Source organism: Desmodus rotundus, chromosome 7, assembly GCF_022682495.2.
Source record: "Desmodus rotundus isolate HL8 chromosome 7, HLdesRot8A.1, whole genome shotgun sequence".
Lineage (NCBI taxonomy): Eukaryota > Metazoa > Chordata > Mammalia > Chiroptera > Phyllostomidae > Desmodus > Desmodus rotundus.
The window spans coordinates 100,560,066-100,704,244 of NC_071393.1; positions in this window are offsets into that span (position 1 = coordinate 100,560,066).

The window sequence follows — 144,179 nt, forward strand, 5'->3', positions numbered from 1 at the left end:
TGAATTTCCCTAATGTTAATGACATTGAGCGTCTTTTCATGAGCTTACTGGCCAAATGTGTATCTTCTCTGAAGAAATGTCTACTCGAGTCCTTTGCCAATTTCTAAATCCAGTTTTTCCTTCTTGTTGTTGTTGAGTCCTTTATGTATTCTGAATATTAATCCCTTATCAGATATACGATTTATTGACTAACCCTTTTTAATTTTCTCTTTTTTGTATTTTATTTTTAGTGATTTTGTATTTAGAGGAGAGTATATTGAAGGGTGAATTCACTGACTCATCTTGTCCAGAAGTTACTACTACTTTTTTCATTAAAAAATATATCTGTTTGCTTATATTTTATAATTACAATTACTTTTAGTATAATAGCAAAAAGGCTGTACATAAAAGTAGGAAAGCATTAATAGTGCATTTAATGATGAGTGATTTTTTCTATTTACCTGTATTTTTTATATAAAAATGTGAATGAATTTCTATTATGATGACATAAATGGTCATTATTTCAAAAATAAGCATTTTTGTAATATGAAGGGGAAAATGAGATGGACAGGACAAAAGCCAAAATAGATTTCCTGGGTCTAGGAGTGTTTTATTGCAGGTTTTGTTTTTGTGTATGATTTTTTTGTCAGATGGGAGAGCAATGAATGTGTTCCTAAGTAAAGGAGAAAGAATGAACAGAGAGACAGTCTGAAGGAGTGGGAGGGATAAGACAATGGCAGCCAACTGCGGTGGCCATGTTGTTTAGGAAGCAGAAGGTGAGAATCCAGAGCATTCACAAGGGAGTTGGCCTCAGTCAGGAGGGAAAATAGGGTCAATCCAGGAGAGTGTGTATGTAAACCTGGATGATGGGAGGCGTTAAAGCTGAGAGGTGGCTTCTGCTTTTTCTAAATGGGAGAAATGTCATCTGTTTGGGGAGGGTGTGGGAGGATTGAGCAGGCTGGGGGAAGTGATTTTGACAGACATAGTATGAGTGGGAGAGTGAGAGGACCAAGGGCTAGGGGAAAGGTACTGCAGAGTGGCATTTATGTGGCAGCTGTGGGCGATCATGCCTTTTCCTGGCAGCAGTCCACCTGGCTGCCACGGGCAGGAGCATACACAATGTATATTGGATTAGTCTGGGTGAAGAAGAAAGGGTCTGAGAATTCTGTCAAGAGCACAGCATTTTGTCACAGAATTCTGCCAAGATTCAGCCTAGGATCTGTCTAGGCTGAATATGGAAGTAGAGAGCTGATGAATTAGGTCAAGAGAGTGGGATTGTGGGATCAGAGCTCTGCGTGGGAGGTAGGAAGTAATGAGGTCAGAATACAGGAGTGAAGGACTGGAGGAACAGTGGTCAGAGAGAGAGAGAGAGAGAGGAATTTTATCAGAGTTGGATAAGAATTCTGACATAAATCTTTTCAACATAATATTACAAATATTAGTGTTAGATTTTATAGAATTACCATTGTTTCTTGTTTCAGCTTCTGTAGAACAATATTAGTTTCTTTCTTTTCAGAGACTTCTGTGTTTTGAATTGACAAAATTAAGAAGTAGCTATTTATTTTCTGTCCGGTTGAAACTGGAATATACTAAATCCTATGCTGTCCCCCACCCCCCACCCCATATCTCTGAGATTCGAAGCCCTTATGCCTCAGGTCTCAGAAATCTTATATCCTGGTTCTGCTAAGAATGGGCAACAGATTAGATCAAGGGAATAAGAAAGCTCACTAGCTTCATTTCATTTTGTTACATTTGTGTATCTCGCGAGGATGCTGACTGAAGGGGGAAAACATATTTGTAATAGTAGCTGATTATGTGGCACAGTTCAATTCACAGCAGGATTTTCTTTTGAGATGATTAAAATGCCTGTGATGAACCAGTGGATTAAAAAAATTAAACAAAAAAATCTTTTAATCAAAGTACCTAGGATATCTTTCACAAGGGAGAAAAAGGAGACTGATTTATTGAAATCAAAATAATTCCTTGTTTCATAAAAATTCTTGTTTGGAAGCATTCGACACCTCTTTTCACAGTGCCCTGAGCTTGTCATCACTCTCTTCTTTCTGTGTAATTACATAGCCTCTTCTCCTCTTTCTGAAGGCTGACTTACTCTCGTTTCACTGGTCGGCTTTGTCTTAGGAATCAAATAGGTAAGAATCAGAAAACAAAAACCAAGGATTTAATCTCTGTACACACACACACACACACACAAATAATTTAATCTTACTTTCTTGGGATTTTGATTCTAGAATCACAGGTTTTGAATCACGTTGGGGATCTTCCTGGTCAAAAGGGCATAGCAGAAAGACCACTGATTTTAGATTTAGAACTACATTTGAACGTGATCTTCCAATTTAGGTTGTATGAATTGCAACCAAAGTATTTAAACTCTGAGTTTCATCGTCGTCTCTACAATGGGCATAATATTTGCCTAACACACTTCACAGGGTTGTTGTACTGAAGCATGTAAACGAACTGTGTAACCATGGGGTACAGTATGAACATGTTATTATCGTCACCATCATTTTGCATGTGAGAGAGCCAAGACTAGTCAGAAAGGTGAAGTATTTCCCTAAAGATACAAAATTTGTTTGTAACAGAACAGGAACTAAAAGCTGAGTGTCCAAATTCTCAGCGTTAATTACTTAATTGTCTCTATCAACTCTTTCTGAAGAGTCAATGTGTCTGAGTTGTGTTTCCTTCTCTCATTTTTTGTGATTGGCTTTCACTGACCAGTAAACAGGCAAAAGTTAAAATCGTGTCTTCCTACTTCACAGTTTTAGACTTGGACTTGAGGTGCCTGTTAACTTCCCGAATTCAGAGGAAAGACACAGAACCGATAGATGTATTTTCCCCTTTTCAGGCCACTTATTTGCTTGCAGGAACTGAACTGCCTTTCTCAGGATGGGACACGTTTTTGTATCTGGGGAATTTATCTCCACTATGGCTCCTCCGCTACAATAGTTGGTAGCAGCAGGTGTGTAGAAGCTTGTTACACAGAGTTTGATTGCATATCTCCAAAATACCCAACACAATTCTTAATCTGAAAAATCATCACAGATTGGGTCTTCCAGAACATCTCCTTGAGGTTAAGGCATTGGATTGAAACAAAGTGTTCTTTTTCCCAGATGAGCAAGATGAGGTGCTCTCTACAGGATATTCTGGCCTCTCCTGGGCTTGGTAAGTGGGAGGAGAATTAACGGGACAAGGAAACCTGTGCCAGAAAGCCTTGGAACCAGAGGGAGGAAGTTTACTTTACGCAGAGATAAAGTGAAAATGTGTTACATAGACACAAAGTGGGTGGGACTGAAGGTGATGGCAAAACAGACAGTATTTCAACTATGAACTTCTTGTTACCATTTTAGATTTCTATCAGCTTGTTTCCTTTTTAAAGCAAAAGCTGGAGGATATCAAATGGGAAATAAAGGGCTGCATTGGAGAAACTGTAGTTTCAAAATTAAAGGTATATAGTGATTAATATGTTGAATGAAGTGAAGGTTCAAGGACAATTTGTTGAACCTGACAAAACCAAGTGATTTTTAACCTAGTCAGAAACAAAGCCAGGAAAAGGAATGTTTGGAGAGATATCACTCCTTTTTCAAACATCTATCTACAAGATTGCTGTATCAAGGGCCATGCCAAGGAGTAATATTTACAGACATTTTGGAAACACCTGAAGCAGAAAACTTCTGTCAAATTAATGAAGGAAGTTGACAGGCATCTAAGAGTAACAAGGAGAGGGAAACGTTGCCTATGGCTGCCGAAAGTGTGTGTGTGTGTGTGTGTGTGTGTTATGTTTAGGAAATAAATAGCCTGCAGGAGAAGTGCACGTTCTCTTTTTCCTTCACTACAGCATGTGTGTGGGGAAAGGCGGTGGGCGGAGTGGAGAATGTCTTGATTTGACCGTAGTGGTGGAGTAGAGAGTTCTTGGACTTTAGAGCCAGAGCAACCCCGGTTTATATCTCAGTTCTGCTTTTTGCTAGCAGGTGTGAGGCCTCTAAAGCATAAAGTATCATTTGGGACCATCTGCAGCTAAAAACACAGAACGCCCTAACAAACACGGCTTAAGTAGTAAAGACATTAAATCCTCTCAGATAAAAAGAAGTTTGAAGATAAGTTACTGCAGTACTGATACAGCAGCTGGACAATGTCTTCAAGGGACCGATAGTTTTCTCTTTTTTCCCCTTGCTCTCTTCAGTATATTGGACCTTCATCATCAGGCTGGTTTAGTTATGGCCCCAAGATGGCCACCTGAGCTCAAAAGTGACGCCTCACACAATCATAGCCATAGCAGAAAGGTGACACATGGGGGTCAGTAGGAATCTCTCCTCACAAGATTTTGTTTTTTTTATGTAGGAAGAAACTCTTTCCCAAAGGTTGTCTGTCTCACTTCCTCTTATGTCCCGTAGGTGAGTATTGGGTCATCTCTGATCACATCAACCAAAGATTTATTGTGATAAAAATGTTAAGACCTATCTTCTCTGTGAAGAATTGTTAGCAACTAAGTGTCTGCTATAGGTAACATCTATCTTACAGGGCAGTGTAAGTATTAGAGATAATATGTAGACACTGTTACTACCTTGTTTGGCTCATCTCAGGCACATGTTAAATGATCACTACTTTTATTATATATTTTTTGATTATTAGCACTTTTTCTACAGTCTTTTATTTTCCTGTGAACATTTGAATAGAGTTGTAATCAGTACCTAAAACTTTGGACCTTACTTTTATTTCATTATATCTATAGTATAAGCATTTCTCAGTGTTCCTACAGAATCTCAATAATACCACTTGTAATATTTAACCAAGGAGGTAAAAGACATATACACTGAAAGTATAAGACATTAATGAAAGAAACTGAAGACACAAATAAATAGGAAGATATTTCATTGCCATGGATAAGAAGAATTAATGTTGTTAAAACATCTACATTACCCAAAGAAATTTATGGATTCAGTCCAATCCTTATCAAAATTCCAATGGCACTTTTCACAGAATTAGAACAAATAACTCTAAAATTTGTATGGAACCATAAAAGACCCCCAAATAGCCAAGGCGATCTTGAGAAAGATGAACAAAGTTGGAGATATCATGCTCTCTGATTTCAAACTATATTACAAAGCTATAGTAATAGAAACAGTATGGTATTGACACAAAAAGCAGACACATTGGCCAATGGAACAGAAAGCCCAGAAATAAACCCACACATACAAGGGCAATATAATTTATGGCAAAGGAGTCAAGAATATACAATGGATAAAGGGCAGTCTCTTTAATAAATAGTATTGGGAAAACTGGACAGCCATATGCAAAAGAATGAAACCTGACCACTGTCTTACATAATACCCAAAAATCAACTTAAAATGGATTAAAGACTTGAATGTAAAACCTGAAACAATAAAACTCCTAGAAGAAAACATAGGCAGTAAGCTCCTTGACATTGGTCTTGGTATTAAATTTTTGGATTTTATCCAAAAGCAAAGGCAACAAAAGAAAAATAAACAAGTGGAATTATATCAAACGAAAAAGCTTCTGTACAGCAAATAAAACCATCAAGAAAATGAAAAGACAGCCTACTGAATGAGAGAAAATATTTTAAAATCAGATATGAAGTGAAGGGTTAATATCCAAAATATATGAGAAGCTCAAACAACTCAATAGTAAAAAAAATCTGAGTAAACAATGGATGTAAGATGTAATGATAGCCAACAGGCACATGAAAAGATGTTCACCATCACTAACTTTAAGGAAAATGTAGATCAAAGCCACAATGAGATATCATTTCACTTCTGTTAGAATGTAAACTGGTGCAGCCACTATGGAAAAGAGGATGAAGGTTCCTCAATAGTTGAAAATAGGACTATCATATGATCCAGATATTCCACTTCTGTATATTCGTCCAAAAAATGAAAATGCTAATTTGAAAAGATATATGTACCCCTATGTTCATTGCAGCAGTACTTACAATAGCCAGGATATGGAAACAACCTGAGCATTCATTGATAGATGAATGGATAAAGAAGATGGGGTGAGTACATACAAAGTCTGTCTGGAAAAAGTCCAGCCATTGTTAATGTAACAAGAATGGTTTGCACAACATCGATGTAACCTGGCAGCCAAGGAGAGTGGACTGGAATGCACATGTGTGAACAATGACGACTTCTCTGTACTAGTCAGTGGGGGCAGTAGACACCATTGAGAATGTGTACTGTGTGGCTGTCACATTCCAAATGACTGAGTGAGTAGACCAATGAATTTGCATCAAATTTTGTGTTAAGCTTGAACATTCCTTTATGGAAACTATTGGGATGATTCAGAAGGCTGCAGCTATGGGCAATTGGTGATTGGCAGCTTCATCACAACAAAGTACCCACTCATGCATCATGTCTCATGAAGAGTTTTTTGGTGAAACATCAAATCACCCAGGTGACTCAGCCACCTTACAGCACAGATTTGGCAACTCATGACTTCTGGCTTTTCCCCAAACTAAAAACACCTTTGATTGAAAGAGGAGAGATTTCAGATCATCAGGGAGATTCAGGAAAATATGATGGGGTAGCTGATGGTGATTGGAAGAACTATGTGAGTACTTTGAAGGGGAGTTCTTTGAATGGGACTACTTCGAATGGGACTGAGGCATCATTGTCCTATGTACAATGTTTCTTGTATCTTGTATCTTCTCTAATAAATGTCTGTATTTTTCATAGTACATGGGTGGATACCTTCTGGACAGACCTCATATACACAATGGAATATTACTCAGCCATACAAAAGAAGGAAATCCTGCCATTTGTGACATGGATGGATCTTGGAGGTGTTATGCTAAGTGAAATAAGTCAGAGAAAGAAAAATGCCATATGATTTCACTGGTAGGTGGAATCTAAAAAACAAAACAAATGAGCAAAGAAAACCAAACCAAACCAAACTCTTAGATACAGAGGACAGATTGGTAATTATCAGAAGGGAAGGGGTATGGGCAAAATGAGTGAAGTGGGTCAATTGTATGGTGATGGATGGTAATTAGACTTATTGTGGTGATGACTTTGTAGTGTCTACAAAGATCAAATTAATGTATTGTATACCTGAACTAATATAATGTTATATACCAATTTTACCTCAATAATAAACAATATGAATAGAGGAAGAAAATACCACAAATGCATATTGCTTGGAATGATCCATAACTAATATTAATATGTCAAATAATAAAAGGTATTTACCAGACTTCCAGCCAAGATGGAGGTATAGGTAGATATACTTTGCTTCCTCACACAACCAAAAGAAGGACAACAACAAATTTAAAAACAAAAAACAACCAGAACTACTAGAAAATCAAATTGTATGGAAGTCCGACAACCAAGGAGTTAAAGAAGAAACATTCATCCAGATTGGTAGGAGGGGCTGAGATGGGCAGCCAAGGTGGAGAGGACATGCAGCAAGGCAGCAGTTGGTGAACCAGGTGGGTGAGGCGACAGCTGGCAGACTAGCCGGTCCCCCATTTGCACGCAGATAAACTGGGAGGAATGACTGGGGAGTGAGACAGACCATGCAACCCAGGGTTCTAGCACGGGAAACTAAAGCCTCAAAACCTCTGGCCATAAAAACCTGTGGGACTTATGATGGTGGGAGAAACTCCCAGCCTCATAAGAGAGTTTGTTGGAGAGACCCACAGGGTCCCATAACGTACACAAACCTACCCACCCAGGAATCAGCACCAGAAGGACCCAATTTGCTTGTGGCTAGTGAGGGAAATGACTGAAAGCCAGCTGGCTGAGAACTGAGCGAGCCGCATTGTTCCCTCTTGGATGCCTCCCCCACACACAGCACCAAAACTCAGCGATGTGGGTTGCCCTGCCCTGGTGAATACCTAAGGCCCCACACCTTACTACATAACAGGTGCACCAAGACAAAAAAAATACGGCCCAAATGAAAGAACAGATCAAAATCCCGAAGAAGAACTAAGCAATGAGTAGATAGCCAACCTATCAAATGCAGAGTTCAAAACACTGGTAATCAGAATGCTCACAGAATTGATTGAGTATGGTCACAAAATAAAGGAAAAAGTGAAGGCTATGCAAAGTGAAATAAAGAAAAATATAGAGGGAAGCAACAGTAAAGGGAAGAAAACTGGGACTCAAATCAAAGATTTGGAGCAGAAGGAAGAAATAAACATTCAACCAGAAAAGAATGAAGAAACAAGAATTCAAAAAAAAAATGAGGAGAGGCTTGAGAACCTCTGGGAAAACTTTAAATGTTCCAATATCCAAATCATAGGGGTGCCAGAAGGAGAAGAGGAAGGGCAAGAAATTGAAAACTTATTTGAACAAATAATGAAGGAGAACTTCCCCAATCTGGCAAAGGAAATAGAATTCCAGGAAATCCAGGGAGCTCAGAGAGTCCCAAAGAAGTTGGACCCAAGGAAGCACACACCAAGGCACATCATCATTAAGTTACCCAAGATTAAAGATAAGGAGAGAATCTTAAAAGCAGCAAGAGAAAAGGAGGCAGTTACCTATAAAGGAGTTTCCATAAGACTATCAGCTGATTTCTCAAAAGAAACCTTACAGGCAAGAAGGGGCTGGAAAGAAGTATTCAAAGTCATGAAAGGCAAGGACCTACCTGCAAGATTACTGTATCCAGCAAAGCTATCATTTAGAATGGAAGGGCAGATAAAGTGCTTCCCAGACAAGGTCAAGTTAAAGGAGTTCAACATCACCAAGCCCTTACTATATTAAATGTTAAAGGGACTTATCTAAGAAAAAGAAGATCAAAACTATGAACAGTAAAATGACAACAAACTCACAACTATCAACAACTGAACCTAAAGAAACAAGAACAAAAACAAACTAAGCGAACAACTAGAACAGAAACAGAACCACAGAAATGGAGATCCTATGAAGGGTTATCAGTGGGGAGGGGGAGGAGGTAGAATGGGGGAAAAGGTACAGGGAATAAGAAGCATAATTGGTTGGTACAAAATAGACAGGGGGAGGTTAAGAATAGTATGGGAAATGGAGAAGCCAAAGAACTTATATGTAGGACCCATGGACATGAGCTAAGGGTTGGGGGATGCTGAATTGAGGGGGAGTGCAGGGCAGAGGAGGAGAAAGGAGAAAAAATGAGACAACTGTAATAGCATAATCAATAAAATATACTTAAAAAAACCCCAAAAGTGCCCTGGCTGGTGTGGCTCAGTGGATTGAGTGTCAGCCTGCAAACCAAAGGGTCACCAGTTCGGTTCCCAGTCAGGGCACATGCCTGGGTTGTGGGCCGCATCCCCAGTAGAGGGCACGTGAGAGGCAACTACACATTGATGTTTCTCTCCCTCTCTTTCTCCCTCCCTTCCCCTTCCTCCAGAAAATAAATGAATAAAATCTTAAAACAAAACAAAAGCAAAACAAATGGGCAAATACTAAAAAAGAAAAGTATTTACTATAATAATTTCTAAGCAATGCACATATTTAATCATTTTAGTTTGAAGCTATCAATTAGGTAATAAATTAATAAATTATTTAAAAATCCTGCTGAGGGTTTCTTATTGAAGACATTGTGGTGCCCCATGTCTGGGGCACATTATAGCCGTGTGGTGAGGCACTCCAGGATATATGAGGCCATTTAGCAACCTTGGTCTGCATTCCCTGAGTTAACGCCCTGAAGCTGTAGTTTAGACCTATTTCAGAAAAGGAGATTGTGTTAATGTAAACCCTTGGGTAATCTGGAATGTCCCAGGAAGACTGGTTTGATTCTGGGTTCATTAGGCAGCTGGGGGAGAAATAGTGCAGAGGGCCATACTTTCATTATTTCTTTTCCCCGTGGGAGTCATAGCCTGAGGATAGTTGAAGAGACTCAGGTTGTCAGGAAACTGATTTGGGGAGGGCACTGCCTGAATCTCTTGGCATGTAATTCACTGACCATGCTCAATAGCTCTGAGACAGCCAGGTATTACCAACCATTCAGTGAGGAAACATACACCAAGATATAACTCCATGTCTGGCACATAGTAAGCACCATTATAATGATGATAATAACTAAGCCATTGGGTTTTTCTGGTGACTTTGACTTCCAACTTCTGGTAGCAAGGAGTCGAACCTGAGTTTATGTTGTGTTCCCTGCTGGAACAGGCCTGGTGGGCCCTGTCCTAGTCTCAGTGAGGAACAGAGAAGATAGCTGGGCAAGGTGTGGGAAGAGAGCCAGGCACTTCCTGGTAAAGGAACAGTGCTTCCTAAGGACGTGAATTCAGTTCCATGTGTTCAGGGAAAGCATCTAATACAACCTAACTCTCTTTTCCCATGGTGCTAGTTAAATAAATTGTTATAGTGAATGGAATAGCAGCTGGTTAAGTGGAAAGAATGAGGGAGATTTTTTGTGTACTGACTTGGAATATCTGTAGGATACGGTCTCAAGTAAAATAAGCAAATTTTAAGCAATATGTAAAGTAAGATAATTATTTATGAAAAAAATTGAGTATAAGAAAGAAAACCTGATTCAGTCTTTTTAAAAAAATTATTTGTCTTTTAAATTTCCTCTCTTCTCCCTTCTTCCCAAGGTGATGATTGGGTATATAGAGGCACCTGCCAGGTTCTTGTGGTGAGGAAGGACCACTCTTGAGTCCTTGTTGGTCTATGTAGAGATAATATCCCTTATTTGTCTGGCCACTGCTCATCCTAACTGGCATCCTGACCAGACTCAACAGCTGGTGAACCCTTGATCTTTCCTTCCTGCTTACACGGTGCCCGGTGGTCTTCCTGGTGTGTTGAGTTCTGCATGTCCCCTTGAAGTCTGGCTGTCACTCCTAATTGGTCCCCAGTCAGGGACCTACTCTTCCTCTCCAAGCTGCAGGGTCACTTGGCCCAGTTAAGACATCTACCATATGCTTGCCAGCCAGCACCATTTGCTTTTCATGGGCAAATAAAAACTTTTGAATTTTTGAGGTAGTTTCCACATCCCATGGCAGCAGAGGGAGGCCCTGAACTCAGGACTTCCTTTGGCTCCGACCATACTGCCACCGTAAGGGGGTTTCCTTTCAGAATCTTGTTTTAGGAAATGGGAAAAGTTCCTCGTGCTCTGTCCTCAGCTTCCTCCACAAGCTAATATGTCTATTTCTCTAGCATTTTTACTAGGAGTAGAATGGTCATTATACACATTTTTATCACCTGTTCATCCTGCAGCTATACCTTTCTCCTTTTTACAATCCTTTGACAAGAAGCAACTTACTTTCTATATGAGTTTATAGAAATATATATATATATATGACTTCCTCTATATAATTAGTTTGTTTAGTAAAGCATGTAAAAAGCTCATGATCTAGGGCACCAAGTTTGAATACTAAAGGAGGCTAAGAACATTCTAAAATTCTTTTCTTTGTCAACGATAAAGCCTGGCATTAAGACTACCATATTTTAGCAATTTGAAAAGGCCATGATGCACTATTATTTCGTATACCATTAAGACCATGGCACAATGCCTTAATAGTAGTTCCGTGGAAGGCATGAATTGATCATTCCAGTCTCTTATTGAAGTGAAATCTCTTTTATCTACTCGGGGGGGACTTGAATTCTCTTGCCTTGCCTTTAACCACAATGTGTGGCAAGTGATGGGCACTCCTTTAGCAAGTGTGTAAGCAAAAATAATGTAACATCATCTTAATGACATGAGAGTATCTTCCTTTTATAGGCCCATTAGAGCACTTTGTTGTTTTGCAACAAAGTAGAAATTGCAGTCATTTATCCAGCTAAAGTATTTGTTTTCCTTATATCAAATTTATATTCAATTTCTCTGTTTCTTTGCCTTTCTGTATATGCAATTATTTTTTTATCCAATGACAAATTATTGTGTAATCTTTTTAAATACAATTTAAGCGTTAATTAAACTCAACCTGGCAGAGGATGATGAGATTTGGGGAGCAAGTAGGTCATGAGTTGAGTCTTCAGGTTCTCTTGATGGTGGCCACTGGGAGCAAAGGCCAGACTGAGGCATCCTACCTGGCTTGTTGGGAAACAGAAACCCTGGCACTTAGCATCTCTTAAAAAAGCCAAAGAAGAGAAGAGGAAAGCCAAAGGCATTCACATGGTAGCTGCCTGAGCCACTCACTTCTGTCTTCCCATAAGGCTCAGCCTGAATGCCCTATCCGCAGCAAACTTTTCCCTGATCCAACAGAGCAGGGGTGTCAAACTCATTTTCACCGGCGGCCACATCAGCCTTGCAGTTGCCTTCAAAGGTCCGATTGTAACTTTAGGACTGTATAAATGTAACTACTCCTTAGCTGTTAAGCGAGAGCTCTGCACTGCCGCGGGTAGAAACAAGGTGCTGGCCGGATAAAACAAGGTGGAGGGCCGGATTCGGCCCGCGGGCCTTGTGTTTGCCACCTGTGCAACAGCGATTAGGTTAGGTCTTCTGTTAAGTTCTTTTCTATTCTGGCACTTATCAAGGTAAAAAAGAATGAGTAGTTTAACTATATATCTTCTTACTAGAAAGGAAACTTCACAAGGATCTGTCTTGTTCATCATTGCATCTTTCTGCCTAGGCAGTAGGCACAAATGCCTCTTTATGCAGTAGGCATTTAGTATATATGCACTGAAAAGAAGGAAGAAAGAAAAAGGGAAGAAAATAATGTAATTATTAGAGTTTCCAATGAATAATTAATTGAAGATAGGGAATGTGATTTCTCAGGTTCTGGAGTCCTGCAATAGCAGAGGAGGACTAGAATCTTTGTCTTGTAGTTTTCAGATGCTGTGCCCAGATGAGGAATGGGAATCCTTCACATTTTCTAATGGTATACCTGTACTGGGACAGATGGGCTTGTCCCTACTACCCGTTAGTATGTCTAGAGGTCCTTTTTGTTGGGATGACGGAATTAGGAGGTGCAGCCTTGGCTTTGGCAGAGGTGTGCTTAAACACTTTTCCTATTTCCAGGGAGGGTGAATTGTTGATGTCTCGATGCATATACCAGTCCAAACAGATAGCCAAAACAAGTAAGCACACAAGTGCAAGTTCTTCACATAGTCTTATACTTTATGCTTATCAAGTCAATCAATAAGAGTAAGGACATTGCCAAAATTCTTACTTAATTGTGGTAAGCAGAATAATGGCCATGTTCTAATCTCCAGAACCTGTGAGTATGTTACCTGATACGGAAAATGGGACTTTGCAGATGTAATTAAGACTGAGCCCTTGAGATGGGAGATTATTCGGGATTATCCAGGTGGACCCAATGTAATCACCTGGGTCTTTAAAAGAGAAGAACCTTTCCTGGCTGTGGTCAGGAGCCACAAGTGCAGAAGAGTGAGTGGTCAGAGACATGCAACACTGCTGGCTTTAAAGACAGAGAAAAGATGAGACAGAACTGCGGACAGTTTTTAGAAGCTGGAAAAGACAAAGAAAGGATTACTCCGTAAAGCCTCCAGAAAGAAAGGTATCCTTGTCGACAACTTGATTTTAGCCCAGTGAGAGTTCTAACCTACAAACCCATAAAGTAGTAAATTTGTGTTATTTAACCACTAGTTTTCAGTAATTTATTATAGCAGTAATAGAATCCAAATACAATAATGATCTATAAGTAATGATTTCATTCTAAGGTACTCTATAAGGGCATACATACTTCAACTTTCTTGTATGTGCTGAGTCTTTCTTGTTAAAGACAAACGATTCTAACAGGGTCACTCAAGAGATAAATCCTAGACCTGGTAAAACCTAGATGCTTAGGAAAGTTACCACCCCCCAAAAGCCCCCCTTCACCAAGGGGGAGTGGGAATGGGTAGATTAAAGCCTCAATTTTCCTGTCCCCTGCTGGGGTATTTTGAGGCATGTTTCACATGGTTTCTCAGAGGGTCCCTGGTGGGGTTGAGCCTCAGTTCCCCACAGCAGTGAGCCTTCCCATTTTTCCAATTCCCTCTCTTGAGTGTTAAGTAGAATTAGACAGAACTGGGAGCTGAAATTGAGGGGCCGTGAGAGAAGGATAGAGAACCACAAATTAGAATACTACATTTTGAAAGGCCAGGTATCTCCTGGTCTAGGGAGACTCGTGAGTAACCCCAGGGGACAGGCTTTTCTAAGTAATCCTGGGGTTGGCGATACATTTGGTTGCCAGGAGGTACTTGACTCAGGTCCTCAACCGCAGTAAGCGCCAACACTAGCAGCAGGCCCAGGCTATGGCTTTGCCTGCAAGCAGGCTGAGGGTCCCTCAGGGCTCCAACCCTTACTTACATACTTCGGGAGTCAACTGGTAGAGGAAAGGAGGAAGGGCCTTCCAGGAAGAGTGAACAGTATTGCAAAGGCATGGAGGCCAGACATGACTGGGGAAGACTTATAGTTTTGTTTGGCTGGAAAAGGAGGTTTAGGATGAAGGATGGAATACATAGCTGGAAAATCCATGCTAAAAATGTTTATAATAACTATAGTTCACTCAGTATTTACTGTGTACAGGTACTGGGGCAAGGACTTTAAGGGTGATTGCATTTATTCTTCTGACACAATGTTGGTCATTTTCTTTTTGCTTTTAAATCCGTTGCCTCCCCTCCCCTGGCTCTGCTCAGTATCATAAGAGAAGATACAGTTCCCAGGTTTCATTGCCAACTGGTTGCCAGTGAAATTGATAAAAACAAAAGACACTGGTGTAGGAAAGAAAAGAGGGGGAGGGGAGAAGTCGGGGTATTTCTCCCTCTCTCCCTTTCTCTCATCTTTATAGTAGCTGCGTCTCCTCTCTGGCCCCTGCTCCCCTGTTCTGCTGGCTGGTCCAACTCCTGCTGGGAGGCTTACCAGGGTCTTGCCAGGTGGGCCTGGATCCTATATTCCAGAACTGTGTTCCTCCAGTCCTGGGAGCAACTTACTATTGTTACAAACGTCTGGGTTGCCTTCCTGTCCCCTGTTTGACTTCTCAGCCTTTCTCTCACCTGTTTGCCCCATGTGCTGGATGAAATATACCGTTTGAAATACTAGAGGGGTGTCTGCTTTCCTGAATGGATCCTGACTGACATACCTTCCAAAGGAGGCAGGCACTATTTGAAATCCATTTTAGAGCTGAGGAAGCTAAAGCTAGGGAAGGTTAAGTGATAAGCTTTAGGTCTCGCCACTAGTGAGTGGGGCAGGGTGGAATATAGTCTTGGATCCCAGGAATTGGGTTTGATTCTGCAGGAAGCAGAGATCAGCCAAGGCTTTACTCAGAAGAGTGATGTAATCAGAACCGTGTTTTAGAAAGGACACTGGCAGGATCCTCTTCCAAATCCAACGTGCTTGCTTATCTCAACAGAACTACCTAGTTTCCATACAGATCTAAGTTGCAAAAAAGGCACAAAATACCTTGATTGATATTGTCTTTCTGCTCCTTTGATTCTCTTAATTGTGTGCTATATTTTCCTGCAGATTTAGCTAAGAATCATTTCACTAATGGAAAGTCTTCTGTGCATCAAACCCAGCTATTACCACCTGACCAATCCAAGTCTTTTCATTAACAGACTGTTTTCAAGTACCTGTAGCGTCTGGGATAGTCTGTATATACCTCTTTCCTCATGGTTCTTTGGGCCAAAGAGTGTACCAAGTGTACAAAATGAATCTACAAGATGTAAACTTTTCATGAGCATATAAGACTTACTCTACACATTTACACAAAGAGGTGAAATTATGTTTCAATACCTATTTACATCCTACAGGGGTGTCTGAGTTATCAATAAACTTGACTGTAAAAATTTAGGCTGAATTTGCCAATCCAAATGTATTTTCCCATGGAAACATTGTCCTCTGATAAGTTTAGGTTCAGAAAGTTTAAAATGTCTCTTGATGCAACTTATATGTATGACCCATGGACGTGAACTACAGGAGGGGAATGTGGGTGGGAGGGGGTGTGCAGGGCAGAGGGGAGCGAAGGGGGGGAAATGGGACAACTGTAATAACATAATCAATAAAATATATTTTAAAAAATGTCTCTTGATGCAATAAAGTCCCTACATATTAATATTCCATAGTTCTTTATTTATTTGGATAAAACTAGACTCATGCAAATTATAGGCTGCCTTTTCAATTCTAGCCCTTTATTTTATATCCCACACCTCTTTTCTAGCTTTCTACCTTTCTAACCTGGCATAGGATTATACAAAAATATAGGTATTGATCAATGGGCAAAATTGAGAAAATGAAAAAAATCCACAATCTTTCAAAACCGGTTGGAATGAAAACTCACTCTTGCATTTTACATTTTTGGTGAAGGGTCTTGTGAGCCCATGAGAAGCTGCATGTGTAGTGATGAGGAGCATGGATTCTGGAGCCTAAGTGTGAATCCAGACCACCTATTGCTAGCAATTTCTAATTTGGCCTTGTGTAAATTACTTAACTGCTCTCGGTCTCAGTTCCATCACATGTAAAATGAAGATAAGAACAATATGGACATCGTAGGGTTGTTAAGAATGTGAAATGAATGAACAGGTGTGAAGCATTTAGAACTGTATCAGGCATTTAATCAGCACTGGTGTGAATTAGAGTGTGAATCGGCCCATGGTTTAGCATGGAACATTTTTATTCCCCCCATACTAGTCAACAAAAGTAGGAGTATTAATATATTTTTTGAGTGAAGGGGAGAAAATATAATGGTATGCAGTACATTGCCCAAGCTCCAGCTGTTAATATTAAACTATTTACGCTTTACTTAGTGGATATCAACATTATTCCTTCTTCCCTGTAATTGGAATGGGGGTCCTTGCACTCTGAGTTACGGGTGATTGTTAACGCCATGAAGGCAAGTCTTCAAATTTGGGTCAGAAGGGGTCAGACTTACTGTAGGAGTTGGGGGAGGGGTGCTGGGTAACCCTCCATGGGAAACTTTCTCCTGGGCTGATTCCCTGGTGGTCCCATTTCTTTCCTCACGGTGGCATCAAAGACAGGGCACACATTCACTTTTGGAATTTCTAAATTTAAGAATACATGCTGATAGTAGAAGAAAAGCAGCAAATTAAATGCAGAATGTGGGGCTCCACTCTCACTCTTCTTGCTTGTCATTCCCTCCTCACTTCACTGCTACTGTGGATGCTCTGAGTTCTGTCCTTCGGCTCCTCACACCTGAGAGGTGGTGGGTGTTCTATTGGAGTTTTACCCAGCCTGCTGGGGTCTGACTGGCACCTTTCATCCAGCTAGAAATTGTAAAAATAGGGAACTCACTCACTTCCAGTCCCTTCTTATAAGTGTTGACTCCCCTTTACAATGTGCCTGGTTTGGGTTACTCTCCAGTGCCTGCACATAGTTGTTTTATAATTTGTGTGGAGTTGTTGATTCTGAAATGATCAGTGTGATAGAAATTTACTTGGCCATTAATAGAAATGGAACCCCTATATTTGAACTATAATTAAAGATCCATTCACTGAGTTCCTAATTTCATTTATTATTTTTAGTTGTAGATTTTCCCAGTTCTTTGAAAATAGTTGGCTTTAACTGTTAAGCTTCTCAATCTTGTGTTTTAATTTCCTAAATATATTAACATAATTATTTTAAAGTTTGTATTTCATACTTCCATTTATCTGGATCTACAGTGGGACTCTGCTTTTTTTTTTTTTAATGAAATTAGAATTTCACCAGCCATGAAAAGGGGGTAAGTTCATTTCTTGAGCCGACTCTTCCCACAAGCTATATAGCCCATTTCTTTCTTCCCTTTGCCGCAATACCTTTGAAAGTATTGTTTACTCTTACTTTTTCCTAATTATCTTCACCCATTTTTTCCCTTACACTCAATCTGAGCAGTCCTTCTTTCTTAGCCCTCCCACCTACTGTTTTTGCGTGCCATTAGTGGTCCCTGCGTGGCGAAACCCAGCGGTTGTTGTCAGTCTCATCTTACTTGACCTGTCAATGGATTATTCGCTCCTCCTGGATAAACTTTCTTTATACATGGCTACCAGGACACTGAACAGTCACTAACTGCTTTTTCTTTTTCTCCTTTATTCCTTTTCCTTTTCCCCTCCCTCCCTTTTTATATTGAATCGACTCAGTACTAAATTCCTTTTTAACTTAATCTGTATTGCATTTTTTCCACTAAATTCTTGATCTTCTCTTTTTTTAGCTGCACTTCCTCCCTTGATGATCTTCACCTGTCTCATAGTTTTAAATTCCAGCTATATATCATAATCCCCAAATTTATATCTGTCGTCCAGATCTCTCCTCCAAACTCTAGACTCATCTATTCAACTCTCTACTTGATTATAAAACAGACACCTTAAACTTTAAATGTCCAAAGCTGAGCTTCTCATTTTCCTAGTTAATTAAATTATAATGATCCTAGCTAATTATTTTTTAAAAGAGTTTAATGAAGATATAATTTATAGCCCTGGCTGGTGTGGTTCAGTGGATCAAGCACCAGCCTGTGAACCAAAGTGTCACTGGTTCTCTTCCCAGTCAGGGCACATGCCTGGGATGCAGGCCAGGTTCCCTGGTGCGGGGCTCGTGAGAGGCAACCACACATTGATGTTTCTCTCCCTCTCTTTCTCCCTTCCTTCCCTTCTGTCTAAAAGTAAATAAAATCTTATAAAAAATAAAAAATAATAATAAATACAGTTTATATACTATGAAGTTCACCTATTTAAAGTATGCAATTTAATGGTTTTAAGTATATTTACGGTGTCTTATAGCCATCACCACAATCTAATTTTAGGACATATTCATCATCTCCCCAAAATCTTGGACCCATTAGTAGTCAGTCCCTATTCTCTGTACCTCCCCCATCCCCAGTCTGTTTCTTTGATCTTCTCCCCCTCTTCTTGAGTTTCATTTATGTTGTATTTTTGTGTGCTTTTACAACTATGAATGTGAAAAATTGTATATGAAAACTCACTAAGGATAATTTCATATTTTAGGTAAAGATATCTTACTCTAGAGAGAATTTACTTTTGTTTCTAGCATTCAGCTAGTAATGGCACTAGTAATCAATCCCAGTTCACCACACTGTAATGAGGACTGAACGATTCAAATCTGGTTTTAAATTCCTGTAAGGACTGGTCTATTTATGATTCATTCTTACCCTAGAGCATAGTTCCTGGGTGTCATTCATAAAAATCTATTGTACTTACCAGGATCTTGCTTCTTTGTGAACCCTGAACCCCTCTTTTGTTCTCCTGGCCTATTAGTTAATTGAGGTGGAGGAGGAAAAACACTTTCCCCTACCCTATTAGGTTAAGTTCCCGGAGACCTGTAAGTTAAAATGACAAAAGGCAGGTTAGCAGGAGAAAAAGTGTACTTACATGTGCAATGTGAGTACACGCAGGAGTGCTCAGTGATAAGTAACTCAAAGGGTGGTTGGAATTTGGGGCTTATACACCTAACATAGTAGAAGAGAGGGAGGGGGGAGGCTCCTTTAGAAAGAATAAATAGATGAAGATAAAAGCTTGTGGTGTTTGTTTATGCAGGTGCAAGTGGTCTTTCTGTCTTCTTGTAGCCACTAAACTCTCCTGGAGAGAGAATTTATGATAGATTTACTCTTGGTCTTTATCCTGGGAATGGACCTATCCTGAAAAGGGATTTTACAGATGCCTCATTTCTCAGAAGTTTATGTTTTTAGATAGATAAGTGAAGCTCTGAGAAGGTTTCTTTCTGCATCTGCTGAATCTCAAATGTATTCATCTTAAAATAATCTTTATTCCAATTCTGGGGTTCTGAGTCAGTCCCCACAGAGTCTTTATTCAGCTACTCACACTGTCAGATGCTGCTTTTGGAAACAAAATTTGGAAAAACATCCCCAAATGCTATACTACTCTCTTGGGTTTTGATTTTATAATCCTCACTGTCTAGAGAGGCCTCCAATGCCTTTTGGTGTATTTAAAAAAAAAATTTCATCCAGCTTTCCTAGTTGTTCTTTGTAGGGGGGGTTGGTTTAAAAATGGTCTACTCTGCCAGCAGATACATGAAAAGTGTCAACTTCGCTAGCTATAAGGGAAATGCAAATAAAAACCACAACGAGATACCACCTCACATTTGTTAGAATGACTGTTACCAGTAAGACAAGAAATAATATGTGTTGGAGAAGATGTGAACAAAAAGGAACCCCCACATACTACTGGTGGGAATGTAAACTGGTACAGACACTTGGGAAGACTGTAATGAGGTTCCTAAAAAAATTAAGAATAGAGTCCTGGCTGGTGTGGCTCAGTGGATTGAGTGCCGGCCTGTGAACCAAAGGGTCACAGGTTGGATTCCCAGTCTGGGGCAGAGGCCTGAGTTGTGGGCTGAGTCCCCAGTAGGGGGCACGTGAGAAGCAACCACACACTGATGTTTCTCTCCCTCTCTTCCCCTCTCTAAAAATTAAGAATAGAATTACCATAAATTTCAAAACATACAAAGATAAATGTAAAGATAAAGATAATTGTAAAACACATGTAAAGATATATGGACCCTTATGATGACCAAGACGTGGAGACACCCTAAGTGTCCTTCCATGGATGACCAAATAAAGAAGATGTGGTCTATACAAACAATTAAACACTACACAGCCACAGGAAGGGATAAAGAGACATACATTGTTTCAGCAAGGTGAAAGGTCATAACTGGAAAATAGTGAGAAAGGGATCACAGCCTCGGTCTTTTTTACCCCCTGGAATCTTAATGTCTCTGCTATATTGCACATTCTTAACAATGGAACTTCACCGTTGTGTTTTTCCACTACTAGCCTCATTACACGTACCCCTCCCCACAGAAAATCGCAAATACAGTGAAGGTATCTTAAATAAAACATATCCAGACCAGAAGTGTTACAACATCCAAGGGGCAAAGAGAACTGGCAGAAAGATTGAGAACACATATACACTTTCAGAAAGCCCAAAAGAATCTGAATGTTTCAATAGGGTTAGTGTTCACTTCGAGAGAAAAATTAAGTAGTTACCACACACATGTCAGTGAAGTTGGACAAAAGGAGGCAGTTCCTGTGAGAAACGTACTTGCTGTCTGTCATGCTCCCAGGCTGTCCGAAGCTTGAAAGCACAATGGAAAAATGAAAATGTCATTGAACACTATAGAGAACATAATTTATTCACAGCAAAGATTTATAATAAAAATACGTCTAGCAGAATATCAAGTCACAACTAAGGTGTACAAAGATAACGCAAAGAATTTGTTGTATTTGTATGACAACTCTATTGATACATGACTTAACTCTACTTAGTTCTGGGTGCTGAATGTACCACAGTGAACAAAACAGTTAAAGTTGTTTCCCTTATGGAGCTTATAGAGATGATAAATCATTTACATATACTTATATCAAAGGTTAGTCGATAATGGGTGATTTGGTAAAAAAGATCATGATAAGGAAAACATTGTCTTTGGGGTGGTGATGAAGTTATATTTTATACAGGGCGTCCAGGAAAGAACTCATGGATAAGGTACCTTTTGAACGCAGAGCTGAAGGAAGTGATGAAGCAAGCCGTGTGCATAGTGAGGGAAGAACATTTTATCTGGTGCAGAGCTTGGTTGGGGGTGAGGAGGGGCGGGACAAAGGCGGGGGAGGAGAAGCATGTGTGACCTGTGTCTGAACAAGAGGAATTTACTCCTCTCAGTGAGGGAGATGATTACAGGCAGTGAGATCAGATACCAGCGACACATCATGTGGGGACTTGAGGTCACTGTAAGGCTTTAACCATGACGAAGATGCAAGCCTTCGAAGGGTTTAAAGCAGAAGAGTGTCACTCTCTGATTCATGCTTTACTTGATCAGTTTTGATAGCAGTGTATCAGTTTGATCAGTCTTTTCAAAGAACCAACTTTTGTTTTGGTTGATTGATGCTATTATACATGTGTTTTCTCTTTCACTGTTTTGCTCTTAGTTTATTTTATTATTTCCTTTTTTCCATTTTGTTTTGTTTTAACTTGCTATTCTTTATTTCTGATTTGAAAGTTATATCACAGATTTTCAACTTTATTCTCTTCTCATAAATGTGTTTAGGGCTGTGCATTTCTCCCTAAACACTGAGTTAGCTGCATTCAGCAAGTGTGGAGATACTGTGTTTTTATTGTTCTTCTGATCAAATTATTTTCTAATTTCTCTCATAATTTCATGTTTAACTCATTGGTTATTCAGACGTTTATAACTTAATTTCTGAACATTTGGAGATTTTCAAGGTGTCTTTCTGTTATTGAGTTCTGATTTAATTTAATGAAGTCAGAGAACACATCCTTTGCTGTCCTGTAAGTACTTCGGTTATTTTTGCATGGTATCTTTTCACAAACTGATTGGAGATATTATCTTATAAGTAAAACCATAAGATTTAGTGATGGATCGATTGGTTGGTGGAGGGTGAGGCAATCAAAGGAGTCAACTCTATAAAAGTCACGTTTTTTGTATTTTGTTTTGGTTCTTGGCACTTTCTATGATATATCAGAATTACTTATGACTCTACAGATGAGAGTCAGTATTTCTAAAACTTCTTTGGCCATGGTATTTTCAGAATACTTTGGAAAACTCCTTAAAAGAGACCTTCTCTGTTCTGTATAGGGATAATATCCTATGCTAAGAGTAGTTCATGGTAAATTTTATAGATAGGGAAACCTCCCTGTAAAGCAATTTACTTTTTCCTTTAGGCAGAGTTTATATGTGTATACACACACACATATGCACAAATATATACATATATGTATATACACAAATATATATGCATATGTATATGTATATACATATATACACAAATGCATATATATTTGTTTTAAGGCAATCCTTCACGTATATAGTACACATATACTGTCAGAAAAATATATGAACTGATAGTAAGTAGAATTTAATGTTTAGAATTTAGGTTCACCTTGTAAAGTTGCTTAAATTTATAAAAATGCAAGCATAAAACATGAATTATAATTTCTATTCAATATAACAGAATTTATATTTCTTAGTATCTACTAATTTGTTTGCATATTTTAGTTGTATGAAATATACATAGAAATCTCTTAAGTTTTAAAGATTCAAGATCTTTAAATGGGATTTTCAGATAACATTTTGGGAAATGCTGGTCTTGCACTTAGGGAGGGTACGCTCGCTGTATTTAGGGAGGGAGCCCAACATTTAGAATAGGTCAAAGGTTAAATGCCACAGTTATGGAAACCTCCCTTTAAGGCAGCTTATTGTTTTCTTCAGCTGTTCCCTTTACATTTTATCTAAATTAGTCTCCTGAACTCTAACATTTTAAATAGCATTTTAGAAAGTGGCTTCTTGATGCCAAATAACATTTTCTTTCTCACCCACAAGCCGGAGCACAATAATTAATGGAATCCATGTGTATTTCTAACGCTGTAATTATGCTGCTTGTTTTTGGAGAAGAGCTACTGGTTTGGCAGTAAAATTATACAGCAACAGCTATTTTTTCAATAGGTAATGGACAAACAGTTTTTGTGTTTCAAGATTAAAATGTCCCTGATTCCATGAAGTCAGTCTCCTCTTTCTTCTTGATGACACAGGATCAAATTATTTTAATGTATTGATAATGAAGTACCTTTTTGCATATATCCCAAGGAATGTAAACCTTAATTGTGTGCATTCTATTGAATGTAATGCCACCATTCATTTTGCTCTTAAGCCACTCAAGGGCGCTAGCTGGTAACGAGTACACTGGTTCGCCTCATGGCATGAGCGGTCACAGGCTGCTGCACTGGGAATCCATTGTCTTTGTAAATTCCTTTATGAGGTAGGTTTTTGCAGTTCTCATGCATCCCTCAGAGAGAAGACACAGGAAGCACACTGAGCACACGGGAAGACAGGGACTTCTGCACAAATATTTAGGATAATATGAGGGGGGACCCAAAAAACCCCAGAATTTATTCATAAAAAATTGTGTAGTTACACTTACATGTTTAAACTTCAGTCACCTTCAAAGAACTCTTCATTTGATGCAATACACCTATCGAGATATTTTTTCCACTGCTTACAATAGTTTTTGAACTCATCAATTTTGAAGCCTTTTAGTGCTTCTGCCATTTTTTGTTTCGCCTCTCCCACATTGGCAAAATGTTTCCCTTTCAGGACATTTTTCATCTGGGGAAAAAAATGTCTCTCAGGGTAAGATTGGGTGAATAGGGAGGGTAGGCACTGGGGTCATGCCATTTTTGATCAAAAACTGCTGAACACTCAGCACGGTGTAGGCAGGTGCCCTCTAAAATCACTCCTCATGAAATGGGCAAATGCACTGAGTCTTCAAAAAAATTCACTGAAGCTAAACAGCCTCTCAGAACAATGCCAGCTGGTGGACTGATACAGACAGGTTCCTAGAACACTCACCTAGCAGGGGGAGCCTGTACTACAAGGGGCCCGCCCTCCAGAAGATAATTCCAGTCTTTTTTGAGTCCCCCCTCATATATTGTTCTATGTTGTTATATATTATATGATTTAATTTTATTACCTAATATATGATAACAAGCCTGTTGTAGCTTGGCACCTTCTGGGCACTTACTTTATACTTCAGCTTTAGAACCTACATTATGCAAGAATTCGATTCTAAAGGCAACATGTAGGGCAAAAGTGAAAGGGGTTGAAAGAAATTCCTTCAAACAGTCCTCAAAATGTGACAGCACACAAGGAGCATCATCATCACCAGACAGAATTTTAAAATGCAAATTCTCAGGCCTACTGAGTCAGAATTTGTGGTGGTAGGGCCTAGGAATCTGCCTTTAATAAGCTTTCTGGGTGATTCTGATGTCTGCTCAAGTCTGAGACTCTCTGTAGCATTCTCCACCCACCCCTTATGTCTTATCTTTATGGCAAATTGGTTTGCAGGCCCAGAAATCCAGAGATTCCTATTGTTTCTGAGTCTCAAAGTTGAGTGACCATAAGAATGAATGTGAGCCCTGGCTGGTGTGGCTCAGTGGATTGAACACCGGCCTGTGAACCAAAGGGTCACAGGTTCAATTGGTTCATATGCCTGGGTTGTGGGCCAGGTCCCCAGTAGGGGGCGCTCGAGAGGCAACCACACATTGATGTTTCTCTCCCTCTCTTTCTCCCTCCCTTCCCCTCTCTAAAAGTAAATAAATAAAATATTTAATTAAAAGAATACATGTGAATACAGGGTTATATTTATGAAACCGTGTTTACTGTATTTTATGAGCAATTTAAGGGTTTTCACCTAAATTCATTACTTTTGTCAACCATATTGCCTTTGCAATTTAATTGCAATCTAATCTATGATCTCTATATTGTTATTATTATAGCAACACCATATTGCTAAATGATTAAAGCTCTCTGGTAATACATTGAAATATTTCTAGTTAAATTGAAGAATGAATTGAAGATGCTTTTAATCTCCACCATAATTGCTGAAAATTTTTCTAACATATATGTCAGTAGACTCTGACAAAAATGACATACTGTCTTTGATAATTTGATATCTTAAAATGTTTTAGAATGATCATTATAGATTTCCTTGTGCGCTATGATTGATAAAGAATATTTGCATTAATGGAGTGAATCTGTACAGATTAGGAAATATTTCAAGGATACAGCAAGTGATTTACCGAGGCGAGGCGGCAACAGGCGGGCGGGGTGGGGTGGGTCCTGTTTGCTTAGCTGAGAATTGCTAGCCGAAGGAGATGTTTCTAAAAAGAACAGCTTCTAGTTTGTTTCATTATTATAAAATTCTCTGCAGAAAATACACCCTCTTGTAGCCTGTACCCATAACAGACCACTCCCATGGCCTCACCCTTTTTATACCACTGGGAGAGGACCAGCAGGCCGAATCATAGAACAAATCTCTACCGTCCTGCTTTGTCAAATCTTAATATTTTTTGCTATTCATTTTAGATTGCTTTTGTTATGTGAAATACAACATTACAGATAAAACTGAAGCCGCTAGCCTACTTCTCTTTCTTCTGTTTCTGCCCGGAGGCAGTCACTATGTTAAACTTAGTTTTCTTCATTCTTCTGCATATTTTTAATCTTTTACTACATATGTGTGTATTCTAAAACAATACGGTTTGTACATATCCATAAACAATATGGTATTGTTTTTGCATGTTTAAAAATTTAATGTAACGGGTATTATAATGTTTATATCTGTCTGCCACTTGTTTTTTCCTATTCAAATTTACATTTGTGATATTTAACCATCCCTATAGAAGCAGCTCTATTTTACTAATTTTCACGGCTATATAATATTTCATTGTTTAAATACAGCACAAATTTTGTTGAAACATGTATGCTGCTTTAAATTTTTTTTTATTACCAACAATGCTGCTATGAACACTTTTGCTCATGTGTTTTTGATATAACGAGCAAGAGTTTCTCACTTGCATGAACCTAGGAAGGTAGCTGCTGTGTCAACATTAAGGACACATTTAATGAGAAAGACACCACCAACATCTAAAAGAGGCTCTGTGCTGCTAGGACACCCATCTCGGCATCATGACCATGACCTGTTCTGCCAGGAGCTGCACAAAATAGAGTCTACGGATGTCACATTATAAAGCTGTATGCCTGAAATTTATATAATGTTATTAACTATTCTTATCTCAATAAATTTAATAAAAATTAAAATGAAATTGAAATATCACTTGAGACAAGACCCTCATTTATAGACTTGGAAACATGTTTCCTACTGTGAGTCTTGGGGTGATTGCATCTTGTCATCCACCTTGGTCCCCCTCCTATACATTTTCATCTCTTTGTAATTATAAATCATCAATGTCATAGCGCATAATCTTTGCTAACTCTTACTATTTTCCAGGCAGTGCATGAAGTATTTCATACACATTATTTGATTTATTCCTCATAAGAATCTCATAGTATAGGCACTATACATTATTTCCATTTTACAACTTAAGGAAACCTAAGCCTAAAAGAAATGAATTACTTGCCCAGAGAAAATAGCCAGGATTCAGACCCAGGCTATCACAACCTAGCTCCCAAGTTCTTAACCACTGTGTGATATTACATTTCTTTATTACTTAATGATCAATACCACACGCTTATTACTTCATTTCCTAATTTGAAAAAGAAGGAGATAGAGGTCTATTGTGAGAACATCATTTATATAGCATCACAGAGAACTCAGGAGAGTTTTCAATAAAAATCACTGTATTGTGATTTGAAAACCTTTATCATTGACTTGGGCTCAGGACAGTGTGCTTACCCATTTGTTACCTTTTCTCCCACCTTTTAAAAATTATTAATATGGAAACATTCTTTAAAGGGTAGAAACATGCCATAATGTACCTCTTAACTATTGCTGCATATTCCCATCTTGGTTTTCATGGATGTCTTTTACATATTGCTGTTTTGAGTAGATGTGTTATAATTTATCTACTAATTATCCTACTGTTTTCAAAGAACATTTCATGCATATTATTTTTCCTTCATCTGGGTTATTTTGTCAAGATAAATTCCTGGGGGGGCGGAATTAATTACTAGGCTGAAGGGCCAATCATTTCTATGATTTCTGAGACTGCTTAGTATTAGATGTGTGCTTAGAAATGGGAGTGCTGACTAAACTGAACCATCCAGGGTCATCAAGCATGATCCCTGTGCAGATCTCTTCCTGACATTATCAACTGATTGTTAATAATTAGAGGTTTCTTTGCCCGATGTCTTAGCTAATTGGCATTCTCTGTGGTTCTATTGGTCGATGAGGTTAGGTCTGCTGCATGACCCCACATCCATCTGAGATTTTTGCTCTTTAAGTTGCTATAATGTCCAGTGTGCATTTTAACCACTGAAATAAATAATCATAGGTTTGTTTATTCCCCTGGAAAACAATAATTGGTTAGGATTAAAAAAACTTGAGAGGACAAAATCTGGTTTAAGGGAGGAAAACTAGAACACAAAGGCATGGACAAAGGGAAGTGGCATAGCCTGCTTGTGAGTTTTGCCCCACTGTGCCCACCCTAATGGTATTGCCAACCACTGTACTAATCCATGAAGGCTGCACCGGTGAGCACTACGTGAGGTATTCATGATTTACTGAACTGATTTCCAGGAGAGTTTGGATAATGCTGTTATACCTGCATTAGCTATATATGCATGTACCAAGTTATTCAAACCTTCTCCAGTTTTAATTGGACTGGTCTACCGACCCTTGTCATTTTTGCTCCTGCCATTTTCAGCTTAACCAGCAGGCCTCAAACGCAGATGCAGCACCCCAGCGTGAGCTGCCCTCCCGGGGCGGCAGTGGTGGCATGAGCCGAAGCCCTCCTACGTCTCACTGCTTATCCCCTGGCCCCGAACCTTGATAAGCACTCCTGGTTCCTTTGGGAAAACATGTGTCACTGACCTTTTGGCACGGACTGAAGCCATTATCCCATCACATATTTATACACTTAGCTCTGGAACAACATGGATTTGAACTGTGCTGGTCCACATACTGGGCCCTTCCAATCTGCGGGTTTCCATCTGTGATTCAAGCAACCACTGCCCTAAGAAGTATTTTCGCATGTGCAACTGAGCCTAGAGAGTACTGTTTTGGATCTACGGTTGGTTGAATCTGAGGATGTGAAGAGGGTGGCGTAGTTAAATAAGTTTTCGAGGAGTAAAAAGTTATATGTATATTTTCTACTGCTTGGGGGTCGGAGCTCCTAACCCCACATTATTCAAGGGTCAACTGTTGTTTTAGAGGTACCGAACTTAAGACGTTAATCAGCGACTTGAACACTTGTTATTCAGGCCCAGTATCAGATTTCTCCTAGTGACACTTTGGATGTGGGTGTTTGGTTGTTCCCTCCTTTGGTACCGTGGGAAGGTGTGTCACGTGTTCCCCATGCTTTGCCTAAACCTCGTCCCCTTTCCCCAGCCTCCATCTTTACTATTCTGAGCTAGGTCCTGCCTGCTGTGTGATCCTGAGCCAATCATTTAACTTTCTTATTGTTACCTTCCTAATTTTTAAACTGATCGTTAATAATGCCAACTTGATAGGGTTCTTGTAGGGGTTAACTGAGGTAATATAGGTGGAGAATATATGCTTTGGCCTATAATAAGCATTCTGTACATTCAAGCATGTATTGGCAAGGAAATGATAATGATAACAATTGTTGGTACCAGAAAATAATATCCAAGGCAGTATTTTATTCCCTTTATGTCTTTCACTTATTCCTTAAATCAGCTTTATGACATGGATGAGAAAACTGAGCCCCAGAGATTTTAAGTTACTGGACCAAGATAAAGAAATTGGTAACGACAACAACAGCAGCAAATGCTGGAGCTGAAGTTTGAACCAATATCAATCCGATCTGAATATTTCCTCCAGCAGATCAGTATTCCACAAGATTAAGGATTGATAAAGTATTCTTTTTTTTTTTTGGATTGTTGAGTGTTGTACTTCTTTTTTAAAAAATATATTTATTGATTATGCTATTACAGTTGTCCCATTTCCCCCCCACACTCCACTCCATCCTGCCCACCCCCTCCCTCCCACATTCCCCCCTATAGTTCATGTCCATGGGCCATACTTATAAGTTCTTTGGCTTCTACATTTCCTACACTATTTTTACCCTCCCCCTGTCTATTTTCCACCTATCATCTATGCTACTTATTCTCTGTACCTTTCCCCCCTTCTCCCCCTCCCACTCCCCTATTGACAACCCTCCATGTGATCTCCCTCTCTATGGTTCTGTTCCTGTTCTAGTTGTTTGCCTAGTTTGCTCTTGTTTTTATTTTAGGTGTGGTCATTAATAACTGTGAGTTTGCTGTCATTTTTACTGTTCCTATTTTTGATCTTCTTTTTCTTAGGTAACTCCCTTTAACATTTCATATAGTAAGGGCTTGGTGATGATGAACTTCTTTAACTTGACCTTATCTGAGAAGCACTTTATCTTCCCTTCCATTCTAAATGATAGCTTTGCTGGATACAGTAATCTTGGATGTAGGTCCTTGCCTTTAATCTTGGGTAATGTAATTATGGTGTGCCTTGGTGTGTTCCTCCTTGGGTCCAGCTTCTTTGGGACTCTCTGAGCTTCCTGGACTTCCTGGAAGTCTATTTCCTTTGCCAGATTAGGGAAGTTCTCCTTCATTATTTGTTCAAATAAGTTTTCAATTTTTTGTTCTTCCTCTTCTCCTTCTGGCACCCCTATAATTCGGATGTTGGAACGTTTCAAGATGTCCTGGAGGTTCCTAAGCCTCTCCTCATTTTTCTGAATTCTTGTTTCTTCATTCTTTTCTGGTTGGATGTTTCTTTCTTCCTTCTGGTCCACAGTGTTGATTTGAGTCCCAGTTTCCTTCACATCACTATTGGTTCCCTGTACATTTTCCTTTGTTTCTCTTAGCATAGGCTTCATTTTTTCATCTGGTTTTCGAACAGATTCAACCAATTCTGTGAGCATCTTGATAACCAGCATTTTGAACTGTGCATCCGATAGGTTGGCTATCTCTTCGTCGCTTAGTTGTATTTTTTCTGGAGCTTTGAAGTGTTCTGTCATTTGGGCCATTTTTTTTGTCTTGGCGCTTCTGTTACTTTAAGGGGCAGAGCCTTAGGTGTTCACCTGGGCGGGGTAACGCTGGTCGCTGTGCTGTGACGCTTTACGTGGGGGAGGGGCTGAGAGGGAGCAATGGCACCCACCTCACTCTCCTCCAGATTTCAATCTTTCACTCCGATACCCACAATCAAACTGGGCCCCTCTGGTGCTGCTTCCGGAGTGGGTGGGCCTGTGCACACTCTAGGCCCCTGTGGGTCTCTCCAACGACCTCTCCTGTGAGGCTGGGAGTATCTCCTGCTGCTGCCCCAACCCCCACGGGCGTTTTCAATCAGAGGTTTGAGGCTTTATTTCCCCGAGCTGGAGCCCTGGGTTGCGAGGTCTGCTTCGTTCCCCGCCGTTTGTCCAGTTTATCTATGCGCAAATTTGGGGCCGTGGGGTGCTACCCGCTGCTCTGCCTGCCCTGCTCTCCGCCACTCTGAGTCTGGCCCTCTGGGTTTATCTGCGCGAATGTGGGGCGGCAGCGTCTGCTAGTGCTCGGACTGCCTGCGCCGTTTGTTCCACACTCCGCCAGTCTCGGTCCCGCCACAGCCACGCCAGTCCTCTCCTCCCCTGGTGCCCGTCTCCGCCCCTCCTACCAGTCTGGATGAATGTTTATTTTCTATTTCCTTGTTGTCGGACCCCCTTGCCGTTGGATTCTCTGTCAGTTCTGGTTGTGTGAGGAGGCGCAGTGTGTCTACCTACACCGCCATCTTGGTTCTCCGATAAAGTATTCTTGATTATAATGATTTGTTTCGGTAAATATCAACGACCCAGTTTGGGTTCTCAGCAAAACTGATCAAATTATGGTAGAAAAATATTTATCTGACCACCAGGTGGCGCTTGACTAAGCTTCTTCAATTACACCACTTAGAACCCCTCGAGTAGCTACATTTTAAAGTGAAATAATTTGCCAGGTTCCGTGTGGGTGAACTAGCAAAGGGCAGCAGTAAATGCGTTTATTTTTGAAATTGAGCCTATTTTATGTAGTCTATATAGAAAAATATGGGAGTAACCATTTGGATTATTTTGGGACTTCTGTCGTTAGGCACATTTTTTTTTTTTAACGAATGTAATTCACTTTGATGTGTATTAAACTAGCATCTGGTTAATAATTTTGATAGTAAGTTTCAGTTTAATATGATTTTCATGTACTTAGTTATGGTACTTGGAACTTGAGATTTATGGTAGAAATGGCAGATTGCCATTAATTCTGGTTACAAAGTGGAACAAGGGAATCTATTTATTTCCCCTGAAGGAATTGAATAAGCACACACCTAGCTTCCATCAAGACAAAGTGTGATTAAATAAAAGCAAGTATGTTGTCACTGAGCATTCAGTTTATGAATTGAGCAGTTGCTGGAAGCGTCATTCTCGCTCTATCAGTTTTGGTAATTTCTGCAGGTTATAAATCTACAAAATCTGTTCTTCTAGTCAATTAACCTGTAACACTTTGTGTCAATTATAATTACAAGAACACGCACAGCCATCCCATATTTAAAACCTGTTTAGAATATTTGCGTCTTAAATTTGCTCATGGAGAAATTACTCTATAACGAAGAGTGAATCCGAAATGAGACAGATAAATTCTGAGCTATTAAGAACTGAATTATTAAGTTTTTAGATTATGTGAATCCTTTTGCCTCTCATTCACTCAACAATTATGAATTGGCACATAGCTTACTAAATAAACGTTGAATGGCTAATAACAAATGAATGAGTGCTTCTCATGTGCAAGGCACAGATCTAGGTGTTGTGGGAAATACAAAACCATAGATTCCATGGCTTCTGATCTCTAGGAAGTTTATGATGTGGCTGGAAGACCAGTGGCATAAAAACAACAACAATGATCAGGAGAAATAACATGAGTTAAGTAACAGTGAAAGGCATTAAAGGTAGATATAATTGTATTCCAACTGAATACAACACAGGATGAGTTTGAAAGAGGGATTTCTTTGGACAGCTGTGGTCAGGGAAGCCTTTAGGGAGGAGGAGGGACATAAGCTATCCTTCAAAAGTAGGAAGATTGAAGGAAGAAGAGGGCACTTCCAAATGGTGAAGGCAATAGAAGGTGAAAAAATGAAGTGAACCAAAGCAGTGAGAATGGGGTTATCCAGCACATGGGTACCTGTGGTGTCAGGGATAGAAGGGGTGTTAGCCATTATAGAGGCCTGTGCTTTTCAAACGAGGGCACTCACCTCCCTGGTGGAAGACTTGATCCCACAGTATAAATGGGGAGCTTTTCCTTCAGTGCTAATTCAAGCTGAAAATGTGAAGAAGAAATATTAAACAGTTTAACTAGCAAGTAAATTAAATGTTTCATATTAGAACAAGTGTGGAAGTATTAAAGAGGAGGTCTGTACAGACAGAAGCCCAGGAAGGCTGTGGCTTGTCCAAAGTTGTCTAACTTGTTCAGAGGACAAGTCCAGCTGGACTGTACCGCAGAGCAGGTTGTTCCTGGCCTTTGAATATCATGGGCAAGTGTTTATTTTGCTTCTGTCCTACAATTATTTTTTAAAAATATTATCTGACTACTCTGCCAAAAGGTAGTCAAGGAAAATAATAAAAGGAATTTGAATAAATTCATTTTTCCTTTCATGATGATAGCTCTTATGATGAGGATTAAGAGAAATGATATAAAAGCCAAAATGAAGTTTGGAAATCACTTGTTAATTGTAACTTTTGTGTGTTCCCAGATGCCTATTGTTATCAGACATAATAGAGTTGGATATAAGTAAAATGTACCATAATGGTTACCAATAAGAAGACTATATATTTGACTCTAGAGCTGCATTTGAATTTTGAGAAGAGGCAACTGATTCATTTGGCAGAAAGTTCTGTATAAATACAGCCAATTCAAATACTTTTCTGGGCCCTGAGAAAGAAGCCCTCAATATTTTATGATAATCTGGCTGAGAAGAGAGTCTTGCATCTCAGGGTTTGTTTGTAGTCATAGGGCAGACTTCCGAAGACATTTCCAGAATGTTGCATCAGCAGAATGCTTTTAAGGGTTGGAAACTAAAATCTAGATCATGTGACTGAGAAATGCTACATTATTAGTATCCAAAAGATAAGTATGGGCTTTGGTCTCAGGATTTCAAATGACTTGGGAATTTGATTATGGGCATACGTGGTATTCTTTGAGGTTCTCATAGCACGACGTGCCTCTCAGATGTTCTTGAAGGGTAGGGGAGAGAGAAAAGTAATGTATGCTTTGGTTTGGAATCTCAGAGTGTGTCAGAAAACATATGCTGGGGGTTTGAATGGAGCTTTGAGGTGAGATCTAAGATAAAGCATTCTGCCAAGGAAACTTGGAGTGTAAAGCAGACTAGACTCTAACCTGTGTCCCTCTAATCACACCAACTGTGGATAAGAATGGCTTCCAAAGCTTCTGACTCTGCTTCCCCTTGTTCTGCGGGAATTTGAGCCTCTTTAGCCTCACAAATGATTGTGAAATCTCTCGAAGGAGTCTATTACCAGTGTATTATATTCCTGCGGCTGTTAGAGCAAATTACCACACACTTAGTGGCTTAAAACCACATGCATTTATTATCTTATAGCTCTGGAGGTCAGAAGTCTAAAAGGGGTTGGCAGAGCTCCAGGGGAGAACCTATTTCCTTGCCTTTCCCTAGCATGTAAAGGCCACCTGCATCCCTTGGCTCGGGGACCCTCTTCTCTACCTCCAAAGCCAGTAGTGCAGCACCTTCAAATGTCTCTCTCTGACCTCCACTTCTGTTGTCGCCTCTCCATCTCAGATTATGACTGGCATGACTTCCTCTTGCAAGTACCCTTGTGATGGCACTGACCCATCCAAATAATCCAGGATAATCCTCCCATCTCAAGATCCTTTACTTAATCACACCATCAAGGTCCCTTTTGCCATGTAAGCTCCTGTATTCAAAAGTTCTGGGGATTAGGACATGGACATCTTCAGGGGTCATTATTCAGCCTACCACAACCAGTTCCCTGAGAAATGGTTCTCTTGGGTACAACATGAGCCCTGTTATTTTTTTCTTCCTACACTGGGCCACTGGAATGTGGACTTGCTTGCTGCTGATCCCTCAGAAGCAGCAGCAGCCGTGCCACAGGTATCTCTGTGGGTACTGCCAATCCTCACAACTGAGGGTGGTGGCGACAACCCTGACACTGCCCAAGGCCGCTTCTGCCCTTACTGTTGCCACTGACATCAGTGTAGCCACTACTGCGAAGGAGACCAATCAGGCTGAAGCATTTCAGGATCTTCCCCATCCCTTGGGAGTCAGATGCGAGTCTGGGAAGGGGGGCTACAAGATAAGCTGAATGACATGCGTTGTGCTCTCTCAACATTCACACCTCCCACTTGTCTTGAGCCAGCTCCTTTCTTTCCCCTTGGGGTCAGTCTGTCCCAGCAGGCTCCCCTGTCCCTCCTGCCAGTTTCCTTTCAGGCCCAGATATTTTGGAATCCTAGTATAAACACAGCTGGGACTCAGGCTGCTACATAACACATGCTTCTCTTAGGCTACCTTCCCAAGTGTTTACATTCCACATTTGAAGAACTCTGGCTCCTTCAAGAAACTCAGGGAAAAAATCAGTCCAGTTCTTAATTTTTCACACTGTCTACCTAGTCTAGGGTGAAGCATCTGGATCCCATTGGAAGCCATTTGTCCCAATTTAGCACTTCCTATTAATTTTGTAAGGGATTACTATCGCAATACATAATTTAGTAACTTCAGATTTTACAAGCCATGTCAAGCGCCATACCAAATAGGGTTTGACTGGATTTATTACTGTTGAAAAGGAAATCTTTGATTTTGCTCCTCCTGGCTACTATTGATTCATTTTGTACTAGAGTGTGTGAAATTGGAACTATAGAAAACATTTTTTCCCCTCCCTTGATCTGGTTGGAATAAATGTTTTCACTTCATGAAATAAACAGTGAAAGGCTTTTCCTGAATTTCTATGTATTATTAATGAGTTTCATTTCTCATGATAGACTGTATTAATATTTTACATATTGTCCTCCCAGGAAATAGAGGAATCTGAGGTCCTACACCCGCTTCAGTCTGTCCAACAGGAGTCACTATTCATCCCGTTCCGGGTGGTGGGCAAACCTCAGCTTAAGGAGGCTGACCTCACAGAGCAGGCAGGCCTAGGATTCGCTGCAGGAGGGAATTTCCAGCTTCCTCGGCTTAGTGGGGAGGCCGTGGGTCACTGGTGACTCAGGAATGTGCGTGCAGAGCTCTTAGGGGTAATGAAGGGAAGGGAGGCGAGGCATAGGTGTGCTGAAAGACCACGAAAGGATCATGGAACCCGTGAGAAGAGCGTGCACAGGGTGCAAGTCCTTGGGCTACAGTTCTTCCATCCGCCTTGCCTTTTCATCGAGGGCCAAGATACATTTCTTAATTCTTATCATTTCCTGCCAAGCGAGGCCTGGCTTACCCATATTTGAATGTGATTCACGATATCCTGAAAATGTACATTTACATTCATATTTATCGTTATACCCGGATATACTTCCATTAATTTTTGGCAGGGAACTGCAGCTGTCTCATGAACTGAAACAAAGAACACTTCTGCCACCTCCTGGACACTCGGAGGAACTCAAAGGATTTTTCCACAGGAAGGGGGGAGTTTGATGAATTGCATTTCAAATTTACTTCAGCAGTTGAGAATTTAGCCAAGTATTAAACAGATTAATTTTTGCCTTTGTGAAGGCTTGTGTGCCTTTGATCACTCAGTCGTTTTAATGAACTCAACGTGGTTGTTTCCGATTTGGCCTTGAAGTTTTGGCACGTGGCCGTGGTCTGAGTGGTGGAGCCCTGCTGCCTCCAGCTTGGGTTCCTCAGTTTTGGCAGGGCTTGCCTTCCCACGGATGGAAGGTTTACAAAGAAAAAAAATCATTACATCTGAAATTTTTCCAGGACACATCAGCATATTTCCAGGCTGCCATCTATTGTGTAACTCTCTGAAGACTTAATATTTAGAAAAAGTTGCAATGCACCTGCTCCTAAGGAAACTACCTTGGCTGTCATATGATAGCATGCCTTTATTAAATCAGTGAATTTTAGATTTTATTTATTAGGTTGACAATGTGGGTTTCTTCCCTTACACTTAAGCACAATTTGCCTTCAAGCTCACGCTCGCTTCCCCTCCATAATTAGCACAGATTTACCTGGGGCTTCTGATATCAGCTTTACCCAGCAAGCTGAGTGAGGCATATTTGTGGTCAGACCCTAAGTGATTCAGCAGCTCTGCTATCTTTAGTATCTTGTCTCATCCTACACAAAGCTCTCTTCAGACCCAGTTTGATATGATGATATTGTACTGGGGCCCCACAGGGCCAGGGAGTATAATGTGGTGATTCATTATCTGTCTCAGAGCAGAAGAAGGGCATTCAGTGTTTGCTAAAGGGCAGGCTGACGACAAGGAGTGTGCAAGGCAACCTACGGTGGATTTTGCCTCTTTGCTTGGGTTGGTGTGAAACAGAGCACCCTGAAAAAAATAGCTGCAGAAGCACATGAATTCTTTTTTGTAATTTTTTAGCTTTGTGGTATTTGTAGGAGGGTCTTCTCTTAGCATCCCCCCTTAGTGCACCCTATTGTAGCCAGTCAACTGGAGCAAGGTTTGTGGCCATCAAGTCCTTGAGAAAGTCTGCTTAAGTTGCTGAAATTAAAGTTTTGGTAGTGTGCTTGGAAGCTAAAGTCTATGACAGGCTTTTCCAAATTTTATCCTCTATGCTTTCTTTTTTTCTTAAAAATTTTTTTTTAAAAATATATTTATTGATCATGCTATTACAGTTGTCCCATTTCCTCCCCTTCACTCAACTTCATCCTGCCCACCCCCTCCCTCCCACATCCCCCCCTATAGTTCATGTCCATGGGTCATACTTATAAGTTCTTTGGCTTCTACATTTCCTACACTATTCTTACCCTCCCCCTGTCTATTTTCCACCTATCATTTATGTTATTTATTCTCTGTAACTTTCCCCCCTCTCTCCCCCTCCCAATCCCCTATTGATAACCCTCCATGTGATCTCCATTTCTGTGGTTCTGTTTCTGTTCTAGTTGTTCGCTTAGTTTGCTTTTGTTTTTGTTTTAGGTGTGGTTGTTAATAACTGTGAGTTTGCTGTCATTTTTACTGTTCATATTTTTGATCTTTTTCTTAGATAAGTCCCTTTAACATTTCATATAACAAAGGCTTGGTGATGATGAACTCCTTTAACTTGACCTTATCTGAGAAGCACTTTATCTTCCCTTCCATTCTAAATGATAGCTTTGCTGGATACAGTAATCTTGGATGTAGGCCCTTACCTTTCATGACTTGGAATACTTCTTGCCAGCCCTTTCCTGCCTGTAAGGTCTCTTTGGAGAAATCAGCTGACAGTCTTATGGGAACTCCTTTGTAGGTAACTGTGTCCTTTTCTCTTGCTGCTTTTAAGATTCTCTCCTTATCTTTAATCTTGGGTAACTTAATGATGATGTGCCTTGGTGTGCTCCTCCTTGGGTCCAACTTCTTTGGGACTCTCTGAGATTCCTGGACTTCCTGGAAGTCTATTTCCTTTGCCAGATGAGGGAAGTTCTCCTTCATTATTTGTTCAAATAAATTTTCAATTTTTTGTTCTTCCTCTTCTCCTTCTGGCACCCCTATAATTCGGATGTTGGAATGTTTCAAGATGTCCTGGAGGTTCCTAAGCCTCTCCTCATTTTTCTGAATTCTTGTTTCTTCATTCTTTTCTGGTTGGATATTTCTTTCTTCCTTCTGGGCCACACCATTGATCTGAGTCCCAGTTTCCTTCACATCACTATTGGTTCCCTGTACATTTTCCTTTGTTTCTCTTAGCATAGCCTTCATTTTTTCATCTAGTTTTTGACCAAATTCAACCAATTCTGTGAGCTTCCTTATTACCAGCGTTTTGAACTGTGCATCTGATAGGTTGGCTATCTGTTCGCTGCTTAGTTGAATTATTTCTGGAGCTTTGAAGTGTTCTGTCATTTGGGCCTTTTTTTTTTGTCTTGGTGCGTCTGTTACTTAAAGGGGCGGAGCCTTAGGTGTTCACCAGGGTGGGGTAACTCTGGTTGCTGCACTGTGATGCTGTACATGGGGGAGGGGCCGAGAGGGAGCAATGGTGCTTGCTTCACTCTCCATCAGATTTCAGTCACTCCCTCCACTACCTACAATCAAATTGGGCCCCTCTGGTGCTGGTTCCCGAGTGGGTGGGCTTGTGTACACTCTAGGCCCCTGTGGGTCTCTCCAGTGACCTCTCCTGTGAGGCTGTGAGTCTCTCCTGCTGCCGCCCCAACCCCCACGGGTGTTTTCACTCAGAGGTTTGAGGCTTTATTTCCCCGAGCTGGAGCCCTGGTTTGCATGGTCTGCTTCGCTCCCTGCCGTTTGTCCCGGTTTGTCTATGTGCGAATGTGGGGCTGTCAGTTCTGGTTGTGCGAGGAGGCACAGTGTGTCTATCTACGCCTCCATCTTGGTTCTCCCTCTTTTTTTAAAAAAATAAGATTCTGTACCTGGTTCAGTTTCAAAAAGCTATTTGTGTCCATTCCAGAAATGAGAATAATAGAGCCCTCAAAAACAGTGGAATATCGGGTTTGCTCCATGGAACAGTTCATATCTAGAGTAGTCTTTCACTTTAGAGCTATTTTAAATCCGGGTCCTTGCTGCAAACCAATGGGTAGTGACTGTGAGTGAGACACAGTAAGTTCTGGTGGATGTGGTTTTCATGTTAGTGATTTACTCTTTAAGAAAAAAAAAGATTTGACAGCCATAATTTTTCCTTTGCTGACCAACATGCCATTTCTCACTATTATTGACAAGAAACAACAACAATAATAAACCCACCCCTTAACTGTGTTTCTCAGGCCTGGGACACCTGCGTGAAGTAAAACTTTCTTCCAGGCTGACTGTCCCACTCTGTACAACTTGAAGGGGTGACAATGTCTATATTATCTGGGCTTTGCTAATTTCAAAATTGTGATTATTTGCTTGGGGCAAGTTGGGAGGAGGTTTGCCTTTGCACCGTTTGTGAAGATCTTGCGTGCGAAGCCATTGAACATTATCGAGGGAGGTGGGACTGTGCTGTGGAGAAGCGCTGCCTGCATGTCAGGATGGCGAGGTGGGTTTCGTTCTGCTGCTCACCAACTCACGATCCTGGCTAAGGAATCTCTTTTGCCTGAATTCCTGCCTCTGGAAAGTGGTTGGTGCGATGATTTCTGTGGTCTCTTCCAGTTTTAGGATTCTATAATCTGCCGTTGATGAAAATGAGTCATTTTTGAGGCACTTACAGTCTATGGATAACATGCTAACAAATTAATCCTCTATCTGCATTTAAATAGGCTTTAAAATATCATGGGAGCAGTTAAAATATATCCTCTATCCAGTTTATGTATCTCTCTTTCCTTTCTTCCACCCACCCATATGTTATGTTGGGTAATGAAGTAGACTGATTAAGCTGTTCTTGAGCAGTGGTACTAAAAGTGTATCAGAAATAATTTGATATTTGATATATGAAAAAGACCTGCTTAAAGTGATTGTCCTGAGAAAAATCAGCTTTATTAGATTTTTTAAATCATTACCCAAGAATATGTTTATTGATTTAAGGGGGGGGGTGAGGAGCGTGAGAGAGAAAGAGAGAGAGAAAGTGAGAGAGTGAGAGAGAAACACATTGATGTGAGAGAAAAACATTGATTCATTGTCTCCCATATGTGCTTTGACTGGGAATTGAACCTGCAACCTAGATATGTGCCCTGACTGGGAATCAAACCTGCAACCTGTTGGTGTATGGGATGATGCTCGAGCTAACTGAGCCACTCAGCCGGGGCTTTTTAGATTTTCTTACACTTATTTTAGGGTTTAATATTATATGCATTGGAGATAGTGGTCCTGTAACTTTTTAGTTTTTAGGGCTTCTATAGGTTTTAAATTGGAGAGTATACCTCTGTCTTGAGTTTTCTAGTTATACACACACACACACACACACACACACACACATTTATTTGACATTTATCTGCCAGGCACCCACTGAACACTTGCACATGTTGAGACCTCAGATGAACTTCAGGATATACTATGATGGATTTGGGGGGTTGCAGTTGTCTTCTCCATATCTGGGCTGCCCCTCTCCTGCTATGTTTTGCTCTGATTCTCAGATCCATCCTTCTTGCCAAAGTGACTTGTGCCATATAAAAAAAGATGGTCCCATTAAAGAAAAGTCCAGAATTTTTGTTAGGTGGCTAGGGAAGCAACACCCCTGTTTATTGACTATAAATGAGAAAGCATGAAATTCCAGCAGCCCCTGGTGGCCTCCTAAGAGCAGCCGGCCTTAGAATGATGCCGATGCTCTGAAGGACAGAGCAGGCAACAGAAGGAGACTAGGCATTTCGTGACATTGTTGAGCCACTTGAAGTCTTTCCTACCACTGAGCTTTTCAGTTACGTAAAACATGAAATTCCCTTATTTATTTGGGGTTTAAGCATCCTAATTGGAGAGAACCAAGATGGCGGCGTAGGTAGACACACTGCGCCTCCTCGCACAACCAGAACTGACAGAGAATCGAACAGCAAGGGGGACCAACACCAAGAAAATAGAAAATAAACATTCATCCAGACTGGTAGGAGGGGCGGAGACGGGCAACGGGGTGGAGAGGACTCGCGTGGCTGTGGCGGGACTGAGACTGGCGGAGTGTGGGACAAATGGCGCAGGCAGTCTGAGCACTAGCAGACCCTGCGGCCCCACATTGGCACAGGTAAACCGAGAGGGCCGGACTCAGAGTGGCGGAGAACGGGGCAGGCAGAGCAGCGGGTAGCACCCCGCGGCACCTAATTCGAACAGAGATAAACCGGGCGAACTGTGGGGAGCGAAGCAGACCGCGCAATCCAGGGCTCCAGCTCGGGGAAATAAAGCCTCAAACCTCTGATTGAAAGCGCCCCTGGGGGTTGGGGCGGCAGGAGAGACTCCCAGCCTCACAGGAGAGGTTGTTGGAGAGACCCACAGGGGCCTAGAGTGTGCACAGGCCCACTTACTCGGGAACCAGCACCAGAGTGGCCAGGTTTGATTGTGGGTAGCAGAGTGAAAGATTGAAAACCGGAGGAGAGTGAGGCGGGCGCCATTGCTCCCACTCGGCCCCGCCCCCACGTACAGCGTCACAGCGCAGCGACCAGCGTTACCCCGCCCTGGTGAACACCTAAGGCTCCGCCCCTTAAAGTAACAGACGCGCCAAGACAGACAAACAAACAAAAAAATGGCCCAAATGACAGAACACTTCAAAGCTCCTGAAAAAATACAACTAAGCGACGAAGAGATAGCCAACCTATCAGATGCACAGTTCAAAGCACTGGTTATCAATATGCTCACAGACTTGGTTGAATCTATTCGAAAAACAGATGAAAAAATGAAGCCTATGCTAAGAGAAACAAAGGAAAATGTACAGGGAACCAATAGTGATGAGAAGGAAACTGGGACTCAAATCAATGGTATGGACCAGAAGGAAGAAAGGAACATCCAACCAGAAAAGAATGAAGAAACAAGAACCTGGAAAAATGAGAGGCTTAGGAACCTCCCGGACGCCTTGAAACATTCCAACATCCGAATTATAGGGGTGCCAGAAGGAGAAGAGGAAGAACAAAAAATTGAAAACTTATTTGAACAAATAATGGAGAACTTCCCCGATCTGGCAAAGGAAATAGACTTCCGGGAAGTCCAGGAAGCTCAGAGAGTCCCAAAGAAGCTGGACCCAAGGAGGAACACACCAAGGCACATCATCATTACATTACCCAAGATTAAACGCAAGGACCTACATCCAAGATTACTGTATCCAGCAAAGCTATCATTTAGAATGGAAGGGAAGATAAAGTGCTTCTCAGATAAGGTCAAGTTAAAGAAGCTCATCATCACCAAGCCCTTATTATATGAAATGTTAAAGGGAGTTACCTAAGAAAAAGAAGATCAAAAATAGGAACAGTAAAAATGACAGCAAACCCACAGTTATTAACGACCACACATAAAACAAAAACGAGAGCAAACTAGGCAAACAACTAGAACATGAGGGTTGCCAATAGGGGAGTGGGAGGGGGAGAGGGGGGGAAAGGTACAGAGAATAAGTAGCATAGATGATAGGTGGAAAATAGACAGGGGGAGGGTAAAAATAGTGTAGGAAATGTAGAAGCCAAAGAACTTATAAGTATGACCTATGGACATGAACTATAGGGGGGGAATGTGGGAGGGAGGGGGGTGGGCAGGATGGAGTGGAGTGGGGGGGGAATGGGACAACTGTAATAGCATAATCAATAAATATATTAAAAAATAAAAAAAAAAAAAAGCATCCTAATTGGCACAGGTAAACATTCTCCCCATTTTACTGATGAAGAAACTGAGGCTCAGAAAGGTTAAGAGTAGCTAGATACATGTATTCTTTAGAAAACATTTAAGGTCACACAGCTAGTGAGGAAGAAACCGGGATGGGCACCCAGGCTATCTAATTCCAAAGGCCATGCACTGAACTGCTACGTTACATTTTCTCTTCAAGAAAACCTTTGTATAATTCAGACATGAGCCATTTAACATTGGCTTACCCTCTACTTGGGGGCTAAATTTAGAATCTTAAAAGTGAAGCCAGGCACATTTGAGAAAGAATGAGACTTGGGTTGCATGGTATAGGGGCTGGCTATGGTTTCTGTTTGCCCAACATCTCTCCTTTCCCCCTTTTCTGTTGACAGCCCTCCCACCCTCCACTCTCCCTGCACCACCGACCCTTGGCCATTTGGCTTAGCTGCCCCATCAGCAGGAGCTCCTAGGCACCAGTTCTTCCTGAGGCCTGGTTAGTTGTTCATCTTTTCTTACAATTCTGTGAGCTCTTGCCACACCCTCTTGACGAATCCCTTGGCATTAAGTTAGTCATACGTGGTGCCTGTTGCTCGTAGCAAAATGTCCTAGGTTGTACTGATGGCGGTTTTCAAGGTGCCATTCCTAAGGTCATTTATTTATACATTTGGTACTGGGGTAACTGGGTTACTAAAGGGACATGCAGTTATTTCCATGCACCCACCAGTAAGAAGGTGGTCCCAGATGGGCAGTTTGGCCTGCCTATCTCATGAGTGTTCATTTTAGCAACATTCAAAAGAATTCTTTTAAGAGGGATTATGAAAAGTTCCAATTTATTGAAAGATACCAATTACAACGAGTAAGTTATGTTCCTTATATTTAATAATTACCATAAGTGCACTGTAACTAATTACAGTGATAGGACTATTCTTAATGTAATTACCCATCCCCAGTCTTACTCAGTTAGGGGCTGCTGAAATCTTCTCACTGCTGGTTAAAGCCAAAGAACTCTAATCCTCATCTTGATCGTGGACTTTTCTTCACATTGCTCTTTCCTTAAGTTTCATGGTGAAGATAGGAATGTTTCCTCTGTATTTTGCTCTTAGAATGCTTGGAGGGACCTTTTATCCTGCCCCTAGAGTTTGGGACCAAAGGAACCATTTCTGGGCAAAGCATGACTATGTTGGCTGAGCCCTTGGAAAACAGCAAGATTCTTTCTTTGAGATAACTTTCCCCATTACTTGTCTTTCCCACCATTTTTTCATATTTACCCCAAATCTAGGCTGGGTGTCAACTTGCCTTAGTCTTTCTCAGATGCCCATAGTGCGAGCTACTGATGCTCAATTCTGGAGAAAGTACAGCAAGAGCATCAGCAGCCCCAAGGGAGGAGGGTAAGATTTCAGGAGGAACGGTTCCTGCTACCAGGTAAGATACCACCTGAGCAGGGATGAGTTCTGAGAGCCAGGTTAGCCTTCTTATTCACAGCTTTACTTTGCTATCCTTGTTCCATCTGTTTTAACTGCCTACTCTCATAGAGGATTTTTTTCAGGAAGCTTGGTGTCCTTCGCTGCCATCTAGCTTCAGTAAGGGGCCATCCTCATCCCCCAGAGAGATTTAACCACTTTAAACTTCAGAGTGAAGGGACTGGAGTCTCTGTTTTCTTTCTCTTTCAAAAGGTCCCTCTATTTCTACAGAAATTCTCAGACGCATGCTGAAACCTAGGTGGCGCAGCTCTGTGAGACCTACCCCAGCAGCATCTACACTCTTAGTCACGCAGACTCCTTCTTTAAGAGGTGCCAGGCGGCTGCTGTTCTTGAGCCTCTGTAGTCCAGATCAGCTTGCTTCTGGCTTTTCCCACTGCCAGCTCAGGTTTTATTTTTGTCACGTCTGTTAAGTCAGTTATCACTAGTCCATTTGCTTTCCAGCTTCCAAAATTTAATTACTCTGATTTCTCTTATTTTTCTTTTCCTTATGGGTTTATGTATTTTATTCTTTCCTTACGACAATTTTTGTGGCATTTGGCAGGCAGCAAAAGTAAATAAAAATGCTCAATCTGCCACATTCAACAGAATGTCCCTTCCAAGGCTTATTGACTACTTAAAATGGTGATGGTGATTTGGGGCTTTGGGCACAGAGAAATAATAGTTTTTGTGAGTTTTTCATCCAGGAAATTTTTTCTCTGATTCCTCCACAAAAGTGGGAACTGAATAGGTTTGGTTCAGGGACCAAGCCTGATTTTGATTCTGTTCAGGAACATTCCTGGGGATGGGGGTGTTATAATTAAGGGAACATACTAGGGGCTGCCTCTGGGAAATAGGGTTTTGATTGTCAAGCAAAGAAAGGACACACATTCATACGTCATCATGGTTTTGACTTTGCAGTTGGGTAAGTTCGTGAAGATTCCTGAAGAAAGCAGTATGACGAGACTTTCTAGTATCAAGATCACTTACCATTCAAGTGTTAGGGCACTGAAAGGGGAGGGAGACGCGGCATGTGAAATATTTCCGTAAGAAAGAAGAAAAGCCATTCTCAGTTAGAAGACAGCAGGAAAAAAGGAGAAACAAATAAAACAGGATTTTAAGATCATAGGCAAAGCTTAAAACAAAAGCTCTGTCACCTGGAGAGTTCCAAGTTCTCAGGTGAGGGTGTGAGAGCTTCCCTGGCAGTACCGGTTAGGGTTCCTTGAGGAGCGGGTCAGACTTTTGTTATTGTTAACAACCCACCAAGGATCTGAAATTAGTCTCTTTTTAATTTTTTTTTTTACATTTCAAACTCTGAATCTTGCATGAAATTGATGTCAGAAAGCACTTGACATTGGCTGGTTGACTTACCCCTCAGTAAAAAACAAATCTGCCAAACTGAAGACATTTGCACCCCCCGTTGTTACTAATTTTCCCCTAACTCGACCCTAGCATCCTCTCCAACATGAAAACTATTTGGCCCTTACTTGGACCAGAACGATTTTAAACCTCAGTATTAGGTTTTGAAGGTGTCATTTCTCAAGAGAGGAACAAAAGTAATAGATTATAAAACAAAGCCTAACAGCAGAGTTTGAGGGAAACAGTGAGTGGGAGAGATTTGTGACATTTGAGGGTGGGGAGTGGAGCATGGAAAGCAACAGGACATTTTTTTGAGAAACCTTCTCATTGGAAGAGCTCCAAGGGCAACAAAAAGTTCATTCAATGACTTGAGGCCAATTCATTAGGACTTGGGTGTGAGGAACAGCCCCAGGGAACTGACCTGAGGCTGTGCATGTAAGAAATGAGGGTGCCCTGTTCAAGGAGATTTTGGTGAGCGGGAGATCCAGGGATCATTAAATGGAAAAGAAGAATTAGGTTCAAAGTAGAAAGGAATTTTATAGAGTCTAGACAATTCCCTATCTCATGGGGAGTTCCAAGTTTTGTAGGGAGTAGGAACTTCTCTGACAATGAGATAAACAACTCAAAGAAGAAAAAACAATCAAATAACTATAGCTAAACTTAAGGGAAAGAGTACGGGGTATGGGGTAGTGCTTTAGAATATGCACTTTATGCTCAGATATTCTGGGATTTTAGTCCTTGCTTTTTCCTGATTAGTCATGTGATTTGGGGCAAGTAAATTACTTTTTTCTGAGCCTCAGCTTTCTTATCTTTAAAAAATGGGTTAATAAAGTGCATTTTATAGGGTTAGTCTGAAGAGTCAATGAGAGACAATTTGTTGTCTATGGCCATACCACCCTGAACGCACCTGATCTCATCTGATCTTGGAAGCTAAGCAGGGTTGGGCCTGGTTAGTACTTGGATGGGAGAAACTATTTGTTAAGCATTAAGGGTTTATCTGTTATAGCAGCTAGTGTTACCTTAGTAACACATCATCATCGTGGCTCAGGATCCCAGTAGCCTAGTCAAGTTTTGGAGAAACCCTCCATGAAAAATCAGTCTTAGAGAAACCAGCCAGGAAGAATCTTACCTTACCAGGTACCAGGATGGCCAAGAAGGGGCTGTGGGCCAGATTGAAAGACAAACTATGGCTGATCTGTGTACTTGAAACTTACACATTGCATACACAGTGTTTTATCATGAAATTTATTCACACTTTGTCCTGAACTGCTAACTTGGCATCCGTCTTGTGGGTCTGTCACTACAGACAACCAAACAGAGGATTGTGAGAGGTAAGGCCTTGGTCTTTGCAGGAAGAAGCCCAATTTCCTTGGGTGTTGGAACACTCATTGTTAGTGACTAATGCCAGGGAGCCTTTGATTTTTGGACTCCTCTTTCGCTGGTTTAATCTCAGGGCACTAAAAGTCTTTCTACTATTCTGCTGAGGGTTCAGCTTCTCTCAAAAACTGAGCAACTTTTGGAAGTTGTGAAGTGTGCAGATTCTATATCCAAGATCTAGCTGGGTCAGATTATCTCAAGGAAAACTCAGTGGGTAGGAAGACCAAACCATTCAAAGTATTATATTGCTTTTTACTTTTGTGATTTCTAACAGCTATTTTCTACTCATTACTTTCTGAGAAAAAAGCCAAGAAAACACCAAAAGTACAGGCTACTTTATAGAGCCAAGTACCCAATTATCCCCTTGCATAGTCTCATATCTCTAGCAGAAAAATCTGAAATTGTTTTCTAGGTGGGAGTGGGTGGCATTCTCTAACCTTCACTTGGGGAATGGTGGAGAGGATGTGGGGAGTGAATGGTAAGACGGGGAATGCCTGAAACTGTGCCAGAGAATTGTGGCATGGCTGGAAGTCTTGGAGTTTTCTCAGACTCCATTATTACTAGTTCCTCATCTTCCCATCCCTTTCCCCCAAATCTACTCCACCTTTCTGTTCTCCCCTTGAGCTTTGTATGATACTTGTCTCAATGGCAAAGCCATAGAGCTGGGTGGGAGGGGAGCAATGGTATGGGAATTGTGCACAACGGCTCCCACTACCTGGGTCTAAACTTAGTCAGTTAATAGAGGGTGGAGCATCCCAAGAGCAGTGGTAGGGATCTTGGAAGATCAAAGGATCAGGAAGTGAGCCTGTGATACCCTGACTGAAGACCTAAGAGGCAAGAACATCAGAAAAGCCACCTCTATCCTTTGGTCTAATCCAAAGGCAAGTGTTATTGTTACAGCTACGATTCCCGCACCACAGTCTTCACCAGAACCTGAATCTTTAACCGGGCTGGTATTTGGGAGTCAGTGGTTTTAGGTGTCTGATAGGAAAAAAAATATTTTAAACTCATTTCTTTCATTTATCATCTTTTCTCAAAATCACTATTCATGCAGGCTTTGCTTATGGACTCTGGACAAAGATAATAAGGCAGAAAACCCCTTTTAGTCCTTTAAGAAAATAATTATTGCCAACTGTTTTGATTTACATGACCAGAAAGAAGGTTAAAAGTATTCAGGAAGCAACCAGAAGTGCAAGACACTCGACCGCTGCTGTGTGTCATGGTTGAATAACAACAGAATGATACTGCTTTGGATTTCCGCCCTCCAGTCAGTCATACTAACTCGTGTGAAACTCACAGTCTTAAGTCTGCAAAATCGGCATGATTTATGTAGGACTATAGGTCATTTCACTGTGAATACCATACTTTTTAAACATAACTAAAAGAATAATATACTTTAAAAATAATATCTTGTTTATCTTTGAAGAACTCAACACAATTATGCATTTCTTATTTAATTACACACACAAGGAATTGCCTCATGCTACTTTTGGGACATGGCTGAGCAAGGGCCACTGATCAAACAGGGAATATGACAAGCAGGTCGGGCTCTAGCGGGAAGGCCTGAAGCCTTGTGTTCACAGGCTGCAGTCAGGAAGGGAGATCTGGGGGAAGGGAGAACAATTTCAGGGCAGATGCTGTTTTTATCAGGGCAGGCCTAAGCTCCCTTTTTTCAAAAAAAATATTAATAAACATGTTTTTAGAGTGTTTTTAGGTTCACTGCAAAATTGAGCAGAGAGTACAGAGAGTTCCCATTTGTCTCCCATCCCCACACATGTGCAATCTCCCCCATGATTGGCATTTGGTGCTAGGGCCGTTCACCTGCTATAATTGATGAACCTAAATGCGTGGGTCATCACAACCCAAAGTCATAGTGTACACTAGGGCTCACTTTTGTTCTTGTACGTTCTGTGAGTTTGGACAAATGTATAATCACCTGTATCCATCATGGTAGTATTGTACAGCACAGTTTCACTGCCCTAAAAATCTTGCGTGCTCTGTTTCTTTATCTCTCTACACCTTACTTCCCCACCCAACCTGTGGCAACCACTGATCCTTTCATTGTCTCCACAGCTTTACCTTTTCCAAAATGTTATATACAGCCATGCACTGCATAATGACATTTGGTCATCGATGGATCACATATGTTATGGTGATCCTATACATTAAAATGGCACCCAAAATTCCTATCGTCTAGTGATATCATAGTTGTTGTGATGTTTTAGCATAACACATTACTCATGTGTTTGTGGTGATGCCAGTATAATAAACCTACTCTGTATGATAGTATAGCACATACAATTATGTAGAGTACATAATACTTGATAATAAAAACATGTTACTGGCTTGTGTATTTACTACACTACTTATTGTTATTTTAGAGTATACTCTTTCTATTTACAAAAAAAGTTTGCACTAAAACAATATGCTGTGTTACGTGGGCATCGGCCTCATACATCTTGTGTTATGATGTTTCTTGATTGCATCATTTTCTTTGTGCTTGATTCAATCTTGTGTCATTCTGTACAGTAACATGCTGTGCAGACTCATAGACTAGGAGCAATATGCTATGTATACCATATAGCCGAGGTGTGCAGTAGTCTATACCATCTGGGTCTGTGTAAGTGCACTCTGTGATGTTCACACAATGACAAAACTGCCTAATGGTGCATTTCTCAGAACATATTCTTGTTATGTGGTACATGACTGTGCTGGGAATCATATAGTATGTAGCCTTTTCAGATTGGCTTCTTTCACTTAGTAACTTCCTACACCTTCATTTAAGAGTCTTCTAACTGATTAGATCAGGCCCTCCCAGGATAATCACCTTTTTAAAACGGACTTAAAGTCAACTGATTCGGGACTTTATCACATTCCTTCACAGGGGCACTTACATCAGTTTGATGGAATAGCTGGGAAAAGTCGTGTATGCATGGTATGAAACAGCCCTACTTCCCTTTTGTTTTTCTATTCTCATGAGAGACTATCCTTGTAGCCCACCCCAACCAGAAACATACTTCAAAGGGTCTTCTGAGACTCCAGTTCAGCTTAGCCAAGTACGCACGTTACAAAGTCATCACATACTTCCATCAATGATACTTTTCCATCTACCAATCTGTCATTCCATCTATTATCTATTTATCAAAATTCATGAGTTTGTATCTATACTGCCAATTTCAATCTTACACATTAGGATTTATTTTAGCCTTCATTTTCATATTTAAAATTTCTTTCAGAGAGAAAGACACATGGCTCATATTACCTTCGATGTATTTATTTGCTTAATCAATGAACTTATCTGCTCAATATAACCAATCTTCATACACTACATCCACCTCCACTTGCCTATCCCTCCTCCTCCTTGTTCCACTTCCTGAGCTGTTTCCTGTGCCTCTTCCTTGGATGCTGAAATCCTTGCACACAGAAGGGAAGGGTAAGAAATGGGAGATGTTATGGGAAGGGAGGATGGGAATGGAAGAGAAGATAGGTAGGGAAGGAACGATGTTAGTTTTGAAATGTAGAGTTATTTTCTTTGTCACGCTCCTTCTGTCCAATCTCACCCTTATTCAGCCAGCAGCCTTAGGGAGATCTTAGATTGTTAAAGTAGGAATGCAAAGAGGAAAAAACAAATCGATGTTCAGCTTTTGACCTCCAATATAAAAAGTTTTGAGTAACACAACAAGTCTTTAAACCTTAGTTTTATCAAGAGAACAGTGTTTTCTAAATTCCAAATACTCTCTTAAAATATTAAAAGTCCAGTTTGGTGGACTATGGCAAAGTGTAAGAGACAGTGTTTATCATATGAGGGGTGGTCCTGCCAAACAGGAAGAGGAAGTGGAAAGCCTTCTTCTATGAGAAGGGAGGAGTTGTGAATGGATGTCGAATGGGGGGAAGCCCTCAGCTGGTGGAGGAGGGTTGGTTGGAAAGAAAGCTGAAACAGATAGTTAAGGAAATAGCTGGAAGCAGAGGTTAACTGTGTCCTGTGCCCATTTATAACTTTAAGAGAAGACTGCACTTTACGCTCCCCCCTGCGTTGTCATGGGCAAGTGCAGTAGAGAAGCAGTGTTGGCATGACATGCTCACCCGGGAGGCCTGAGACAGCCCCTTTTTTCTTTTGCTTTTGTGTGGCACATAGAGGTACATATATTCTTATGTTCCCTCATTGTGCCCCCATCCCCTGTAGGAGTCATGTGGGAAGTAACGAAGAGAGCTTGCTGGTAACCTTGCCAACCGGATGGTTGAAGAAAAGCAAGAAGGAACTTCGTAGATGAGGATAGCAGGTGGCCTTCCCAGGTGGGGACTGAGTAAGAGTGGCAGCCACAGGGAAGCCATGGCACCAGGGAAAGCTGACAGGGGGCCTATGAGCACCTAGGAGCAATCATGACTTAGTACTGAGAGTGCAGGCCTTCAGTCCCGGCAGCCGAGGCTGTTGCACAGGCCCAGAGACATTTGGGCTAAGACTCCTTGAGCACTGAGGGCGCAGTGTGTATAATCAGGGTGCATATCCTTTAGCACCATGAGGATATTTAAGTTTAGTTCCACTCTAAGATATCATCATGATGTGGATGGGACAGGGTGAGGGAAATCCTTTTAAGGCACAGAGAATCTACTGTTAGGGGATTTAGGCTAGGAAAAGCTATTGAGCTAAAAGGGATTGAGTTGACCATAGGGTCTTTTAAATGAGAGAAGATTGAGTTATCTTTAATGGGTAATTTAAAAATCCTCCCTTTGCCATCTCTTTCTCAGCAGCACCACCACTCCATCCCCATCCCCAAGGAGCTGGGGAATGGAATTGAAGGAGAACTTTGAGATTGGTAATGGAAATAAAGGAAGGTAGACTTTAGTTATAGGTGTATATTTGGCCCCCAACACCGTGCTAAACAGCCCTATACCCCAGGCCCTGCCTCAGGTAGTGAGGGCCACAGGGGCACCATGTTTTCCTCTGCTGGAGCCACATGCTTAAGCACACCATTTGAAATTCCTTTGGCCTGGCTTTTGTACATTCAGCAAATCACTTAGGAGAGGATGATCTATTGTCAAAGAGATGGTTCTTGCAGGGAATGCATGTCTGGCAAACCGAGCCCTCAATTTGCAGATTGTTGTGGTACCTGTGGTAATGAGGATTCTGTATCTTTTTCCAGTTTGAGAAAAACTCTTGCAGTTCTTTGTGATGATGATGTGTGGTTCTCGACATCCAAATAAACGGATCCAATTCTAACAATATGCCACATATTCCTGTGGTGCTGGCGGGTGTTTTGTGTGATATTGCTTTACAGTTTTCAGGAGGCACTTGACATCTTGGTGTTACTAGTAAATCTGCTTTATATACCGGAGAACTTTTCCTAATACAGGTGGAAAATTTGGCTACTTTCTGGTTGTTCCTACAGTGGCAATTTTCATGTGCAATATCTGAACCCTTCCTCCAGGGGTGATACTTCAAGTGTCCATCCATATCTTGTGGTAGTTTGTGAAGAATGCTCTCCTTATCATGAGCATCTGGGTCAATTCCATAGACATTCCCAAAGACACAGAGAGCAGGGAGTTTATAATAACAGATGAAGAAAGTCCTAGAACATCAGAATGCCTAGCAATAAGAAAAAGCAATAAGAGAGGTGAATATTGTTCTGTACTGAAGAAAACTTACTTTTACTGCCCCATTAAATTGGCTGCCTAAGTCTAAGTGGAAGATGTAGAAAAACTGAAGGGGAAAATTGTTATGGAGTCCTTCTCTCCCAGACCTACAATGGAAATACCTCTTAGGAATTTGTTTGTAAATTAACCACTATAATACAGTAGGTTTAATCTGTTAATAAAGTAGGCACTGTTATTGTGAGAGGTCTGAGTAGATGCATCACCTGAAACTTAACTTGTACATATGAGCATAAGGAAAAAAAAGTGGCAAATTTGTTTATTACCTTCCTGTCATCTTTTTTTCTTGACAAGTGCAAGCCCTCTTACCAATTCTGTTTCAATGAATATGAACTCCTTTTTCTGATATTTTCCTTAAGGGCTTTAATTTTACTAGATGAAATTATCTTGAAGCAGATAAGGGGAATATTGGGGAAAAAAGATGGTGGAGGCTTTAAGAGGGAGGGGGAAAAACTTCACCTCCCAGGAGCAGATGCTGTTATTCAGAGAGTGTTTATGAAGGAATGATAAACACCACAGTGATAAAACAAATAATGATTTGTACTCCACAGGCTGTTCCATGTAGTCTTGTATTAAACCATAAAATAAAATAAAAAAAATAACAAAGTTTCCCCTTGGAAAAGCTTAAGAGGCAAAGGGAGTAAGGTCAGAATGTATTATATAGCTCAATGGAAAACACAGAAGGTATGACAAATTTTGCATTTCAATACATACCATTAAGTCTGCAGCAGTGGTGTGCAGAGGAGAGAGCAGAGTGAGGGCTTCCATGCGTCTCTGTGTCCAGGTCTGTGAGGAAGGGATGGTACGCACTAGTCCATGGCAGGCAAGGTCATGCCCAGCTGGGAGGAGTTGGATTCACTGTAAAAGAGGGTCAGAGATTTGAAACAATGTGGTCCCAGGGGTTTATGGTTATGAGCTCCTAATTTTCACTCTCCTATAGCCTCTTTCACCTCAACTTTTCACTGGTGACTAAGAAAAATAATTACTTTTTGTTGTGTTTAACATCCATCAGACATTGTGCTAAGTGGTTTACATGTTTTTCTTATTAGTCTATTAAGATGTGGACACGTTGAATACTGAGGAGAGGCTTTGAATTCATATAGGGTATTTTCTTCATTGGTTAGCAGGGGAAGAAAATGGGGGTTATCAATGAGATTGAGCTCAGGTCTTGGACTGTTTAGGTCCTTGGTTGTTTATTAACTTTACTTTCTGAGGGATTTGAACTTTAGGATCTACTATGTATTTATGTGGTAAAGCCATTTGACAGAAAGAATGGAAACATGTGAATATATGGCCACAGCTACTAATGGGGAGGTGCAGCAGAGATGGCGAGCTGTCCCACCTGGCTGGGCAGAGATGGCAGCTGCTCAGCCAGGGTCCAGCTACATTTCCTAGGTCACTATGCATGTGGTGGGGACTTTGTGCCCAATGAAACATGTGTGCAAATGATGTGTGTCACTTTTAGACTTATGTGGTTAAAAATCATGTGCATTTTCTTTACCTCCTCTCTCCCTCTTGCCCTTTTTCTTTCTGTCAGCTGGATCTCGATGCCCAGGCTGGTTTTAGAGCCCTGTGTTGAAGAGGGCAGAGCTTCCGAAGCACAGGGTCCTGAAAAACTGTAAAACAGAGACCCCTTCCCCACCTCCTCCCACTCCATGCATACTCTTGCACACTGCACAGGAACACCTGATTTGTTTTATACATGAAAAACTCATGTAAATAGACAAAATGTATTAAGCCGCTGAGATTTCTGGGTTCACCACTTATAGCGTGGAGGGCTACTCTAACTAGTAAGGAAGACTGCCTTACACTGTTAAAGTTATAAAGGTTCATATTAGTTTCCCAAACAATGGAAAATTTGATTGCAAAAGAGACAAGTTGGAAAGAGCTCCTTTTTAGATGAATATAAGGCAAATTGTAGAAATTACAACAACCCCCCCCCCAAAAAAAAAACCCAACCAACCACACAAACAAACAAAAAAACATACCCTGGCTGGTGTGGCTCAGTTAAATGGAATGCTGGCCTGTGAACCAAAGGGTCACCTGTTCGATTCCCAGGCAGGGCACATGCCTTGGTTATGGGCCAGGTCCCCATAGGGGGCATGTGAAAGGCAACCACACATTGATATTTCTCTCCCTCTTTCTCCCTCCCTTCCCCTCTCTCTAAAAATAAATAAAGTCTTTAAAAAAGCAAACAAAAAAACAAAACCCAGGAGTAATTTTCCTTTTTTTCCCTTAAAAAGCCAGCATTTACATATTTAATTATTTCAAAGAAAAGAAGTATAGTACTGAGTGATAGAATTTGAGAGTGAAAACCAATGGATAGAAAAATAATAACTTTCATGTCCATAGTGCTTTCTCATTTTAAAGCATTTGTCTGTCTGTCAATTTACTTAATCCTCCAAATAATTCTGGGGAGTCATGTGGCAATAATAACGATGTTTGTGGAAAAACAAACAGTGAAGGTTTATGAGTGCTGTATTCCAGGCTCTGGGTTAAGAGCTTCACACACACATCTGATTAATTATGACAACGTCCCAGGGACTGGTACTGTAATTATCCCTTGCTTAAAAAAAAAAAAAAAAGAGAGAGAGAGAGAGAGAGAGAGAGCGAACGCTGAAACCTGGGGATGTTAAAGAACAGTGAAGTGTCACCTTCCAGTAAGTAGTAGTAACGTCAGTCAAACCTGAGGCTGGCTGTTAAGCCTGTGCTCTTTACCACCACACCACGCGGCCTTGCGCTTCGCACAGCGTGGTCCCCACTTCTGGGTGCAGCTTCCAGGGCCCAGCAAGTTGAAGTGAGTAGCTCAGGTTCAAACTGCCAGGGTTTGTCAAAGTCAGATTTTCTGACTCTGACTTCGGTCCTCTTTCAACTTGGAATGCCATGGATTAAAGCAAACACCAACTTGGTTATGGGGCAGACAGTCAATATTTTTAGAGTGTTTATAGAAAGGAAGTAATTTTGGCCTGGCACAAGAGCAGACTGAAGGTAGTTTTACATTCCTATTTCAAAAGGAATCATTCAAACTGGGAAAATTCCCATGGTGCTGGATCACTCTGTGGGATATTCAGGGAGAGCAAACCCCTTCTGCTCCAGTTCCAACCATTTTAAAAGCAAATTTTATAGATTATCTCATCGGGCTTGTTGCCTTTTGAGTCTAATGCACAAAATTGCTTGGTGTTTGGCAAGATTTGACTGGCGAGAAAGAGACTGTGCGATTAGCTTTTATGTCTGACCCTTGCTGGGAGGTTAAGGCCGGTTTTATGTCAGTGCCCCCACATCCCATTTACCTCCATTCTCCTTGTCACAACAGGAAATGCAGACAGGAGGACAGGAGTCAAGGTGGGCTGGACTGCACCGTGATTAGAAGAGGTCCAGGTTCAAGTCCCATCTGCATCAGGCTCTGGTGAGTGACCTTGGACTCTATGCTTACTTTCCTTATCTGTGAAATGGCATCTCACTTTGGGCTGCTATAACACAGGAGCATAGACTGGGTAACTTATAAATAACAGAAAGTTATTTCTCACAGTTCTGGAGGCTGTAAGCCTTCTGATCAGCCTGTTAGCAGGGTGAGGTACTTGGGAAGACCCTCTTTCAGACTGCCATCTTCTTGTTGTATCCTTACAAGGTAGAAAGAGGGCAAGAGAGTTCTCAGGAGTCTCTTTGATATGGGCACTAATCCCATTCATGACCTAATTACTTCCCCAAGGCCCCACCTCCTAATACCACAACATTGGGGGTCATGATGTCAACATATACATTTCTGGGGGATGCAAACATTTAGTCCATTACACTGGGGCAAAAGGGTTTTGATTCACATGGATCAACATTATAATGCACATCAAGGGCACAGCCTTAGAAGTGATTCACATCAAGGACTCAGTATAATTTAGCTGCAGTTATTAAAGGAAATGTGTGAAGGATGGGCTGTCTAAGTAAAGAAGAGCAGCACAGTCTTGTTTGCTGCAAATTGTCGAGTCATTTTTTTTACCAGTGCCTAGTAACACTGAATTTGGCCTAGCAACAGTGGTTTGAAGAAACCAGTCAGCAAGGTTTGGAAGAAACAGGTCCAAGTCTAAGATGCAGAATTTGGCTTCAGAGTTCTGGAAAACAGCAGGATCCTTGGATGGGACAGCTCGTTAAAAGTGTAGTTATAACCATTCTTCCCTCATTGTTGGAAAAAGCCGACAGGTGGTTTGGGGGGAATGTTTCACACCGGCCTGTTTTTTTCTTTTTCTTTTTTTTTTTCTCTTCACTCTCATAGTTTTCTGCTAAGAATTAAAAAAAAATTCTGCTGCAATTATTTTGATTTCACCACATTTTGGGAGATGGGGTTAATTTAGTATTGTCAGCAGTGAGAAGCCAGCTGCTTCTCAAGGGATGGGGAGGAAAGAACGAGGCTCTGTGTCCACCTCCCTCTTCTCCCAATTATGTGGTCTCTACCCCATGGCTGCCTGGGAGGAATGTGGCTCCAGGCCACGAGAGCCTGCAGGAGTCGGGGTGCGCAGACCCTGAGAAGCTGAAGGCAGGAACCAGTAGATCAGACAAGGCTGAAAAGGCTGGGTGAGAAATAGGGTGGAGGAGCATGAGTGATGGGCTGCAGGGTTTTGTCTGAGAGGTGGGTGAAAGGCTGGGCTACTCATGGGGCGAGCAGAGAGCACTTTTTCCAGGAAAGGACTGGCAGGAGGACCACAGTGAAGAGTCAGCACAGGAGCTTTGCTAGGCAGGAATGCGCCAAATTCCAACAGGTCTTCTTTTATCCCCAGTTCCTCTTCCCACATCTATTTCTGGAAATGCAAGTTATTGTGCCTTCTTTCCATTTCCCCCTTGGCTGATGAGCTTTAATAGTAGTTCAGAGGCTCTGATCTCTCTCCTTGGGCTCCTTGCTGAGCTCACCATCATGTTCTGAACCAATCTGTTATTCTTGCTTTTCAAGTGTATAAATTATAAGTAAACTGCCTGGGAGAAGAGCACTGGACTGGGAGGTAGGAGCTCTGGCCCTGTCTGTAGTTGTGTAATTTTGTCCTCAAAACTATAGTGGAAGCTGTGGTGTATCATTCAGATTTTCACCCTTTACTCCCCGAGCCCTCTTCCCTTACCTACTGGGAGTATTGGCTGCTGATGGCTTGCAGCTAAATCCATCAGTAAGAATTGCCCTTGACTTAAGGCAATGGTTCTTCGGGGGCCATATTGCCCCACAGGGGACATTTGGCAATGTTGAGTCATTTTTGATGGTCACAACTGAGGGGTGGAGTGCGATTGCATCTAGTGGGTAGAGGCCAGGGATGCTGCTAAACATCATCCTGTGCACAGGACAGTGTCCTACAATAAAAAACCAAGTAGCCCAGAATGTCAGTAGTGCTCAGGTTAAGAATCGCTGCTCTAAGGGAGCCACCTTCCCCGGGATTAAACCCCCTCCCTAGAGGTGGCCTGCATCCTATAACAGATACAAAATTCTGGCTCCTTGCTTCAATTTAGAGCTAGTTCAAAACTGCTATCCCAGCTCTAGAGTTTTCTGTGGGATTGACTCTGCTGTGACTGCATCACAATTAACATCTCCTCTGCCCAGGCTTGCTGGTTCCCTCAAGCTGCAGGTTGAATTTGCCCCCTCACCCAGCCCCCCACATTCATAGGTAGAAACCTAAATCCCAAGGTGATGGTATTAGGAGGTCTTTGGGAGGTGGTTAGGACAGGAGGGTGGAGCCCTTGCAAGTGGGATTAGTGCTTTTGTAGAAGAGACCCCACAGAGCTCCTTAGTTCCTTTCACAGAAGGTATGTTAGGGCTCCACTACCATTTCTCTGTGCTGAGGCCCACGTTGTCTCAGACCGTGGCTGTAGGGGAGGAAAAAAATATCTTTCCTCTGTCCTCTTAAGTTCAGTGGCTGGAGTACTGCAAGTTAAACTGACAAAAGACTCGTAATTAACGGAAGAAAAGAAAGAGGGTTTATTTACCTGTTCAGCAGGCATACATGTGGGAGAAATCCAGTGATGGGTAATTCAATGGGGTGACTAGACCCAGTGGGGGGTGGCAGAGAGAGCTTATATACCATTTTAACAAGGAGAATGAGGAGCAATAAAATTGTGAAGTGATAAAACGATGGAATGGGGCATTAGGATCCCAGGGACGGCACACTGTGGGAAGGGAAGTATATGGGGAAGAAAAAGGACCCTAGGGTTGTTTAGTAAGGTGTGCTATGTCAATTCCTCTCAGTGCTGTCTCTGGGATGGTGAGAGCCTCGTCTCTGGTGATTGAGAGGTGTGTGTGTATGTGTATGTGTGCCCTCAGCTCAAAATAATCCCCCCCAAGCCAAAGTGGCACATTTTGAGGTGGCATATTCTGATCCCCTTCACAGCCTCGGGGGCAGGTTATGGGTGGGAGCCCAGGATTTTGGTTTGTCCTTTGTGCTGAGACCTCGCCTTCTCTTCTAACTTCATCCTGCTACTTTCTTAGACTTTTTCATGACCCTACTGGATCCTCAGTTCAGCTTCATCTCCACATTAACAGCCCAAATCTTTCGGTACTTGAATAAGTTCAAAATAGTAAGAGAGGGACATCGGCTCATCTCTGTGTGCTGGGCTAAGTCAGGGAACATTCACTAACTCCCCCTGTGGATTAATTGCCCTTGGGTCAGTGATCGCCTGGACAAGGACTGTGCTCACTCCCCCACCCTGCCTGCCATTTCCCCAAGCACAGTCCAAAGGAAGGATTAGTTTAGAAGAAGACATTGGGCACTTCTAATGATATGTGCAATTCCCACAGAAAGACTCGCCCGGTTTTCAAATATCAAATTTCTTTGTGTCATGAAGAACACAATTTATTACAGAGTCTGCCTTGAAAGTATATGCAGCTCTGTAGAGGTCTGTAAAAGGTGTTCCTCAGTTTAGCTGAAGATGGTCTTTGTTGATTTTGCATATGCTTATTGACTTCAGAGGAGATTTAGGCATAAACCCCAGACCCCTGTTATGCATGGAGAAATCACATAAGGGAAAGCAGGGTCAACTGGCCTTTTAGTATCTCAAGAATGTAGAAACTTGAATGAGAAAGGTATCAGACTTGAGAAATTGCACATTTTGCAGATAAAAAATATAGTCTCATGTGGGGAAGTGTGGGGGTAAATGGAGACAACATACTTGAATAACAATAAAAAAATAAAATAAATAGTCTCATGGGGTTATTGTGGTGGTTAAATGAGGTAACTCGTGTATGCACCTGGCATTTAATAGATGATCCATGTATGGTTGTCATTATGATTCCTTGTGGAATCAAAAGTCTGGAAATTTTGAACACATTTATTCTTATTTAAAAATTTTTTTTAATTGTATTTTTTCCATTATCATTTATCTCCCTTATACTGGTCCTCCCACCCCCTGCAATCACCACACTGTTATCCATGTCCATGAGTCCTTTTTCCTTTTTACTCAATCCCTCTGCACACCCACCCCTGCATGAGAGCTGTCAGCCTGTTCTCTATCTATGAGCCTGCCTCTATTTTGCTTGTTAGTTTAGTTTGTTCACTTTTATCCCACAAATGAGTGAAATCATATGGTATTTGTCTTTCTTTATTGGGCTTATTTCACTAGGCATAATGTTTTTCAGGTCTAACCATACTGGTAAAAAGGGTAAAACTTGTTTTTTGTGGCCAAGTAGTATTCCATTATGTAAAGGTCCTGTAGATGTTTTATCCATTTGTCTACTGATGGACATTTGGGCTGCTTCCATATATTGGTGATTATAAATAATGCTACAATGAACATATGGGTGCTTATGTTCTTCTGAATTAGTGTTTTGGGTTCCTTTGCATATGTTCCCAGAAATGTGATTGCTGGATCAAAAGGCAGATCCATTTTTAATTTTTTGATGTATCTCCATACTACTTTCCACAGTGGCTGTACCAATCTGCATTCCCACTAACAGTGCAAAAGGGTTCCCCTTTCTCCACATCCTCACCAGCACTTGTTTGATGATTTATTGGTGACAACCATTCTGACCCTATTGTGGTTTTAATTTGCTCACATTTATTCTTGAGTGGTTTGATTTTTCTGTTTTCATTGTTTTACCTGGTCTGTACCTGTCATCAAAAAGTATAATTTCTCCTATCATTGAGACATAAAAATCCAATATTCAAAGGAAAACTGAGCATTTCAAAAGCCTTTAAGTTGTCCTTAGGAGCTCTTCCTTTACTGCTGGAAGTGCCCACCAGATGATTGGTAATGCTTCATTAAATTATTTTAAGTATAGATAGTATGTGCAAACTTGAATACAACTGGGAATAAACACACTTATATGTTTTATCAAAAAAATGAATGGGCATAAATCAACCTTACCTTCAACTTTGAAATTGCAAAATGCATCCTATCATTTGGCCACTTAAAGGAATGAAGTTGTAGGGGAAGAAAAAAAATCTTTTTCTATACCCTTTTAGGTTCAATAACTGAGGCCTGTGAATTAAACTGGCAATAGACAGATTAACAGAAGGAAAATTACACAAAGATTTAGAAAGTTTTTTATATGAACAGGGTCTCCAAAGAAAAGAACTGAAATCCAAAGAAGTGGTTTAACATGAGGATTTATTTTAACAAAGGGCAGTAATACCTTGTGGAAAACTTACTACACAAAGAAAAGCAGTTTAGGCTCCTATGGGCAGTTTATCGTGGAAAGGTAAACATATGGGGGAAATTAATGGTAAAGAAAGGTTCTTTAGTAATGTTTGTTTATAGAGAGAGATTCATCTTGGTATCATCTCTATCCTTTTGGTATGGGAGAGGAGGACATCTTCACAAGGAAATTTACGTCACCTTTACAAAGGGAAATTTATGCCCTGCTTTTAGGCAGGTAAGGAGAGGGCAGAAAGCTACCACTTTGCCTGCTATTTTTTATTTTTGAGTTTATCATAAGTTTTTATTTTTTAACTATATTTTATTGATTATGGTAGTACAGTTATGATTTTTCCCACTTTGTCCCCCTCTACCCAGCAGCCCCCTCTCCCTCAGGCAATCCTCATACCATTGTTCATACCCATGGGTCATACATATAAGTTCTTTGGCTACTTCTATACTGCACTTTACATCCTCATGGCTATTCTGTAATTATCTATTTGTACTTTTTAACCCCCTCAGCTCTTCACCCATCCCCCCACATCCTCCTCCCATCTGGAAACCATAAAATTCTCTCTGTATCCATGATTCTGTCTCTGTTCTTGTTTGCCTAGTTTGTTTTTTAGATTCAATTGTTGGTAGATTTGTATTTTTGTCATTTTATTGGTCATAGTTTTGATCTTATTCTTTTTCTTAAATAAGTCCCTTTAACATTTCATATAATAATGGTTTGGTGATGATGAACTCTTTCAGTTTTTTCTTGTCTGGGAAGCTCTTTATTTGCCCTCTGATTCTAAATGATAGCTTAGCTGGGTAGAACAATCTTGGCTGTAGGTCCCTACTTTTCATGACTTTGAATATTTTTTGCCAGTCCCTTCTAGCCTACAAAGTTTCTTTTGAGAGTCAGCTGACAGTCTTATGGGAATTCTCCTGTAGGTAAATAACTGCTTGTCTCTTGCTGCTTTTAAAATTCTCTTTTTATCTTTAACCTTCGGCATTTTAATTATGTTGTGTCTTGGAGTGGGCCTCTTTGCCACCATCTTGTTTGGGTTTCTCTGTGCTTCCTTGAACTTGCATGTCTATTTTATTCACCAAATTAGGGAAGTTTTCTTTCATTATTTTTTCAAATAGAGTTCCAATTTCTTGCTCTTTCTCTTCTCCTTCTGGCACCCCTATGATGCAAATGTTGGAATGCTTGAAGTTGTCCCAGATGCTGCTTACACTGTCCTCATTTTTTTGGATTCTTTTTTCTTCTTGTTCTTCTGACTGATTGTTTTTGGCCTCCTTATGTTCCAAATCATTGATTTGATTCTCAGCTTCATCCACTCTACTGTTGTTTCCCTATAAATTGTTCTTTATTTCAATTAATGTATCCTTTGTTTCTGATTGGATCTTCTTCATGCTACTGAGGTCTTCACTGAGTTCTTTGAGCATCCTTATAACCAGTGTTTTAAACTCTGCAACTGATAGATTGCTTATCTCCATTTTTTTTAGTTCTTTGTTTAGAGTTTTGATCTGTTCTTTCATTTGGGCCATTTTTCTTTGTCTCCCCATTTTGGCAGCCTCCCTGTGTTTGTTTCTATGTATGAGGGAGAACTGCTTTGACTCCCTGTCTTGATAGTGTGGCCTAATGTAGGAGGTATCCTGTAGGGTCCAGGGGCACAGCCTCTCTTATTACGCAAGCTGGGTACTCAAGGTGCATTCTCCATATGGGCTGAGTACACCCTCCTTTTGTAGTTGAGCCTTGATTGCTGTTGGCAGGTCAATGGGAGGGATTTTCCCAGGCCAGTCAGCTGCAAGAATTTGTTGTGACCACTTACCACCAACCTCTGCCCTCTGTGGAGGATCAGCTGTGCAGGGGAAGGGTGGTGGTACTCCAACAAGGTCTAAAGCTGTCCACTTGGTGTGCAGGCTCTGATTTTCCCTGGTGGTGCAGGACAAGGTCAGTCCCCACCTGTGTTCTGCCCAGAGTCACCTTGCATGAGCTATAAAGAAATCGATATGGCTGCTATTTTTGCTGGGCTTGGAGATTCCCAGAGGAAGCCAATTCATGAATCTAGGCTGGCTGCTGCTAGTGTTGGGCCTGGGTCCACGTAGCTGTTGCTTGTTTGATAGCACATAGAAAGTTGTGAAGCATGAGCCAAGATGAGCCATTCATATGGAAAAGTCATGATTAACACTATGGGTGGGCCCATAATTTCTGGTAAATTCAGTGGGAGGGAGTCTCAGGGGATCTCCATGTTCGGGCCAACAGCATTAGCCAGGTTGTTGGAGCCTCAGATATGGCACCTGACTGGTGGCTCTGTGGCTCCATGGGGGGAGGGCTCAGAAAAGTGACAATGGCCTCTGCCCACCATTCTGTTTGGGAGAAAGCTGTCCGCCAGTTCCCACATTGATGCCAGGTACTTCATTTCCTCCCTGTATGCCACTGGTGCCTTTCAAGCTGCTACCCCAGTGCTGGAGCTCAGAGAGAGTGCATCTGTGTAAGTCTGTGTGTGGGTTCTTTAAGGGGAACTGCTTATACTCCAGAGTTTCTTCGACTGACTCAATCCCCATTGGTTTTTGCAACCAGAAGTTATAGGGAGTTATTTCCTGGCACTGGAGCCCTGAGTTTGTGGGGCCTGTTGTGGGGCTCAGACTCCTTGCTCCCAAGATATCTCTCCTGAATTTTAATCCACCACATGTGGATATTGGACCAGCCCATTCCATGTCTCTGCCCCTCTTACCAGTCTGGATGGATGTGGTTTCTTTCATTCTGTAGTTGTCAGACTTCCATTCAACTTGATTTATGATAGTTCTGAGTGACTGTTGTTCCATATTTTAGTTGTAACTTTGATGTGGTTGTGCAAGGAGGCGAGCTGTGTTTACCTATGCTGCCATCTTGCCTGGAAGCCTACTTGCTATTTCTTACTTGCCTTCAGCTCAAACTTATCCTTATTTCAAAGTGGCATATTTTAGGGTGGCATATTTTTATTCCTCTGAAGATGTAACTACTATGTATCGATGTGGAAAGATGTCCATGTGGAATTGCTAAATTAATATAGCAGTTTTATAGTATGTTCTCATTTTATGAATTATAGTAAGTGTACTAAAATACATGATCTGTATACTATAGAAGAACAATCAGAAACACACACAAACTTCATGGGGGTTTTCTCTGAGGGCATTCTGAGGCACCTTCTCTTTGCATTAAGATATTTGAATATAATTGTATTTTTATAGTGAGAAGCTATTTTTGAAATTATAAAAATGACATTAATATAAAAATATTAAAGACATGTGAAATATCTGTTTGAAGCAACTCTTATAAAATGTAGAAGGTGTTTCAGCACAAATAGGGTGTTTTTGTTGCCAACATAAGTTTAAGTTATCTCTTCTACCACTTGCTTTAGTGTTTCTAATATTTTAGCTACCTCGGACAATTTTTATTGCTTATTACCAGCTATTCTGTTTTAGTATATTCCTTAGCTTCTAGAATACAGCGTTAAATATACCACATTATTGTTCTTTTGCTACTCACTTTCCACATGAGTACTCTCATGTGGCATTGAACCTCTCTATCTTCAGTCATCTGCTTCCCAGTCTTTGGGCTCTCCACTCCCCAGGGAAGGTTTTGGGAGGATTTTGAAGGGTTATAAGGACCCCCTTTCTCACGAAGCTATTCCTTGATTCCAGACTGTGTTCTTCATTACAAATGGTGTTCCCTAGAGCTCAGCACAGTATTATAACTCTCAAACTTTAGCGTGCATGGATATTAATAGGGATTTTGTTAAAAATGCAGAGTCTAGAATCTTAGCTCCAATGTTTCTATTTCTGTAGGTATAAGACGGGGCCCAGGAATTTGCATTTTAATCAACTAAGATGATTCTGTTCTGCCCCCAGGGTGCTGTGGAGATGTTTCAGTGACTATAGTACAGGGAGGGCCTCAGGGTCCATTTGTTGTCAATCAAAATATCTCTGCTTTTATCTGTTTTATAATCAGGCATCTGGCAAAATTTTATTTGAGAAAATGTGTCTATTCATATTTATGGATCCCAATCTATCAAGCATTCCTCATTCCCTTTTGTATCGTGATTTGAAAATCCTTCCTTAATCCTTGATTCCAATTAAGGATTCCAAATCCTTAATCCTTAAAAGTATATCTAAGTTTCTTTTTTTCTGGATTAAGTGTAAAGTAAGAATCCATCTTAATTCTTATCCCAAATAATTTAATAATTTATTGATTATATTAGCATATTTATTGAATAATTTATTTTTCCACAGATTTGAAGTGTAGCCTTTGTCATATACCTCATTTTGACCTGGGTCTACTTGTAGATGTCTTATTCCCATCATATAGCTTCTATCCTTCTCATGCTGTCATTCCTTCTTAATTATAATACCTTAATAGAACAGCCTATTATCTGATAGACCAGTCTTTTATTACTCTTTCCTTTGAATGCTTTTTCATATGTTGACTTTTATATTTAAAAAAATAATTTTTTAATTGGTTCTAGAAAACTCTCTGGCATCTTAATTGAAATTTGATTCAATTTACAAATTAATCTAGCAGTGGTGGGAAGGAAGAAATGTTTACATGGAGTATTTCTTCCAGAAATATAGTACGGTTTTCAATGTAATGAATCTTCTTTTATGTCCCTCAGTTAAGCTTTGTTACTGTCTTCCTATAGGATCTGTACACCTTATCAAGTGTTCAGTGTAGAAGTAGCCCAAAGGCATGGTTAAGTCTGATGCCTGGGTTTTAAGCCTGGCTCCTTTGACCAACTATGAGACTTTGGGAAAATTGCTTAACTTTGCTTGCCTCAGTTTTCTTTTGTGTAAAATGGGGATTATATAATAATAATACCTACCTCATAGAGTTGCTTTAAAAATTGATAAATTAGCCCTGACCAATGTGGTTTAGTTTGTTGGGTGTTGTCCCACAAAGCAAAAGTGTCCAGTTTAATTCCCAGTCAGAACACATGCCCAATTGTGGGTTTGTTCCCTGGTTTGGGTGTGTGCGAGAGGCAACCAACCAATGTTTCTCTCCCTTTCTTTTTTTCCTCCCTTCCCCTCTTTCTAAAAATAAATAAATAAAATCTTTAAAAAAGTAATAAATTAGTACATGAGAAGGACTTAGAACATTTCTGACACACATTAAGTACACCATAAATTTCACGTTAAGTGCTGTTTTCCTGGCTGTAGCTGTCACATTCAGAAGTTACTTATGTTGTGACTCTTAAGTGTATAGGACATTAAGTGAAGATGTTGAAATGAGAAACAAGTCAGCATATAAAATAGATGGGTCAAAGAATAACTGAGACAGCCATTTAGAGCACTGAAGATTTGCTGGTATGTGTAAGGCAGAACCGCCTTTGAGAGGGCTGTCTCCTTGAACAAAGGCAAAAATAGGGTTTGTAAAAAGCTAAACCCTCAAGATTTTACAAGGAAAAGGGATCAGTTGATTTAGGCAAGTCTAGTGCAGGATTAGTTAGTGTGCAAAAAAAGAGTCTGATTACTGCCTATTATGTTGTGGTTTCTCTGGAAATTTTATGTTTCCTCTAAAGCTCATCTTCTTTATGCAGCCTCTCTCCCAGAACTAATTTTCTTTTATTTTAGACATTCTTTTTAGTCACTCACTTGTCTGTACTCCACTGTATAAATACTGATTATAACATATTAACTGTAATTTTATGTTTGCAGTTTTAACCCAATAGACTCTAAACTACTTACCACTAAATATTATGCTGTATTCACCTTTGTCTCTAAGGTGGCTTGACCAGATTCTAGCATGTACCAAGAACCTGACTAATGTTTTGGTGAATAAAGTAATTTCCCAGCCTGTACAAGAGTTGGGGACAAGGGTCTTTTAAAGAGACACAGTACACTGACTAGTGGAAATTAATTCATGTTAGTTCATCCAGCCTCTGTGGATATCTGTTTCCTCCTCTGAAAAGAAAGAGTTTGGGCCATATCAATGGTTTTTGAACACTAGTAGCATGTTAGAATCACCTGCAGCACTTAACACTCTCTAGTGCCCAGGCCTCATACCACACTAATTGCATCAGAATCTACCCAAACCAGAAAAGGACACTATTAGAAAAGAATACTACAGGCTAATAACCCTGATGAATATAGGTGCAAAAATTCTTAATAAAATAATAGCAAACTGAATTGAGTAGCACATGAAAAGGATCATTCACCATGATCAAGTACAATCCCAGGGATGCAAGAATGATTGAGCGTACACAGATCGGGAAGTATGATACATCACATTAATGGAATGAAAGAAAAGAATCATGTGATCATCTCAATAAATACAGAAAAAGCATTTGACAAAATTCAATATCCGGATGTGAGGGCGATCTGGCTGCGACATCTGTCACCCCATTGATCGCCAGGGTTGATTTGGCTGATCTGGCTGGCTAGGCAGGTGTCCCCTCCCTCCCTCACTGATCCATGTGCATCCCTCCCGAAGCTGCACGCTCGGTCGAAGAGGACAACCTTCCCAACTAGAGGAGAGGACTGGTTTTCAGTCAAGGGTATAGGAGGAGCTGCGCTCCCCTGCTAGAAGCTCCAAACAAGCTCTTAAAATTCAACATCCACTGAAGATAACTCTTAATAAGTTAGGCATAGAAGAAACTTATCTCAACATAATAAATTATTTATATGAGAAGCTCACAGTTAACATCACACTTAATTGTGAAAGGTCGAGAATTTTTGCTTTAACATCAGGAATAAGACAAGGGTGCTCCCTCTCACCACTTTTATTCAACATAGTACTGGAAGTCCTAGCTGGAGCAATAAGGCAAGGAAAATGAAAAGTGTCAGAATTGGGGAGGATGAAGTAAAATTGTCTTTATTTGCAAATGACCTAACTTTACATATAGAAAATCCTAAAGATTCAACAAAAAAACTTATCAATGGATTCAGTATTCAGGATTCAGTATATTTGCAGAATAAAAAATTAACATAAAAATGAGTAGTGTTTCCATACACTAATGACAAATTTTCTGAAAAAGGAATAAAGAAATCAATCCCATTTACAATAGCATCAAAAACAGTAAAATACTTAGGAATAAATTTAACTAAGGAAGTGAAGGACCTCTAGTCTGAAAACTATAAGATGGTGGTGAAAGAAATTGAAGAAGATACAAATCAATGGAAAGTGTCTCGAGTTCATGGATTGGAAGAATTAATATTAAAATGTTTATACTGTCAAAGCCATCTATAGATTCAGTGTAATCTTATCAAAATTTTAATGGCATTCTTTACAGAAGCAGATAAAAACACTCCTAAAATTGATATGGAACCACAGTAGACCTCAAATAGCCAAAGAAATCCTGAGAAGAAAGAACAAAGCAGGAGGCATCAGACTTCCCAATTTGAAGCTATACTATATGCTGTAGTCATCAAAACAGTATGGTACTGGCATAAAAACAAAGAAGTAGACCAGTGGAATAGATTTGAGAGCCTAGAAGTAAACCCAAGCATATACGGTCAATTAATATTTGACAGGGGAGCTAAGAATTTCTAATGGAGAAAAGACTGTCTCTTTAATAAATGGTGCTGGGATAATTGGACATTATCCCAATGTGTAAAAGAACACGTGTAAAAGAGCCCTGGCTGGTGTGGCTCAGTGGATTGACCACCGGCCTATGAACCAAAGTGTCGCTGGTTCAATTCCCAGTCAGGCCACATGCCTAGGTTGTTGGCCAGGCCCCCAGTGGAGGTGTGGGGGTGGCACATGAGAGGCAACCACACATTGATGTCTCCTTCCGTCTCTTTCTCCCTCCTTTCCTCTCTCTCTAAAAATAAATAAATAAAATCTTAAAAAAAAAAGAGCAAACATGGGCCCATATCTTATACTATTCAAAAAAATTAACTCAAAAAAATTTAATGATTAAGTGTAAGACCTGAACCCATGAAACTACTAGAAGAAAACAAGAATAAAATCCTTGACATAGGTCTTGCTAATGATTTTTTTGGGTATACCATGTAAAGCACAAGCAACAAAATAAAAATAAACAAGTAGGACTACATCAAATTAAAAGCTTCCTCACAGCACAAGAAATCATAAACAAAGTTAAAAGACAATCTACAGATTGGGAAAAATATTTGCAAACCATGTATCTGATAAAGGGTCAATACCCAAAATATACAGAGTCCAGCAGAAGCAAGGCCTGCTTGAGTGTGGTGGGTAGGTTTATAATATGGATGTAACAATTTATAGTTTTAATTTGAACATTTCACCTAAAATGTCATATGGTGTGCTTGAGTGTGATTGCTTATGATTTTGTAACAAAACATTTTGTAATAAAAAAGGGATGTTATTTGTGCTGGACCCTGTATGTTAAAAAACTCATATAACTCAATAGCAAAAATCCAAATAACCCAATCAAAAAATGGGCAAAGGACCTAAATAGACATTTTTTTCAGAGAAGATATACTAAAGGCCAATAGGTATATAAAAAGATGCTCAGCATCATTTGTCATTAGGGAAATACAAATTAGAACCACAATGAGACATCACCTCACACCTGTTAGTCCATCATCAAAAAGACAAGAGAGTGAGTTCTGGCCAAGATGGAGGAGTGGGTAGAAACGCTTCACTTCATCGAACAACCAAAAGAAGGATAACAACCAATTTAAAAACAATAAACAACCAAAAATGCAAGAAAAATCAAACTGCATGGAACTCTGATGGCCAAGGAATTAAAGAAACATTCATCCAGACTGTTAGGAGGGGCAGAGATGGACAGCAGGGCAGAGAGGACCCATGGCAAGGCGGGGGACTGCTCAGGCAAGGCAGGGGCTGGCTGACTGGGAAACTACAGACTCAAAACCTCTAGCCATAAAATTCTGTGGGGGTTGTGAAGGTGGGATGAACTCCCAGTCTTACAGGACAGATTGTTGGAGAGGCCCTCGGGATCCTAGAACGTACACAAACCCACCTACCTGGGAATCAGCACCTGAAAGGGCACAATCCACTTGTGGAAAGTGAGGGAAGTGATGGGAAGTGGGGCTAGAGTGGAGCTAGTGAGTGTTATTGTTGCCTCTCTGACCCCTCCCCCACAGACAGCCCCACAATGCAGGAAAGAGGGTTGCTCTGCCCTGGTGAATACCTAAGGCTCCGCCCCTTACAACTTAACAGGTGCACTGAGACAAAGAAATGTGGCCCATATGAAAGAACAGATCAAAACTCCAGAAAAAGAAATAAACAATGAGGAGATAGACAACCTGTCAGATGCAGAGTTCAAAACACTGATAATCAGGATGCTCCAGAAATGATTGAGTTCAGTCACAAAATGAAGGAAGAAATGAAGGAGAAATGAAGGTTATACAAAGTGAAATAAAGGAAAATATACAGGGAACCAACAGTGACGGGAAGGAAACCTAGACACAAATCAACAATTTGGAACAAAAGGAAGAAATAAACATCCAACCGGAACAGAAAGAAGAAACAAGAATTCAAAAAAATGAGGAGAGGCTTGGGAACCTCAGGGATAACTTTAAATGCTCCAACATTGGAGTCATTGGGGTGCCAGAAGGGGAAGAGGAAGGGCAGGAAATTGAAAACTTATTTGAACAAATAATGAAGGAGAACTTCCCCAATCTGTCTAAGGAAATAGACTTCCAGGAAGTCCAGGATGCCCAGAGAGTCCCAAAGAAATTGGACCCAAGGAGTAACACACCAAGGCACATCATCATTAAGTTACCCAAGATTAAAGATAAGGAGAGAATCTTAAAAGCAGCAAGAGGAGAGAGTTACCTACAAAGGAGCTCCCATAAGACTATCAGATAATTTCTCAAAAGAAACCTTACAGGCAAGAAAGGTCTGGAAAGAAGTATTCCAAGTCATGAAAGGCAAGGACCTACCTGCAAGATTACTCTATCCAGCAAAGCTGTCATTTAGAATGGAAGTGCAGATAAAGTGCTTCCCAGATAAGGTCAAGTTAAAAAAGTTCATTATCACTCAGCCCTTACTATATGATATGTTAAAGGGACTTATCTAAGAAATAGAAGAATATCAAAAACTATGAACAGTAAAATGCCAACAAACTCACAGCTATCAACAACTGAGCCTAAAAAAACAAAAACAAAAACAAACTAAGCGAACAACTAGAACAGGAACAGAGCCACAGAAATAGAGGTCCCCTGGAGGGTTATCAGTGGGGAGGTGAACGGGGGAGTAAAAGATACAGGGAATAAGAAGCATAATAGGTAGGTACAAAATAGATAGGGGAAGGTTAAGAATAGTATGGGAAATGGGGAAGCCAAAGAAATTATATGTACAACCCATGGACATGAACTAAGGGGGGGTATAATGCTGGAGGGTGGGGGGTAGTGCAGGGCAGAGGGGGGATAAAGGGGAGAAAAAGATCTGGACGACTGTAATAGCATAATCAGTGAAATATACTTAAAAAAAGACATGAGAGAACAAATGCTCGTGCAGACGTGGAGAAAAGAGAACACTTGTGCACTGTTGGTGGGATTGTAAATTGGTAAAGCCACTATGGAAAACAGTATGGAGAATCCTTAAAAAATTAAAAATAGAACTACTAGATGATACAGCAATTCCACTTCTGGGAGCATGTCCCAGGAAAATGAAAACACGAACTTGAAAAAATATCTGCACCTCCATGTTCTAGCAGTATTATTTACAATAGCGAAGACATGGAAACAAGCTAAGTGCCCATCAATAGATGAATGGACAAGAAAGTTGTGGTATATGGCAAAACTTCCTCACTTTTATGGCTGAATAATATTCCATACACACTGTATACACAGTGGAATATTATTCAGCCACACAAAGTGAGGAAGTCCTGCCATTTAGGACAGCATGGGTGGCACTTGAAGGCATTAGGCTAGGTGAAATAAACCATAGAGAGCAAGACAAATACTGTATGCTCTCACTTAAATGTGGAATTTGACAACAAAACTAAATAAAGTAACTGATAGAAAATGAGATGAAAAAGAGATCAGACTTGTGGTTAACAGAGGGGGAAGGGGAGGGAGGGAAGGGAGGAAGGCGGTCAACAGGTACAAATTTCCAGTTATAAGACAAGGAAACACTGGGATGTGATGTACAATGTGGCGATTACAGCTGGCACTGCTGTGTGATGTTAGGAAAGTTAAGAGAGTAAATCTTGAGTTCGCATCACAAGGAGACAATTTTCCTTTTTTATTTTCTTTATTCTTTTCTTTTTATTGTATTATATGGGAAGCTGGGATGCTAGCTGAACCTACTGTAGTAATTGTTTGAAATATATGTAAATTGAACCATAAAAAAGCCCTAAACAAAAAAGTCCTTGTCACTATGATCTCCTCTATCACAGAAAAACATCTCAACTGAGATTTCTACCCTATTTTCCATTCACTGTTTCACTTATTTTGATTTGGCTTTTTCCTACCATAAGATGGGAAACTGTACTTGCAAGGTCATTACTAATGACCTCCAAACCAGTGGATACTTTTAGTCAGCTTATCTGACCTTCAGCAACGTCTAACTTTCTTTAATACCCTTCCCTCTTGTCCTGCTTCCTTCTTCCTTCTTCTGGTTTTCCTCTTGCTACTTACTGCCTGCTCCCCGAAGTCTATTTGTTGGTTCCTCCTCTCGACCTGATGACTAAATGTTGGAGGGCTTTGGGGCACCACCCTGGATGTTGGTTCTCTGAATTTTTGTAACAGAAGTTGTATATCTTGACTTGCCCACCACACAGCAGTTTAATGTTTGGGCGGGTATAGTTTTATTGCAATTTTTCAAATTGCAATTGAAATTTTTCTGAACAAGAAGGAGCATCTTCAACCACTATTATTTAGCACTAAATGACTTCAGAAATTTTGTTGTAAACACAATAATGTTTGTTAATTAATTCAACTTAAAATCAATACAAAACAGTGCTTACATGTGAAAGTTATATTTGAAAAAGTCATTTTGATGACAACGTTTGAAGCACAAGTAATATCAAACTTATATACACTTTCTGTACTGTCAAAGCTAAAAGAAGAAAATCTCCACTCCACACAAATTTGCAGCAGATATGTTTTCTGAACTCAAACTGCAGTCCCAGTAGCATTTTTCATATTTTAATATGTGTGAAGGAAATTTCTATATTTTGAAATCCACTTAGCTGTGCAATTGAGGAGCTTCCACCTAAAGTTCAATTGGAAGTGATTAGTCTGCAATGCAGCGATATGCCAAAAGGCAAATGTCTAGAGAACAGAATTCTACAAATGCCTTTTCAGTGATGAATATGCTCAATGAAAATCACAGCTTGTGGACTGATGTTACCACCAGTATCCATCTTTCTGAAAGATAGTTTCAAAGATGAAATACATAAAATCTTTTTACAGGTCGGCATTCACATAAATATTTCAACTGATTTTGATAAGGAACACTAATTTTGGACTCCAGTTAAACCAAATGTTGTCTTCCCCCAAATAGTTCTATCTTCATTAGACCTGTATTACAAAAATTATTCTCAATTATTTTTATATCTTGAATTTCATTAATGGAAAATTTGTGGAACTCATTCCTCTCTGGTTCTATAAGGACCCACATAATATTCTTGGTTTTGCCTCTTGATTCTGTATAGAAAAAGTTTGCCTAACCCACCATTCTCTCTTCCATGTGCCACAGAAGACTCCAGGCCGTGAATGATGTGGCTTCTGCCTACTTCTCCAGCCACCATTGCCTATCTTCCTCAAACACACCAGAGCCTTCTTTTTCTCAGGATTTCTACACTTGCTACATTCTTTGTCTGGTCTGCTTTTAAAAGTTTATTCATTTGGGATTGAGCCCTTAACCTGTGGGGTCTGTATCAACTCCAGGAGGTTAGGGCCAGAAATGCTGGGGTTGGAAAACCCATAGATCCGGTGTCAGAGGTGTTGTGAGTGTGGTAGTGGTGTGAGAGCAAAGGAAAATACAGTGCGTTTTTCCTGAACACGTCCTGTCCCACTCTAACAATTAAGCATTAAAAGACAACCATTTTCATACTTTTCTCTGCTTTTGAGATGGTTAGATATTTCTAAGCATAGTTATGTCAATTGTTCCCCAACTTGGGGTTGGAAACTCCTCACCCCAAGTTTGTTCTCCAAAGTATAGCAAGTTAGAGTTAATGTCTCCTTAATCAGTAAGAACCCTAGCTAATCTTCCCCTGGGACCCTCCTTCCTGGATATGAATGAGAGCTTGCGTGCGCTTCCTGGTGTCTTACCTTCTGTCCTGGTTGTTTGTCTTTCTGCTTGGTGATGGAACTGGTTCTCATATTTGCACCTCAAGGATTGTTACTTGTAGGTGTGGTGTGGGGACTAGCAGCACTGGCATTCTCAGGGAGCTTGCTAGAAATGCTGGATTTTGGACACTACTCTAGACCTAGTCAATCAGAACCTGCTATTTAATAATATCCCAAGGTGAGTCTTATGTCACATTCAGGCCTGGATGCTGATTGTAGTTGCTGCCGCCATTGCCTCTGAGCATCCTCTGGAGATCTCTCTCCGTGCAGCACAGCTGACTCCTGATGGTGACTGTATCACTGTCAGATGAAAATCTGGGACAACGGCACACTTCTTCCAAGCTTGTACTTCCAAAGAGAGGTAGCTCAATAGAGTCCAAATGGCAATCTTTAGCAAATCCTGTTGATTTGGGGATATTAGAATATCATATAACCTTACCGCCCTGCTCTTGGTCTGCCTCTACTGTGGTCTGCGATGGCTGAACGCCTCTCACTGGGATAGCTCCAGGAAGCTCCCTGCACCACAGTCCTGATCAAACCAATTCCTGGATACACAGAGAGAAGAAAACGCTTTCCTGACTTCATTCTTAGGACTACTTGTCAAACCCTCATCTCCTGACCCAGTATTGACCCTTCTCCAGGTTGATTGACAGTGGGAATATCCATTCCCTTTAGGGGAAACCCCACTGCCACCCACAGGGGTGTGGTCTGACATATAATAGTTTGACATAAGCGCATTCCCCAAAGTCCAGGTTATTTGGTCTTAAATAACACCACATGTCCTGGAGATTTTCTTTTCAGTTTCTTCTCATCAAGGTTCTGAAAATCTGGGAGTTTGTAGCCTCATCCCGAGTTACCTGGTTACATAAGGATTCACTTGGCATGTTATTTAAGCTTTTTGAGAACATTTTCTACACTTACATAAGGACCTAAGGAAGAAAAGTTGTGATTAAGGAGAACTGGCTGAGATATGAACAACAGTAAGTGTGCTAAAATTTTCTCCTGATCTCTCTGAACAAAAAGGATTAGAAAGACTACCTGCCCCTTATGAATTACATATATCCTGATTCTAGAGAGATTGGTTATTATTGGTGTCCGTGGATAGAGCTGCTGGAATGACTTTGGATTGCTGAATGCTGTCTTGGAAACCTTACCAAACGGCAATTTTTAGCTTTTCTTTTCTATTTTAGAGCTTTTGTGTGAAATTTAAAAATCACCCAGTTAGGCTGGCTGGAAGGCAGTTTTTCTACGAAAGACTTTTCGGGGGTTGGAAAGCAGAAAGAACAATGAATAAGAAACAGTTGGTGTGTATTGAGTGGAATAAAAATGCCTTATAATTTGGATAAGCTAAAAGACATTTTCACATACGTTATTTCATTTTATCCTCTTATCAGCCCTGAGATACAGGGTAGTGTTGTTATTCCCCTTTTAAGGATCTGGGAAACTGCAGCCCAGAGAACTTAATTGCCTGGAAAGTAATGAAGTCAGGTCTCAAACTTGACTCTTTAAATTGAATCCTCTATGTCTGGTTAAAAAGTCTGAGTTCAAGTTAAGGGTATAGGTGAATCAAGATCAGGCAATGTGCCTGAGCTGCTGTATGGCCTCTGGAATCACCAGTTTATTATAACAGATATTTCTGACTCTGTTTTCCTAAGGCACTAAGTATCTAGACCAGCACCCCTACTCAAACTTTACTTTTTTCTACTTGCTCTTTCTCTTCTTTCTCGCCTCTCTTTCATTTACTCAAGTAATAGTTTTCTTTCCACTTCACTCCCTTTGGCTTAACTTGATTTTGAAAGGACTTTACTATTAACATCCCAGAATGACTCAGTGTGAAGGAAACCACAGCAGATGCAGAGGAGGAAGCGGAGGAGGGGATGTGGAGGGGAGGGGTAGCCTAGGGCGATGGCAGGTGTGGAGAGCATTTTAGTGCAGATACACGAATTTCTAAGTCCAGACTGGTATTCTGAGATGTTCCCTGCTGCTCTGGAATCTCTGTAAACACAGAGATTTGTCTGGAATGACTTTACAGCTCAGCGGGAAGCTTGCTAAGTGCCAGAACTCTCAAACTGTGAGTGTGGCTCAGAAATCAGGGGCGGGGGGGTGCTCTCAGCCAGGCCCGCAACCCCTTCCCTGGGCCTGTCGTTGCCCATTTACGCTGGGAGCCGGCCACGGAGGCTTGTGCAGGCTCCGGGTCTATTGTGGCGCCGGCCCCACCAGCAGGGTGGTAGGGCCGAAAAGAACCTTGCAAAGACATCAACTACGTCGCTGTGCTGTTATGGTGAGCCACACCTAAAAATGTCCCAGAAAGCCATTAAAAAAACAGCCCTGTTCCTCAATTTTTTTTTCAGGGTCGGAACATTGATGATTTTACTCAGCAATACTTTTTCTTCTCAAAAAAATTTTTATGAGAAGAATTAAAACCTTTCCTGCTGCAATTTAGTTCTCTTCGCTTTTTTCCCATAATGGCACATGTGTTCTGAGAGCCGCGGGTAGTGTCTCTCCCACTGCTGTGATTGAAACCTAGGTCTTTTGAGTAAGAGCAGTTCTTGAGAGGGCAAGAGAAGGAAAATGTGGATGACTGGTGTCTCTGCATATGGCCTGCAGAGAGTTCCATTCAGTCTGTTTGTTGTTGAAGAGGGTACTGGAGGGGAACTAGGAACCCAGAGGAGAGCCACAAGGAAGCACTGTTGTGCTGAGGGAAGCACACGGAAAGGCATGCTGAGCTATCTGCTGTCTCCTCCAGCACACCCACCTGTCCACCTGCAAGATGGCCACTCTGTAGACAAGCTCTTAGATGCAATTTGGTAATTTATCTTATTTTTGTAATGTTTATGAGCAGTGGCTCTATAAGATTCAAATCCTGATAGCACTAATTACTGGCTGTATTAGGGATTTTTAGAGAAACAGAACCAGTAGGTTATGTTTATCTCTCTCTATCTCTGTACCTAATTAGAATAACAGTCTGTTATCTATTTATTGATCAATTGATCAATTGATTTATTTTAAGAATTTGACTCACGTAATTGTGGGGGGCTGGCAAATTTAAAGTCTGTAGGGCAAGTTGGCAGGTTGGAGATTGAGGTAAGAGCTGGTGCTGCAGTCTTGAGTCAGAAGGCTGGAAACTCAGGCAGAATTTCTATGTTTTGGTCTAGAGGCAGAATTCTTCTTCAGAAAACTTCAGTCTTTGCTCTTAAGGCCTTCAACTGATTGGATGAGGCCCACTCATATTATGGAGGGGTAATCTGCTTTACTTAAAATCAACTGATTGTAAATGTTAATCACATTAAAAAGACACCTTTACAGCAACATCTAGTCTAGTGTTTGACTAAACAACTGGTCACCATGGCCTAGCCAAATCGACACATACAATCAACCATCGTTCTAGCTTTTAACTTACTAGCAAGTGTACTTAACCCCTTTAAATTGAATTTTTTCTTTTGTAAAATGGAGATAAGATGAAGTTTAAGTGAAATAATAAGATAAAGAAAGTAATAGTAAGAAAAAGTCGTCAATACATGTTGACTGTATTATGAAGATTATTGCAAGTTCTCAAGTAAATTCACATAACGGGTCTCAAGGGAGCTCTGTGTGTTGGAAATCAAGTAGAGCAATCAATTCCTTATATTATGCTTATTGATTTGCCATCAGACCCAATGTTTAAGTTGATGTATAGACATCAACTGGTTAATGTGAAAAATATGTATGACTGGTCACTAACAATAGTGTCATAACCAGAAAGATAAAATAACTAAAAGATAAAAAAATAATCTATAATCTATTACTCTGACGGAGCAAGTCTGTTCATTATTTTATTATCTCTGCCAGTCCATACCTATTCATGAATAAACGTATTATTTGCAGAGCTATACTCAGGGTAGATCAATTTTGGCAGCTTGCTGTTTTACAATGACCACAATAGATGTTAAGATATCAATGAGCTTTTGTCCTTCAACTGCCCTTTTGTAGGAAAACAGCGGGATGCAAGACATCTAGACAGCTTGTCTGCCAAGCTGACACACCAAGAGGAAACGCACTGACCCAGCAGCTCAGGCTCCTTGATAGGATGTCAGAGGATAGCTATATTTTTAATCAGCATATAATTTATTTGACTGGTTTAATAGATTATATTAATAGATGTAATAGGTGTGATGTAGTAAACTGGAGAAAAAGTTAATCCAGGTCTGTGTTATTATGGTTTTTATTTTTGCCTTTCTTTCATCCTTTGAAAATGTACACAATTCCTTCAATGTGCCATGTGCCAGATACTGGGGAGGAATCCAGGCACGGAGCAGACCACAGGTCTGCTTTTTCAGAGTTGTGGACTAGAAGGTGAGACAGGTGATAAGGAGACATGGAAGAGCCATAACAGAGGGAAACACCTAATCCAGGCTTGGGGCTGAGGCTGGAGGAAGCCAGCGGAAGACATCCTGGGGGATGTTCTAAGATATGCTCTGCAGGATGAATAAGAGTTAGCCAGGTGAAGAGGGGAGAAGAGGTTAATGTCATGTTTTTAAAATATTTAATGTTGCCAGAAAACTGACTCCAGATGTTTTTCTATTTATTTAGGCAAACCTGTGAACCTCAGGTAAAGCTGTGGGTACAGCCTGTGCAAAGACCTACTGTCTGCACACTATGGTTTGGGGAGCTGAATGTACTCTATTCTGGCTGTAGGAAGAGTCTAAAGGTAAAAGGGGTCCATATTAAGGTGATGAGTTTGCTCTGTGGTCAGTGGGGAGCCACTGAATGTTTTAAGGAAGGAAGTGACATGACATGATTCATACTTTAGGAAACCCAGTTAGGGCACAGCATAGAGAATCAACGGTTAAGGCAACATTAGTTTCATGGAGTCCACTGTCTCACCATTGGGGCAATCCAGGTCAGAGATTATCGGTAACAGCAGTGAAGATGGAGAAAACTGGATGGAATCAAAAGGAAGTTAGAAGATAGAAGATCTGGAACTCTATTTTTTTATTTTATATATTTTTAATGATTATTTTATTGTTGTTCAATTACAGTTGTCTGCATTTTCCCTCAACCACTCCCCTGCCTCACCCCAGCCAAACCTGGAACTTTATTATTGGTCAGGTGTGTGGGAAAGAGAGCAGTTAAGGATGAAGCCTAGGGTTCTTCCATTCTGTGTTCACATGTTCTTGAAAATGAAGTTTTTTTACATCTGAAATTATTAAATTATTTCGCCTTTAAGGGCAATTGCTCTATGTCCTCTAGACAAATGTTCTATCATGACACAGAAGGCATCATTCATGGGGGAAAGAGCACTTGCTGGGAAGCCAGGAACAGGTCTGCCACAAATCCCAAATGTGATCCTGGCCAGTTGTCTCCTTGCAGGGAGTGTCAACAGCTACAATATAAGAGCATATGTTTACAGCCCTGGCTGGGTAGCTCAGTTGGTTAGAGCGCTGTCCCCATATGCCAAAGTTACAGGTTCAATCCCCTGTCAGGGCACATACAAGAATCAGCCAGTGAATGCGTAAAGAAGTGGGACAAGTGACTATGATTACGAACTGTGGTGGTGCTTTGAGTTGTGACATGTGTACAAAATAAACACACTTACATGGCACTTGGAGGAAACTGCTGATGCTACTTGTGTCTTGAAGAGGATCGGCCTAGGGTTCTGCCTGTTCTAGGTCCTGCCTGATTATACCAGAGGGGAGAAGAATCCCTGTTTTACCATATTTCTAACAAATTCAGTACACTGAAGAACAGTTTTTGGGAAGCTCTGGCATAGTGGTTAAACTCTTGAATCAGATAATCTGAACTAGAATCCTCATTCCATCATTTACTGCTTTGTGACTCTGAGAGAATGATTTACGATTCCAAGCCTCAGCTTTCTCATCTGTGAAATGGGAATAATAGTACCTATCCAACAGGGTTATCATGCAGATTAAATAAGAGAATGTTCATAAATACTTTATTACAACTTTTGAGAGTAAATGCTCAATACATGTTAGGCATTATTATTTTCTACAATCTTTTCTTTAAAGTATACAATTCAGTTGCTTCAAAAATAAACTTACAGTGTTGAGCGAGCATCACCACAATCCAAATCTGGAACATTTTCATCACCTTAAAAAGATGTGTCCCTTTGTAGTTATACCCCATTGCCACTCAACCCCAGGCAACCATGAATCTACTTTCTGTTTCTAGAAATTTGCCTCTTCTGAATACTTTGTATAAATAGAGTCATGCAGTATGCAGTCTCTGTGTCTGGGTTCTTTCGTTGAATATAATGTTTCTGAGGTTCATCCGTGCTGTAGCATAGATCAGTCCTTTTCTTTCTTTTCGTTGTTGAATAGTAGTCCACTGTATGGGCATACCACATTTCCATTGTGGTGAACCTCTCCATTCACCAGTTGGTAGACATTTGGATAATTTCTACCTTTGGACTATTATGAATAATGCAATTATGAACATTGGTGTATAAGTCTGTGTGTGAACATATTAATATATAATCTTCAGTTCAAAAATTTTAAGAAACATTGAATTTGTGAGGAGGATGACTATTGAAACAGGCCTTGGTTCTTAACCTTTGGCAGTAACTATATTTTTTGCAAGGACATTTTGAAGAAGTACAATTATTTATATTCATCATAGAAATTTAACTTTTCAGTTAAATAAGAAACAATTAATTTTAATAAAATATTTAGTTAAAAGCTACTAGCTTTGCTATTCTTGAATTTTAATTAAAATTTCAAGAGAGTTAGACTAGAATCCAGGGGTTACCATGCTGCACAACTACAAGGGCATCTTTTCATTGGAATTGGGCCTAGGTGTGCCAGTCACATTGGGTATCATGGGAACGGTGCTGCCTGGAGCCGTGTTGGAACAAATGGCCATACCGTTAGTCCTCTTGAGTCTGTGTCCTCTGCACTCTGTCCCTGGAGGTGGGGCCTGTTCTGTTTGTGGCCGTTCCAAGTCATCCCTGGAGCTGAGGCCCAGGATGTCACTCTGCAGATGGCTGTAGCTCCAGACTCTAGGGAGTCCTAGGAAGGGGGCTTATTTGAAGCCTAGGAAATCTCAGACTAGAATTGCCAATATGCCCTTGAATTGCTGATGGGAGAGACCGAAAGCTCTGACAGACTCACAGCTGAAGCAGTATCTTGCACCCTTCTGTCTGGGGACATCTTGAGCCCGATGCTCACAGGTTAGTTGAGACCTCGAAGGTTTTTTCTAGAGTGGTTTAGACCTGTGGGTAAAGTTTGGAGGTAAAGGAAGCCAATTGGGACATATGTCTTACTGGGACATGTGCTTAGTCTTATCCTTCCCCTTGGAAGCACTGGGCTGAACCCTCTCAGCAGAGAGTTGTGGAAAATTAGGGACGTTCTGTGGAAAGACCAAGTTAACATTCAAGTCTCAGAATCTGATCTTAGGTCAAATATCTCTTGCTTTTGCCAGTAAAAAGAGCCCAGATGTTTTTCTATTTACTTAGGCAAACCCTTGAAACACAAGTTAGTGATATAAAACTTTACATTTGCAATGTGAAGAACCCATATTTGGAAAGTTGCAAGCATAAAATATATGCTGTGAAATGGGAGGTCAGCATGGTGAACTCATTTTAGAACCATAGTTTTGACTCAAGAATTTTGATGGGGTCTTCACGTTGGTTGAGCTTCTTGGTCCTAATATCATTGAGAGAATTAAATCATGATATTAAAACATTGAAACACTAATGCTTTGTTTTTATTGGCAAGAACCAAAATGATCTAATACTAATGCCATGAAACATCAGTCACTTTTTTCCTGATGAATAAGATGAACTTTGGCTGCTTATGATAGTAAATTTAATAATGTCAGTGATTTGAACTGCTTCAATTCTAAATGTGCAGAAATGTGTTTTATTGCATATCTCTCCCCCCTACCTCCTCTCTCTTTCTTGTACTACCACTGTCAGGGACTTTTGTGCAAATAAGCCCAAACACGTAGATTAGAGCATATCATTCACATGTGCCACGTGTGTGCCAAAGTATGAGTACCCATGGCAAGGCTTCCTCTCACAGGTGGTCTGAATTTGCTGCTCGCTGGTTCTGTAAGCAGATTCAATATTTCATAAGCACTGCTCCATCTCATGCCTCCATTATTGACACCACATGGAAGTCAGGAAATTGGTTCTTTCTGGGAACAGTTTGCAGAAATATGCAGCCTGTCAGCCCCTTTCTCATGGGTGCATTAACAGAGCGGCTCACGATTACAAGTAACGAACCTTCTCCAGATGTGTGTAGCGACTCAGCTCCAACTTTATCTTCGGTCCCGAAGATGGACTTGACAAGATGGATTATTTGTGGCCATATTGTAATAACTTTGTGAAATTGGAATTCCCAACGATTGTAATGAAGGGTGAGGAATCAGCAGCAGAGGAACAGGGAATTTCTACTTGCAGTAAACAATATAAAAGGACAACAACAATAAAAAGAGCAAATCAGCTGTGGCATTTTCCTGCCTTGGACACTGACTCTTTCAGACTGTTCTAATTCTTTCCCTTTTCTGATTCTGTTTACGCTACACACATTAAAGTTAAGTCATGTCTTTAATAAGATGGAAACTGGAAGTGAGATTTGGAAATGACTGAATCAGGCTTCTTAACTTTTTTCTTCTCTTGGAGAGCTCAAAAACAACTGACAGAAAGGGATATACCAAAGAAAACAATTTTAATTGTCGGCTTCCATGGAAAATTCAATCCAGCCTTTCATTCATTCCCTTCCCGGTGCAGTGCCAGTACAATTCTCTCTGTATGGCTAGAGACTTAATTTAGCTGACAAATTTCTGAAGATATAACTCAATTTCTAAAAGAAATATGCTAATTGTAAATGATGCATACACTCTTAGTCTCAAAAGACGGGGGGATTTTGCTAGGATAAAGTAATTGGGGGTGAATTTCTCTTGCATTTTATTAGCAGTAATGATTTCAAGTGAGTATTCTTTTAAAACAAGGCTGAACTTAAATCTTTCTTTTCGAACACACATCCCCTGAGTAGGTAGGTATAGAACTGCATTCCTTTGGGAGTTATTTGTCCCAAGGTTGGCATTCTTAATTGTTTGATGTAGATGTTCTAAATAAAATTCTTCAAGTCCAGCTGTTATGATTTAGCTTAATGTTTGTACAGAGGGACATCCTTTGTCATCGAAGAGATGGAATCAAAACAGAATTAGTCATTCTTGTATCTTCTATTTATAGCCCAGCCATTATTCAGATGCATTGTAGAAAAATGATGTGAACAAGATATTTTTTTTCTCTCTCTCTTTTTTTTGTAAACAAATCTCTTTTTTTAACCTGTGGATTTAACTTCAGTTCCTAACTTAGACAGCACTTAACAAACACATTACAACTTAAATGAAAAAATATCTAAGTCATCCCATCTCCATTTGGAAATTAAATGTTTGTTAGTGCAAAGTAAGTGAAATGATGAGAAGTCAGGGATGGCTTATGTGGAAGTGGCCAGAGTAGGAAAGGTCAATATGAAAAGTTGTTTGGATGGGTTGTTCATGACTAACAGCCCAAATCATTAGAGTATTGAAACAAAATTCTACTCTTCGTATTTAGTTTAACATCAACATTAAAGGTAGCCCCCAAATTTAGTAAGAGTCATGATTTAAGGCATTTTTATTTGGGGGACATTTTAGTAAATTAATTTGAATTTTTTGGAAGTGGTGGGATGGGTAGAAACTTTGGGAGCTATATGGAGCAAATGGAGCAGTTAGATAAATTGGTTATAGAAACAGGTTGTTAGAAATCCCTGCACCACTCGGGTCTCTTATTTCCATTTTTTCCTCTTTTTTGATAGAGAGCTGACTGAAGAGGGGTCTAGAATAGCTTGCTGGGTTGCTGAGTAGAAGGAGGTAAGAAGCAAGACTACTAGCTTTCTTCTGATCTGATCTATAAGGTAATTAGGTATATATAATTAAATGAGATGAAACATCAGATAAGTGCTTTGTAAATTTTCAAATCCTCTACTATTATTGATTACTGCAGCATCTGAAGCAGCTTCTGTAATACAATAGCCTCCAAATCAGAGTTTGCCGAGTGATATTAAATCAAATCAAAGAGTAGTTGGACAAATAGTAAGTCATAAGTCCAAGTAGGAGGTCGAAGAGCTTGACAATGAGTGTTCTCCATCTTAAATTTTTCTTATGGCAGTGTTAGATCAGCAGATGGCTTATTTTCATTGGCAACAGCATGGAAAAAAAATGACCAGACATAAGAACAGTGTATTCTAGCAACATGGTCTTGAAGTTTTATTCTTTTAAGGATGTTGGCAGCCAGTCAAATTAATGAATGGTTGCCAGGTGTTGAATTTGAATGTCACTGTGGGTGATTATAGGGTGAGTGTGTCTTTGTTTCCTATGTGTGCTAAACTTGCATTAGGAATTCCATTATTTTGAGAAGCTATTGAAGTTTTCTCTAGGGCAATCTGAAAATTATTCAAATCCAGTGTAGAAACATGAGAAGTTTGAGCTGAAGATAAAAACTACCCGTCCTACAACTGTTCAGACATCTGGCCCAGCCCTGGGCAGGGAAGCTTCTTGATGGTTATTGATGGGTATTAATACTTGGTTCCCAGAGGATAGGTGAAAGTTTCAGGGCAAGAATTTTCAGTTTTTGAGATACCCCAAGAAGGTAGAACCAACATTTTTCTCTCTCCCACAATGTAACCCTTTCAATTTTTCTGAAGCTAATTGGGAGGAGAGTAGGGTTGCAGGGAGTGCTACATCACCTTGATCAGAGGATAAGAGTCTGAGTGGAAGGAAGCTCTCAAGAAGAGCTTGCCCTCTGTGACTGGTGTGATGTCTGTCATTCCCCATGCCGTAATAGTTGGGCTAGAACTAGAGGGGGTGGGTTAGTGGTAATGAAGGCCCAAACTCATGTTACCCATGGGAACAACATATGGCAGCCAGTAGTAGTACCAGTGAGGCCTTTCTCAACTCCCTGCAGAGGGAGATCCAAGAGAAGCCAGGGCCTGGGGACACCAGTGGAAGTGAGTTGATGGCAGCCATCCAGGCCTTGGAGTTCTGGAGAGATGATGTCATGTGGACCGCTATCATTACCCATGATGATGTGGCCCTGAGGCTGCCCAACTCACTACATTCAAGGAGTCCTCAGAAATGCTGGGTAGACTCTAATTTGGTGAGTAGAGGTCAACAGCAGAGATCCCTGGGAAGCAGCAATATTCACAGTTAGAAGTTAGCATCCTTTCCAAGAGTGGCCTGTCTGGAGGCCTGGAGTAACATTGACAGCATCCAGGCCCTTGTGGAGAGGTGCCTGGTTAGGACTAGGTCAGCTGTAGGCACCCAATGAAGAATGTGGCTCAGAGTGAGAAGAACTAGAATGCAAACTGGGAACTGGGGAAGAAAGCAAAATCGTATAGATTAGGTAGATTTCAGTAGGTTCTGGAAAGGAGACTGCAGTCAGCAGACTTGTGGGCCCCTGGCTCCCTTCAGGGATGCAGGACATCATGTTTGGAACAGTAAATCTAATCCTGGGCCCTATATATTTGTGGGAGTGAGACTGTTGATAGACCACCAGGGTCAGGGGTTAGAACTAGCTCAGGGTCTAGCTGGGACTGAATGTGCAGATTAAATATTCAGCACAATTAGCTGGATGGAGTTGGGGCAGGTGCTCTTTTCTTGGAGGTAATAAAAGGTCTTTGTGACATAGACTAGCTAGTACTAATATGGAAAACATTAGATTATTATCAATGGCATATTTGTGATATTCTGGGTGGCTCTTATACCAAGCTAAGTATGATAATGTCCCAGAATAAATCATGGGTTATTTATTTTGGGAAATGTACGCTCTGAACCAAAAATTAGAACACATGGTGTGACAAATATGAGCAGACTGGTAAGGCCAATTGGATAAAATACCGGCAATCAGGATTTTTTTTTTTTTTTAAATAGGAGACTGTGTGGTCACCAAGATGTGCCTGTAGTTAGCAGCCTTCCCTCAGAACAGGGGGGAGAGGGTATGTACATAAGAGGGTAATAGAGACTAAAAGTCTCCTTACAAGAGGAGTTTGGGAAAGGGAGAGAGCTTGTCCAGTTGGGGTAATCAGGGAAGACTTCATAAAGGCAGCAACACATAATTAGATTTTGGTGATTGTGTAGGATTTGAACAAGGAGCTAAATGTATAAGGGCCTTTTAGGTTGAGGCCCTGGATGAATGAAACCCACAAGTCTGGGAGCTAAACTTGTAGGAAGTACAACTGTCAGCACATAATTCATTTGAGGGAAGGGGGGAAGGCGTGACTAGAAGGGTAGATGCCACTGTCTTGTGGACCATGTTGAATGGGAGATTTGACACCATGCCTAACAGGTGCTGTTAATATAAAGATGGAAAAAGTAAAAAATGAAGACAAGTATTTGGGAGATATAGAATGTGGTTCCTGTAGTCATTTATGAAAACAGGTAAGATAAAGTATGTTCAGAAAGGTAGACGAACTAAGGACCAGATCTTAGGTTTTTACGGATGTAAGAAGATAGTAAGAAGGTTTATTCAATACTGTATTTAGGGGGAAACTCTGGGTGTTTCAACATTAAGGCCGTTAAGAGAGGAGTAGGTATCAAAATAAAATATGGCTGAGAGGCCAGGAGACTAGAGATGGAAAGAAGAAAATGGGGGTTGCTTTTTACACCTCTGATACCTTAAAAATGTGGTTTCAGGTGCGCACAGTTCGGGATAAGAATGGGTGGAATCTCCATTGCAACAGATTATAGCTGTTGTCCTCAATGTGTGGTTGCTGGACGGGCAGTGTCGTCATCACTTCGGAACTTATCCCTGCGCATTCCCGGGCCCCACCTAAGACCAACGGGATCCGAAAATCTGAGTACGGGGCCCAGCAGTCTGTGTTTTGTCAAGCCCTCCAGGTGAGTCTGATGGCTGCTAAAGTTTGAGAACCGTGGTGTCACGGGGATGCGTGGTGAGGCATTCTGTTAAATCTGATTGTTGAAGGGTTTCTAGACACAGGGTACAGTGTTCTCAAAGGCTTCCTTATTTTATCTTGGCAAACACAGACTGCCTCTTCATTCAAATGGTATGATTTGAGCGGAGAAACGTTGACCCTTGCAGCTTGTTATTTTACATGTTATTATCCAAGTCCATTGAGTCGTTGGAGACTTTTGGGATTTAAGAGTTTTCCCTCTATGCCGATTCTTCTGAAGTGTGATGATACCTTAAGCCAGGAATGGCAAACAGATTTTATATTGTGTGCTACGTTTGATTAGGAGTGATCGTTTGGAATTCTGCATTGAGATAAACTGGAAGGCCACATTCATTGGGGGAAAGAATCATGATTAGCAATGTCTGCCCTAGGTATAGCAGACAAGGAGTAGGACACACATGTCTTATGTTTGCCATCCCTGCCATAACCTGGGATGATCCCCAGGACATGAGATACTTTTGGAGGAAACCGAAGCCTGGAAAAGGAGAAAGATGTTGAGGAGGTGCTGAGGTGTGAGAAAGCATCTCACAGTTTTTCCTGGGGCCTACCATGTTGGCTTCTAATGTACATTTCAGACACTTGACACCAACATGAATACCCGCACCTGGCAAAGTTTTAGGAAATGTAAGAGACCTTGGGGTTTAGGAAAAGATAGGAAAACCCTGCTATTGCTCATTAGAAATGTGAGAAATTGTATAGTTAAGATCTGCTGTTCTTTCCTGGAATCTACTTCTGGCCTTTTGTTTTGCCTGCTGCACAGACATAGCATTCAAATGAGACTGTGGCCAGGAACAATAGTAACTGTTCTCCTGCAGGTCCTCTGGGTTTCCCAAGACACAGCAGAGCAGTCCTGTACCCGGGAAACTTTGTGTATTCATCTACTTACACAAACAGTTGAATTGGCTCATTGAGTGGTCTTCCTTCGTAGACAGCCTGTTATCCTACTTACCATCTTAGGGGAGTTAAGTTATAGTTATTTCACATGTTTTTTTTTTCTACCCTGTGGTAGCATAATGACCATTTTAAAGCAAAAATATTTTAGCATATCAGGAAGAGTAATTAAGTATGACACCTGGCATAAGGAAGAATGAAATAATGTTATGTAAAGTATAAGATTTAGGCTTCCTTTGAATTAGATATGAACAAATGTTTTTCCTATTGAAACTTAAAAAATCTGAGTCAGTGACAAGTTTTTGGGTTTATATGGAAGATCATCCACTCAACTGGCAATACAAATAATGAACCTGGGGCATAGATGAAAGAGCATGGAGTTGGAGGACAGGAAAAGTGTGTTTTGGTTTTGGCTTTAGTACTACTTTTGTGTTATTGGGCAAGTCTTTTAATCTCTCCTGGTTTTAGTATCTAGATCTGGAAAATAAAGAATTGAACAAAGTACTCTATAAGGTCCCTTCTGGTTCTAGGATATTAGTTGTATATCTGGGTTTGTCATTTACCTGACCTGAACATGCCACTGTCCTGGATTCATTCGGCTGAGAATCTAATCCTGCTGCTGATTCTACTTTGCTTTTTGCTAGGGAATGTTTATTTTTTAGGTTGAGTTATCTGAGCCAATATCTTACTCCACAGTCTCCTAAACATTGCTCTGTGATACCCTATCTGTGGGAGAGCAAAGAAAGTCTTTGTAGTATAATTAAAAAAAAAATTTAAATGTCCCACTCATTTCAAAAGGTCCCCCCAAATGCCTGAAATTTCTATTACTTACTCTTTTGGTTGAAGGCATTCAAGTCTTGCCTGTACATTAATTTACATTACTTAAGGCCAGATTATATGAAATGCATTGTGCTAGGGAGCACAGACCCAATCTCTGCTCTTAGGGGCTTACCATTTAACATATACATTGTCTGAAAGGAATCACATGATGATAACACATCTAGAGTTATTTTTGAGCAAAGGAATGACCACTGGAAGCAAGATGTTAAATGCAAGTAAACCACTATAGTAAGAGATGGATTCCAATTTGGGATGCTGGCTTTGTATCTGTGTTTTGAACTTAAAGGAATGACACACATATACTTTTTCCAATGGTACAGGAAGTAAACAAGAATCTGAATTCCTATTTGAAAAGAGATAGAGTCTTCTCTATTTCACATGTAACTTAAATTAATTTTTAACTTACCCTTTCAAGCAGAGATGCTACAAACCTGCTTTAATGAACATGTAAGACACACTCATGAAGAAAATGCCCAATAATATTTGTGTTACACTTCTCAGGCACCATTATTCCTTTAGACGTGCCCATTGTACCAACCCTGCCCAAACAGTATTTATTTGCTTAGGGAATCTTTGTCCATAGGGCAAAGATAAATGTTTGTCTAGGCAACCTTACATTCTCAATTAGTGAGATTCAGATGAATGAGATATTAATATATTTTGCTCATAAAAATCAGTGGATAGGAACCAGTGCAAAACGCTCAGTCATCAAGAGTTTTGAGAGGTTGTATGTATGAATCTCACACCCTGTGTTCAGTGCTAGTGCTTATTGTGTGCTAGTACTTCCTTGGACTAGGGCTAGTACTTATACACCATTGGAATCCAAGAACTATTGGATCATTTTGAGAGCAGCATTCTAAAAATTAGATCAAGAATATCTTACACTTTCAGCTCATTTTTTAAAAGCACAGAAAATAATCAGACTTTGTGCTTGTGAATCTGCTGAGCCATTGGGAGGCATATAAAGGTATGGATTAGCCCCAGGGTATTGGAAATAGTCAGAGCACACTAGCAGGGATCTGAAAGAACTTGTGCACTTGTAAACTTGGCAGGCCTGAGTTGTGAATGGCTGAACCAGACCAGATGAACTGCTGGGACTATTGAGAGAGCCAGGGAAAGAACTTGCTTATTTCTGCCGCCCAAAAGAGGGAAAAATAATCCAACTGACAGACATCCAACAGGACGGTGGTTCAGTACTTGGAAAGCAGTGAGACTGAAAACCACCTGTGGTTGGTAATGGAAAGCAAACGTCTTTATTTTTTTTTATTTTTAAGAACTATTTTGGGCTTCCTAGGTCAAATAAAATGCCAGGGGCATAGCGGTAGACAGTTGCTTATGTGACATCAAGAGTGAGTCCTTATGACTCATATGGAGTTCAGGGTCCCCATGAATTACAAAGAGTGAATGTACTGGACTAAATTCAAAGAACAGAAGTTTATAAGTATAATAGCTGGCTTCAGAAGACAGATTAAGAGACCTAAATATGTTTGACTTGGATGAAGAGTGTAAAAAGGGGATAGAATAGCCTTCTGCAGGTCCTTGAGGAGCTGAAACTCAAACTAAATAAGGAGAGGAATTGTTTGGGGTGGTGTACAGAGGCATAGATATGCTTGACATGATGAAATTGAGAAAAGGAAAACTCAGCCTGAATGTCAGGAAAATATTTCTTATACAAGTTCCATAAATCTGCCAAGGGAAGTGGTAGAAGTCTTGTTATTTGAAATCACTTAAAACTAGATTGGAGAAACCACGCCAATGTTTTTTAGTCCTCTCCTACCATCCCTCTATCTAAAAATCTAAGAATTCTTTGTTCTCACTGGTATGTGTGAGTTCTCTAAATTAAGTGTTCCTTGTGAAAATCTTAAGATTAAATCTTAATCTTATTTTATATCTATTTTTTAGATATAAAGAGTTACAGTCACCAGAGAGGAAAATCACCAGAATGCTTATTACATTGTTCCTCCTTCTGGAGTTTGTTCCTTAAATTGCTTGGTCTAAGCTTATTTGGGTACAGGCTTTAGTTATTTGTTTTTTGATTTAGAAGGAAATTACAACAGGTATAATTTTGATTGGATACTTCAAAGTGCTTAGAAATAAAAGAACTCTAATGAAATTAAGTCAGGAATCAATAACAGAAGGCAGAAAACTGTACTTAAACAATAATAAAAATGTTAAAATAATAATAAAAAATTTAAAAAAGAAAAAGAAGGGAACTTTGAAAAACTTACCAATGTGAGTTTTTCAAGTAGAAACTAAAATGTGGAAACAGACTCCTAAATAATCTCACGAGAAATTAGAAAATATTTGAGATAAATGAAAATAAAAACAACACAGCAAAACTTAATCAGATGCAGTTACTGCAGTGCCCAGGGAAAATTTATACCTTTAAATGCCTATAGTAAAAAAGAAGAAAGATCTTAAGTCAATACCTTGACTTCTCCCTTAAGCAACTAGAAAAAGAAGAGCAAACTAAACCTAAAGCAAGTGGAAGGAAGGGATACAACCTTGAGAGAAAATAAGTAAAACAGAGAAGAGAAAAAAACAATAGAAAAATCAATGAAAGCAAGAGTTGGATCTTAAAAAAGATACACAAAATTAATAAATCTTTAGATAGTAGGGCTAAGGAAAAAAAGAGAGAGAAGACTAAAATCAGGAATGAAAGAGGGAAATAACTACTGATCTTACAGAAATAAAGAGGGTTAAGGGGAATATTATGAACAACTGGATACCAGCAAATTAGACCATTTGGAGAAAATGGACACATTTTCTGAAAGACACAGTTTACTGAAATGTCTCAAGAAGGAATAGAATTTTAAATAACCTATAAGTAAAGAGATTGAATTAGTAGGGGAAAAACAACACCTTTCCATGAAGAAAAACTCAGAGCTAGATGGCTTCTCTGGTAAATTTTGTCAAACATTTAAAGAGTAATTAACATCAATCCTTCAAAAACGCTTCCAAAAAATAGAAAAGAAAAGAGCACTTTCTAACTCATTCTAAGAGACAGGCATGCCAGACCAAACAAGACAAAGATACCACAACCGCCCCCCGCCCAAACAAAAACAAAACTGTGCATCAATATAAATGCAAAAATCCTTTTCCCCAAGATTAGGAACAGAGTGTAGATGTCCATTCTCATCATCTTAAAACCCCCCCTGAAATATAACTGGCAATAATATCATATTTGTCTCAGGTATAGATCATAGTGATTCGATATTTATATACAGTATGAAATGATCACCACAATAAGTGTAGCATCATCTGTCACCACACAAAGTTATTTTAATATTATTGACTGTATTCTGTATGCTACAGATTACATCCTCATGAAATTTATTTCTCTTATCACATTTTTGATGAGAGAGAGAGAGAGAAAGAGAGAAGGAGAGAAAAGAGATATTGAGAGAGATTTGTTGTTCCACTTACTTATGAATTCATTGGTTGCTTCTTGTATGTGTCCTAACCAGAGGTAGAACCTGCAACCTTGATGTATGTGGACGATGCTCTAACCAATTGAGCTACCTTGCCAGGGCCTTATCACTTCTATTTAACATTGTACTAGAGGGCAATTAGGCAAGAAAGGAAAACAAAGGGTATCCAGATAATGAAGAAAAAAGTAAAACTAGTTCTATTTGCATACAATATGGTCTTGTATATAGATTATAAGGAGTCCTAAAGAATACACTAAAAAAGAGAAAGACATTAGAAATAACAAGGAAGTTCAACAAGATTGCAGGATATAAGATCAATATGCAAAAATCAATTGTATTCCTATATGCTAGCAATAAACATTCCAAAAATGAGATTGAAAAAACAGCTCCATTTATAATAGCATCATCAGAGTAAAATACTTAGGTGTAAGTTTGAAAAAGTATAAAATATGTACACTGAAAACTATAAAACATGTTGAAAGAAATTCATGAAGATCTAAATAAATAGAAAGACATCCCACCATCATGGATTAGAATACTTAATAGTGTCGAGACAAAAATACTTCCCATACTGGTTTAGAGACTTAAAGCAATCCATGTAAAAGTTGCAGCTCACATTTTCTGAGGGGGTGGAAGGTGCAGAAATTGATAAGCTAATCCTAAATTTCATGTGGAATTGCAAGAGACCCAAAATAGCCAAAACATTCATGAGAAAGAAGAAACATTGAAGAACTCACACTTCCCAATTTCAAAGCTTACTACAAAGTACAGTAATCCATACAGTGTAGTCCTGGTATAGGGATACATAGATATATCAGTGAAGTAGAGTGAAGCTATTGACTTGCACACTTTAAATGGTGAAGTGCATGACATGTGAATTATATCTCAATAAATCTGTTTTTAAAAAAGGAAAAGGACTCTGTGATACTGGGCATTATTTACTAAAGCTAACTATGGAAAAGTTTTTTTAATCTTAAAAGAGTTCTCTCTGTCTCTATTATGACTTATTCCATAAAAGACATAATTTATGACTCCTAAATGACTCTGACTTTTAGATGACTGATTTAATGAAACTGAGAAAAGGAAAACTCAACCTAGAAATCAGGAAAAATACTTCTTACACAATTTCCATCTGCCAAGAGAGGTGGCAGAAGTCTCAATACCTGAATTCATCTGAAACTAAACTGGACAAACCACTCACCTATTCTGGTAACAGCATAACCCATCACCTTGAAAAGGGGTGGGAGGCTCATACTAGGGCATTGGGCCAGAGTTGGGGACGAGACATTGCCATCCCTATCAAGAACAGATTCTGAGTTTCTTCCTTTGGGGCAGGGGATCAGGAAGGAATTCAGTATAGTGGCAGCCCAATCCCCAGTATTGCAATGAAGCATTCCAGGTAACCTCCAGTGTTCCAGAAATGGGAGGGGGGCACTTTTTTGTAACTACCTGAAATATAACAGAACATAGAACCTGATGGTTCATGAAAAAAACCCTCTGTAAATTATGAAATGCAAAGTGACACGAGGGAGCAGGATAAAAACTAAACATAAGTGTCATCTCTTGCCACTGTGGTTAGGTTAGGCCTCACTAGGCCATTTTTATACCACATATAAAGTCACAAAGTCGAGAGAATCTTTGCTCTCTGCTCTCACAAAAATCTTTCCAACCTACTTTGCTGATGCCAGATATTCCCTTGATAAAAAATAGGGTCTTTCACTCTATAATTAAAGCTAATAAACTTGAATGAGTGATATAAATGGGAGTTAATACTCAAGAGTAAATGTTTTCATCAATGGATATGGTTATTGCTTCCTTGAAGGCTTGAGAAAGCATGAAGACCCCAGGGCTGAGGGGGCAGAGGTGGGAAAAGAAGATGGTGGCAGGCCATGAGTGTTAGGATAAAGTATTTAGTCACCCATAAGAAAAGAGGGGTGTTCTTGAGCAGGATTGCAACGTGATAAAATCAATGGCTGAGGTCATTTTGCAGTATGTTCAACAGCTGAGATTGGTCAAGGTGACAAGGCAGCCGCTCGGAAAGATGCTGCCACATTCTAGACATGAGGGGCTTAGGAATATTGGAAAAGGGGTTGTGTATGCAGAAGTGGAAACAGAGGGACAAGTTTAGGGGAAACAGTGGCAAAAGAATCTCCACCTTGAAGGTGGTTCTCTCTGAGTAGCATAGACCCATAATAATTGGGAGGAGTTACTCTGCTCATTTCATTCTCTCCCCTGCCTTTTAAAAAAATCCTTCAATAGTTCTTCAGTGCCTTCAAGATAAGGTCCAAGGGCCTTTACAGCTATAAGGGGTTTCTAACTACCCCTCCACTCAATCTCTCCTTACTGCTCACCTCGAACTCAGGGCCGCAGCCACTCTGCATGAAGACTTCCACTTCAGGGTTTTGTAAGGAATGCCTTGCCCTGTGGTATTCCTTCTTTTTTGTGCATACTCTTCATCTTTTCCTCCAAATCAGAAGAATTCTTTTGAATACTTGAGATCTTAATTTAGACATTTTCTGCAGAAAGTCTCTTCTGACAACTCTCTTGTCCATCTGCCTGGGCTAGTTGTCTCTCCCCTGTGATGATAGCGTCCTACTTTATCACAAACTACTCTGTACTGAGTGGCTGTCCAAATTTTGGTGGACACAGAACTCAACTTCAGTGCTTACTAAATGTAGACTTGTAGGTCCCTGACCAATGGCTCTGATTGACTAGAGCTTAGTTGAGCCCACACTCTTAGAAATACTGCTGAATTGTAATTGGTTATTTACTTATTAGAATCCTAGACTGGACTGTGTTTCTAGGTGGGCAGAGGCCACTATAATCCTGACATCCAGCACAGGGTCTGATATGACACAGATAGTCATTAGATAATTGTCAAATGAGTGAATAAATAATGTGAAAACAGGACGAATGTATATGAGTCAAGACTGCAAGCTTAGGGAACAAGGAGGTAATGGAAAAAATGGGAAGGGGTGTCTACTCGTGGGAGAAAATGATGAATGCCTACATGCTAATTTCAGACAACAGGTGGGGGCACTTAGGCGGTCCCCCACCCTCCATGCCTCCTGTCTGGCACTGACTATGGAGTGGAAAATGGCCCAGCCCTGTTTACATTACCTATGTACTCTCAAGGACTCAGATGTATGTTTTCCCCAAAGGCAGGATATAATTTTAAGAATTGCAATCATTTTTTCCATGTCCTTTTGAAGGCTATAAAATAATTTTAGATGCAATAGTAATTCTAGGTCCTTGCTTACCCTTGACCTTTGAAGTTTGATTCAAAACATCACACACCTCCCAGCCCAGAGGTTGGCAAGTTAATGATATATTGCTGTAGGAAAGAGCTCTGTCTCATTTGCACAAGGAGCTGGAATTTTTTGGTAATGCTATCTTACCTTGATTTTGGGGGCAGGAGGGGTACAACTGAAATAGTTTTGTCAGTATAAAGAAAAAAAGATTAAGAATTAGAAAAAAAGATTAAGAATTAGAAAAATATAATGAAGCTTCCTAGTGTTTAAGGACTGAGCATTGTCACGCAATTGGTGCAAGAACTCTTCAAAATGCATAGTGACTCTTTTAGCCCAAGAATGAAAAGGATAATTTCCACCTAAGTGAGTCCAAAGGCTTTTTTTAGAGCCTGAGATCTTTTTACCCATTTCCTACCTCCAGTCCTCGTCCTTGGTTTCTAAATGACAGGATTCTCACAGAACTAATTACTAAACCTGCTCTACTAACCACTCTTAAGAACTCTTTAGCCTTTTACCTGGCAAAATTGACTATAAGAAGAAGTGTCTTTATAAGGTAAGGAGTTAACAAATCCAGTGAAAGCCATCTTGCAGTCACATACTGAGTCATAGTGATTTGTGCACATTTCTTAACATTCCCTACTGGGCAGTAGCATCTTGAGGATGTGGGGTAGATATCCTTCTCAGCACTTGATACAATGTTTGTACATTGACTAAGTGCTTGATGTATGAAATTAATCTGTAGCAACTTTCTGGTTCTTGTTAGCCGGTTAGCATGCAGTGCTGGGCGTGTATATAGCTCAGTGAATGCTGGTGAATTAAGTGAAATGACATCCTCTCCTAACACCTTCCTAGTATTTATTTTTCTGGGGAAGGGCAGAGAATCACGGCCTGGAGAGGCTCAAGGCACCTTCTGGCAGGCATGTTGTCTTCAGGCATGGATAGGCAGGGCCTGGACGCATTATTAGCTTCTCTGAGTAAGTGGAATATGTCCTGTTCAAAGAGGATGAGACTGCTCCCGAGATTCCATGACCTGTTGGTAGCAGAGTGGAGGCCAGAAACCTTCCTGACTAAACAGATGACTTCTTGGAAGCAATGACAAACAGCTGCCTTTTTAATGAGCAGACATTTTCTTACATGAAACTTGGCCTTCATTTTCTTTTTTCAGTTTTCTGAATTGGAAGATTTTTTTTTTTCTGCCTTGTTTCTTTTCACTGGCTTCCTATGGGAACTTCTGCTATGAACCCTCTGTTCTCTTTTTTAATAATAGTTTTCCAGTAAGGTTTCTTCATCCTGGGGATGTAAAAACCCACATGGTGCTCTATTTAGACTCCTGCATTGCCCCCTTACCGCCTCCCCTGCCGCACACCGCTCAACTTAATACTACAAATGCCCAGCTGGAGGGGAGCGCTGTTTCATCTGGATGCTTGAAGATATCATCCTTTTTTTTCATAACAGCTTAGTCCTTCCTCCTTCTCACTGTGATCCTTTATGTATGGCCTCCTTAGACTCATAGAAAGATTTTCTGCTGATTCTAAAACATGTTTATTTGGGGGGGGGTGTGCATTCTCAGAGATGAAATTCTCTTGACTGAAAACGATTATGAGGAAGGCCTTCCCCAATGCCGACTATACATCAATGCTTACAATAAGCTCACAATAAGCTCACAATATCATACTAAAGCTCTTCTATATAGCAACATAATGACAAGCCACATTGGTATAATCGCTGCCCTAAGCTGAAAATATGTCCATGTGATATTTTCTTGCACTCTCCTCTTCTCCAGACAGCTGGAGCAGCAGCCAGCACCTGCAGTCACTGGCAAGGTGTGCTTGGCAGCTCTGCCAGCCAGACGCCAAGCTTTATCCTGTTCCAATAATAGCGTCTGGGTGGCAAGCTGGCTTCCTGCTGACATATAAATCTGCCACTGCCCCTTGGTGTGTTCCTGGAAGCCTGGATTAGGGCTGGCTGCTAACCACCCACCTCTAGGGAAGGCGGTGGACTACCCCTGATCCTTCCTCTAGGATGTAGTAACTGTAGTAGAACTCTCTTCTAGGATTGGAAAGATTTTCTGAAAGCTGAATGCTTGCCCCTTTTGGTAACTGCTGTGTCTACCCAGACAACCTTGATTCTTCTCTAGGTGCCATTTCATTATTCCATGCTGAAGTGTTCTCCAAATCTAAGGCCATGCTCTCATATTCCTGCCTTGTGATGGGAACAGTTGGAGACCGAGACTCAACTGGCTTTGGGAGGACAGATGGTTCTACATCATTTGGTACAGATGGTACAGAATGTGCTGAAAGTTGTAAGCCAGCCCCTGTGAAGACCAGATGGGCATGAGCAGTCTAAATTCTTTACTTCAATTACAGTGATTTCCTGTGCTTAGAAGATATGCAAAAACATTCTTATCAAGTTCCTTTGCGAGTAGGCGTTTGTCCAGGCAAGAAGGTCCTCTTTAAGCAGATGGTCAATGAGGCTGTCTCATAAAATCTATGATGGTTATACTTTATGTGGGTAGATTGGGCGGCAGCTCGTAATAGGAAGTCTAACCCTTTAGTAGAGAAGTGTAAGGCTTTGGAATCAAGTGGAATCTTGTTTCTATACTTACTGGAAATGATACAGATAATAATAGTATAGATAATCATGGTATAATGATGTAGATGATATTACATTAATATAAAAATAATACAGATCATCATAACCTTTGAGAGCATTACCTTTGAAGATCAAATGTAAAAATGCATGGAATGCAGTTAACGCAGCGCCTGACACGAAGTCAATACTATTCAGTGATTTAAGAATATTTTTTCTGGTCTTTTTATAGTTATCAGCATGGAGGTATGTCTAAACTCTCCAGTGTTAACGGCAGTTAGCATGGAAGGCAGAAGCGCCTTAAGTAAGTTGCTTTGAGGTTGCACAGGCCTATCTCACTGTTGTGTAACTTACATTTTTCAGCTTCAACCTCGATGACAGGTTTGTGTAACATGCCACAAGGCTCCCTGTAATTGTGGTCAGACGAAGAAAATATATGGGATAATGATGTGACTTTCCCCCACCCTTTGCTCAACACTGTGGTATAGAAGGAAGAGGCCTCTCCAGAAAGCACTTTCAGGATGGCAAGAGCACACGTGTCGGCTTGTCTTAGAACGCAGCGTTCTTGGATTCTGCTCCTGGTGGACTTGGTCGGGCCTGTTGGGCTCACTGTAGGAGACGGTTAGAATTCGGTGCTATGCAAGCGACTGCAATTCATAGCCACTGAATATCCTGCATAAATGTTAATGTTTGTGGAGTCCTCTGAAGTTCACATTTTCCATGCATCTGGAAGTTCTAGTTACCAAAATTGATTTGTCACTCTTTGACTATAATTTCCATTCCTTTAGTGGTAGCTAGTCTGGGACTGCATTTAATTTAGGGCTCATACCTTCCTTCCAAATTCCTCCTTCACCAATATTCATTTACCTAACAAATTGAGGGGCTTCCTGGATTTTTTTTTTTTTGTTGAAATGTAAGAAGAAAGTTTAGTTGTCTATGAATTCTCTATCATAGTCTGGTGGTGAGCTGGCCACCATTTCCTTTCCTTTCACCCACTCCATCAGTAATATTTGTAAAAGAAAAAAAAAAACCCCAAAAGCCCACATTAGAGCTTCTCAAATTTTAGTGTACACACAAATCACTTGGGGTTTTATTAAATTGCCGATTCTGAATCAGCAGCTCTGGAATTGGCCTGAGATTCTGCATTTCTAACAAGCTTCCAGATGATTTCTATGCTGCTGGTATGCAGATTAAGAGCTCAAGTTTAACTTCATCCCAAGTAATACACAGAGTTCTGTGGGGATTCAATTCTCCAAACATTTACTGAACCTTTCAACACCTCTAGCTATTTTTTTCTCTGTGAATCCTCAGGTGGAAGTTTCTGATCATTTTATCTTTCAGCAGTACTAAACACTGTAGATTTATGCGGCCTTAACTTTAGCTCCAGTTCCCTCAATTGGTTTATCTTATGTTGATATCTATCATCCATTTAGAATTTCGATCCTTGTATATGTAGTTGTTGTTGTAACAAGCGGCGTATACACGGACAGAAGTGTACAGGCAGCTGCAGCGACTCTCTTGAGGCTGTCGAGCTTTTCCTGGCCTTTGGATTCTGAGTTTGGATTTTGGTTTCACCATCAGATTCATGGCTTTGTCCAACTCAGTGGTATGCACCACCTATTAGAGTCCCTTTATGGGGGTGTCTGCTATCGGCGCTTTCCTGGGTAACTCTAACCTGCATGAAAATTGCTCTTAATCTTTTCTATCATACACTCTGTTGTTAAATAGGCACACAGAAGCAAGCTAGGATTTCTTTGGCCACCCTGTATGATGAACAGTGAATAAACAAACCCAGACACCATGCTTAAAAACATCTCGGCAACTTCCTCGTTTTGAAAACTAGGAACATATCTAAGACCACGTGAGAGCTGGAAATTTAGGATCCATATGTATTTTTGGAATTGAATGGAGTGATTTAGGGTTTAGCAAAAGTTAGGTCTCTTGGTTGGAAGCACAAACTACAGTACTGGCCGTCCTTTCCCGACTCTTTCTCCCTTCCTGGTTGTCGGTTCACAATTCCCATGTCATAAGCACTTTACTAAGTTACTTGAGATTAATAAATCAAGCAATTAAAAGTAGTTTATTACATTATTAGATTGTTTATTTGAGGGCTTTTTTTTCTTTAATATAAGTGTGTATTGCTATAAATGCCTGCCTTCGAACTGTGTTGGCTGCATTCCATGTTTTGGTATGTTGTGTTTCAATTTTTATTTGTTTAAGACATTTTTTATTCCCCCTTTGATTTTTTCTTTGACCTATTGGTTGTTCAGGAATATGTTGTTTAATTTCCACACTTATGATTTTTCCAGTTTTTCTTGTTATTGATTTTTAGTTTCATATCATTGTCAGAAAAGCTGCTTGGTAAGATTTCAGTTTTTGAAAATTTGCTGAGAGTTGCGTTGTGCCCTAACACACGTGATCTGCCCTAGAGAATGCTCCACATGCGCTTGCGGAGAGTGTGTATTGTGCTGCAATTGGACGGGATGCTCTCTATGTGTCTGTTAGGGCCATTTGAAAATATAGCTCAAGCCCAATGTTTCCTATGTGATTTCCTGCCTGGGTAATCTATCCATTATTGAAAGTGGGGTATTAATGTCCTTCGCTATAATTGTATCATTGTCTCTTTCTCCCTTCAGATCTGTTAGTATTTGCTTAGTTTATTTAGGTGCTATGATGTTGGATGTATATATACACACACACATATACACAATTGTTATATCCTCTTGATAAATTGACCCCTTTATCACTGTATAGTGACATTCTTTGTCTTTTGTTACAGTTTTTGACTTAAATTCTGTTTTGTCTGATATAAGTATAGCTAGCCCTGCTCTCTTGTGTTTTTTATTTGCATGGAATATGTTTTCTATCCCTTCCCTTTGAGCTTACGAGTGTTCTAAAGCTGAAGTGAGAGTCTCTTGTAGAAGTGTATAGTTGGGTCCTGTTGTGTGTGTTTTTAAAAATCTGTTCAGCCACTCTATCCCTTTGGATTAGAGAATTTAATCCACTTACATTTAAAGTAACTGTTGATAGGTAAAGACTTACTAATGCTATCTTGCTAGCTGTTTTTTGGCTGTTTTGTAGCTCCCTTATTCCTTTCTTCATTTCTCGTTGTCTTCCTTTGTGAATTGATGATTTTTTGTAATGGTATGGTTTGATTCCAAACTCTTTATCTTTTGTTTATCTACTGTAGATTTTTACTTTGTAATTACCATGAGGTTTGCATAACACGTAGATATAACAGTCTATTTTAAACCAATAACAAGTGAATTTTGATTGCATGCAAAAGCTCTACCCTTTTACCACCTCCTCCACATTTTATATTTTTGATGTCACAATTTGTATCTTTTTATATTGTGTATACATTAATGATTTATTGTAACTATAGTTATTTTAAATAATTTTATCCTTTCACTTTTATGCTGGAGTTAAGTGGTTAACACACCACCATATTACAGTATTGGAATAGTCTGAATTTGACTATACACTTACCTTTACCAGTGTGCTTTAAATTTTCATGTGTTTTTATGTTGCTAATTAGTGGCCATCCATTTCAGCTTGAAGAACTCTTTTCGGTATTTCTTGTAAGAAATTTTACCTACTGGTGATGAACTCCCTCAACTTTTGTTCATCTGAGAAAATTCTTATTTCCCCCTCATTTCTGAAGGACATCTTTGTTGGGTTTAATATTCTTGGTTGGAAGATTTTATCTTTTGGCCCTTGGAATACATCATCCCATTCTCTCCTGGCCTGCAAGATTTCTACTGAGAAATCTACTGATAGACTTATGGGTTATCTTGTATGTGAGAATTTTTTCTTTTTTCTTGCTACTTTTAAAATTTTCTCTTTGCCTTTGATTTTAGACAATTTTATTATAATGTGTTTAGAGATCTCTTTGGACTGAATCTGTCTGGGGAACCTGTGAGCTTCATGTAGTTGGACATCTAAATCTCTCTTTAGATTTGTGGATTCAAATTTTCAAGATTATGATTTAGTAGTTCTGCAAATGACAATGGTCAGTTTTCTTTATTAACTCCTCTTCATCACTCTGATTTCTAAAGATCAGAGAGTCCCCAGGCTCAGATATCTTTTCCTTTCTAGCTAAACTCACTCCCTCAGTTATTTTATCTAGACTCAGGGCTTCAAACACCACGTATGCACTGATGATTTCTATACTTGTATTGCCATCCTGCTCCTCTCCTCTGAACTCCAGACTAATGCATCAACCATAAATAAAATAGCAAATATCCTCCGAGTATAGGGACTTAACAATATGAGGAACTCAATATTGATGTTGATATTTCTCATCCTGGCTAATATTAACCTCTTATCTCTTTTCCTCTTCATTATATTTATTCCTCATTTCACAGATTCTTTAAATCAATGAGAGGTACTAACTCAAGCTTTGGTAACTGAGCTCCTTACTCCCCCAGGTTTCTGTACCTTAGATTAATGTAAATCATAGATTTACCTCAAAGAAGGAAAAAAGATGAGTGGCCACAAGTTCATGCCTTGGAGGATCTTAAAAATATGTTTAGATGATACTCAGAATGCAACGATTACCACCTCCACTGTTGTCTGTCCCCATATTATTGCAGTGGGCTTCCTTGCTTTTGCCCTGTGCCCTCTACATTTTCATCTCCATCCTACAGACAGAGTGATCCTTTTTAGAAAGCAAGTCAGATCATGTCACTCCTCTGGCTTTCCATCTAACTCAGAGTAAATGTCATAGTTCTTAAAAAGGCCCACAAGGCCCTACAAAATCTTCTCTCTCACACATCTCTCTCTGAGCATCTCCTACTCCTACAATTTATTTCCTGGGCTCACACCACTCTAATGACAGAGGGGTTCTTGCTGGCCCTGGATCATGTCATCATGAGTGGTTCAGCCCTAGGACTTTTGTACTCGCTATTTCCTCTGACTATAATGCTCTTTCTAGCATAGTCTCATTTCAGATCTTTTCTCAAAAGGTCATCTTTACAAAAAAGTCTTTCTGGGACCCTCTTTTTATAAATTTCAATGCTCTTACCCTAGGAAGAAATATGGCCTGTTTCTCTTTATTATTTTTTGATAAACTCATATGATCATTGGACAAACTATATATTTTACTTATTTGTTTATCACCCCAGATTAGAATATAAGCTCCATGAAGACAGGAACTTTTGTTTGTTTTTCTCTCTACCCTATCCCCAATGCTTGGCTCATAGTGAATAACCAATAAGTGTTTATTAAAGGAATTAATGAATGAAAAATGAATAAATGGGAAAAAAGGGATGCATCAGGGATGGCCTGGGCGTCCAGGTAAGAGTGTGAATTGGAAGGAAAAAGGGACAAATTGGAACTCCAACATCTGTGTCCTCAGGCTTGTCTGGCTCAGAGATGGCCAATCAACCTCCTACTACCTGGCCCACTGACACCTGACTCCATAACAAACATCGTGTTGGAATGAGTCAGGTTCTGGAATGCTGAAAAGCCTCCACAAGTCAGGGTGCCCTGGAAAGTGAGGATCAATGACCTCTTGTTGCATATTCCTCCCAAATGATTAACTCAAGGCTAGAGACCCTCTCTGGTATTATCCCCAGTTCTAAAGGAATAGATATGAAAAATAGTGGTTTTCCAAAAATATCTCACTAGTAGAGCAGAGTTGACTTCCCTGCTTCCTGTCTTTCTGGATGATACTTTTGCTGGCTTGAAGAAGGTAATTGACTCTAGATTAAAATGTTCCTTTAAGAGTCCACTATATGTCAGAGAGTGAAGAAAGGATTAATTAAGCAAAGTAGAACTTGGAAAGTTATTTGACTGCAGTTAGCCATCATCTTTAACCTTGGTGTTTTCATTATGCTCAGGAAGTCTGCTTCTCTGGGTCACTTTGTCTTATGATGGCTCACTCCTCAGGCTGTTCTTCCTAACCCCAAAGGACATGGGCAGTTGGCTCAGATCAGCATTGTTGCTCAGCTTCCTTCCTTTGGAGAGTGGGCTGGAAAAGTTCTCTCCTCTCAGAGCTGCCCCTGGGGGTGAGGATGATGAATCAGATTGCAAGGAAAATCCAGAAAGAGAGAGATGGGGTGGAGTTGGGGAAGAATCACTTCCTAATTTAACTTGACTTTCCCTTACTCTGAAAGAAAGCCTTTGGTGGTTTTTGGAAGTAGTGAATAAATCTCCTCCAGAATTTTAGGACCCATTAGGCAGTCTTTTTGTCCATGGACCCAGCCCCAGTTGGAAACCCCTTTCCTGACCAACTTCTACTAGATGGACTCTAGGAATACCATCTCTTCCTGTTGACCCTCCAGCCCATTGATTTTCAACCTTTTCATACCATGGCACACATAAACTGATTACTAAAATTCTGTGGCACACCAAAAAATGTTATGCTTTTTGCTGATCTGAAAAAAAATACGTATAATTTTGATTCATTCACACTGAATGGCTACTGTTGAGTTGGCTGTTGTTATTTTTTTATTTGGCAATCTCAGGAAAATTTTTTATTTGACAATCTAAGGAAAAAGGGGTCAGTGTCCCTGACTAAATAGTCAGGTACTGCATGTTTTAAAAATTCTTGTGGCACATCAGGTGAAAATTGCTGCTCTAGCCTAAAGAGGGGTGTCGCCGTCCTCCTTTTGCTCTTCTTGGGGGAATCTCACCATTCTTTGTTTAGATTCTCAGCTTTTCCATCATCTGTGTAAGCAATTCTCTGTTCCAACTTTATTTTGTTTCAAACATACAAAAAGTATTTTGTTTTCTTTACTGTACCCTCACTGGTTTTGCTCAGCTCAAATGATTTTTAAGTTTTGTAAAGATAGGACCACTTGTCACATTGTTTTTCAGATTTTTTCAATGTATAAAGCTGAAAATATTGATTTTGAGATACATATATATACACACACACCTATCCAGTCATATCTTTGTTTAATATTTTTATACCACTCTGGGTTTTATGAACATGGGCATCGGGACAGTGATTTTCTGTTGTAGATTAAAAACTCCTAGGGAATGTGTGACTTTTTTTTTTACTTAGTTTCCTGTTATGTTATCAAATGTCTGCCACCAATTAAAGGTATGATATTTGAAATTTTGTTTTTCTATAGGCTTCAATGTTTACATCTATAAAAGAAGGAAGTTGTCATTAGGGGTCACTTGAAAACTTTAATTTAGTCTCAAAACTCTTTTTATCCAAGTAAAATTGACTAATGTTTTATTAGAAAAAGTACCAACAGAAAAGTATCTTATCAAAAGAAAAAAAATTGGACCTGCACTCATAATAGTATATTGAAGTTTCCTAAATTCAGTGTCTCACAGACACTTCAGGGTCTGTCCAACTCCCTGGCCACCGCACTCTTCCTCATCTCAGCTCCACTCTGCCCTCCCTTGGACTCCGGATCAATGCCATTCTTGGGGGGACTTTCAGGGGCTATAACGTAATACTCACATGACTTACCCTGCTGAGACTCTGCTTTTGGCTTTGCTCCCAGTTTGGCTGTGTCACCAACACCAAACTCACCTTAACCTGGGTATTGAAGCAAAGGTGTTGAACCACCTTGTTTCTCCGTGCCTGCTTCCCAGTCCCGATAACCTGCTGGGAGTCCCAGCCCCATTGGTAAAGGGGTAATTCCAGGGAGTCTGGGGCTGAGCCTGGAAGGGTTAAGAGAAGCTCATCACTGGTGGATAGCAGGTAGGGAAATCCAAGCAAAGGCATGTTTCCTCAAGGCGTGTTTGAGGAAAATCAAGTTGGTGGTTGTGGCTGCAGCGCCGAAGACAGGAAGGTGAAAAGGTAGCAAAGGAAGGCCTTGTATGCCAGGCCAAGGACTCTGGAGTACGTTGTTCACCAACTGGAGCTATGAAAGGGTTTGAAGTAGTAGATTATCAGAATAAGTTTTGCATATTAGGGAGATTCTTGGGGAGGGGTATTAGTTGGAAGGTATTAGTGAGATGGAAGGTAAAAAGACCAGCACTAATACAAGAGTTTAGTCAAGAAATGACAGGTGCTTGAACTAAGACAATATCAGTGGAGATGGTTTGGGGTGGGAAAGAATTGAAAGTGTTTATGAAGCAGAGTAGACAGGATTGGTGATCAGTTGGAAACAACTAGTGGAGAAGAGGTATCTGCTGAGAATAACTCTCAGAAACCTGGGAGCTATAGAGGGTAACTCCCGGATTTATGCTTGGGAGTTGGGTAAAAATGGGGATACTATTCCTTAAGGTGGAGAATGCAAGAGGAAGTGATGTTGGACATGCCATGTGAGAAGCATCTGGGGGTTGCCAAAGAGACAAACACAGTCTACAGTCTGAAAATCACATCCAGCTCAAGAAAGACTTCTTGGCTTGAGATTAATATGGAAAGCACAAATATATACCATAAATTCTGAAAACACAGATAATAATGTCATGTGTTGTAATATAATATCAATCAATCAATCAATCATTTCTTATGTATTCACCTATGTTCCCAGACTTTATAACCATCCCGTAGAAATCTGTTAGAGCCAGATAGAGTACAGTTCAGCTAGACAGAATACATAAAGTAAGTAAGAAGAGAAGCGGAGTGGACATGGAGTCCTGGGAACTGCACTGTTTATGTGGCAGAGGGGACTGAGCGGAAACAGGGAGGAGCTGAGCTTGAAAGCACAGAGAGAGCCGAAGGGGAGAGCTGTGCTTCCACTGAGACGTGGAGTACTTCCATGCGCACTGGACAAAAATATGATAAGGATGAGTAAGAATATGCAGATGCCAGCCTGATTTGCCATCAAAACTTTTTTTAAACTTTCCCCTCAGTGGTCAAATGTATTACTTTTTCTAGAATACTGGTTCTTAATTTTTGTAGGGGAACAAGTTCTTTGGGAATCTGAGGGAGGCCATGGACCTTCCTGCACACATGTACCGCAGAAATGGAATGCCGTATAAGGGAGTCGCAGGCCTCTGAAGCCCAACATCCAAGAATCCCAGGTTGACTCCCAGTATTTTGTAAGACAACTTTTAAATATTCACAGGGAAGGTCTTTGTTTCCCCGTACTTTGGTGGAAATGCTGGTTTATTTTCTTCTGAGAAACTAGAAGAAAAAGACTAAATGTTATGCAGCAGCATGATGTCATTATGCTTATCAAAGCTCAAATGACTTTAAAAAAAATTAGGTTCGAGGAAATTTTTTCTTTATTTTCTTGTTGTCCATTACTCAATAACTTTAAATTATTTTTTTTTAGCTGAAACTGGCTTTAACTTTATTTGCATAGTTGTTGTTGATTGTTGTTGTCCTAAATTGCTTCCAGCAACAAGTTTTCACAAAATTTTAAGGATCACATTCTTTTCAGAGAACATTTTGAATCGCATTTGCCCCCCGGAAGATACAACCACGTTTCCTTACATTGCTTTTTCATTTGACTCTGTGACCATGTGTTTTCATTTATTTTTGTTTTTATTTTTTAGCACTTTATTGAATTTACTGGGGTGACATTGGTTAATAAAATTATACAGGTTTTAGGTATACTATTCTACAACACATCATCCGTACATTGTGTTCACCACCCCAAGTCAAGTCTCCTTCCATCACATCTTATCCCCCCCTTTATCGTCTTCTGCCTGCCCCCAACCCCGTCCCTCTGGCAATCACAATACTGTTATCTGTGTCTATGAGTCATGCCTTTTAAATATCCCCTAATTTGAACTTTCTTGAGACCATGCTTTCCCTTTTTGCCTTCTTCCATGTTTGTTGTTGTTGTTGTTGTTGTTGTTGCAGTTGTTTCTCAGTCTCTTTGGTTGACTTATGTTCACAGCTAAGGACATCTTTGAAGGCTCTGTTCTTAGCTCCCTGTGCTTGTTTATTTTTTACCCACTCCTTTTCACTCCGTTTATTCTAACAAATATTTATTGCACTTGGACTACGCTTGGTGCATTTATCAATTCTCATACCTGCAAAAATCCTCTCTCTGTGAGGATTTATGCCTCCAGCTCTGACACAGAGGAATTACATAGCCCCCATGGCCACCAGCCTTGTCACTTTGAGGTATGAAGGCTCTTCTTCCCCTTCTAACTGGCTCTCTTACAATTTGATTTTTCCATTCCAATAGTAGCCTCATTAATTTTCAGTTTCTTAGACTAGAAGTTGGAATTTCATCAATCTCCAGTAATATCTGAAGTAAAAAACAAAAGAAAACACAAATCCCCAAGCAAAACTCTATTGAAAATTCTACAACCTTGTTAAGTTCACAAATAAAATACTGTTTTCAGTTAGTGATTGTTCTTTATTTTCTCTCACACCTGAACTGATTCCCCTTTTAGTCCTGCTATTTTTCTGTCTTCCATTATTTCCTTCCTTCCTTCCTTCCTTTTCTTTCTTTCTTTCTTTCTTTCTTTCTTTCTTTCTTTCTTTCTTTCTTTCTTTCTTTCTTTCTTTCTTTCTTTCTTTCTTTCTCTTCCTTCCTTCCTTCCTTCCTTCCTTCCTTCCTCCCTCCCTCCCTCCCTCCCTCCCTCCCTCCCTCCCTCCCTCCCTCTCTTTCTTTCTTTCTTTCTTTCTTTCTTTCTTTCTTTCTTTCTTCTTCTTACATTTTAGATTCTCTTGTGTCATTCTGTGCTGCTTGATCCCACAGATTGATTATTTAATGTCAGGCATTAAAATTCTCCATTCAATATTTAGAACTTTAAAAAAAATATTCAACTGCTCTTCCATAACATCTGGTTAAGTTTGGAAATTTTCGGATGGGAAAATTAAAAAGTTTGGTGATATCTAGCTGGAGACTTGCATGTCAGATCCTACATTTTACAAGTTTTATGTCACGACTCAATTTCTCTTCTCCTTAGTTCTATGATTCTCACTCTTGGAACATGGCAACGTTGAAATCAGAATCGTACCCTGAACCTTCTAGGCCAAACTGAGATACTCTGACAGACAGCACACACATCAACGTCCTAATTAACGCACTAAGGATTTGATAGCCTGATGAGGAGCAACCTTGGAAAAAGTGATAAATTCTCTACAGGTAAGTCTGGTTCCATCACTTAGTTTGGCTTTTGGATTTTCATTGAACTTTTTTTCTCTTTGTGAGGGTATTTATCATAATAGGCATATGTTTTTAATGTATCAATCAGAAGGGTGTGTGGTCTTGTTTATTCTTGATTAAAAAGCCTATGTCAAGTAAGAATTTTTTCAAAGTTACAGTAATAATTGGAGCAATAAGATGGTAAGGGGTAATTAAAGGATGCGGCTTTCTTTCAGAAACAAAAAGGAATCTGGTGACCACATGTACTCTCCTCTTCTTCCGTAATGAGTGTGATGAAAGATGTCAGGGTAAGAAACTATACAGACTGGAGATACACCAACAGCATGCTAATGTGTCAGATTTAAGCTCAGGTTCCCACACTGGCTACATTCAAGAATTTGTACCTTGAACATTGTACGCTAACTGGAAATGTGCACATTTCACACCAGGTTGATGCCTGGCCTTAGCAACATAGGTAGCGCAGATGCCGGCTCCCCGCTGACTCCCCCACCCCACACACACTTGGGATGGGACCTGTAGTTGCTTGCCCTTCCCATTTTGAACTCTTGGACTACAAACCATAAATTACCCAGGTTATTGCATGTATTGTAGCCATTTAAGGACTGTCTATTTCAGCTGGTTGACTTGGAAAACTTAGACAATTGAGAACGAGAAATTACCCTGGGACAAACTGGTTTTGCTCTACACAGTGCTGTTTTCTTCTTTTTGCAAAAACCTTGTTGGGTACGCAGGGGTGGGGCAAAAGTAGGTTTACAGTTGTTAGTGTGGAAAATAATACAATAATTAATAAATAATAATACAAGAACCAACTCTCGTGTTTTGTGCATTCACAAGTGTAAACCTGCTTTTGTCCCACCCCTTACTGATTAGCAAGAAAAAATAAATCCAACCCTTTTGGTCAGTATTGAACAATTTGACCTCATCTGTATGTCTCTTGAGAGTTGTCCAATGGGTCCATCATAGCACACTAAACTCTGCTTCCCTGTCCTATTTTGTGCTTTCTTGGGCAATAGTCATAAACACAGTGATGACCACATCTACTTAGATAAGGACCATCTTCTACTTAGAATCTGGTTAATTTCAATGGCACTTGAAATATGTGCTCTGAGATCTAATTTAAGGGAAAGAAAAGAATTTGATAGTCTGCCTATTGTTTCACTCACTGAGAAAATAAACTATGTAAGCAATAAAGTAATTCAAGAAAAATATAAACCATGCTGTATTTGTAGTATAGGAAATAAATGCTGTGAGGAGAGCAAGAATAGGCTATGAGCAGTAAGTGAATGTTGTTCCTGAGAGCCTTACGGGAAAGGCTGATAGTAACTGCCACTGCCCAGATGGGGAAAGAATTAAGGGAACCTTAGTCTCCTCTTTAGAATAGAACGCCTCTGACCAGTTGCTTATGAGGCAACTAAGCTACAATTCTGTGGTTAATTATTTGGTTAACTGACCAGGGCACACTTTTAACTAGGTCTTAACATTTATTTTATCTAAAAAAACCCATAAAAATTCACCTAAAGCCAGCACATGCTTTTATTAGAGATATTTCAAAGTTAAGTACCTGACTCAAAGGAGAATAAATACAAATATTCTTTTAAAAATGTATTTATTTATTTTTAAAAAGAGGAGAAGGGAAGAAGAAAGAGAGGGAGAGAAACATCAATGTGTTTGCCTCTCATGCACCCCGTACTGGAGACCTGTTCTGCAACCCAGGCATGTGCCCTAACTGGGAGTTGAACTGGGGACCCTTCGGTTCGCAGGCCAGCACTCAATCCACTGAGCCACACCAGCAAGGCAGTATGAATATTCTTAGTGGGACATGTGGACTGTGTTCTAAGACTTTAGATGGTGCTTTTTTCATAATCATGCTTCACCATACTGCTTTACGTAGACAATATCATGATTCTTCTCTTAAATGTGTGGGGATGAAGGACGGGGGCGGGGCATCCTGCTGGAGTAGCAGAGCAGATGGAGCTCAGACTCCAGTGTGAGATCTTTGGATGAATTCAGGTCTTGTCTAGATTGACGTGTTCTTGGACAAGGTATTTAAACCCTGAGGCTCAATTTTCCCATCTGTAAAGTGGAGTTAATCTACTACTTTGCAGAGATTAAAAAAATTAAGATATGCTAGTGTTTGGGAAACGGTAGATGCTCTAAGAACTATAGCTACTACTAAAACCACAGCAACAATAACGATAATAATAGCTAACCCTTTCAGAGTGCTCACTGTATTTTAAGTACTGCTCTAAGAGATTTGTATGTGTTATCTCATTTAATCCTTACAACAGCTTTATGGGATATCCCTAAAGAGTTTAAAAGAACTTTGCACATAGTTGCTTCCTCCATAGTGAAGCATAGCATCAAAAGTGTCAAAAGCACTAGACTATACTGGTACCTAGAGTTTATATTAAAAACAGTGAAATGAAACATTTTAGAAATGGTCCCTATTAACAAGACTCAGAAACTCAAGAAGATTCTCAGTTCTCTCCCTTTGCTCAGCCCGTTGGTTTTCAGTACATGCTCTTTGAGAAGACTGATGTTTTAACAGTTGTGGACATGTTTCAACCTCAATTGCTTTATTCCTTTGGTAAACTGTCTCTTTCCAGGAAGTATGCTGTTTGTCTTTATAAAACCTAACAATATCTGAAGCTAATTGGTATTAAAGAATTTGTTTAGAATTTTGAGGAGAGGCAAAGAAGTGACTCTTGACTGATACTACATTTGAAAATAATTAAAAAATTTTATGCTCATTATCATATACAAATGACATTTAAACCATGGGCCAGTGCTCTTATCTGCTTCTTTTGTTACTAAAAAAACCCAAAAACACCCAAAAAAGAAGACCTGGTTTAGAAGTGAAGTCATAGGCCTTTAAGTCATTGCATTTTTGTTTGTATTTATTTTCTGTCAAAATAGAATTAAAAACACATTTACAGAGTCAGACCATTATACATTTGGCAAGAAGCTGCTTTAATTAGGCAATGATGAATTTCTTTCTGTTCTTAAGAATCAATTTAGAGTCTGAAACATTTAAAATTTCTTACTATAAAATTCAGATAAGTTCTATTATTTTGGAAGAGTTTGATAAAGATTGGTACTAATTCTTCTTTAAATATTTGATAGAATTCACCAGTGAAGCCATTTGGTCCTGGACTTTTGTTTGTTGGAAAGTTTTTGATTACTGATCCATTTTCCTTAGTTGTAATCCCTTTGCTAAGGGAAATTAAAAAACACTTCCATTTATAGTATCATAAAAAAGAATAAATACCAGGAATAAATTTAACCAACATAGTGAAAGACCTATATATTGAAAACTGCAAGATATTAGTGAAAGAAATAGAAGAAGACACACATGAAAAAATATTCTGTGCTCATAGATTGTAAGAATTACTATTGCTAAAAAGTCTATAGTCTATACTACCAAAAGCAATATATAGATCCAGTGCAATCTGTATCAAAATTCCAATGGCATATTTCACAGAAATATAACAAAGCATCTTAAAATTTGTACGGAACCATAAAAGACCCTGAATAGCCAAAGCAATCTTGAGAAAGAAGAACAATGCTGGAGGCATCATGTGCCCTGATTTCAAGCTCTATTACAAAGGTATAATAATTAAAACAGTATGGTATTGATATATAAACAGATACATAGATCAATGGAACAGAATAAAGAGCCCAGAAATAAACCTACACATATATGGTCAATTAATTTATGACTAAAGAGCCAAGAATATACAATGGGGAAAGGATAGTTTTCTCAATAAATTGCCTTAGGAAAATTGGACGGCCATATGCAAAAGAATGAAACTGGACCACTACCTCATACCATATGCAAAAGCTAACTCAAACTAGATTAAAGATTGAATGTAAGACCTGAGACCATAAAACTCCTAGAAGAAAACATAGTCAGTAACCTCTCTGACATAGGTCTTGACAAGGACTCTTTGAATCTGACACCAGAAGCTAAAGCAACAAAAGCAAGAATAAACAAGTAGAACTACATCAAACTAAAAAGCTTTCACACGACAAAGAAAAGAAAACCATCAACAAATAAAAAGACAGCATGCTAAATGGCAGAAAGTATTTTCAAATCATATATTAATAAATGGCTAATTTCCAAAATATATAAAGAATCCACATAACTCAATAGACAATGTCTGCCCCCCCCCAAACAATTCAATTAAAAAATGGGCAGGACCTTTTGAATAGACATTTTTCAAATAAGACATACAGCTGGCCAACAGGTATGTGAAAAGATGTTCTACATCATTATTCATCAGGGAAATGAAAAGCAAAACCACAATGAAGTATCTCCTTACACCTGTTAGAATGATTATTATCAAAAAGAGTAGACAAGCTGGTGAGGGTGTGGAGAAAAGGGAACTCTTGTGCACTGTTGGTAGAAATGTAAATTGGTGCAGCGCTAAGGATAGCAGGATGGAGATACCTCAAAAATTAAAAATAAGACTACTATATGACCCAGCAATTTCACTTCTGGGTGTTTACCCAAAGAAAACAAAAATACTAACTCAAAAAGCTATGTCTACCCACGCTCATTGCAGCATTATTTACAATAGTCAAGATATGGAAACAATCTAAGCATCCATCTAATGGATGAGTGAATAAGGAAGATGTTATATATATATACATATATATGAATTATAATTGTGTATAATTATAATTATATGAGGCCTGTCCAGAAAAAATCTAGTCATTGTTAATATAACAAGAACAGTTTCCATGACATTGATGTAACCCAGCAGCCAAGGAGAGTGGACTGGAATGCTCATGTGTGAACAATGACAACTTCACTGTACTAGTCAGTGGGGGTGGTAGACGCCTTTGAATGAGCATGTGTACTGTGTGGCTGTCAAAATTTTGAATGCTACTCATTCAGAATCACTGAGTGAGTAGAGCAATGAATCTGCATCAAATTTTGCAGTAAGCTTGAAAATTCGTCTGCAGAAACCATTTGGATGATTCAGAAGGCCACAGCTATGGGCAACCGGTGACTGGCAGCTGCATCATGACAACATGCCTGCTCATGCATCACATCTCACGCAGAGTATTTTGGCGAAACATCGAATCGCCCAGGTGACTCAGTCCCACTACAGCCCAGATTTGGAGCCTGGCAACTTCTGGCTTTTCTCCAAACTAAAATCACCTTTGAAAGGGAAGAGATTTCAGACCATCGATGAGATTCAGGAAAATACAACGGCCAACTGATGGCGATTATGAGAACTGTGTGAGGTCCCAAGGTGCCTACTTTGAAAGGGGACTGAAGTGTCATTGTTCGATGTACAGTGTTTCTTGTATCTTACATTTTTTCAAAAAGTATCTCAATTTTTCATATTACATGGCTGGATACCTTCTGGACAGACCTTGTATATGTATAATGGAATATTCTCCAGCCATAAAAAAGAAAATTTTGCCACTTGTGAAAATGTTTATGGACTTTGAGGGTGTTAAGCTAAGTGAAGTAAATAACACAGAGAAAGACAAATATCATATCATCTCTCTTATATATGTCATTTTAAAAACAAAACAAAGCAAAAACCAACCTTATTAAAAAAATAGGTCATACAAAGATCATACCAATGAGACAAAAGAACCCCCCCCCAAAAATTATTTACAAAGTCAGACCATTCTGCATTTGTCAAGGAGCTACTTTAATTAGGTAGTGATCACAGTTTTTTTCTGTTCTTCACAATCAAGGTATAGCCTACAACATTTAAAATTTTCCACCGTCAAATACAGATAGGTTAATAAAACTTTCACAGTTTTATAGTAACTAAGTAGATAGGTATAATTAAGATTACAATAAAGATAATGAAAGTCCAAAGGAATTTCTCTAAAAATATACTGAAAAGTTAGGTATGATGTCATAAAATTCATTTGTGGGTAAAATGAGTTATTATAATTTATAATGTGTACATGTTAAACATACAAGCAATTTTAAAATCTCAGTGGTAGTGAAGAAAACAGAAGGCTTGATCTAATTTTCTTTCTGAACCTTCTGTGAAATATAATCACCAGAAACTGTAATATTATAATATTATAATGTTAATAAACTACACTAACTAAATAATTTGTTTCTGATGTGTAATGTACTAATGATAGTTTACAATATTTGTTTCTTCATTTCTTTTTTAATGTTCATATTCAAATTTATTTATTTTAAATTTTTAAATTTTTTATTTTTTATGTTTGTTTATTTATTTATTTATTTATTTATTTATTTATTTTGATGGGTTAAAAGTTTAATGATTTTAAGTGAGTTATTTTGTTTGTAATTTTTGGGGGGAGATTTTAAAGGACTCCTGGATACATTGTCTCCTGGGACTCGGAAGTCTAGGTTGAGAGAACTTATCTGTCTTGTTGTTACAAAAACTACTGCAACTGGAAGAGATGTTGGCAGAGACCAATTCTTCCGAGAAGGATCCGTCTGTCATACCAACATTTTACTGACATTCCACCTCGTGGTTTTATTTCAGGGGAAAAGGTTCAGGCTCTGTGTGTAATCTTGACTTTGAGAGAAACACCTTCGATGCGATAAAAGCTGTGTCAGTCTAATATAAATGCTCTGGCCATTCTTCAGTTCTTTGAGGAAAAACCCCCCAGCCGTGTACCAGATTGCTCTCTGAACTTAAGTAGATTACAATAGGCAAATTATGTATATCCACATGCAGGCACTGTCTGTAGTCTCTTGGTAGTTAGAGTTTATGTTTCAAATTATTCAAAGTATTTTATTCTTAATTCAGCTTTAGTGAAATACAATTACGTAAAGTTAAATTCATCCATTTTAGGTACACAGTTCGATGGGTTTTGACAGATGAAACAGTTGTGTGACCACCTCCGCAATGGAGACAGAACGTTTTCATCACCCCACAGAGTTCCCCTGTGGCCCTGTGCAGTCCATCTCCTCGGCCTCCTCCCAGCCCCCAGCAACCACTGATTGGACCTCTCTTCCCATTGGTTTTCCTTTCCAAAATAAATCTTATATAAATAAAATCCTGCAGCATGGGAGGCTGTGTAGTTTGATCCAGGAAAACTAATATAAATCTCTGCCTCTTTCACTTGTGTTATGTTCATATTCATTTCTTTTTTAAAAGATTTTATTTATTTATTTTTGAAGAGAAGGGAAGGACATATACACATACATATACACACATGTGTAAGGAAGGAGAAAAAGGAGAGAAACATCAATGTGAGAGAGAAACATCAATCGGTTGCCTTTTGCACCTGCTCCAACCAGGATTGAACTGGCAACCCAGGCATATGCCCTGATCTGGGATAGAACTGGTGACCTTTTGCCTTGCCGAAAGATGCCCAACGCACTGAGTCACGTGGGGCAGGGCCATATTCATTTCTTAACTGTTTTTGTTTTGGGTGGCAGGCGAGCATAAGAAAGGCAATAAAAGGGGGATTTAAAAAATTGTTTATGTGAGATTGAGAAGACGATATGAACAGGAGAAGTGTGTGGATGGAAAAAATTCATTCATTCATGCTTTTGACTGTGTAAAAACTGGATGCCCAATATTGGCAATGACCACCCAACAGCATTTGCTTCTTTTCTATTGAAGTTACCATAAAATAATGTAATGACATATTTTCTTCTCTTGTTTATATAAAAAGGGGATTCTTAGCTATCTGAGGATTCCAGAATATTTGGATTTTTCAACATCTTGGCCCTCTCTTTCCTTTGTAATAGAAGGTGTTGGCCTTCTTTGAATCTTGTCGAAGGGGGGACAGTGAGGGGCAACAGAAGGACTGGTTTATTAGCTACGTAACCGTGAGCGTGTCTCTTACTCTGTATGAGCCTTAATTTTCTGACCTAGAACATGTGGATTAATAATAATAATGTCTACCTCCTAGAGTTGTTATAAGCACTGAATAAGACAGTGCAAATAAGGCCTGGGCACAGAAAGCACAGGGAAAATACTATTCTTTGTTCTTTTCTTCTTTTCCATATAACACAGGGAAAACCAGAATATTTCAAAATAATGTGTGACTTGGTATATCATAACAGCAATAAGATGACATAGTATTTTTCAGGTAACAGGTATTAGTTGTGGGTGTGGGAAATTAGAAGTGTGATACCCATTATTATGGTGCATCCACTTTAACAGAAAAGAGAAAAAAACCCTTCTTGAAATAAAGAATGACTATAAATCAACATAATAATAAAAGTATGATAACTCAATATAGAATATGTAGCATAAGACTGAGGAAGTGAGACTAAAAATAGGCATCAGAAATGTGCCTGTTACAAAATATTTCTGGGCCAGTCCCCTCCTCAAAGACTCAGTTAAACCTCAGCTGAATCTTTGAGGAGGGGACTGGCCCAGACCAGCAGGCAGTCAGGCCAAGGAGAAGGGATGGCATGAGTCAGGCAAGGAGGTGGGAATAGTTAAGGACAATAGAGAAACATGGTGGAGAGCTAATGGTAACGTGGAGGAGTTATGTAGCAGGCAGCAACAGAAAAGAAATTGAGGACCTAACTGGGAAGGTGAGAAAGCGAGTAAGTAGGGCAGTTAGCGAATGTAATAAATTGATACAAAACTTTACATAATGCTTATAGCTTGATCTGAAGGGCAACCCAGAGCTACTTTAATTTCTGGAAGCGTTTAGCGACATGACGAAAATGCAGGCTGTGCTTCTGTCACCATGCATAGCGGTTCAGGATTGGAGGCCCGTGCGGCTGAGTGAGGCTGGGCAGCGCGCATGAATCTTCCCCTGCCCCCCCCCCCACCCCACCGCAGACCTCAGCCGTCAGGGCTCAGATTCCAGATACAGCTTCAGATCCGTCTCTGCACAGCATTCTTGAACCTGCTGTTTGTTGATCGGAACTGGCAAAAGAGGTGAAACCTATTGCCACTTTAGACACTTGTGTTAAAGTACGTAACGGTTGTTAATGATGCATCATTGGGTGAGTATGTTCTGCAGATCTTAGAGTCACTGATTGTTTGGAATTTATTCAGTAGCAAGATCTCCATCAGGACCTTGGCATAGTCTAGCACCAGAAACGCGTTTGAAGGGCATTATTTGAAGTATGATATGACACTGCTGCCTCCAAATATTTTACAAACTTTGTAAACTTAGAGGAGAAATTTACTAAATCCTGTAACTTTTGTTTCTCATTATTTATGTTTTTTTCACAGTCATTAAACATTCATTTGTTAAAGGCTTAACACATTCCATTACTCTACAGAATTTATATTTGCACCAAAACTGTGTTTCAGAGCAAGTCAGGATTAAATTCCTGTGACAGGTCCTATTTATCAACATGGCAGTCCAACCGCTGGGGGACAAAGGGTGATTTACATCCAACTGCACATGTGTGTGTGCACATGTGTATGTGTATATGTGCACATGTGCACACACATCTTGCATAAACTTGTGGGCTCTGCCCCGGTATTTCTTTTGAACCAGAGGATTCCTGATAAAATAATCCTCTAAATACCTCAGCATATGGTTTAAATCATCAAAGAGAAAAAACACTTGTAAAAGCACATAGAGGGCACCCAAAAACACGTACATCTTACCAGCTAACTCCCTTTATAGCCTATGCAAACCATAAAAGGCAGTTATTTTGAGTCAAACTCCAACATATGTATATTTTCAAAGTATCTTGCTAGCTTGAATTATGGGAGGTTCCCCAAATAAGGATGACATGGGAAAAGCATCGTGCTTACACTGTGTGCTTATAATTAGGATATTTTCTGACGAAAGGTCAAAGCTGTTTTAAATGCCTGTGTTGCTATGGATTTTGTTTGTCCTAACACTTGGCGAAAAGAAATAAGAGGGGCCAATCATTTCAGATGCTTCCATGTTCCTATGACACTCCAGTGGCCTGGAATCACACAAAATAATACTAAATCCAACGTTCGGTAGATGGTGACAAAGTTGTCGGTACTTTTAGCATTTTTGTAATAGAAACGCAAAACCACCTGATTGTAGACCTGGAGAGGCCTCAGACTTGATCAGCTGATCTCCTCATTTTGCAGATGTGCACACCAAGCCGCAGAGACGGTGGGGGAGTGGCCTCAAGTCACTCGGTTAGTTAGATTAGAGTTGTTACTAGCACCTATGCCTGTGGACTTACAGTTCCATGTCTTTAGGTATTTCCGTGTTTGGTGCTTTTTTTTCTTATGTTTAAAACTTATTTTGGGTGTTTTTAAAAGAAGCATCACACTTGAAAATTCTATAGTCATTAAGAAATTGCAGCTTGTTGATGGTGCTCCTCTCTGGGCTGGTAAGGAGAGCTTAAAGGTGGTGAAGAAATCAGTAGCCAAGACCTCTGTGGTGAGCTGGCATATGGAGGCCAGGAATGGGGGGCCCTTTACTGAGGTCAGAGCCAGGGAGGTGGCAGAAGGCAGGTGACTTCTTCTTTCTCTGAATGTATCACGGCTCATTTGGAGTTTAGTCATGGAATGACTGATCTTATACTATTACCTGACATTGTTGATAAATGTTGTGATTTCCTTTTTTTTTTAAATGTATGTCATCCTGTTTATGCAGCACAGCAGGAATGGGCACTGCACAGCCAGAAGACTGGTGAAGGGGATGGTAAGACTTCCCTTAACCTTCCCAGGACAGGCTGATGGACTCAGAGTCTGGTAGGCTAGGGTAGAGCAGAGCCAGGGAGATGCGTTTTGATATTGTTATTGTGATATTTTTACCTGCCTATCTCCTCCTTGTTCATCTGGCAAACCCTTATTTATTCTTTAAGACTGAGTCCTAATGCTTCCTCTTCTTTGAATTTTCCCAAGACTCCCTTTCTCCCTTCTCTGTCCTTTGTTATCCCAGAAAAAGATATTTGAAATAAGATATTTGAACTGGATGGTTTCTGAGGTCATTTCTAGTATTTAACATTTCCTAGTTCCTTTGACTCTCATAAGCTTTTAGGGACACTTGACTGTGTACCTATTCTGGGTTTTTGGGTGGAGAAACCATTGGGAGAATTTGTGTCTCTCCTTGGCTGGCCTAGCACTGCCTGCTCCAGGTGAGCAGGCCCTCCAGCTGGTGGTCAGCGTGGCACTGGTTTGAAAGAGGATTGGGAGAAATTATTCATTCCAGGCACATTGCTAGAATATGGGTTGCTTGAAGATGCTGGCTCCTGCACATCCAGAGCCCTGCCTGTTGAGTACAGCTGGCTTGAGGGGACCCACATCGCTGTCTCTGCCAGCTGTGCTCCTTCTTTGCCTTTCTGTAAACAGATGGCCAATTGGGTTGGTAGCTTCAGAGGTATTCTTCTCTCTTCTCTTCCCCTTTCTTTTCATGAGATGTATACTAACTATATCCACTGCAAAATCTGATAGCCACCACTTCATCATTTTTCTTCACTGGAGAGGTGTTTCTTAGGTTTCCAGACTCCAGACCCCCTTTCTCCTTAACAGTCCCCCCAACACACACACACACACACACACACACACACACACACACACACACACACACACACACACATTCTCACTAGGGGACATCTGAGGAGTCTATAGTTCTCTCTGCATTATAACTATTTGCCGGGAACCACCCTGACTGGAGTATACCTCTATCACTCTCTATACCTATTTTTAGTTTACCTTTTCTTCTTGGTGCTTATGCCAAACTGCCTGTGGTATATATTTTGTACATATAGGCTCCTTAACTCTCCACCAAGACTAGAATTTAAACTCCAAGGGACCAAGGACTCAGATGGTTTTGTTTGCTGCTAGAAAAAGATGTTGAACAAAAAAACCTCTCAGTTCCCCTAATATAATTATCTTATACCCACCACTCATTCCTGTGGACCTCAGCTGAGGGCTAGGAGGTGGGAAGGGAAGAGTGGCAAAAAGATGCTATACTTCAGACGGGTTGAAGTGGAACTGCAGCAGCAGGAATTTGCTTCTTACTTCCTGTCCAGAACTCACAGAGAAGACTGTCTTCCTGGGACTCTCAGGTGGGTACAGCCACTGCAGCTAGAACTGGCTGCTTGGGGTGTTTAGGGAGGGCCTTGATGAGTCAGAGCCTCTTAGTTTTCCTTGTCCTGCAGCGTGGAAAGGACATGGAAGGGACCTTGATGTCCTTGCCTTCCTTGGTGAAATGCAAAAGTTTTGAGAGCAGAAGACCTAGGATGAAGAGATCATACATGGCAGAGACTTCAGCTAGCATCTGAGACAGGACCAAGGACTTCAGCTAGGGGTGCCAGGCCGGTGCTCAAAGAAACATGTGGAACCACCTGCACCTTCAGGCACAAGATGAGCCACTTCTTTGTGGAGAAGATCAACGGCCTTGAGGTCCTTTCTCCCAGCACCCCTCACACACACAAATTTATAGAACTTTTCCTGCACAGACACAGCCTTGAAAGAAGGAGGATGAAGGAAGATGTCCTGAGAAGAAAAAATCAGCCCTGATAGAGAGTTTGAACTTTGAATTAAATGAATATCTAAGTTGCTAGAGACTGAATGAGAGACCAAAAGAGGTTGAGATAGCTTTAACTGACAACTGTAAGGTTTTTCCTTTTGCCATCATTGGGCATATAAATTTAAGGGCGAGATGTGGGCCATTGGAGATAATAAAGATGCCCTTTTAAAAGTACATATAAACATGGGGTAATCTTAAGCTATCTCTCCTCCTTTCCTTCCATCATCAGCTCCAAATGATATTTTAGAAAAAGATGTAATGAATAGAGAATAGGATCGATAAGCCTAGGCCCGCAGATTGCATAGGGAGACAGAGAGGCTCACCAAGTCTAAGGAATCTGATTATCACTCTCAGTCCCTAGGGAGAGACAGGGGCTCTCTCTATCTTGAGTGTCTAGCAGTGCTCTGCTCCAGCTCTCCTGGCCTGGGCACCCTCCCTGTTTGCCCTCGCCTGGTTGCACTTCCCCCAGACTTGAGTCCTCAGAGCAGAGGGCCTCCACATCTTTAGAAACATGCAGTTGATTGGGGACACAGACACAATGCTGTCCTAGGGGGACACTTCCACTCTCTTTGGTTTTCGCACATTGTGATGACAAGCTTTATTATCCTAACACGTGAATCAAAAATTCTTCTTGGTTGCTTTGTGTAGGAAAACATTTGATAGAACCTTGGGAGTAAATACTGAGATGTGCAGGTTAGCTGTAGACAAGGCAACTAAAGAGATAGACGGCTGGCTCTGTCCTTGAACTGAATGGGGCCAGGGCTGAGGAGATGGGGCGTGGAACAGGGAGAAGGGGGAGCAACTCAGGGGAATGATGAAGGACTTCAAAGAACAACTCTGTGCGTTTTATGCTTACAGACTGCCGCACTCACATTAGCCTTTTGTGAGTGTTTTCACTTTTGCTTGTTTGTTTGGTATGGGAATTAAGAAAAGTGGCTGATAAGCCTATCTTGATTGGAAGATGAAAAGATGATCCAAAACTGGAAGGAATTCTGCCAGTGCCCTTGAGAACATAAGGAACGCAGGGATGCACAGAAACTTAGGGAACATCTTTGGACTTTCCACAAATGATGGAATAGGGGTTTCAAGACAACCTTATCTGGATTTTAGAGCAACATCTGGATTACATTAATTGAAAGTCTTGGCCAAATGTAATACCTCTCCCTCCTTTCTCTTCGCCAATCTCAGAAAGCTCTTGTTTCAGAGGCATTTTAAGTTTTCATTCCTTAGGTGGAGCTGTTTTCTATTCTCTTCAGAAAACATGGAGGGAAGGAGGAGGACCCACATTCTCTATTTGGGTTTCTCATTTTCAGGGTGGAACCACTGATGGGTTCAAAGAAGGGTACATGAGAAACAATCTTCTCTACACAGGCTCACATTAAACTCATGTTTTATTGATTTGGCAGTGAGGATATTACATGTACAAATATTGAAAGAATTCTCTCACGGAGGGGCTGAGAAGTGTGATTTTAAACCTGGCTGTGCTTTCCTCATTAAATGTATGTGTCTTCTGCACACCCTCACCAATTGCTCAGTGCCTGGATTGCTGCAGATGTGATGTTCTCTGCAACAACAACAACAACAACAACAACAGCAAAGTTTCTCTGACTCTATCAAGCCTCCGAAGTTAGTGTGTTGCATTCCACAAAGCTTTCACTATGTCATACTGTATCCAGTGGCCTTTAGTGATACTGTGCTATAATAAGGACTTTTTAAATATAAAAAAACCCACCCTCCCAAACTTAGAAACATTAGGAAAATAAGCAACATTTTTTAAAACTCATATTACTGAATGGCCCTGGGATAGAGCCATGCTTCAGAGATGGCTGCATCCAGTAACTCAAATTACATTGACTTGCAGTCGGTCTGTTATATACTTAGAGTTAACATGAAGATATACATCAAAATCCCATCAAAATATGCATATTTTTTCCCTCTCCCATTTGCTTTCATATATATGTTCCAATTTCTTCACTATCTGCCTACAATTTGTCTATTGTGTAGCAATAGGACACACACAGGTGCACACACGCACATTCTTCTCTTTGGTGGAGTTCCTCAGGAGTCCGGTATAAACTGTCGCCCCACTAAATTGCAGTAAATACTTGTGCTGGTGCAGAGAGGTGCTAGTGAAAGTTGTCCTGCCAGAGTTGTGCACTTACAGCAAATAACCAAAGAAGGAAAAGATGAGAAACACAGAGCACTTTATTACTCAAATGACCCTCTCTGCCTTCAGGCTTCATAAATGAATTTCTCGTGTCAAATAAAGAAAATCTGTCACTTAAGTAACCACAACAGATAGCACATGCAAAATCATTCATCCATCTAGTTTGAAATCTGAGGCTGAGAGCCTGCCTGCGTTGGTTTTGATTTCCAAGGGATATAAGTTTAAAATGTTCAAAATTTCATCTGGCTAACATTCCAGGAGAAGGCAGCCCCAAATGAAGCTTCCTCTACAATCCCCTACTTTTGATTTTAATGGTAGTAGATACCATGTACACAAGTGTTTAAAGTGTGTATGTACAATTTAAAATACACAGTAGTTCACCCAACACCTAGATAAAGGCCCAGAATATAATACCAGTAACTTAGAAGCTAACTATGTGTCCCTTGCCAAGAACATCTTCCACTTTCTCTACCGAGAGGTAATGACTCACTGTCCTCTACTTTGTGTTAGTTATTTTTTTGCTTTTCCAGATCATTTTATCACCTATTTATGTATCTCTAAATAAGGTATTGCTCAATTTTTTCTGTTTATGAGCTTTAAATAAGTTGAAAGAACACTGAATATATTGTTCTGAGGCATTTATTTTACTTAATATTAATGTAAAATTCATCAGTGTTGATAGAGGTATCTGTAGTTTCTTCATTTTTTTTACTACTGTATAGTAATCTGTTGTCTGACTACATAAGATATATTTATTTATTCTATTGTTGATGGACATTTTGCCGTTTGAGACAATGGTGTGGTGAACATTCTTGTCTCCTGGTACATATGTTTAAGTGTTTCACTTGGAGTTGCTGACTCATGGAAGTAGATGTTCTCCTTTACTATGAAATGACAGACTGTTTTCCCACATGGTTGTTTGATATTAACCAACTTAAAAATATTTTCCAACCCGGTGAGTGTGGAATGATATTTCACTGTAATTTTAAATCGCCTTTGCCTAATTCCTAACACGGTTGACAATTTTTTCTCTCTTTCTCTACCATTTTTCTTTCTTTGTTGTTGAGGTTTATGACGCATTTGGGTTTCCTCCTCTTGTTCATGTATTTGATTCATTTTTCCATGGACTTGTCTTGGTAGGATTTCTTTATATAGCAAAATACTCCTGAATATTGGTAATATGTGCTAAACACATCTTCTCCTAGGATGTTGCTGCTTTTCTTACCCTTTGCATGCTGTCTTGGGAAGAATTAAGAATTTTAATTTCATAAGTCATTTTTCTTTTGAATCTTTATACACTTTGTGTTTTGTGTTAGTTTTGCTTTGTAATCTTTTCCTAACCTGGGGTTTTAAGAGTTTTTCCTTATTAACTTAAAAAAACTTACAGTTTTGTTAATCATATACAGGACTTTAATCAACCTGGAATAGATTCTTGGGTTGTGAGGGATAATCAAATTTATGTTTTCCTATATAAATAGCAAATAATAGTCCATTTTTTCCTCTACCGATCCGTAATGCTTAAGCATAAATGGAATTTTTATTATTTAAAAAATGTTACATTGGTCTACTTGGCTATCTTTGTGTCAATATCTATCTTAATGAGTATGGCTTTATATTGTCTTGATATCTGATAATATAAAACCAACTGTTTTGTTACTATTCTGAAGTATCTTAGTATTTTTTGGTCCTTTGTTCTTTCATATACATTTTAAAACCAGCTTTTCCAGTTTTATAAAAGACCTGCTGAGAATTTAATTGGGGTTTCATTGAAAATGTGAATACACTTGGCAAACATTGAAATCTCTATTATATATATTTTATCTGTCCAATTATTTAATGTCTCATTAGGAGTTTTTTTTTTCCTTATAGGAACATCTTTTGTTAGATTTATCCCTAAATATTTAATGTTTTTGTGTTTTGTAGCCGTTGAGCATGGTAGCTTTCAAGAATTTATGTTTTCTAATTGCTTGTTGCTGGTGAATAAAAATGCAATTAATTATATATATTTAAATTCAGTATCTTGTCAAACTATTTGAACATTTCTAATGATTTATATTATAAAAGCATTATATAAATAGCATAGTATTAAATGTTTTTGATATTTGCTCATCCTTGTTTTTTTATTGAAGTATTTAGTACATTTGCATGTATTGTGTTTACTGATGTATTTGGAGGTTATTTCTAAGTCTTATTATGCTTTTGGATTTGTATTAACCTTTTGGTGTACTCTGCTTCTCTCTCCCTGTCCTTGGCCTTTTTTTGCACTCTCCCCATGTCCTTTTCACTCCCTCCATACTTAACAATTATAAAGTTAATTATCTTTACCTTCCTTCAAAATAAGGGTCAGTATTATCAGAATTAACCATTTTGAATCAAATTTCCCAGGTAAATGAGGGACTCATACAATATACCTATTTATATTTTCTTTTATTTCTAGAAAATATTGTTTTCTTCCTTTTGGGGCTTCAATCATACATATGATGGATCTTATTTTTCAGACTTCTATTTTGATCAATTTCTCTCTGAACATTTTTACTTCTCTTTACCTCATTTTTATCTTTTCCCCCTAACCTCCGCCTTTATTCATTTGAAAATATTCTTCTTTGGGAATCTTGTAATTTATTCTCCATTTCTGAGGGGGTTTTCTTTTTTCTTTTCTTTAACTTTTTTCTAGGATTTGATGAACTCTTATTTCCATCTCTTTCCTTTTTCTAAATTTCTTTCCATTTTTGTACATTTCTATTCATAGTTTTCAGATTTTGGAGACTAGTTGTTTTTTTTTAAATTACAAATAAATGAGAATATTTAGTTCCATTTAGAATGTTGTGTTACAATTTTATTTAACTTTGTAGTTTTGGGGGGAGGATGTTCATCAGGTGAAATGTTTTCTTATTATTTTGTGGCTTTAAATAGACTTTTTCCTGATTTCTCCAGGTTTTCAGTATTTAATATAGAGTTCCTTGTTCAAGACCGTCCTCTTCCATCAGTACAGTAAAGTACAATTTTAATTAATTTATTTGTTTATAATTTTTTAAAAGTTTCAGTTATAGTTGGCATGCAGTATTCTATTGGTCAGATGTACAACATAGTGATTAGACATTTGTATAACTTATGAAGTGACCACGCCAACAAGTCTAGTGCCCATCTGACCCTACACATAGTTATTACAATATCACTGACTACATTTCCTTTGCTGACCTTTACATTCCAACGACTTTTTATCATTGACAACTTTTACTTTTTAAGCCCTTCATAAATGGATGATATTATGTTGGTGGTTGGGAAGTGGAGCTGTTGGCATGTCTTGTCATTCTCTTTTATTTATGCAGAATCATTACTTTTCTCTTCTTACTTTTTTTCTTTCACTTTCACATATGAAAAGGGTACTTCCTCCCCGTCTATTAATCTTTTTTTGTTGTTTCTTTCCATGAGCATTCTTTTTTCAAGACTAGTACCTCCAGTTTTGCTGAATCCCCTATAACTGGTGGTGTGACCCACCAAACTCCAGATTTGTGTTTACTATTTTAGAGCCTAGGGTTGGCCATTCTTTTTTAAGGGAGTGATTTTGTCTTTGTTTTACCTGTGTCCTCTAGGCATCTCTTCTCCACGTTGTATCTTAGACTGCCTTCTCACTGTTCTCCACCCCAAGGCTTGCAGTGGCACCAGGAGGTCTAGCAGTATCTGTGTTGGAATTTAGTATTGATTTCTCTCCTTTTAAGTAATTTGAAGTATTCTCTCCCAGGACATGTATGGATTATTTGTTCTCCTTTTTAATTTTACGATTTTGGAGAGGATGTGTGAAGAGATTTATATACAGATAGTTGTCATTATCTTAGTGTCAATAAGAATTCCTGTGAATTACTTCTTGTAAAAAAAGCTGTCATGTACATATAATATCAACACTCATATAGGAAACTGGGCAAAGTCAGGTTACAAAGGAAACAATTACAATGGCCAATAAATATATGAAAAATATTTAGTTTCACTAATAATTAAAAACACAAATAAAAACTATCATTTTCTCATTCTCAATATAAAAATATTTATTTAAAAAATAATATCCACTTTTGAGAAAGGAGTAGATAAATAGTTTTATATACTGTTAATGGTGGCATAAGTTAACACAATCTTTCTAGAGGGTTATTTACACATAAACAAAAAATCTTTAAATGGTACATATTCTTTTATCTAGCTATTTCACTTTCAGATTTTTTTGCAAAAGAAACCATTATCCAGCAACTAATAATATACATCACTTATTTATCAGATAACATTTTTGATTTATAAAAATCTGTTATCGACCTAAATAGCCATGTACAAAGGCTCATCCAAGATTAAAAATGATGTGAATCTATGTTTATTGACATGAAAATTAGTTTCCATTTTCTAATCTAGAAGAATCTATTAGATTCTATTGTTAAGTAAAACAGCATAATTACAAACCAAGATTATGTATTAATTTGTATTTAAGTAAATGTTTGCAAGTTCACACACAAGCACACACACCTACATATGCAGGAAAAAATTCTGAAAGGAAATAAACCAAAATTTTAACTGTGGTTGTATTGGTGTGGTGAGGTTATGTGTTATTTTTATTTTCTTCTTTCTAAATACTCTTTGAATTATTTTCTTGTTAAAAAAACATTTGCCATATATTACTTCTGCATCAAATAATTATTTTCATTAGAAAATTATGGTGAATATCTCGAGACCAGTGCCAAATTTTGCTGATGCAATTCAAGAACAGTCTCTGAGGCACGGCTATCTGTGTTCCATGTATCTCTGAAGTCATCTTAAATGTATCCTTAAGGCAACTTTTTGACCCTAATAAATCCCAGAAGATTCTTGACACGTTTAGGGTTTAGGATTAGTTGTATATCTCCCCTTCTTCCCACCACTCCCATTTCTCTTATTATGGGAGCCAACTTGTTGACTGCAAATATTGCTAGAAAGTGTCTAAAGCACAGCAGTATGATTTATCGAAACACTAGTACTTCTGGAATGTGCCAGAAGTAACACTGTGCTTACTCAATAGTAAAATATAATCTACTAAACCTACCTTCCAAAAAACCCCATCATATCCTGTGACTTTTTACAAGCCACGATTTCTCTCCTTCTAGTTAAAAAAACATGAGTCAGCTAAAGTCAACATTAATGAAATAACTTTGTCTTTCAACTGGCACATAGAAAAGTAGGAAGTGCTCTCAGGCTCTCTATTATACAAGTCATTGCTCCGTTCTACCTTGTGCTTTCTTCCCTCTCCCATGGTGCACTGGAAGGAGCCCTAAGTGGGAATCAGGAGGCCTTCAGTCTAGTGGCCTTACTGAGACTTGGGACAAAGCACTTCATTCCTTGGGACTATGTTTTTTGTTTTGTTTTGTTTTTTAAATGAAGGAATGTATAGGAGTTGATGAATAGATGTTTTAGACTTCCTAACGACTCTAATACTGAGTCAATAAACCTTTTTATTTATCCATGTAAATTCTGTAATTCAGGCAGTTACACCTGTTGGATTTTGATTTTCTTTACTTCTTGTGTGGAACTTAAGGCTGATAGGCATAAATCTTTTAACAATTACTCCCTAATGCATGTTCAATTATTAGAGTGCATTAAATATTTAAAAATACTTTGAAAATAGCTTTCAAAATTGTTTTAACATCATTTTCGTTTTTGCAAAAGAATGAAAGTTCCCTTTGTCAAGCAACAAGAATACATGTTGATTTCTTGCTCTGATAATTCTTGCCAAGATAGAGTGTCCAAGTTACCATATGGCAGGGGTAGCAAGAAGCAGAGGTAAATTTCATGGCTAGACAGCATCTTTTCTAGAATTATATCCCCAATATCAGGCTGCAAAGGAAATGTTTGGACATAATTTTAAAAATAATAACTGTCAGCCCTTATATTGATGCTTTGTAGTTATTGCTATGTAAAAGTATTTGTATAAAAATTCTGTGTGCCTTTTAATTATTCCAACTCCTTCCTTGTGTATCTCAGAGAAGTCATTTGACCTCATGAGGTTTGTTTTGTCAGCCATTAAATCTCAGGTAACTTCTTGCACTAAAATTCTTTATTTTTATATCAAAACCAATGATATTGGAAAGAAGAATTTCTATCTTTGTTCTTATTGTTCATTGTATGAGAACTAGAAAACAGAGATAAGGATTAAAGGAAATCTATCTATAATTTTACTATCCAATAATAACCATTGTTAATGTTTTGGGTGTAATCTTGTTCTACGCATATTTTTTTCCCAGTGCAACTCATAATATACTATACATGTTGTTTTATGGCCTGCTACTTATTTAATAACATATCAAAAATAGTTTTGCATATCATTTAATAACAATGGCACTTTACATTATTTTGTACATATTAATTGCACAAGTAGAGATGTTTTTAATATTTATTTTGTCTACCTACTGAAAGAAAACGTTAAACTGAATACCCTCACTTATATTAATTTTTATTGTATTTTATAAACAGTAAAATTCACCCTTTTTGTGTAGTTTTTTAAAAGCATGTAGTCATGTAACAGCCACAAAAATTAAGATATAGAGCATTTCTATCAGCACAAAATGTTCTGTCATGTCCCTGTGTCATCTACTTGCACCTGAGTCCCAGATCCTGGCAACCGCCAATCTTTTATCTGTCCCTACAGTTTTTCCTTTCCCACAATGCCACAGAGTACGTAGTCCTCTGAGTCTGTGTCTTTCACTCAGCCCAGTGCAGTCATCTGGTTGCTGTGGCTTCCGGCACTTTGTCCTTTTTGTTGCCAAGTATTGTTCCATTGCTTGGATGCACCATGGTTTGTGGATCCTTTTCCAGTTAGCTGATATTTGACTTGTTTATAGTTTTGATGATTATGAATAAATCCACGATAAGCATTGGCTATCAGATTTTCATTTGAACATATGTTTTATTTCTGCTATACTTAGGAGAGGGTTGCCTAATCATGTATTAATTAAATGTAGGTATAACTTTCTAAGGAACTGCCAAAGTGTTTTCCAAAATGGGTGAACCATTTCTCATTTCCAACAGCAATGCGTGGACATTCTAATTGCTCTGCATCCGTGCCAGCATTTGGTACTGTCCGTTTTTTGCCAGTGTAGTAGATGTGTAGTGGTATTTGAGCATGGCTTTTATTGGCACTTACCCAATGACTAATAAGGTTGAGCATCTTTGAATGTGCTTCTTTGGTATTTGTATATCTTTTTTGGTGAAGTGTTTAAATCTTTTGTCCAATTTCTAAATTGGGTTTTAGTTTTGTTATTATTGCATTTTGATAGATCTTCACATATTTTGCCCTTAATTAGGCAAGTACTAAAGTATTTTTTAGTGAAGTCCCTTCTAAAGCTCTGTACAAACTGCATAATGAAATATGAGCTTATGAAGTTTCTCATTTTGTACTATTCTAACCTTTCTTGCAATGTAATTATAATATAATAAGATCAGATACTGCATACTGTTTTTTAAATGAGATGTAATTGACATACAATACATTAAAACCTTTTAAATAAGTTCCCAGCAGATCTCTACAAGCCTCCATCTACTTGCTGGTCCTTCTCTTTATTATCAATATCTGGTATTTCTTCTTCACAAAGGCTGAGTTGAATATTTATGGAATAACCTTGGTATGAAACCATCATTTACAAGCACTATTTCTATGCAAAAATGTATTCTAAAATTCAAAGAACTATAAATTAGGAATTTCTTCTAATTTGCAACTTAAAATTTTGAAAAACTTTAAAGTAAATGAACTGAAAGGTAAAGAGAATACATCCTGTTCCCCCCACCCCCCAATGGAGGCCAGAACTAAGTGGGTCTGCTCACAAAGTAGAGTGAAATCTGTTTGCTGATACACTGGAGAAAAATGTTAAAATTCAACCTGCTCTAAAAGCACTGAGCATCTTCAAGCTAATTTGTCAGCTCAGGTATTATAGACATCTCAGGTTCTTTAGTAGAACAAATTTAGCCTAAAAAGTACAGCTTTTCCTTTCTTTGAGTCAATGGCGTGATCATTTTACGCCTTACTCATGATGACATCAAAATGAGTGATATCCATTAAATACCTACTGTGTGACAGAGAGAAATTAGTGCTTTTCTTAATTGCTCTTGTTCCTATCACAACCCTTTGATGTAGGTAATTCTTCTCCATGTTATAGCTTTCAAAACTGAGATTTAGAGAGGTTATGCCATTTACTTAAGACCTCACCATCAGTAAGTGATGGATCCAGAATTCAAATCCAGTTCTGACTCACTCCGGAGCCCACTATGCCCTGAGGATTAAGTTCACTTTTGGGCTAGGAAAATCAACAATGAGTGGGCCAGACAGCTTCCTTTAGAGAGAGAGAGAGAGAGAGGAGAAGAAAGGGTGTTAAAGGGGATGAATGCATATGAATGCAAAGGAATATTTAGGGTAAAATTGAATGACCTATGGATAATAACTTTAAAGAGATAAGTATGTTCTGCCAAACAAACAAACAAACAAAAAACCTTGAAGAGGAAACTAGGATAGGGCATAGAAAAGGGACATTAAATCTATGAGTTTCTCTTTCTGACCACTAGATGACACCATTGACAGGAAACACCTTGGTTGCTCTGGGGAGACGGTGGTGATGGTGGGAGCTGGAGGCAGGGAAGGTGGGAGAAGGACGACGAAGGAGGCTGTGTGAAAGTGGCATTTCCTCTCCCTGATGGGTGTCCAAAGCAGTCAGAGGTCCTGGCCATCTGGTGGAGAATGCCTTGTTGAGCAACAAGAACGGCAGATCCTCTGTTCAGGTGTCACTTTTGATATAAGTGTGCATTACTGATATTTTTGACAGAGCGCAGAATCTTGAGGTTGGTTTTACAGGTCTGGAGCCTGACTACCACTCCTATTTGTGTTTCTTCAGGCAGTCACGCAACCCTTCTGAGCCTCAGTTTTCTTCTCTGTTAAGTGGGTATATTTACCTCAAAGAGATACTGTGGAGAAAACATGGAATAATAGAGGTAAAACACTTAGGACAGTGCCTTCCTCAAAGTTCCTGTTAAATGCTGTCTTTGATATTAGGCAGAATCTCTACAAAAATGGCAGCTACGTTAAAATCAAAAGGGAATGAGTTAACACAGTTTCAAAACAGTAAGGGGAAGGCTTTTTAGTTCAGGTAATAGAATTTACTTTGCTTTTGTTGAGTGTAAACAAAATGTAAGCTTCAATAAGCATTGCAGTTTAGCCTCCTATATGCCTTTTAATTTCTTACTAGGAAAAAAAAATGTTTGTACCCTTGCATATTTTGCTAAGAAACCATGTAAGTAGTGTAATATTCATGGTTAACTCCAGGCAAAATTTCAAGATGATAACATTTATCTTGGATGCTTCCTCACTTCTCACTTCTATATTGGTGCCATTGATTCTCTCTTTCCTCTCTTGCCTTTCTTTCTCTTCTCCCCAAGTTTCCAGTAATCTGATTCTGCTCTTTAGCTTCCCCCAACCATTCCACATAACACCCAGCATGCTTTTCTTCTTAAGTCTTCCCAGTCCAAAAGTTGCAGAATCACTTCTTCCTCCTTCCTCATTTCCCACACAATTCTAATTCAGCCAATTCTTCTGTCTTTGGAGATCATAAGTAGTATTTGTGAATTCACAATAAACTGCAGATGGGTATTCTTACTATCTGCAGCAATGTTTGCATTTTGAAAGGGCCTTGTTAATGGAAATAAATCTATAGCTGATGGTATTTCAAGCCATCTGAGAAAGTTAAATGAATAGTTCTGGGCATAGTGGAGAAGATTTTAGGAGTACAGGGGTCTTCCATAAATTGCAGCACTTAGGGAGACACCAAGGAAATGTAGATCATTGAAAATCAACCCCAAACTCAGATTTTCATTTCTTCAATACTTTTATTTTTTTCTTCAACTTTTTACCAATATTGCTTTCTCTTAGGAAAATTAATTTTCATTAGTCTCTTTTTATTTCTCCATCTCGCACTTTTTTACACTATTAGTGTGGCAGAAGCTCCTGGTTACTTTTCAATAGTCATTCTTTTTTTCTTCCTCAGTAATAAAACCCCTACTTTTATGGCCATCAGAATAAACATCACATCCCCCAGCTTCTCTTGCAGCTGGGAGTGGCTATGTATTTACATTTTGGACAATAGGATGTGCACAAGAATGTTTGCAATTTAAGAAAATATCCTTACAAGAGAGCGCCTACCCATCTCCCTCCCTTTTCTACTAACAGTTGGCTGGAAGGCAGATATGAAGACTGAAGCTCTAGACACTATTTTGGACCAGGCCAGTAAAGTCCATTTCCCAGGGCTGAACAAACAGGAAGTGGGGAGGAGCCTAGGTTCCTAATGAATCAATTCAATGACTATACCAGCTTTGTAATTCTGATCTGTGGAACTTTGACATAATAGTAAACCATGTGTTTCAGCTACTGTTAACTTCTGTTTTTGTGACAGGCAACTGAATGCAATTCTAGCTACATGTAGCTAGCTAGTAGAGAGTTATAGTTGAACTAAATAACCAACTCATAGATAATTGTGAATCCATGAAAGTACCGTATTTTTCGGACTATAAGATGCACCTAAGTTTTAGAGGAGGAAAATAGGAAAAAAAAATTTTGAAGCAAAAAATGTGGTAAAATATTTAATAACATAAATAACAATATCTCACCAATGTAAATGTGAGCTACGTTCAGACTATAAGACGCACCCCCATTTTCCTCCCAAATTTGGGGGTTGTGTCTTATAGTCCGAAAAAAAACAGTATAACTCAGATTCACTAAGACAATTACGTGGTATTTTTTGCAGTTACTGTTTGAATACACAACCTTCATTTCTTGGCAGTGGAACCTCTTACTCTGATGACGTTGACTAGAAACTGGCACTATTCACCAGAACTTTCTGTGGAAGCCACCAGTCACACATGGCTATGGTGCACTTGATGGAGGGCTTTTATGACTGAAAAGCTGAATTTTAAGTTGTATTTATTTTTAATTAATTTAAACTTGAGTGGCTACATGTGGCTTGTGGCTATAGAGTGGACACATCCACAATTTCCCTTGACTTGAACTGTATTTTAAGCAAAGACACTAAATACGGAAATGATCCGTGGATTGGGGAAGCCAGTTACAGCTAACTAAAGCTACCTCTTAGAAAAGCAGAGTGAAAATTGAAGGAAGGTCAAAACATCCCCACCTTGCCTCCACATTAGGAGTGTACCCTGATACATTGACTTTAAATGTATCACACTTAAAAAATGCATTGCATATTTTAGGATCTTAAAACACAGAAGGTTGAAGTACAGATTTGACTTTTTGGTAGCAGCCCTGAAAAGCCGCAGGTGGTGTGTGGTAGATTTGTCCCTTGCCTGCTCTATCCCCTACCCCCAAGGCTGACCCTTGACCTTGTGCTATTGTCTCAATGACCCCACTGATTTCCCGGCTCATTCACTCATTTCTAGTGAAAAGCAAGGCCTCTCCCTGTATCTCAGGTGTTCACTAAGATTACCGGGCTCTGCCTACAGGTGGCACAGTGTGTGCATGGCTGTGTATGCTAGAGCCCTTTCCAGTCCAGGCTCCTGGCGTTCTTTGTAAAACCATAAATGGCTAAAACAAACACCCTTTGCTGGTGGCTTCACTGTCATGTGTTCTGTCAGCAGCCCTCACAGGGGTCAGGGCAGATATTAGCAAGGTGGGCCCTGTGTATTTTCTAACGCTGCACTACAAGTACAAGATTTGCAACAGCCGGGGAGGGAAACCAGAGATTTTGGCTTTCATATGTATTGTGTACCAGGAAACCTACCTTTAAAGACTGCTTTCAGATTTAGAAAAGAATTCCCAAACCACCCAAGATTTTCATTAAGAGACCACCTTTTACACACACACACACACACACACACCAGATGCTATGCTGGACTCTATAATTTTCTGAGCAAGTGCATTTTCTGAATCATTTAGTGGAGGGGTCTCCCTGACTCTCTGCTTGGATTCTAGAGACTAATGCTTGACAGATAACAGGGAAGTGTGTGAGTAGCTCTGCTTATTTCCCAAAGATGAGAATCCAAGGATTGATCGTGTGGTCCAGGGCAGGTGCCTGCATGTATGGTACCACCACCAGGACAGTTTTTGTTCCTTTTGTGGGTTCAGAGAGTTTTGGTGCCATCCAGACCTAGGATCAAATCTTAATTCCACCATTACTAGTTGAGTGATTTTTGGCAATTGCTTTTAAGTTCTTGGTTTACTCATGTATAAAATGAAGGTAATAATAGCTCCTGTTTCACAGGATTATTATATGATTTCAGCGTGCTAATGTAATTTAATATGGGTATTGCAACCTAGAATGTGTTCAGGAAATGGCTTTATCTTCATTGCACTATTTCAAATTAGTGAACGTACATCTTCATTCTTTCTTTTAATACTGTGTTTTTTTCAAGATTTTATTTATTTCTTTCCAAATAGTGGAAGGGAGGGACAGAGGGAGAGAAACATCAATGTGTGGTTGCCTCTCACACTCCCCCTACTGGAGACCTGGTCTGCAGCCCAGGCACGTGCCCTAGACTGGGAATCAAACTGACGACCCTTTGGTTCGCAAGCCGGCACTCAGTCCATTGAGCCACACCAGCCAGGACACATCTTCATTCTTTTCAATAAAAAACATCAGTCCCCACTTACACATACTCATATTCTGAGCATACATCGTTGCTGATATAGACCCTTAGATATAAAAAATAGATATGGACTATGTTTGCTATAATTCCAATTAAGTTTTGTCAAGGTAGAAAATGTTGGGGGTGCTCATTTAGAAAGTCGTTCCACAGGAGAAAGGCTAGGCTACAAGTAAAAGGAGTCGAATGTGCTGTTAAGTACTAGGCATGCAGTAGTCCACCCTTGTGTGTGGTTTCGCTTTCTGAAACTTCAGTTGTCCAGGGTCAGCTGCAGACCAAAAATATTAAATACAAAATTCCATTTAATTAATATTCCATTCCAATAGAAATAAACAATTTATAAGTTGAAAATGCATGCCGTTTTGAGCAGTGTGATGAAATTTCACTCTGTCCCACTTCATCCTGCCTGGGACATGAGTCTTCCCTTTGTCCACCTGTATCCACATGGTATATGCTGTCCACCCGCTAGTCGCTTAGTAGCTGTCTAGGCTACCAGATTGGCGGGCGTGGCATCACAGTGCTTGAGTCCCTGTAAACCTTATTGTATTTAATAATGAACCAAAAGCACAAGAATAGTGATGCTGGCAATTCAGATATGCCAAAGAGAAGCCATCAAGTGTTTCTTTAATGAAAATGTAAAAGTTCTCAAGTTAATATGGAAAGAAAAAAGAAAACATATATTGAGGTTGTTAAGATCTATCCTAAGAATAAATCTACCTGTGAAATTGTGAAGAGGGAAAAAGAAATTCATGCTAGTTTGCTAGAAGAGAGATCACATTCATGTAACTTTTATTACAGTATGTTGTTATAATTGTATTTTTATCATTAGTTATTGTTGTTAATCTCTCAATGTGCCTAATTTAAAATTAACTGTTATCATAGGTATGTATATATATAGAGGAAAAAATCATAGTATACCTAGGGTTTGTGTACTATCCTTAGTTTTAGACATCCACTGGGGATCTTGGAACGTGTCCCCATGGATAAAGGGGGGACTTGTATGTGTAATAATTTATTCTCCTCTGGAATATTAATAAAACTCACTTAACTGAATAAGGACATGCAAAAATCTGAATTTATACACCTAGGTAGGTGAGAAAAAAACCTGCCCCAAAGAGGAATTAGTGTCACACTGGGCCCTGGAAAATGGGAGACATTCGGGGCAGCTCTCTGCTGGGACCCAGAGGAAGATGGGAAAGACTCAGCACGAAGCGTCAGAGTAGGCTGAGTGTCAGTCTGGATGTAGAATGAGTAAATGAAACTGAAGATGTAAAAAATCTGGCTTAGGAGGGTCCCAAATAAATGTTGGTTAAATGAAAGATCTCGGGTTGCCTACTCGATTAATATGAATAAACGAGATCACACACCTCCAAAACAATGATTTAAATCAAGGTAAACATTTATTTCTCTCATGTAAATGAAATCTTCAGAAAGAGAATTCATGAACGATTTAGCAGCTCTATGAAGTTAGGGATCCAGTTTCTTTCCAGCTTACTCTCTTTCACCTAAGAGGTAGCCTTTGTCCCCTTGGGCCAAGCTGGTGACTAGAGTGCTAGCCGTCACAACCGTGTTCCAGACAGTATGACGGAAAGAAGGGAGAAGGAGCAAAGGGTGCTTGCCAGCTATCCTGAAAGGAAACTCCCCGGAACCTGTCGCAAAGCAGTTTGCTTACATTTCCCTAGCCGGAAACTAATTCCATGTCTACACTTGGCTATAAGGGAAGCTGGACAGTGAGGTATTTACTTATGTCTAACAAAATCTGGAATTTCATTTTTAAAGAAAAAGAGGAGAATGGATATTAGGTTCAGTAACTAGCAATCTCTACTAGCATCTGTTCATTCTAATTCAATATCCTAACAGAATCTCCACTTTCCTTTAGGGAATCGCCCCTTTAATTTGTATTGTGTAGCAGCCCTGAAGTTTGGGCAAGACGGACTTCACTTTAAGCTACAAAGGTGGGTCCTGATTGAGTAGAAATGTCTGACATCTCTGCTCTTTCCAAGCACTTGTGTTCCTCATTTTCTACCCACAAAAGAAAATAAATCTACTAATTGACCAAGAAACTCATTCTACTGCCAAGGCAGTGAACTATGTGTATTATAACATCTTTATTAAATACATATCTATATAACACAAGTATATAATATGCAATACATATGTCTTTGAGATATATTACATATATCATGTATATATATTATGAGCTTGGGGCCAATGTGTTGTTCCCCTTCTTCCTCCTTTTCAGAGGGGATTATAAAAAGTTGCAGTTGTCCTGTTCTTTCTCCACCTTTGTGTGTTGAGTGTGTTGACGGAGGTTACTTCACCACTTAGCCACATGTAATGGGGTTACATGCAGCAAGGGGTTAAATGCAACATTTGTCAGAGTAGCTTGACCATCAGCCACAGTTCCTAGGCGTAGAGCTGGGTGTAGTAACTACAGGAGATGTGTTGCGTTGTGCCCCACTGGGTGAGTTCATCTACACAGGTGAGAACAGTTTTGAAAGCACATGTATGAGAAGGGGAATGTGTATGAAGTTAGATGGCCAAAGGGGGAGACTGTTGAGAACATTCACTGGGTGTCAACAGAGCACTCAACCCCCTTTTTGTCCTTCCTAACACTCTCCAGATTGTTATTTGGGGAACAGCCTCACCACCATTGTGTTGCAGCTGTACAGAATGAGGTGGGTTGGTTTTGGACAATTTAGATAATCCTACGACCCTTGGCACAGTTACTCAGGGCACTTGTCAGTTTCCTAGCCTTGAGGTAGCTTCAGGGGTGGTCTAATCAGTACAAAGATTATAATCCTCACTCAATGATTGTGACATTAAGTCAAATGCTCCCTCTCTCTTTCTTCCTCTCCCCAGCTACCTCTCCTTCTTTGATATGAACAAGGAAGCTGGAACCTGCATTGCTACTGACAGCCATCTTTCAACCAGGAGAGGAGTCAAAAACAAACAAACCAAAAAAAATGACATACAGATAAGAATAAATCTGAGAGAAGCAGAGCCAGAGTCCTGATCAAACTATACCTGAAGCCCCTACTACTGCTGGCTTTTCACTTAGTCAACCAACAAATCCTTTTCGTTGTTTGTCATTTTGACTTGGTTCCTCTGACACTTGCAGCCTACATTGATATCTGAATGGATGGATGAAGAAATCACCCTTTATTACACAGAAGCTTGAGGTCAAGTTAAAATCAGCGGCTCAAACCAGATATAAGGTCCAGAGTATGGAAATAGTTCACTGCTCCTTGAATAAGAAGCTCTACTCCAAACTGTAGGGTTTTTTTTTTAAAGATTTTATTTATTTATTTTTAGAGAGAGGGGAAGGGAGGGAGAGAGGGAAACATCAATGTGTGGTTGCCTCTTGGGTGCCCCCTACTGGGGATCTGGCCTGCAACCCAGGCATGTGGCCTGACTGGGAATTGAATGGGCAACCCTTTGCTTTGCAGTCTGGCACTCAATTCACAGAGCCACGCCAGCCAGGGCCAAACTGTAGTTTTTATGTGACAGAATTAAAAAATAGTCTCCCAGGGATTGGTCAGCAAGTCTGAAATCTCAAAGTATGGCTGTGTTGCAAACTCCTGAGTAGGCCAGTGGGGAGCAGAGATTTCCATAGAAAAGTCTGGCATTTTGACTCACTCTCATACTACAGATACTAATTCAAAAGCCTTCATAGTAGGTGGTAGAAGAATAAAGAAAGAGCAAAAGAAGGAGAGATGATCAATTAGAAATCCTCAATTACCCTCGGAAAAGAAATAGTAAAATGTTATGGTTAAAAGTATGGATTTGGTGGTCAGACCTGGTTTTACATGCTGGCTCTCTCACTGACAAGCTAACATGCTGAGCCTTATGTCCTCATTTGTAAAATGAAAAATACCAACAGTTTCTTTGAAGGTTGTTGCCAATATTAAAGGAGATATTTTATGTAAAGTTGAAACACAGAAAAATTCGATTAGTGACAAACTAGGATTATATATATTGGTAGAACTTTTGACAAGCTGTTTAAAAGTTGGGCAGGCGCCCTGAGTGGTGTAGCTCAGTGGGTTGGGTGTTGTCCTACAACCAAAAGGTCGCTAGTTCCAATCCTGGCCCGGGTACATGTCTGGGTTGCAGGCCAGTTGGGGTTGTGCAAGAGGCAACCGATTAATGTTTCTCTCCCTCTTTCTCCTTCCCTTCCCCTCTCTCTAAGACTAACTAAATAAAAGTGTCTAAAAAAAGTTGCGTGGGCTGCAAATTCTTGTGACCCTCAGGAACGTTGTCCTGGTGTATAATGTCGCTGACCTTTGAGATTTTCTTGGTAATTTTTATAATTCTCTTGCCAACCTTTGGGTGGTAGAGAAGCCATCTTCAGTTAGAGTAGCTTGTAATTTCCACCTGACCCAAAAGTTGCAATAGTAATTTTACTGGCGTCACACTTGTGTTCTCTGGAGAGAAATGGGAGCCAGCACTGAAATCCTAGCGCATAGTGGGTCAGTAAATGCTACCTGACATTTAGGTGCAGCCAGATGATCGTTTTCCACCAGATGGGAAGATTAAAGGATACTTTGGAAGGGGTGCTGAAATACATAAATACTCCAGATTTTCTTATTGTTTCTACATTTTAAGACCTGTGGGCACACAGTTTACTTATGTTCTGGAATGGGGTCTCAACTTGCTGTGAAAAAGAAAATACGTTGTCTATAGCCTACCTCATCTAGAAATGGCTCTGCTCGAGGGACTGATCTCAAAATTTCTCAGCACTCATGAGGGCGGAGGGTTAGTGGAAAGTTTTGCCGTTGTTGTTAGCTCACTCTGTGGCCTAAGGCAAGCCATTTAACCTCTTGGTGTCTGGATTTCCTCATCTGTGAGCCAGGGATAATAATACTCCCCTACCTCACACAGGTGTGTTGGGGGCATTAATTAATGTTTGTCTAGTGCTCAGGGATCTGTGATGAAAGGCAAGCATCATTATTGTCGGTTTGCTGCAGGCAAGACTAGATTATAGTCCTCCAGATGGGTTGCATATGGGAAGTGGTTTTAGCAAAAGATTTTCCCAAATGAAATGCAGGCTTTAAGGTTTGGGGCCACTTCAAAAGAAAAGGTGCCAGTGGAACTTCATCCTCTCCTTCTTGCCTTAGTTGGCTCAGGTTTTATTATTTTGCGGAGTTAGACACCAGCATCCCAGCACTGGATCTTAGTTTATTCTACAAGCAACATTTAGCTAGTTTGTTTCAGTGGTCTCTGCAGCTCCATAGATTTTTTAAAAGATCCCGATGAAGTAGGTGAGGTTAGTGTTGCAGAAAACCCGTACTTTCTGGCTCAGGGTATTTAGTGTGTAGGGGTCATTTAGCGTGTCTATCTCGTGGTAAGTGGGTTAGACAAAGACCGCGTGCTCTAAGAGCACCAAGTGGACAAGTCAAATCGGCAAGAGGTTTCAATCTTTTCATTTTGTTTTGTTTAACTCCCTCCCCTGCCCTGCCTTTTAAAAATAGCCTTTTACACTAAAGAGCACTGGTATGTTCTTGAAAGCTTTTAAAAAGGAACATTTTGAGAAAGGACTTCTGGGCAAACAGACAACAGAGAGTCTGGATACATTAAGACCTGGGAAGAAAGAAAAAAACCCTCACTTTTGAGTACTAGACAAATTCTGATTTTCTGAAACTCAAAACAATCGATTCAATTAGTGCACTGTCAAATTAAAGGGCAACAATAACATTTCTTTCCCAGTGAGCAGAAGTGTACTTTCTCTTACAAAGACAGAAGAAAGCAAGATGAATTATTTTATTCCTATTGTCAACCCAGGTAACAGGAAAAACAAAGAAATTTGTTGCTGGTTAATTCGTGCTGCTGCAAATCTGGGAGAAACAGTCTAAGGCAGAAATGCAAGTGATGAGGGGCTGTTAATGTGTTTGGTTCAGTTACAAAGCAAGCAGCACATTCATTCATGCAGCAAATATTTATTGAGTGTATTCTAAGTGCTGGGCATTGTTCTGGACACTGGGAAATAATTGATGAAAAACATGGACAGGGTCCCTACTTTATGGAACTTACGCTTTGGTGGGGAAGATGGGACTACACAGCGAAACAATTGCAAACGTGAAGAAATAAAATGAGGAATGGGATAGAGTTCTGTGGTGATTTCGCTTGGATGATTAGACAGCTCTCTGTAGGAGGTGGCTTTAAGCCGGCAGGACCCACAGTGGGAGCAGGTGTAAGGTGAATTTTAGAAAATGGCTTTGTTGTAATAAAGTAGTCTCCAGTAGGAGACTATGGAGATTCCTCCATCATCTACTGTATGGAAAGGAAAGTAGATCCTGTTGGGAAGCATCAAGCTAGCTGGCTGATGTTTTGGAAGGCACTGAGGACCACGCCAGGAGACCTGGTTGAGCCTGGTCCTGCCAATACCTTGCTGGGTTAGTCATGCAATCAGTCTCTTTATACTTCAGTTCTTGTACCTTAAAAAAAAAACAACAAGGTGTTGCTGAGGTCCTTTTCAGCTCTATTTCTGGGAATAATATAGAAGCATGATTCAGTTATCATAAACCCTTAGTTATCAGAAATCTACAAAGATGATAAAGAAAGCAGCAAAAATTTGAAAAGTGGTTGTGTCAGTAGCTTGAAAATTTGGGATGAATTGGCAGATAGCTGGGTGCGAAAGTTAGATATTATGAGTATTGTTTGTAATGAGTCTTTTGTAAATTCCTAATAGTGTTTTTAGAAAATGAGAGTTTAAAAAAAATGAGCAATAGAGTTTTCAAAACATTAGAAAAGTAAATAATCATTACTACTATAATGTTTATGGTTTTGTTACATTCAGGGTTTCCCTGTTTTCACAAACTGCCAGAAATGAATAGAAGTGAAAATGTCTTAAAGTTTGGCAGTTAAAAATTACACTTGCAACAAAAATTATACTGCTAAGAGTAAAGTAAATTTAGAAAAAATAATTTATGCTTTAATGTCTCAAATTCTTCACAAGGAATTAAGAATTTCCTTCCCCAGTAATATTCTAAACACAATTTTATGAGCAAGTGAAATTATGCATCATATTACCATCTATTGTGTCAACACTTTTTAGAACAGTTTCACGTATCTCATTTCATTCGAGCCTTCAGAAGTAAATTGGAGAGAATTTATTATTCCCACTGCACCCATGAGGAGAAAGAGGTGCAGAGCTGGGATTTTTCTGGAGTTGCATAGCTGGCAATTTAAGCCAGAATCCAGGATCTTGCATCCTGTCTAGTGCTCTGATTGTCCAAAAATGGGTGCGCACATAACCTGAGTTCCTTTTCTGTGCGTCGCTGTTTTTTGTTGTTCTTGTTGATTTTGGTTGTTTTGAATGAATGACCTCAAAGTTCTTCCAAGAATTTCTAGAAGACTTTGAGGCTGTTGTGTGGCACATGAGCTCATGAAGAAATCTGGGCAGCTACGTGAAGCTGCCAGTCTTACCCCTTCTTCTGCTGTGACCCTGCTCCTTCACATCCTGCTTATCTGTCAGGCAGGGCTGTCCCTTTTCTTGGGCCACTTTTATCTATTGCTGTAGTGAGAGCTTGGTAGTTCCCCTTGTTTTAGACAAAAGCTGGGCAAGAATGGGCCACTTCATTGTGAATTTATTTTAATATGGTAGGGTTTTGCAAAACGGAGACAAAATCCTTACACAACATGTTTTTTTATGGAGTAGAAACTTTTTAAAATCTGATTTTAAGTATCTAATTACCTTCTGTCGAACATCAGTTTACAAACA